The sequence below is a fragment of the Eulemur rufifrons genome, chromosome 15 (genome assembly GCF_041146395.1).
Source record: "Eulemur rufifrons isolate Redbay chromosome 15, OSU_ERuf_1, whole genome shotgun sequence".
NCBI classification, from domain to species: Eukaryota; Metazoa; Chordata; class Mammalia; order Primates; family Lemuridae; genus Eulemur; species Eulemur rufifrons.
Genome location: NC_090997.1, coordinates 20,600,567 through 20,716,450, shown reverse-complemented (window position 1 = coordinate 20,716,450; position 115,884 = coordinate 20,600,567). Strand labels below are relative to the sequence as shown.

The 115,884-nt window shown below is 41.6% G+C and overlaps 4 protein-coding genes across 6 annotated transcripts; 2 read left to right on the top strand and 2 right to left on the bottom strand.

Annotated features, from left to right (window-relative positions):
• Positions 1-30,381: 30,381 nt before the first annotated feature.
• Positions 30,382-56,974, bottom strand: FBXO9 (F-box protein 9). 2 transcript variants are annotated; one of them, XM_069487454.1, is made up of 14 exons: positions 56,899-56,974; positions 51,722-51,808; positions 48,660-48,817; position 47,095; positions 46,263-46,320; positions 44,432-44,531; positions 41,658-41,788; positions 40,746-40,860; positions 36,049-36,167; positions 35,751-35,841; positions 34,991-35,086; positions 34,602-34,695; positions 32,950-33,101; positions 30,382-30,918 (listed from the first exon to the last, which is right to left on the bottom strand). In XM_069487454.1, exons 1-14 carry the CDS (start codon positions 56,899-56,901, stop codon positions 30,810-30,812), a joined length of 1,314 nt encoding a protein of 437 aa, XP_069343555.1. In that variant the 5' UTR covers positions 56,902-56,974; the 3' UTR covers positions 30,382-30,809. The 2 variants fall into 2 exon arrangements, with proteins under 2 accessions (XP_069343555.1, XP_069343554.1); XM_069487453.1 differs by lacking the exon at position 47,095 and having other exon boundaries at positions 46,263-46,322; positions 48,661-48,817; positions 56,899-56,973.
• A 41-nt stretch (positions 56,975-57,015) lies between these two features.
• Positions 57,016-57,332, bottom strand: LOC138395072 (uncharacterized). The gene has a single exon (XM_069487455.1). The coding sequence runs from the start codon at positions 57,286-57,288 to the stop codon at positions 57,019-57,021; it is 270 nt and encodes an 89-aa protein (XP_069343556.1). The 5' UTR covers positions 57,289-57,332; the 3' UTR covers positions 57,016-57,018.
• A 22,648-nt stretch (positions 57,333-79,980) lies between these two features.
• On the top strand, positions 79,981-80,117 carry LOC138395209 (uncharacterized). The gene has a single exon (XM_069487802.1). It carries the CDS (start codon positions 79,998-80,000, stop codon positions 80,115-80,117), a length of 120 nt encoding a protein of 39 aa, XP_069343903.1. The 5' UTR covers positions 79,981-79,997.
• Positions 80,118-80,146: 29 nt separating this feature from the next.
• Positions 80,147-114,978, top strand: CILK1 (ciliogenesis associated kinase 1). 2 transcript variants are annotated; one of them, XM_069487801.1, is made up of 13 exons: positions 80,147-80,247; positions 83,840-83,894; positions 89,038-89,159; positions 90,190-90,269; positions 101,043-101,175; positions 101,849-102,020; positions 104,111-104,278; positions 106,760-107,080; positions 108,549-108,739; positions 108,858-109,006; positions 111,350-111,478; positions 113,941-114,063; positions 114,667-114,978. In XM_069487801.1, exons 1-13 carry the CDS (start codon positions 80,147-80,149, stop codon positions 114,819-114,821), a joined length of 1,899 nt encoding a protein of 632 aa, XP_069343902.1. In that variant the 3' UTR covers positions 114,822-114,978. The 2 variants fall into 2 exon arrangements, with proteins under 2 accessions (XP_069343902.1, XP_069343901.1); XM_069487800.1 differs by having other exon boundaries at positions 106,760-107,101.
• Positions 114,979-115,884: the final 906 nt, after the last annotated feature.

The window sequence follows — 115,884 nt, the reverse complement described above, 5'->3', positions numbered from 1 at the left end:
GACTTCTGGGTTCAAGCGATCCTCCTGCCTCAGCCTCCCAAAGCACACACCACCACGCTCGGCTAATTTTTCTTAATTTTTGTAGAGACCAGGGTCTCACTATGTTGGCTAGACTGGTCTCAAACTGCTGGGCTCAAGCAATCCTCCCAGATGAACCACCTCGCCCAGACAAAATAAGTTTTCTAGATAATTTCTAAGACTTGTCAAGATGAGGAACATGACCTAACCCTATCTCATAAAGACAAAGAACAGCAAAATTAAAAGACACGAAGAGGAATTCCGGTGACAGCAAATGGTCTCCTCGTCTATCCTTTCCTTCTCCCTCCTCCTCACTGACATCCCCTTCCACAAGGACTTAGATTTTGTCCCTAACTCAGTTCTAGGTTCATGATATGTAGAAATGTCTTCTTAGAAAAATCTCTGTGCAGTCAACATGGCCATCGGTGGCCAGCCATAATTGAATGCCTGTTCCTCTTCTTTGCCAAAGTGCTTTACAGTAACGGTGAGCCTAAAATAAAATCTGGAGAGAACCATGCAACAAACAAGTATTTTCTCTCCTTTTAAAATTTGAATAGTAACAAATGCACATGATGCAGAATTCAAAAGTGAAAAAGAGGTTCTGTTCCTAGTCTCCTCCCTGCAGCACTGACTAGTTTCTTGTGTATTCTTCCAGACATTCTCTGCATATATATTATTGCATTTAATATATATGAAATATGTTATATAAAATACATACACACATATACTTTATATATATACACACACATAAGCGGTATCCTACCAGATTCGTTTATTTTTATTTTTTATTTTTAGTAAAGATGGAGGTCTTGATGTTGCTCAGGCTGGTCTCAAACTCCTGAGCCCAAGTGATCCTCCCACCTCGGCCTCCCAGAGCACTAGGATTACAGGCGTGAGCCACTGTGCCTGGCCTCAGATTCATTTCTAACATGGCTTTTATCATTTTACTTTTATTTTTATTTTGTTAATTTCAAACATAGCTTTTGTCATTTTAGGGCAAAATTTGAATATTAAGGCCTTATATAGGATCACAGCTGCCTCATTTTAAATGGTGCTGTATGCATTACATGACTGTTACAGTTAAATAGTCCCCTACTGATAAACATTTAGGTTGGTTTGAATCTACTAAACTTGTTTGTCTGAGGGCATAAAACTTACATATTCAGTTTAGCAGAGTTATAAAGCAAAGGCTTATATGTGCACCATCCGGGCTAAGAAATAGAACTTACTGGCACTGCAGAAAGCCCTGATTGTGGTTTCCAATCCTGCCCACTCCTAATCACAAGCCGTTTTCTGTTACCTTTGTGTGTATTCCTAAACTATAGTTTGGCTTTGCCTTTTTGGGGGAACCTAGTGAATAGAATCATACGGTATCCTTGAAAGAAGTATAATGTACACACAGAAGAGTACCCAAGTCATAGCAGGCAGCTCAATAAATTGTCATAAAAACACACCAGTCTAGCCACTGCCTAGTTAGTGCACATTCTCTTATAATCTAGCCTTTTCTAGTCAACACTGTGTCCATAAGAACCATCATATGGTTGTGTGTAGCTGTAATTTGTTATTTTCACTGCTGCATTAAATTTCTTTATTCTCATCCAAAATGGACTGAAAGAGCTAAAGAAACAGCAACTGTCAGGAGAGAACTTTAGTTTCTATTGGTCTGAGGCTTTCCGGGTATTGCAAACATTTTACCTCCACTAGACTAGACTGTTATTCCAAAAATTTTCTTGCTTTAAAAAAACTATAGTCTTGTATTTATCAAAGCAAGAACATGTATGTAGCTTAAAGGTCAGGCTGAAGTGAGAGGATTGCTGGAGCCCAGGAGTTTGAAGCTGCAATGAGATGATTGCACCACTGCACTCCAGCCTGACAGAATGGGATCCCATCTTGATAAGTTGTTTTGTTTTTGTTTTGAAACAGGGTCTCTCTCAGTTGCCCTGCAGTGGCATCATCATAGCTAACTGCAACCTCCAACTCTTGAACTCAAGCAATCCTCCTGCCTCAGCCTCCTGAGTAGCTGGGACTACAGGCTCATACAACTGCACCCAGCTAATTTTTGTATTTTTTGCAGAAACGAGGTCTCTCTATGTTGCTCAGGCTGGTCTCTAACTCCTGGCCTCAAGTGATCCTCCCGCCTCAGCCTCCCAAAGTGCTAGGATCACAAGTATGAGTCGCTGTGTTGGCCAAGTTTCCACCACTGTAGACATGGTCATTGTGTACAATGTATATAATGAAATCTCATCAAAATCAAGATATAGGCTGAGTATGCTAGCTCATGCCTGTAATCCCAGCACTTTAGGAGGCTAAGGCAGGAGGATAGCTGGAGGCTAAGAGTTTGAGACCAGCCTGGGCAACACAGACCCTATCTCTAAAAAAAAATAAATAAAAATAAAAAAACTCCATATATATAGAGAGATATAGCTATTCCCCTGAAAAGTTCTGCCATGCCTTTGCAGTCACTCCTCTCCTGGAACTCCTAGAGCCTTTTATGTCTGCTTAAATGCAGGCAGGCTGCTCTCTAATCCTGCTTCTCCCCCACCTTTGGACCTTCTTTCTTCTCCTTAGTTGGTATCTGTGTCTTTCTCATTCTCGGCATATTCTGTTGTTTGATAGATCATTGACTCCACTAGTTACGTAAGAAAAGAGGCATGGGAGATACATTTTTGGAGCCCTTGTGTTTCTGAAAATGTCTTAGTGCTATACTTGTTTTTTACTTGGCTGAGAGTTTAGCTGAGACTAGAAGTCTAGGTTGAAAGTCATTTTCATTCAAAAATTTGAAGTTATTGCTCTATTGTCCTCTAGCCTTCAGGGTTGCTGTTGAGAAGCCTGGATGTCATTTTGATTTCTAGTCCTTTGAATGTGCCTACTGTTTCTAGAAACTTCTAGATATGTTTATTATTTCTGGTTATCTGATATTTTATGATAATTAGTCTCAGTATGGGTCTTTTCATTGTTTCTTCATTGCATAAGGCCCTTCTTGAGACTTTTAACATAATCACTCATGTAGTTTAGCTCTGGGATATATTATGTTTTTAGTAAGTAATTTCCTTTTTCTTTCTTTTTTGAGTTGTCTTTTTGGAACTTCTTTCAGTTGGGGGGTGTTTTCAATGAATTTTCATTGAGCACCTGCTAATGCACTCACCCTGGGCTCTGTGCTCATCCTGGGCTCTGCCAGGCAAAACTGCAACTATGTTTACAGACATTGCCTGACTGCAAGAACCACACTTTGGCCTAGAGAAAGTTACAAGACATACTATCTGATTGTAAGGATTCAAATCTATCAGAGTTAAGATAAACTACCCATAGAAAAATGTAAAAGGCAAATAAAACAGGAACATGGATGTTGCTCCTTACTACAGTGCTAAAATTTATTGTATTTGATATTGCCATGATTCATATGTGTAATTGGTAAATATCTTGTTTAGCACCTGGCTCCATGCCAGGCTTCTAGAAATGCTCAGTATATATAACTGCCTTAGAGTGGCCCAAATGTAAAGAAATATTGAAGGCCAATCAATCAAGAACGACTATTGGGACTATTATTCTGGCTTAAATAAAGATGTAGTATGAAGCAACAACAAAAATAAATGAGACCTGATCAAATTAAAAAGCTTCTGCACAGCCAAAGAAACTGTCACAAGAGCAAACAGACAACCTACATAATGGGAGAAAATTTTTGCATGCTACATATCTGGTAAAGGGCTGATAACTAGAATCTATTTAGAACTTAGGAAAATCAGCAAGAAAAAATAATAAAAAAACCCTATCAAAAAGTGGGCAAAGGACATGAACAGAAACTTTTCAAAAGAAGACAAAACAATGGCCGAGAAACATGAAAAAATGCTCAACATCTCTAATCATCAGGGAAATGCAAATCGAAACCACAATGAGGTATCACTTATCTCCAGTGAGAATGGCCTTTATCAAAAAGTCCCAAAACAATAAATATGTTGGTGTGGATGCGGAGAGATAGGAACACTCATACACTGCTGGTAGGACTGCAAACTAGTACAACCTCTATGGAAAGTATTATGGAGATACCTCAAAGAGATACAAGCAGACCTACCATTTGATCCAGCAATTCCATTACTGGGCATCTACCCAAAAGAACAAAAGACATTCTATAAAAAAGACATCTGCACTCCAATGTTTATAGCAGCACAATTCACAATTGCAAAGATGTGGAAACAACCCAAGTGCCCATCAATACATGAGTGTATTAATAAAATGTGGCATATGTATACCATGGAGTACTACTCAGCTATAAGAAGCAATGGTGATCTAGCACCTCTTGTATTGTCCTGGATACAGCTGGAACCCATTCTCCTAAGTGAAGTATCCCAAGAATGGAAAAATAAGCACCACATGTACTCACCATCAGTGAGTGGTTTCACTGATCAACACCTAAGTGCACATATAGGGATAACATTAATCGGGTGTCGGGCTGATGTGGGTGGGGGAGGGGATGGGTGTGTACATACATAATGAGTGTGATGCGCACCATCTGAAAGATGGACACGCTTGAAGCTCTGACTTGGGGTGGGGGGCAGGGCAAGGACAATATATGTAACCTAAACATTTGTACCCCCATAATATGCTGAAATAAAAAAAAAATCTTGCAAGTAGAATAAAAAAATGTAGTATGAATATAATGTCCAAAGTAAGGGACTAGTTCTACTGCCTGTTTTGCATAAAAAAATCATTTATTATTTAGTTTAAGGTAGTAGACCGAATGTATGCGTTTGCTGTTCCTCCTCCTGGTGATCTTAAATGTTAGCCATGAAGTATTGAAAAAAAGATGAACTCATGAGCCAAGAGAACATAAGGGAAATACTAAGGGCATCAGAAACAGCAACAATGGGCTGAGTGCGATGGCTCACGCCTATAATCCTAGCACTCTGGGAGGCTGGGGTGGGAGGATTGCTTGAGCTCAGGAGTTCAAGACCAGCCTGAGCAAGAGCGAGATCCCATCTCTACTAAAAATAGAGAAATTAGCTGGTCGTGGTGGTGCACGCCTGTAGTCCGAGCTACTCAGGAGGCTGAGGCAGTAGGATAGCTTGAGCCCCGGAGTTTGAGGTTGCTATGAGCTAGGCTGACACCACAGCACTCTAGCCCGGGCAACAGAGCGAGACTCTGTCTCAAAAAAAAAAAAAAAGTAACAAATTTCTGGGAGATGAGAAGTATATGCACCCCCTCTATATTGAGGGGGTGCAAAGAAGTGAAACAGGGGGCAGATCCTGGACAGACTGTGGGCCGATGTCACCGTGCCGAAGGGCGGGAGTGAGGAGGGATGGGGGTACATGAAGGTCCCTGCAGATCAGCTGCTATCAGTCAGGTCCTCATCCAAACATGTATCTCAGGGAATACAGACATTCAAAATGATACTAAAAATAAAAGTAGGACTTGTCTCAAAAGAAGCTGTATTAACTATATTAGAGGAACTAAGGTTTCTACTAGGGTGCTTGTTCCCTAGAATAATTGTTCTCCTTGCATTTTGGGGGCTAAGGTCTAAAGCCTGTTGTTTGACATTTGATCTTGATGCTGGACACTTTAGAACCAGAGATAGGGAAAGGTGATCCCTGCCCGCTATGTGGCTGTGCAGTGAGCTCTTCACACAGAAACAATAATTGAGTTCCACCTTGTAAAATCAACCACAGACGCAATGCAGAAGGTCCCATAAAAGTTGCAGCACAGGCCGGGCGCGGTGGCTCACGCCTGTAATCCTAGCACTCTGGGAGGCCGAGGCAGGTGGATCGTTGGAGCTCAGGAGTTTGAGAGCAGCCTGAGCAAGAGCGAGACCCCATCTTTACTAAAAATAGAAATTATCTGGACAACTAAAAATATATAGAGAATAAATTAGCCGAGCATGGTGGCACATGCCTATAGTTCCAGCTACTCGGGAGGCTGAGGCAGAAGGATTGCTTGAGCCCAGGAGTTTGAGGTTGCTGTGAGCTAGGCTGATGCCACGGCACTCACTCTAGCCTGGGCAACAGAGTGAGACTTTGTCTCAAAAAAAAACAAAAAACAAAAAACCCCCCACATGTTCTCACTATTAAAGTGGGACTAAATGATCGACACTCATGTGCATGTGTGGTAGTAAAATTCAAGAAAATTGGGCAGGTGGCAGAGTGGGCGGGGTGGGGGGGGAGGAAGAGATGGGTAGAGTCACACCTAACGGGTACAATATACACTATCTGGGTGATGGACACACTTATAACTTTGACTCAAACTGTATAAAAGCAATTCATGTAACCAAAACGTTTGTACCCCTGTAAATATCCTGAAATTAAAAAAAAAAAAATGTTTAAAGTGGCTGCCTCTTGGGGAACTTTGGGAGAAGGGCGGTAAACCCTGTGCGTGTACTATTGTGTTTTATCATGTATAAATGTTTTTGATTGAAAAAATTAAAAAAACAAAATTCCAATAAAAATCACTAAATGAAGTTCTCTCTCTCTCTTTTTTTTTTTTTGAGACAGAGTCTCACTCTGTTGCTCTGGCTAGAGTGCCGTGGTGTCAGCCTAGCTCACAGCAACCTCAAACTCCTGGGCTCAAGCAATCCTGCCTCAGCTGCCCATAAAGTTCTCTTAATGTAAATTTGTCACACGTACTTTGTAATGGCCTCTTGCTAATCACATGATCAATAACATTTGTGTTTATGATGAGTAATAGCTATGCTTCTATGTTGTATTTTTCTACTTACTGCTGACATGTTAGCTCATCCTGAAGGGTGCTAAGCGGCCCTCCATTTGGAAGAGCGCTTTCCCGTTCAGTCACGGGTAAGATTGAATCAGGAAATGGGTAGGTGGAGAGGACTGGGCTCAGAGAGGCAGGTGAGAGGATGCTCCTGGCTGGCCAGTGGAGCGGGATCGGGGTGAGGGCAGTTGGCTGAGGTTTTGCCAGCCTGTAAGTGGCTTCGGCTCCAGGTGGCACATGGACAGCCATGCTGTCCCTGCCAAGGAATCTGCCAGGAGGCATCAAAGCTAAACTGGACATCAGGGCTGGGCTGAAAGGTGGAGATGCTGCCTTGGTGGCCAGCTGGGTCCTTCCAAGCTCCACAGATGAGTGAGAGAGGAAGACCATTCAAAAGTGGGGTGGGGAGGACGGGGGGAGGTGGAGTGGGAGCTAAGCAATTGTATGTGGTGATGGAAAAAAGGAATGGACAAATTTTAAAACCAGAACCAACTCTGAAACTTTCAATCTGGTGTTCAAAACAGAAACAATAATTCCAGATTCTGACTAGTCTCCCTCCCTCCAAATGAGTGGATTGTCCCGTGAGAAGAGGAGAAGGTGTCTGGTCTTGGCTGATTTTAACGGTTTATTTGCTCATCCCACAAATATTTACATAGAAGCCACCTCCACAACAGTTTTTCCTTGACCAGGAGAGAGGACTCACACCCCACAGGGTTCTTTTCCTAGTTATCTTTCGCCCTGCTAAGAAAAAACAGGTTGGAAATCTAAGCATCTTTGGCTAAGCCTTAGAATTTTTGATCTGTCACAGAGAACTTGTGTTCCTTTTGGTATAAAATATAATAATTGGACAGTACCCTGGATGCAGCGGGGTTTTTTTGTTTTTGTTTTTTTTTTTGTTTGTTTTAGGCTAATGCAGGGTAAAACTTAAAGGCCTTGGGAGTTCTTGTTCCTTTACATTCCTTTTGCAGGACTTCATGCCAGCGGTTTTCTTCTTGTGAATACAACAGGAACAGAACTGCTGTCCACTTTCCTCTGTGCAGAGTAAATAGCTCGCATCTAGTTCCCCATCAGTTGGGTCTTTTCATACGCCCTTGGTAAACCTTCCAAAGACTGTACTTTTCCTGGCTCTTTGGACACATTTGTAGCTGCACAGGTCATAGGAAGCTGGAGAACATTCCTTTGGGGAGCTGAAGTCCACGGGCTGTTGAAACTCCATCCCAAGAGGCTGAAAGTTTTCTACAAAAGTCGTAAAAGGAGGTTAAATACTGACAGTTTTTACTGAGAGCGCAGAGTGTGCCAGACATTGTGCCAAATGCTTTATACAATTCATTCAGTCCTCAAAATGATGCTGTAGAAAGTGTTGTTTTCCTCATTTCACAAACAAGGAAACTGAGCTCTGAGATGGTAAGTAATTTAAAAGGATACGTACGAGACAGTATAGAGTAATGATTAGTTAAGAGTATAAGCCTTCAAACCACCAAACCATTACTCAGTACTGCTGTGTGTGTGCGTGCGTGTGTTTGCGTGGGTGGGTGGGGTTCCCAGTTGTCTTCCTTTTCAACTTTTCAAGGCAGTCTTGGCTTGAAGGGGAAACTGCAGGGGTGTTGCTGCTGCAAGTAATTGTGTTCAAGGCCAGCCTGGAATAGGTAATCACAAGGTTATGTGTGATTTCTTCCATATCCTCTGTCAGATCCCTTTCAAAATATTTTCAGGATATTTAACATTATATATAGTCACAGAAATGCAAGGTAAAATTATTATTTGAGACAGAGTCTTACTCTGTTGCCCTGAGCAGAATGCCATGGCATCAGCCTAGCTCATTGCAACCTCAAACTCAGCCTAACTCACAGCAACCTCAAACTCCTGGGCTCAAGCAATCCTCCTGCCTCAGCCTCCCGAGTAGCTGGGACTACAGGCATGCGCCACCATGCCTGGCTAATTTTTTCTATATGTTTTTAGTTGTCCAGCTAATTTCCTTCTATTTTTAGTAGAGACGGGGTCTCGCTCTTGCTCAGGCTGGTCTTGAACTCCTGAGCTCAAGGAATCCTCCTGCCTCGGGCTACCAGAGGGCTAGGATTACAAGTGTGAGCCACCGTGCCCAGCCAAAATACAGGGTAAAATTACACCAAGATTCCTTTTTCACCTACCAGATTAGCAACAATCCAAAACTTTGACTATATACCCTGGCAGCCGGGTACTCTGCCACATATTGATGGTGGGAGTTTTAATTGGTATAATGACAGGGAAATTTGGTAATATCTGTAAAACTTACAAATGGATTTGCCCTTTGCTCTAACACTTCCACTTGTGAGATTTGTTCTGTAGATATGCCAGCATATGTGTGAAACACTGAGTATACAAGTTTATCCACTGCAGCACTCTTTTGAGTAGCACAAGATTAAAAACAAACCAAATATCCATCAACAGGCACCAGCTAAGTAAATTGTGATACGACAATTCAGCGGAATGGTATGCAGCTGTGGAAAAGAATGAGCAATTTCTCTTCATGCCCTTATAGAAAGAACTCCAAAACATATCGTTAATTGAGAAGAAAAAAAAAAAAAGATGAAAAAATGGTGTGTGTTGTATGCTAGCTACGTTGTGCATTTAAAAAAAGAGTCTACATTACACTCTTATTTGTTACATTCCCATTTGCTTGAGTACCTATAAAGAAACTGGAAGGATGTATAAGAAACCAGGAAACCTGGCAGCATCTGTGTGTGTGTAAGAGAGGGGGGAGAGAAGCTGTGTTTCGGGGGGAATTGCACACTCGTGTTCCTCTGGTTTGTTGAACCACATGAATGCATCTCCTTTCAAATTTCTTTTCAAAGTCCCTTTTCCACGAGCACAAACCTTCATTCTCTGGTCCCTGGGATCCAGTCTGGGTGTGTCTTCTCTCTGGGTCTCAGGACCCTTCCCACCAGGCTCCACTTCTGTGAAAGCTGCCCTCTCTGTCCAGTAAGGGTCAGAATAAAGGTCCGTCGCTCAGTGTAATGACGACATCCTAGCAGGGGCCCTTATGAGACAACAACGTGGGCCCGGAGGGACTAGATTGGAAAATCTACTTTGGCAGGAGGAATGGGAAATCTGCTAGGACTGGCGTGTGCTCTCTGGGTGCTCCTATATTCCAGCAGGCTGGCCCTGCTTGCTTTCTGCCAGTTGTTCACTTTGGCTTGCCAGGTTCTGTTTTAAGGGCTGTACATTCATTGACCCATTTACGATTCGCACCAACACGATGAGGCGAGTGCTATTATCATCACTCCTCTTTTATAAGTGATAAAACTGTGGCTTAAGAGAGAGCTCATTTTCCCAGGGGCATTTAGTTTATTACTTGGCAGAGCTAGGGTTTGAACCTGGGTAGTTGTGCTCAAAGTGGGTGGTCTCTCAAAGCTCAATGATACCCAAAACCTTCAGAAGGAGGAAGAATTGCCCATGGGTAAAGAAGAGGTATCCACCTTCAATGACAGCCACTAAGAAGAGCGCTTGGAGCAGAAGGTTCCAGAAGAGCAAAAATGCACTCCCAGGCCGGGCACAGTGGCTCACACCTGTAATCCTAGCACTCTGGGAGGCCAAGGCAGGAGGATCACTTGAGGTCAGGAGTTCGAGGTAAGCCTGAGCAAGAGTGAGACCCCATCTCTACAAAAAATAGAAAAATTAGCCAGGTGTGATGGCTCACGCCTGCAGTCCTAGCTACTCGGGAGGCTGAGGCAGGAAGACTGCTTTAGCCCAGGAGTCTGAGGTTTCAGTGAGCTCTGATGATGCCACTGTGCTCTAGTCCAGGTGACAGAACTAGATACTGTCTCAAAAAAAATTAAATTCTGAAAAGAATGTGCCACATGATTCCTTTAAGTAACAAGCTAGACTTCACTATAATAAATGCAACTTAAATACAGGTTTCTCTTAAAAAGAGATGCTCTTGATAATATTCCTCTTGATTCCTAATATTCCTGATTTGGGAAAGTTCAGGCTCAGGGAACCAAGGGGGCTTGTGAAGGTCCCCACATGAGTCAATCACATAGCTCAGAACAAAACAAGGCCTTCCCAAATTGTAACCACCGTTCTTAAACAGATATGGCAGTGTTCCAGTTTACCTGTCACCCCCATGTAACCTAACAATATGTAGCCACATTGACACAAGAGTCACCTCAATTCTATGACAAAGTTCATTTTTCACTATGTTCTCATGCCACTGAAATAGGGAGGTGCATCTCTCTACTTATGTGTATATGGTGGTAGTGCTCTTTTCTTTGTTGAAATCCCCCTAAAAACTGCAATTCAATTGAAGGCTCGTTTTACAATAACCAGCACCTCGGTATTAAGAAATCTGGACCATCTCAATTCTAAGTGCTCTCAGCCCATACGGGTTCCCACCAAGGTGCAATCCTGAGTGCCAGTCCTCTCCCATGGATCTCCCGGAGTCCTAAGCACTGTGTGACAGGGAGAAGCCAGGTCTGCCGTAGGCTCACCTGCTTGGGGGTCAGGTATGGCCGGTCACTTTGGCAGTTTGTCGGGAGTTTACCCTCCTGCTGTGTGGCCGTCCAACTTCCTTCTGCTCCTTGAACCAGGAGACCTGAGGCGGGTGGGGAGGGGGGCGCTCACGGACCCTCAGAGCTGGCGTCTGCAGCTCCTGGTGCTGCCGGGGCTGACCTGCTCCGTGCCCTCTCTGCCCACCCACGCTGATGCTGCCTCTGCCAGTCTGCTCTGGTGCCACCAGAGCCCCTGTCCACACCTCTGCCCATCCTTTACCAGCCTGGGAGTCCCCACCGGCAGCACAGTGACGCTAACCCACCCCAACCTCTGACACCATGAAGGTGCAGAGCATTGGTCGGTACCTGGCTATCCTCACCTCCTGCTCCTGGTCACCAGTTGGTGCTCAATGATGGCTCCTAGAAGAGGGGCAGCCCTCCTCCTCCTCACACATGGCTTTCCTCAGGGGAGTCCCACTGCAGAGATGCTCGGACACTGGTGACATCAGCTCTGGGCTGGAAGGCTGGGTCAGTGGCAGGAGTGGCGGGTGGGGTGTGCTGCCCTGAGAGTCTCTTCGAGAACCTGGGTGTTGGTGCTGAGTCCACACTCATTAGCAGTCATGGAGACTCGTCCCCTAGGATCCCTCCTGGAGCCTCTCAGTCATACCTGCACACACCTGTGTCCCAGCCATTAGAGGGTTCAAGTCTACTTTCCTAGAGCTCCTGACCACCTTAAGGGCTCCCTGGCTCAAGAAGCAGAAGGAAGATGGACTGCCACATAGCAGGTGGAGGAGACTTCAGGACAAACTGCTGGGTGACCGACCACACCTGACATCCAAGCAGGTGAGTGTAAGGCAGACCTGGGTTACACCTGTCACATCGTGCTTGCAGACTCCGGAGCTGTGGCTGGGCACTCACAGCATCCGGTGACATTTATTGAGACTCCATCACTAGGGTCCAGCAAAGCCTTTTCTGCAATACTTGGAAATAGGAATTTTAATAAGTACATATTTTTGTACATAATTTTAACAAGTACATAATTTTAATAAGTACATATCAGTTATCTTTCTGTTTCCACCAGCCTGTTTAATTATAGTAGTTGTGGCTCTCCTGCTTTTTGTTTTGTTTTGTTTTGGTTCTATGGGAGCAAAAGGCACCAGGGCTTAGGATAAAGACAAGGTACTCTGGGCCGAGGTTAAGAATTCTGGGCCAGGGCTCAGGCCTGTTATACTAGCACTCTGGGAGGCCGAGGCGGGAGGATCCCTCGAGGTCAGGAGTTCGAGACCAGCCTGAGCAAGAGCAAGACGCCCGTCTCTACTAAAAAATAGAAAGAAATTATCTGCACAACTAAAAATGTATATGAAAAATTAGCCGGGCATGGTGGTGCATGCCTGTAGTCCCAGCTACTAGGGAGGCTGAGGCAGTAGGATTGCTTAAGCCCAGGAGTTTGAGGTTGCTGTGAGCTAGGCTGATGCCACGACACTAACTCTAGCCCAAGCAATAGAGCGGGACTGTGTCTCAAAAAAAAAAAAAAAAAAAAAAAAAAAAAGAATTCTGGGCCTGGATGTGGAAACATGCTTTGGACAGCAGAGGTCAAAAGGCTGACTTTAAATGATAGCTTCCTTGCAAATGCTTGGCATTGCTGAGAAACCATCAAAGCCTGGCATTGTTTGTGTCACTAGGTAACTGCAATGTAAGCAAAAGCTCTTTGAACCTCCTGGCTGCTGGTGTCCTCTGGCCAAGCCACATTGTCACAATGCTGATGAGATAAGGGCCCCGGCAGCTTGCTTCGGGCTATTTACCCTGAAGATGTTGCCAAGAAACCTGCCAAATGCTGGCCATGAGGACTGAGATCTCTAGCCTCCCCTCACAAAATAAAGAATGCTTAGGGAAGCAGCCAGGTGGTAACAAGGTCAGGTTTGGGTAAAAGGCCTGTAGGAGGATTGAGGATTGAGCAAGCCACCTGGGAAATGTCATTCGCTGCTGATTTGGGATTGTTGTATCCACATTACCGAGAAGCAGAAAGCACATGGGACTAAGGGCCAGCAGATTTTGTGTGGGAGAGAAAAAAATTTTCTCTCTATCCTCTTAAATTCTACAGGGGGGAGAGGGAGGGTTGGAAGTTAAACTGACAAAAGACAGATTAACAAGAGGAAAAGGTTTATTTTATAGGTACACGCGGGACCTCCTAGAAATGAAATGAAAACCCCAAAGAAGTGGTCAGACCTGGCAGCTTATGTAGCATTTTAACAAAGGGCAAGAATTTTGTGGAGAAGTAACAAGATAAAGGAAAAATGTTGTGAACTTCTAGGGACAGTGAATTGTGGAAAGGTAAATATACGGGGAAGCTAATGGAATATGATGGTTATTTTTGTAAGATTTGTTGTATAGACTCCTCTTGGTGCCATCTCTGGGCTGAAAAGAATTAAGTCATCTCCAGGGACTAAGAGCCATTCTGTTCTTCCTAGTACAGGGGAGGGAAAGGGGACACCTTCACAAGAAAAATCTATGCCCTGCTTTCAAGCAAATAGAGAGAAAGTAGGAACTTTTTTGCAGTCTACTCTTTCTCAATTGCCTTTAGCTCAAAACAATCCTTATGCCAAAGTGGCATGTTCTAATCCCTTTCAGTTTTATGTAACTATTCGACAATCTCTTTCCTGCTAGACTGGAAGCAATTTGAGGGCAGGGACTGTGTCTATCTTGCTCACCATTGTATGTCCAGAATTTACGACAGTGTCTGGCCTATTTTTTGACTGCAAATTAATGAATGAATGATTTTGAGCTGCTTGGAGCCTCAGTTTCTTTATCTGTAAAATGAAAATAATGATCTTGTCTTAGCACGTCAATAGATCCCTTCCTACATCAACTTACTCTTCAGTAGAGAGAGGTTCCTATGGTGGTGGTGGGCATGAGAACAAAACAGGATAAGCTCTTCTTCTCATTATTATTACTATTTTTTTTTTTGGAGACAGAGTCTCACTCTTTTGCCCCGGCTAGAGTACACTGGCATCATCATAGCTCACTGCAACCTCAAACTCCTGGGCTCAAGCGATCCTCCCGCCTCAGCCTCCTGAGTAGCTGGGACTACAGGTGCCCACCAGCATGCTTGGTTGATTTTTTCTATTTAGTAGAGATGGGATCTCGCTCTTGCTCAGGCTGTTCTCAAACGCCTGAGCTCAAACGATCCTCCCGCCTGGGCCTCCCAGAGTGCTAGGATTACTGGCGTGAGGCACTGCATGGCTGATCTCAGGATAAGATCTTGTTTTGAAAAAATAGTATAAGTGCAAAATGTCTTGTCTTGACTTAAACAGCAGCTCTTCCTCATCTGAATGTTCCTAGGGAATATGGCAAGTGTGGGAGACCAGCCTATGCCTCCTGGAAATGTGAAGGATTGTTGAGCTGAAGATGTGCCTCCCTTCTCTTTGCCTAAAAGCAGGACAGAGACTTAGAAAGAAAAAAGGTCTTGGGTCCCAGTGACATTCTGCCTGAAGACAGTATGTAAATTCTCCTTTACTGGAGGCAACTTTTTATCAGCTCAGAGTTGGTGCCAGAGGCATCTGTGAGCAGACTTTATTAGTGTCTTCCCAGGTATTTGCCTAACCACAGCTTCCCACCTTTGGAAACCTGGAACTACTTCATTTGTCTTGTCACGCCTCTAAAATTTATTGTACTTTGTTAAATATACTATATAAGCCAGACTCCTAAACTGCTGCCTTGAGTTACTTTTCACTGAAGTTTCTCCCAAGTGATGAGTACTGCATGCACTAATAAACTTGCTTGTTTTTATCTTGTTAATCTGTCTTTTGTTACCGAAGTCCATCCCAGCTACGAACTTATGAGGGTGGAGGAAAATTACTTTTTCTCCCCTTCAAAAGCTTTGACAGAAAGCAGATCAAGACACATTGCAGCAAAGTACCAGTAAGCATTTTTTCATCCTGTCCACGCCTGTGACAAATGTTTTCCTAGGAGTTTGCAAGGTGTGGATGTGAGCACACACATACTACCCATCTTCCTTCTGCTGAGGAAATTGCACCAAGGAGGGGAAGGGCTGGAGCAGCAAATGTCAAACTCCAAATGCTACATTCACAGAGGCAGGAAGGACAAGACAAATCAGAAGCCCATTTCTGCCCTGCTGCCAATTTGAGTTTTTGACAAATGTGGCCTTGAGATATCTCACTGTGCTTTTGTAAGAACATTTCAAATGACAGTGGCAAATCTACAGCTTAGTGGGAAAAAGTCCCCAGAGTTGGAGTTGGATGTCTTGGATCCTAATTAGAGCTCACCCTTGCCTTGTTCTTAGGCAAGTCATGCTTCTCTGGGCCTCAGTCTCCTCCTTTAGTCTAAATGGCTCTAAGGCCCCTCTTGGCTCTAACACTGTAGAATGGTAATAGCAGCACTCATCTGGATTAGCCCAATCCAGGTGCAGCAACCGCAAGGCACTGCTTCCTGCTTCCTCGTGACGCTGGCGTGCCTCCGTCAGTCAGCAGGGCGAGTACCTGGATCCACTCCCACAGGGGGGTGAGGATGTGCTTGATTCATTCAATTCTCCTGGCCTGAGACCCCAGGTGTCCCAGGATGCAGCTAAAAGATGCTGGCCATGCCTGTGGAGAGAGTAGAGCCCCGAAGGGGCTGCAGAGAGAAGGGAGGATTTTGCTCTGCCTGCAGGCCCCCAAAATCAATTTAAACCCGGTGAGTGAATCAGCCCCAGCTTTCCAGTTTAGTCTCTTAAAGCCAAAGGTTTCAAGAAGCCTTGACGTTCATCTGGTGCCTATAAGGCACTAATACCCTGCGGCTTAATGGTGCCGGGAAGAGCTGGGGAGGGATCTCTGCAGACAAGTTGCTTAAGACTAGTGGGTGAGAAGTGACAACAAGTCAGCTGCTTGCAGTTCTTCTCTGAAGCCTTCTTTATTTATTTTTTCTTTTTTTGAGACAGTCTCACTCTGTTGCCCTGAGTAGAGTGCTGTGGCGTCAGCCTAGCTCACAGCAACCTCAAACTCCTGGGCTCAAGCGATCCTCCTGCTTCAGTCTCCTGAGTAGCTGGGACTACAGGCGTGCACCACCATACCCAGTTAATTTTTTCTATTTTTAGTAGAGTTAGGATCTCTCTCTCTTGCTCAGGCTGAGCTGAGCTCAAGCAATCCTCCCGCCTTGGCCTCCCAGAGTGCTAGCATTAAAGCCACTGCCCCAGGCCTGAAGCTTTCTGATGTGTGGCATAGGCCAGGATATGGCAGAAAATAAACAGAGGTGAGATACAATGCTTTGAGAGTACCCTGGAGGCCCAGGGAGAGTAGATTGTATGTAATTTTTTTTTTTTTTTTTTTTTTTTGAGACAGTCTCACTCTGTTGCCCAGGCTAGCGTGAGTGCCGTGGCGTCAGCTTAGCTCACAGCAACCTCAAACTCCTGGGCTCAAGCAATCCTCCTGCCTCAGCCTCCCGAGTAGCTGGGACTACAGGCATGCGCCACCATGCCCGGCTAATTTTTTTCTATATATATATTTAGCTGTCTGTATAATTTCTTTCTATTTTTAGTAGAGATGGGGTCTCGCTCTTGCTCAGGCTGGTCTCGAACTCCTGAGCTCAAACGATCCGCCCACCTTGGCCTCCCAGAGTGCTAGGATTACAGGCGTGAGCCACCGCGCCGGCCTGTATGTAATTATTTAAATCAGGAAAGCTCTGAGTGGAGCTGCAGGAGCTAAAGGGAAGGGAGGGGAAGGTGGGAGAAAGGGCATTCCAGATGCCAGCAGAGCAAAGGTGCAGGAGCGGGGAGCTGGCTCAGCGTCCTGGGAACCAGAACTGCTCTTGGCTGTAGAGGACATGAAGACCGGCAGCAGGTAAGGCTGGAAAGGCAGGTCAGTGTCAAATCATTCCAGGCCTGGGATGCAAAGCTCATGATTTTGGCTTTAGCCTGCAGCCCAAAGGTCAAAAACTGGCTGACTCCATTCATCCTGCAGATGGCTTTTGTTTGGTCTGTATAGTGGTTTTTGGTTTGTTTTAAATTTGAGTGAGCTTAAAAAATATATGGACATTTCACACGCAACCCAGATTTCCAGCTTCTCTTTAAGAGTGGGAAGATTAGGCTTTATGGAGACCATCTGCAGAGCTGAGCAGCTGCTTCTCTTTCAGACGAGCACACAGGGCTTGGTACCATGCGCACACCTGGCCTACCTGACTCACCTGGGCCACCCTCCAGGCTTCGTAGATATTTGAGTTCATAACCCCTCTATAGCGAGCAGGGCCATAGAAAGTCTAGAAGGTCACACCTTGGGTATAACAGAGCAAGGCTGTGCCTCAGTCGGACGCATCTGGGGCCGGGTAGAGGCAGAGCATCTGATAGGAAACAAGAGGTAGTGGTGACGCCCTGATCTGGGCAGTGGCAATGAATTAGAACAAAGAGGTGGCCTTCCATGCAGAAGGAATGGGTGCTGCCGGGTGCTGTGATTTGAGGGGCAGCACAGTCTCTGTCCCAAATTCATTCTCAATAAGCATGAAACCCACGCTGAACAAAAATATGACGTTAACTCTAGGTAGTGCTTAACACTTTTGCCAGGTCATTTGACATTCCCGATCTCATTGGATCCTCGCCACAACCCTGTGAGCTTGGTACCATCACTCCCCATCCTGCAGCCAAAGAAACTGAGACTCAGAGATGGTCACTTATTTCAGGCAAAGGACAGAACCAGAACAAACCTTTACCTTCGGGCTCCCGGTCTGAACCCACCTCCCTTGGGCAGGGTATATTCCTGTGAGTTGCAGAAGGCATCCCTCTCTGTGCTCTTTTTTTTTTTTTAATTATTATTGTTATTATTTTTTTGAGGCAGAGTCTTGCTCTGTTGCCCAGGCTAGAGAGCAGTGGCATCAGCCTAGCTCACAGCAACCTCAAACTCCTGGGCTCAAACAATCCTCCTGCCTCAGCCTCCCGAGTAGCTGGGACTACAGGCATGTCCCACCATGCCCAGCTAATTTTTTTTCTATATATTTTTAGCTGTCCAAATCATTTGTTTCTATTTTTTAGTAGAGACGGGGGTCTCACTCTTGCTCAGGCTGGTCTCGAACACCTGACCTCGAGCGATCCGCCTGCCTCGGCCTCCCAGACTGCCAGGATTACAGGCGTGAGCCACCGCGCCCGGCCCCTCTCTGTGCTCTTTAAAAGCGCCGCTACATCTAGGTGGGAGAAAGCACTTCACTTCCCAGTGACAGTATGAATATTATCATTGGTTATGTGTTTGCCAGGGGTTTTAAGTGAGAAGGGCCCTGGACGCGCATTTCAGCGCTCGCTCACAGTTAGCAAAGGCACTGCAGCTGGTGGCAAGCGCACAGGTTCTGGAGCCAGCCAGCCTGCCTGGGTGCGAATCTCACTGTGACCACTCCCTGGGCAAGTTCCTGAATAGCCCCGTGCCTGGGTTTCCTCACCTGTCAGAAAAGGTGACCACACCTACTTCACAGGGACGTTGTGAGGATTCAATGAGTCAATGTGTGTAATGCACTTAGCACATACAAAATGCTGCATGAGTGTTTGCTTGTTGTTATCCACATTTTTCACAAGCTGGTGTACAGCCCTGGGTGTCTTGTGATGAGGAGAGAAGGGGGCGTACAGAGGGGCCAGGGAGATAGGGTGTGGACGTGGAGGGAGAATTGGAACAACCCACGTCCCGTGGTGTTTTCTAACAGGAAAAGACCCCAGTTGGTCCTGAGCCATGTGGGCTGTTATCAGTGGCAAAAAGTGAAGGGATGAGACAGGACCCTGCTATAGACCCTCCTGCCAGGGGGACAGGCCCAGGGCTGCGTATTTCTGGGCCAGCCACAGGAAAGGGACTGGGAGCTGATGGAAGTGGCGGAACTCGAATGTGTCTAGATGCCTGGAGGAAGACTCCACGTGTGAAGCCGGCTGGTATAATCGTGGGTGCCAAACTGCTGGTGTTGTGCTGAGGCTGATACCAACCTAATGACCCTGTCTCCTAAAACTGTGAGCTTGTAACCTGCACTGGGATCCCTAGAAATGGAGGCGAGGAGCTGAGCAGTGTCGATGCAGCCCAGGCAGTCATAGCTGTGGCAGGCAGAATGAGGCCCACGTCCTGATCCTTGGAAACTGTAACAGAACCTCATGTGGCAAAAGGAACTTTGCAGATGTGAGGTGGAGATGCTAGCCTGGGTTGTCCAGGTGGGCCCCGTCCCAGCACATTGGTCCTACGGTTCCTGGTACGTGGGGAAGAAACCCTGCTCGTTGAAAGGCAGCTGCCCTTCAGTTCAACCCTCTGAGTCCTGAAAGTCTTGTGGTCGATTCCTCTGCACACAGATAGGTCCAGCCTCAACTCAGGCATTTATGGAAGGCAGTGACTTGGATAACTGATAGGAAGTGGTTTTAATCCTGAATAGTCACTAAATGCAAAGGGATAGTCTTTCTGCAAAATACTTTCTCATCTCCTTGGTGAGTGTATCTACCATTTTTCCTGAAGAGCCTGCACCATTCTGACAACTATCCCCTGGATCACATCTTCCCAGAACTGAGCAGAGAATTCCAGGGACTATTGCAATGATCAGGAAATAGAGCTAATTTTGCAACAGCCTCCAATTCGCCCTTTTCCCTCTGCATTCCCCCACCACCCCTGCCCATCAAGCAAGTCAGGCAGTCGCTGCCTACCTGGAGCAACTGGGTCTAGCAGAGTGGGGAGCCCAGGGTTAAGGTTTAAAGGCACTGTTAGCAAAACCTCGTTGTGTGTGGTTTGCCTATGTGGTTTGACATAATTGCTTCCTCTGTAGATTGCAGGGAACTTTACACAATTGATCCGGTGTAAATAGTCTCCCCACTGGACAGATGAGGAAACCAGGTTTTGAAAGATAATGTTTCTCAAACTGTGAAAGACAGTCATTCTAGTCAGTCAGTGAAATACCCATCCACCTGCTGGGATGCATCAGAGAAGACGAATCTTCACCAAATTATTCCCCAGTCCAGCTGTGAGTGTTACCACATCTACAGCCATAATGCATTAAAAATGCACCATGCTCACAAATACTCACTTTCCATTACCCCACTTCTCATCATTGTGGTGACCACCATTCCCCCGCTGCACCCAGTAGGCCAGTACTGCTCCTAGTGAAAACCCGGCAAGGAGACACTAAGCACATCTTCCTAACACACCAGTGTCCCACAGCACATATGAACAAGGATGCCCAGGGTACCCACTAGTCAATGATAGCTATGAGGCTGGCAAATGCGAACAGTGGTTACCTCTGGTGGGAGGTTTACGAGTCTTTCCTAATTTCTTTTTTTTTTTTTTTTTTTTTTTTTTGGAGACAAAGTCTTGCTCTATCACCCAGGCTGGAGTGTAGTAGCATGATCACAGCTCACTGCATCCTTGAATCCCTGGGCTCAAGTGGTCCTCCTGCCTCAGCCTTCTGAGTAGCTGGCATCACAAGCACGTGCCACCAGGCCCAGCTAATTTTTAAAAATGTTTTTGCAGCGATGAAGTCTTGCTATATTGCCCAGGCTGATCCAAACTCCTGGCCTCAAGCGATCCTCCCACCTTGGCCTCCCAAAGTGCTGGGATTACAGATGCAAGCCACTGCACCCAGCCCCTAATTTCTTTTTAATGCGTCTCTGTACTTTCCAAAGTGGGTATATTAATTCTGTGAAACATATATTCCCTAAAAAATAATACAGGAAAGAAGCAAGTGTAACACCTACATCTTTTCAAACTGAGCGAGGCTGCGTAAACTTTCCTTTTTGGTGATATTGGCCAAAAAGTTAGGAAGATTCACAGGTGCTTCCCAGTCTGCTGTGCCACTGGAACATGTGGGAAGAAACGGCTTGGAAATCTTGGCTGTCCCAGGAAGATTAGGGGCGGAGCTTCATTGTCCGCTTCACTATGGCTCAGCCTCCAGGTACGAGCAACATGGTGGCCACATGGGCAACTGTCCTCACACTGAGAGAAATCTGCTTACTGATGGTCTCAGCAGCAGCAGAAGAAAAGCATGTTCCAAAATGTACTCTTTCTTAAAACAAAGCCTCTTGATCTTTCCTTTTCTCCTGACTCTTCAAGGTCTTTAGGACTTTTTGTCCTAACTTGGAAGGTCTGCTTGGAGACTATTATTCCTGCTTCAAATACTGCCATTGCCCATTGAGGGCAGGCAGGCTTAGGACCAGGGATTTACTATTTATAGTTTCCATGGCCCTTATAAAGGCTGTCTTTTGTACTCCATCAGTAAGGAAGAACCGGGCTGCACTTTTTCTTCCTGAATTCTTCTCAAGGCTAGAGTCTTTAGAATACATGTACTGAGGTGTTATACAGCGATTAGAACAAGACCATTGGATTTTGGAAGAGGCACTCCATTGAAGGACATTTAAGGCTCTCTTGCTCTTGACCATTTTGGCTGTTTACAAGCTGGTGCCTCTTAAACTAATGTTTCCAAAGACAAGGTTGGGTATTCGTTTTAATTTTATCTCATATTCCTTTGTGCTTCCCCTCTCCCGCTGCTCTTTGACTCAGGCTCTATAGACTTACTTAGTGTTTCCCAATACTGTATTCTGAATTTTCACTGGACTCTTCCAGGCAATTGTTCAGGCTCTTCTGGCTACCCCTCCTGGACTGCTCCTGGTAGAGTTAGGACATCAATGAAATTTGCCTGACATACTATTGAGGATCTCCCATGATCTTCCATACTTTTCCTTTTGTACCAGCTTTTGGACATCACTGCCTTTCATTTATTTCCCCTAAGCTACACAATGCCTGAGTGCTGCTCTACACTTCCAAAATCTTGCCTGTATTACAGGCAGTCTCACATTGGTGGGTGAGGAACAAAGAGTAATTCTGTGACATACATGCCTCTCCTGCCCAAGCCTATGCCCAGAGCAGGCATCACTAGTCAATCAGCCATGGCACGCTTCCCTATTGAGTTCAGACTCAGCATCAGAATCTCTCTCAACCAGCACTTCAGGCAACCACTATCAATTTACGAGCCTAGTCATTGATATAAGTTAAATCTTATTTGCCATAGTGTAAGATATCTGGTATAAACTACCAAGTTGAAATGGGTCAGAAGAATGGTCTTCTATTTTGCTTTGTTTTTTTAGATTTACAATTTTAGAGTCTTCCTTCTGGGGGCTCCCAGTCATTGATCCTTTTTTAGCATAGAAGTATTTTCTTCACTGATCCCGAGTGTCACTGTCCTTTTAGCTAATCCTCTGTAATAACAGATTCCATATACAGAGGGCACATTTTGTGCTGGGGCCTAACGTCTGTAGTATTTTATTGCCACAGCAACCCTGCAGGTAGTTATCACCCCTAGTTGATGAATGAGGCTCCAGGTGTTAAGTGACTTTGGCTAGGACAGTCAGTGCTGATAAGGATGGGTGTTCAGACCCAGGGCTATCTAAGCTCAAAGTCCAGGGTCTTTGTACTGTTTTATGCTACTTCCTTCTGTCAAGTTCTGAGTTAGAGGAAGGCCTTACTCCTTCATGTCTGGATGGAATATAATCCTGTCTTTCCTATTCAGGTCCCCAGGGACTCAAAGAAATCATGTTTAAGGCTTGCAGGATCCATAGCTGAGTGACCCTTGATCTATAGACGCCTCAGTTACTGTAGCTCTCACTTTCTCTGAATGGCACTGGCATCGACTACTGTACGCTTGAATTGGGGGCACCCAGACAAAGAGCTCCTCTGACACATTGTTGGCAGAGAAGGCCACAGAGGCCTCCCCTCCAGTGCCATGGTTCCCTGGGAATCAGCTGGCATTTACTGAGCATCTACTAGGTGCTATGAGCACATGTCCTCTGATTCAATTTGTGGTCCTCGCACCACACCACACAGCTCTTCATATCACAGTGCTCAAGACAAATCTGCTCCTCTAGGAGATCCTGCAGAGGGACACCACGGGGAGGCGGGATGCAGAAGGAACAAGTCAGGAGAGGAAACTTGGCTTTTAGGCATACACTTTAAGGACATACAAATATAAGGCAAAAGAAAGATATCTCCTGGCAACTGGGAGATTATAGGTCCCAATAACTTGGGAGTCTAGGTCTAGGCCTAGAAGAAATTAGCTAGTCATTTGTTTTTTTTTTTTTTTTTTGAGACAGAGTCTCACTCTGTTGCCCAGGCTAGAGTGAGTGCCGTGGCGTCAGCCTAGCTCACAGCAACCTCAAACTCCTGAGCTCAAGGGATCCTCCTGCCTCAGCCTCCCGAGTAGCTGGGACTACAGGCATGCACCACCATGCCCGGCTAATTTTTTCTATATATATTTTTAGCTGTCCATATAATTTCTTTCTATTTTTAGTAGAGATGGGGTCTCGCTCTTGCTCAGGCTGGTCTCGAACTCCTGAGCTCAAACGATCCGCCCACCTCGGCCTCCCAGAGTGCTAGGATTACAGGCATGAGCCACCACGCCCGGCCTAGCTAGTCATTTAAAATAAAATCAGGCTGAAATCAAGTACAGATAGGAGAAGAGTAGAAACTGACATGGGATCAGCACTATTTTCAAGCTGTTGGCAATTCCTGGCACCAAGCCTCTGTTAGGCAAATGCGGAAGTTGGTGCTCACTCTGAGGGCCTGCAGAGTCCACTGCAATGGGTTCCCAGTAAAACTATGGAAATTAGTGGGGTCTGATGGCAGGCGCTCTAGTCTTCATGCACAGTTCCATCTGATGCAAAGCTGAATGCAGAGCATTGGCAATGTCTTGCATACAGAGTAACCTTTCATCCCAATTTGCCCAGGAGAGTCCTGGTTTATGCTTTTTGTCCCAGTGTAATTACAAAAAACACCACTCTTTCCGCTAAAAAGTGTCCTGTTTTTGACACTAAATTGATGCTAGGATTACCTTGCTCATATAGCAGGTTTCAACTTACTGCTTCTTTGGTCCAAATACAATCAATTGGGCTGGATATATTTCCAGGATTTGAGGAAAAGTTAGTCTGCACAGAAAGGCTTTTTTGGTCCGAAAGAAGCCTGTGCTGCTGCTGAAATCCTTTCACACTCTTCCTCACTCTGCTATGTGCGTGCACACCATACGTAGTGTCAGCCAGCGTTCCTAGAACGATCTTGCATGCTTTTCTGAATCTCAGTTCCATTTCTAAATGTGTACTGGATTCGCAGGAAGAAGGTGCACAGAGGGAAGCCTTCCGTGGATTTAACAGCGATTCACCAAAACCTCTGCGCTGTGTAGACTACAGGAAGAGGGCTTGGGGCCTCCCCAGAGAGTCACACACCGGGCCATTGCTTGCCAAGTAGGGACAGGTTAGCCTTCTTGTCTCCCTGTCAACTCCCTACCCCAGCCCCAGATCACTCCTCCCAGGATCCCTTTCGTATTCATTCCAAGGCAGGATATTAAAAACAAACAAAAACCAAAAAAAAGAAAAAAAAAGAAAAAGAAAAGAAAAGAAAAACCAAAGCAGGCTACTCAATTTCCTTGCACAGCCAGGACAAACTAGCCAGATAAAAACTGGCCATGAAAACTGAGATTTCTTAACTAGTTGTTGAAAAGTCAGCATGGCAGGAGTCGGAGCACTGCCAAGAAGATGGCATTTCCTTTTGGATACGCACCTTAATTCTTAGATCCTGTCACGTTGCAGCTTTGAAGGCCAATCAGAAAGATTTGGGGCGCTCCTATTTTCTTACGAATGTGGAAACCAGCGCCTCCTCGCAGGAACCATGAAGAAAAAGAGCAAAAATTAAAACCGTGGGCCGAGAGTGCCACCTAGTGGCAAAAGCACGCTTGCATTCGTGTCTTCCAGTGAAGTTAGTATCGAGAGCCTGTGGAATGTCCGGCGCTTCATAGGGATTGTTTTATTTAATGCTCACAACACAGAGGTGCTTTACAATCAGGGATTTAAAAGAGTTGGGCCCTGTCCTCAAGGAATCCACAATCCGATGGAAAGCATTGACACTGTAAAAACAAAATTAGAATGAAGTGTGATAACTGCTGATAGAGGCGATGTGGAGTATTTGGAAACAGGGGACACCTGGTGGAGTCAGGAAAGTGTACAGAGGCGCTGAGCCGATGAATAAGTGGGAATTAGCTCCACGCTCAGCTTAGCTATGCCTAGGCCAGTTATAGCAGGAGAGAAACCATGAGGGTTGAACTTGGCACAAGCCATCCACTGACTCTTCCTTTCTTGTAATGTGCTGCTTGGTTGAAGGCTGTGCCCTCCAATACAATAGACACTGGCATGTGGTTGAAACAAAGCTAATCCAAATTAAGGTGTGCTGCTATTACAGCTTTAGAATTTAAGGAAAAGTGTAAAAAATCCCATTAATAATTTTTTACATTGATTACATGTTTCTAAAGAAACAGTTTTGTCATCTTATGTTTCATCTGGAATTTTTTAAAAAATTAGTGATCATATTTGTAATATCCCAAGGATCTGTCTTACAACCTTTTCTTTCTTTTTATAGTCTCTTGGTCTTGTTTCATGGATGCAGTTCTTCTTTCATCTCTCTTGAAGATGTATAATTTTGTTATGTTTTTAAAATTTCTTCCACTGCCTGCATTTTTCTATTTCCTTTGCATCCCGTTTCTCTGCTTATTTAACACGTTTGATTCTCTGTCTTCCACGGTAGAGACATTCTGTCAAATGCCTGGTGTTCCTTGCTTGTCTGTCGATAGCCAAGAATGAGCTGCTAAGATGTTGGCTAGAAATTGCGTGTGTGGGAGGGGATCTATTTTGTTGAGACAAAATAGATGTCAGTATTTGTAGGTCTTTCTTTGGGGGTGGGGGTGATTCCCAGACAGGAAGCCTCCACTTTCCCGCCCGATGGCATAAGCCTGGCAATTCGAGTTCTGGGGTTGGCTGGGGAACGTTCCCGCAGGCTCTTGCCATTTCTGTGTGGTTGCCTCACCTGCATTTGAAGGTCAGTTGAATCTGTCCCTTTTTATCTTCCCCTGCTTCCGGCTGAGGTCTCAAAGTCCCTCTGGCACAACAATCGTAGTAATATGCATAGTGGCTGCTATTTATCAAGCATCAGCTTGATCAGGCGTTGTCTTAAGCAATCAACATGGAGTGTACCTGTTGTCCCTCTCAACTCTGTGGGCAGGTGCTATTGTTTCCTCCAAATTATTGTTGTGACATGGAGAGTTTAAGTAACTTGCTCAAAGGCACTAAGTCGTGGATCCAGCACTTCAACCCAGAGTCCATGCTCAAAACCACTGTATCACTTGTCCGTCTGCTTTCTGCTTTCCAAACAGAACCTCCCTTGTCTGCTGTCAGTGCCTCTCCTGCCCTTGGTCTTGGAGGACTTAAGCCTTGTTTATTTCTTTACTACCATTTTAGTGAGGTTTCAGGAGAGAGTGGAGATAAATGTGCAAGTTTTGTTTGCCATACATAACCAAATATTGAAATCACTTTTTGGATGTAGGTGGCTGTTACGAGTGGTCACAGTGACTGATGGATGGTCATTGTGAGACTGGGATCCCACCACATTGCCCTGGTTTTTTTGGGGGGGTGGGTGGGTAAAATGGGGGTCTCATCATGTTGCTCAGGCTGGTCTTGAACTCCTGCCCTCAAGTGATCCTCCCACCCTGGCCTCCCAGAGTGTTAGGATTACAGGTGTGAGTTACCGTGCCAGCCTCCTGGCTTGTTTCTGCTTTGACTCCAGTTAGATTCTCTATAGCCAGAGAAGCCATAGGGAGTCTTGGCCCATATATGTCACAGTTAGTTGCCAAATTTCCTGGAGCTGTGGCTGACACTCAGCATCCCTCACTGGGGACATGATTGGTCAGGTTTTAAGATCCAGAGCATGAAAGCATCAGATAAAGGAGACAGAACTGGAAGTATTTCACTGTGAGTGAAAAACTACACATATATGTGAAAGGTCAGAAAGATTAACACCAAAAAGTGAATAGTGGATTTTTTGGGGTGAGGTGACTACAGTTGATTTATATTTTCTTTTTTCTGCTCATCTATTTTCTAGTTCTTCTATATTACATATGTTATTTACCAAAAATGTTTAAGATGTTTAAAAACATTCACCCTTTGGTTCAGCCATTCTTCTTGGAAACATCCTAAGGAAATAATTCGAGATGTATGTAAAGATTTAGCCACAGGAATGTTCATTCCAGAAATGTTTATACTAGCACTAAATTAGAAAACCAAAGTGTGTAAAGAAGAGCTTAAAGTTGGACTATAAAGCAATTAAAATACTTAATGAAAAGCTCACACAGCATTATTATGTGCAGAAAGAAAGCTTACAAAGCATTATGTACAATATAATCCCATTTTTAATAGGTGAATGGAACAGTCAGAAGATAAATACTATAAGGTTGAGAGTGATTACTACAGAGCCAGAGAGAGAGGAGTCAAGGCTAAAGCTTTGCCCTGGATATAGAATTCAAGGCTAAAGCTTTGCCCTGGATATAGAATTCAAGTCTACACCTCCATCCCCCAAGGGCCCCAAGCGCTTCTACCTTGCCCTCTACTAGGGTGTAGGAAGGGGGCTGGGAAGAAAAACCAAGAGGAAGAGGAAGTGGTTCAATATGTTGGTGCATAGGCCAGATTCCCTCTAAGCACATCTCCTGAACACAGGCTGTTCAAGCAGGATATGAAATGAAATTTCTAGAAAATGCTTTTGTTGGTTTTTAAGAGTTAATCCAGATACTGCTGTCAGCTTTGCACAGTAACGGTTTCTGTAATGTCCAAATAGAGCAAAGGACACGTCTTGAAGTTAAAAAGCTTCTAAGGCAGGATTTGCAGAGAATAAGAGAAAAAGGTTACACAGCAAAAATTTCCTTCTGGTTAGTTTTATCTTTGGGTTTTAGGATTATTTATTTTTTTATTCTCTGTATATTCTGATTTTCTCACAATAAATGTATATTGCTTTTATATTTATATATTTTTTTGATTCAGGATATTATGGGGGCACAAATATTTTGCTTACATGAAATGCGTTTGCCTCGCCCAAGCCAGGGCTACAAGCGTGTCCTTCCCCCACACAGTGCACCCCATTTCCATTAGCTGTGCGTTTACCGCCTCCACCCCCTTTTCCTCTGCACCCCCCACCATCCCTATCTGACTGGCACCCAGTGAGTATTACTACCATGTGAGCACCTTAGTGTTGATCAGTTAGTACCAGTTTGATGGCGAGTACATGTGGTGCCTGTTTTTCCATCCTTGTGATATCTCACTTCGAAGGATGGGTTCAATCTCTATCCAGGATAGTGTAAGAGGTGCTAGATCACCATTGTTTTTTTTTTGTAGTTGGGTAGTATTCCATGGTATACATATACCACATTTTATTAATCCACTCATGTATTGATGGCCATTTGGGCTGTTTCCACATCTTTCAATTGTGAATTGTGCTGCTATAAACATTCGAGTGCAGATGTCTTTATTATAGAATGCCTTTTTTTCCTTTGGATAAATGCCTAGTAGTGGGATTGCTAGATCAAATGGTATTCCTATTTTTAGCTCTTTGAGGTATCTCTAAATTACTTTCCACAGGGGTTGTACTAATTTGCAGTCCCATCAGTAGTGTAAAACTGTTCCAATCTCTCCACATTCACACCAGCATTTATTATTTTGGGACTTTTTGATATAGGCAATTCTCACTGGAGTTAGATGATATCTCATTGCAGTTTGGATTTGCATTTCCATAATGATTAGAGATGTTGAGCAATTTTTTATGTTTGCTGGCCATTAGTCTGTCTTCTTTTGAAGTTTCTGTTCATGTCCTTTGCCCATTTATTGATGGAGTTGTGTGATTTTTTTCTTGTTGATTTTCTTAAGTTCTCTATAGATTTCTTATCAGCCCTTTATTGGATATATAGAAAGCAAATATTTTCTCCTGTTCTGTAGGTTGTCTATTTGCTCTAATGATAGTTTCCTTGGCTGTGTAGAAGCTTTTTAATTTGATCAGGTCCCATTTGTTTATTGCTTTTGTATTTTTAAAAAACAATTACTTTCAATGTACAGAAAATATCTAGGAAAAATTACTATTTGCAGCTCCAAGCTAAATAAGTGAAAGTTGCTTTAGTGCTTGCAAAGAATTCCTTAAGTTTGAATTTGGTATCCACTGGCTTTCTGTAACAGATCATCAAATCCAAGGCTGAGTGGCAAAACAAGACTCCCAAAATTCTACTTTCCTTAGAAATATATTTTCTAACTATATTTGACTATGTCCTGATCAAGTCCTATCAATTTACATATCAAAAATAATAGTCATACCATGAAAAGCTGCCTTACATTAGGCAAGCTTCTTTTCTCTCTCTTTTCCAACTCGAGAAACATATCATTTCTCAGGCTGCTGCAAAAGGCCAACCTAAGAACTCTTATATATATATATTTTTAGGCTGGTCAAGTGAAGCAGTAGGAGTGGAGAAGGAACAAAGGAATCTGTAACTGACTGTGAGCTATTAGTTGTAAACACCACTGCACCTCAGACCAGCCAGAACTAAGAACTCTTCGTTCTGTACACATACTGGATGTGTGGTTTTCATCTTTAACATAACATGTATTCACTTTTTAAAGGCCTATCCCATACTGAATTGTGGGAACCTATGAAGTGTCTTTTAATGTCAATACGAACTCAAATGAAAGTGGCTGTAGATGTTGATTTCTGAAAGTACGTGACTACTTGACTCAAAACCAAAACCATATTTGAATCTGGTAGAGGGTCTACCGCACAAACCCTGAAATTAAACACTAATAAGACTGTTACTAGGACGGGGCAACACCTTTAAGTAAAAAGGTAACATGCAATTTACTAGGTGGCTGGCTCTTTGCCAACTTTCATATCAAAACAAGAGTTAGGCCTGGGCTTAAGTGATCTTCCAACTACTCTTTTATGAAGAATGATGACTGAGTCAGTTGGTTGAGTTTGTTGAAGAGTTCCAGTCCTGAGGGATTCACTCGTTCTCTCTTAATGTCACGTATGTGTAAGGTGCCTAGATGAGGTCAGAGTATAGGGATCTATAGTCTGTGGCTACATATAAAGACCAATGATGAAATGAGGCAATGGTGTTTTAAGAGACAGGGTCTCACTATGTTGCCCAGGCTGGACTCAAACTTCTGGGCTCAAGCGATCCTCCTACCTCAGTCTCCCAAGTAGCTGAGACTACAGGTACATGCCACTGTGCCCAGCTAGGGACAATGATTCCTAAGCCTCTGCTGGCTATCCTAGGACTGTTTATTAAATAGTCTCACATTTTAAAAAAGTGATCCAAATATATTTTCTTGAAAGAAATGTTTATCTTTATTGATGAAACAGTTTCAATAAAATCCAGAACAGGTTTTCACATTTTCAGCCTTTAGTGCAAAGGCAATATATCATGCGGGAAATAAAATGCTTATCCAGTGGTGCTCTCCTCTGACGCATTTAAATATTAGGATGCTCAGGCAGAAAACAACTTATGTTACAGAAATCTCATAAATCTGCTTTAAAAGGACATGATTTAAACCTCATATTAAGGTTTGCACAACATAAATATGTTTAAACAACTTATAATTCAACTTCTTAATTTTAAAACAAAACACCCCAAGAATCAACTATCCCTTTAAATAAAAAAAATAATCAATTTATACTCTCCTTAAAAGAACTCCAACAATTTAAAATAAGTTCCAATTCAATATATATATGTACATTTATAACTTAGGTGATTTTTTGCGCTATACTTTTACTCATGCAACAGTGACAGAGGACTGGACTTGAGGCTCTAAAGAGGCCTTTCTGAGAAAGCTGTGTAGCTCCTCACTCTGGCGAAGAACAAGGGGGTGTACATCTTGTCAATCTCAAAAGCACTGACTGCAGTCTCACCTGTTGATCTGGAAAGAAAGCACAAAATTACTAGTACAAGGAAGTTTCAACTCATTTAAAATCTTTTTGTGTTTCAGGGGTCATTTTATACTTTAGCCATTTTTATTTTTAACTCATCTTGGTAAATTCTAAACAATATAGGCATATTGTAGAAAACTTGAAAAATTTAGAAAAGTATAAAGTTTTGCATAATTCTACCACCCAGATAGAACCATACGAAGTAATTTCTTCTAGGGTTTCTTGAGATCATACTCTTAATTAGTAATTGTTTTTATTTTTTTAATTTTATTATTATTTTTCTGAGACTGTCTCACTCTGTTGCCTGGACTAGAGTGCCATGGTGTCAGCCTACCTCACAGCAACCTCAAACTCCTGGGCTCACGCGATCCTCCTGCCTCAATCTCCCGAGTAGCTGGGACTACAGGTACGTGCCACCACGCTCAGCTAATGTTTTTTATTTTTAGTTGCTAACTTTCTTTTTTTTCTATTATTTTTAGTAGAGACGGGGTCTCACTCTTGCTCAGGCTGGTCTCGAACCCCTGTGCTCAAGGCGATCCTCAGGCCTCGGCCTCCCAGAGTGTTAGGATTATAGGCGTGAGCCACCACATCTGGCCAGTTCTGCTTTTTTTCATTTAACATTATGGCATATGCAATTCCTCACATCAGTAAATATTTTTTAGAAACCATTTTTAGTGGTAGCATAGTATTTCACTGTCTGCTTATACCATAATTTACTTAATAATCTCCCTTTTGGAGATTTAGGTTGTTTCCAATATTTTGCAATTAAAAATAATGTGATTTTGATTATGTCCTTGAAACAAGTTCCTAAGAGTAGACTTTCTAAGTCAAAAGCTGTAGACATTTTAAGGGTCTTATTAAAATGTTATGTTTCAGAAAGAATTCTATTCCTAGAATAGAATTTAATGATGTAAAGTATGTGAGGGAAGAGGAAGGAAGTGATGAGTTATGCTACCACAGCCTTTATTGCCCCTCGTCCCCTAAAACAGAAATAAATGAAGCAGAAAACTCAAGTGACTTTATAAGGGAGACAATGTGATCACTAGCAGCTACAAATAATGATTATAATGTCCTTTTTCTCCTAAAAAAAAAAAAAAATGATGAATGGGTCAAGCATGCTTATCATTCATGTGCTTGGTTCTACTTCTTGGTTTGGTTTCTTTGAAAAGTAGAAAAAAAAATTCCACTGCATCAGATTACAGAGAGAAGCAAAAAGGAGATATAGTAGAAATGGTAAAATGTTCTTTCTCAGAAAAGTTCTCTACAAGGTGGAAATGTGACTGAGAAAATTTTCAGAGGTTAATAGAAGCTGACCTCAAAACTTATCTCTCAGAATCAGAACAGAGAACCCTCAGTCTTGCACCAATATTCTTTCAAACAGCTTACTCTAATATCCACATAAATTATATTTCACTTCCCTGATTTTTTTTTTATTTTACTTTTTTCTGTACTGCTCCTTTCTCACACCCTCTTCAGTTCATTAATTATTTCATACAGGCAAATCCTACCTCATAGAACAAAGGGCTTTAAATAGGAATCACCTAATAGGTTGGGCTTTGGAATAACTGAGATCTTATTTTTTAGTAGACTTACTTTCCTAACTATAATTTTCATAAAATCAGTGTATAATCCCTGAAGAGAAATCAAATGGAAATAAAGCAAAAAATGGTAAGACTGAATTGTGGGAGAAAAAAGATCTGGTTCTTAAAAATTGCCTTGAATAAGTAATGCATAGACAGCTAAGTATCACCTCCTCATGGAATGCTACTTTCATTTCCAAAGGGGTGCGACCAATTCACACTGCCATGGGCACTGTGTGAGAATCCGGAGGTTCTACCTCCTCAAGCATGCTTAGTCTTTTTCATTTTGGTCATTTTCTTGGTTTGTAGTAGTATTATACTGTGATTTTGCTTTATAATGTAGTGTTAACTCTGAGAAATTCACACATATCTGAGTTTCCTAAGCTGGATAGGAAGTATACATTTATGCTGTAACCTTGGTATTTTTATTCATTCACCTACTTGTAAGTAATATGACAAGAATGATGTATCCAGATGAGTTTGTTGAACCTCTGGTGACCACTGGAACACAGGTGTAGGCCCACATGAAAACTCTGATCTGCTTCTTGTACAGGGACACGACGAAAATATCTGTATTTGTAGTCAAGTGGTTTCTGCAAAAGAAAAGGTACATGAGCTATAATGAAACCTTATCTCACTTGTATATAAATGTTCATAAAAAAACATTATGTAAGAGCAACATTAAAAGTAACAATATTTGCATGAAGAGTTGTTTTGAATATCACGAGAATACATATGAATGCCTTGAAAAATGTTAAATACTCTAAAAACATCAAGTTTTCCCCCCATCATCATCTTAATCATCACAATAACCCCAATAATGACTGCATTTTTTTCTATTTTCTAGCTCAAGAAATGAAGATCCAGGGACATCAAATGAGTTAACCAAAGTTACACAGTAGTTTCAGAAATGTCTCTTTCTACTAGAAAACACTTGGAATTTTTTTGAGAGACAAAGTAATAAACTGGTGAAGGCTGCAGAAAAAGCACAGAGTATGACTAATCTTTTGCAATAACAGTAAAATAATCGGTGGAAAAATAGCTGTGACAAGGTTCATTAGAATTACATTTCTGCAAATACTGCTGTTAAAAACACAAAAATGTAAATGCTATGAATGGTTTCATAATATATTCTATTCTGAAGAAAAAACAGACACTGTACGTGGGAATTGCTAAACTCTTTATTAGACAAAACCTAAGCAACTAGGGCCTCGCAATTCCCCAATTTTGACCTCAGGAAACTCAGTTAGAGCAACTATCTCTGCCTCTCAGACTGCTGCCCCAGCCTCCCCGAGCCTACCAGAGGGAGGTGAAGAAGTCAGCAACAGGTGGCCACAGGTGATAGGACTCAGATGAAACCCTGCCCTCACCATCTTGGTACATGATGTTAAAGAGGTGAGGATTTCATATAAGACAACTTTCTTTCAAAAAACTATTAATTATAAAGGTAACAGGCAAATATTCTAACTACCTCACAACTGACTTCTTGGTTATATATATATATTATAATATTAATATTATAGTTTTCAACCAGGATTTAAAAAGTGCATATGAAGAAAGGTTGTGAAAAAAATTAGGCCCTCAATTTGTTAAGAGAATTTAAAGCACTCTAGTATGTAATGGCATCAATAATCATATTTGCCTGGCACTTTTTCCTTTTGCAAGAAGAGGAAGAAGGAAATTACCTTTCTTTCACTTATTTCCAATAGAAACTGAAGTTCTAAGAACATCCTTGTGGAAGAATTATCTATATGAGCTCATTAGGAAGGAAAAAAACTCCGTGACTCAAAATGAAAAGAGCCATAAACTACACTCAGATATAGTTATTTCACAGGAGATTGTGGCTTTACATTTTAATATGTAAAAACACTGGACTAAAAAAGGAAACCATATAAAGAAAAATAAGCTGATGCAATAAAAAAATAACCACATCTTAGAAAACGCTCCAGCTCTCTTCAGTGATATACTAGAAGTCAACACTTTGTATAATAATATAAGTAATGAAACATCATTTGTTTATTCTAATTAAGAATGCTTAAATGAACAGGATATTGAAATAGGAAGAAAAGTGTTAATTCTATTTGCATACTCACTTCTTCTTTTTTCTTAGTTATTACAGCAAATACTTTGGTCTGATTGTCTGTATCTTGTGACAAGCGATAATGACCCAGTAGAATTGCATCAGTTCTAAAGGATAAAAAAACACTTTAAGTCTAGGAAGCAATGAATTACAACAGTGTTTACTAAACTTGCCTGAAAAGAGTCAGCCAGGATGTAAGTTAACCTTGATTTCAAGGCCCCAAAGACCTGGCTAGTGAAGTACACTCTCTAGGAAGAAGCCCAGGAATTGGTATTTTTCACAAGTGTCCCCAAATGATTGCTTTTTAAATCATCCAGTATTAGTCAGGGAGGCACCGGGTTACATTAACCCACAAATAACCATATAAAATGTGGACTAGACAGAAAGCCGTAGAAAACATACCTGGTATTCCTAGTTCTTAAGCGAGGAACAATGGACTGAGGCTCCTCAGGGGTTGTCAACATCATCACACTGCCGTCAGGAAAGAATCTTATGTACCTAGGTAAAAAGACAAAAAACACCAAAACACACCACACACATACAAAGTATAAAACATGTCCTTATTTATCAGCACCTAAACCTATTCACAGCTATGAAACCCAAACTGAAATACCATGGGCCAAAGAACTGATAAAACATCGTTCAAACAAACATGACTGACAACCTGTTAGTCCAGCAACAAAGAACTGAAGACATTTTATCATCTTCCTTAGGGGGAACTGGTGAATTTAGTTTCACTCACTGAGTAAAAGTTAGAATAAATGCTGCTTCATTGAAGTTCTGTGTTTCTCCTATAGCACTAATGTCAAACAAAAGTGAGATCCTAAAAATACAGTGGTTAACATACCTACTTATTTTTCAATGACAGTAATATTTGGTAAACAATAGAAATGAATAAAAGCATAAGCTATTTGAAAAGGCAAATGAGTATTCCCAAAAGACAAGGAGAGCTCTAAAATATAGAGGTTAGAAAGAATTATATAATTTATATTAACCAATTGTTTTTTTGAGTGCAATTCCTATGTTGTAATAATGGATAGAAATACTGGGGGTCATTTTGTGATTAAATCAAAAGCAACAAAGAACAGACATCCATGTAACTAATGAACTAATTACTTGGAGAGAGAGAATTTTCCACTCACTCAGTTTACTACAGTTGTACCTGTAATATTCCACTTGGTGCCAAGCTCTATAGAAACCATCAAGAGACTGTTCCCCTTGACGAATATATGTGGTTTTACTGATATACACTCCTATTAAGAAAAAAGATTTTTTACAAGAACATAAAAAAACTTTAAAAATTATAATCATATAACACACTTCCAGCTTTATTTTTATTATGTTTTCCCTTAAATATGCCCACAGTACTTAGGTTCACTGCAGAAAATTTACACTATATATTTATCAAAATCAGCATTACAGATTACCATTTCTCCTGAGTGCTACAGAGTTCAGCTTACCATCAAACCGAACACGAGGCCGTTCTAAAAACATCTCTCTCCAGGATGTGTATGGAACAAGTTTAATACAGCTTCTGCCCCAAACTTTCAAGCAGGCCAGACGCCAAATTTCAGGGTCTCTAGGGAATAAAGCACGACATCAGTAAGTATAAAAGCCTAAGTCCCTATATGCAGACATAAATATTTTTGCTATCAGCCATCTTTTATTCAGCAAATATTTATTAAGCACCTGGGAGGCACTGCTCCAAGGGCTTGGGGGGGTTGGATGAACAAGGCAAAGGCCCTGCTCTTTTACTGGTAGTAAAGCAAACAGAGAAGCTTTAGGTAGTATGCTCAGTGCAAAAATCAACCAAAAGACTAAGGGGAGTCGGCAAACAGGAAGACAGTGCTGAGGAAACAGAGACTATTTCAGATAGGGTGGCTAGGAAAGGTCTCTTTGGGAAGGTGACGGTAGTGATGGGGAAAAGTAACCCGGGCAGCAGCCATGGCAAGTGCAAGGCCCTGAGGCGGGAGTGTGACTGGTGGACTCACCAAAGTGAGCAAGGTGAAGCGTGGACTAAATGATCTGAGAAGTAGCCAGGGATAGACCAGGTAGCATCTTGCAGGCAGGAGTGCCTATTTATATGAGGTGATGCCACCGGAGGGTTTTGACCATGATTTATGCTTTTAAAAGATCACTCTATTGGGTTTATGGAGAATATGCTCTAGGGGTATAAGAATGGAAGCAGGGAGACAGGGAGACCATGTAGGATGCCACTGCATAATCCAGACCAAACACAACAGTGGCCGAGTCAGAATGATAGTTGCAGAAGTGGTGAAATGGTCAGAACAGAGGTAAATTTCGAAGGTAGCACCAACAGAACTTTGTTATGTAATTAGTGCAAAAAGCTAAGTAAAAGATGTATTGAAAGTTGACATGATTCTGATACAGCTCAAAATATTTTTAACTCCATCTATAACTTAAAATATTGTTTTGTTTTTTAAAAGAGATAGGGTCTTGCTATGTCACCTAGGCTATAGTGTAAGTGGCTATTCACAGGCATGATCCCACTACTAATCAGCATGGAAGTTTTGACCTGCTCTGTTTCTGACCTGGGTCAGTTCACCTCTCCTTAGGCAACCTGGTGGTCCCCCACTTCCTGGAGGTCACCATATGGATGCAAAACTTAAGAGTGGATACCTGATCAGCATAGTACACTACAGCCCAGAATTCCTGGGCTCAAGCGATCCTCTCACCTCAGCCTCCCAAGTAGCTGGGATTACAGGTGTGTGCCACCACCCGTAGCTTAATATTAAGTTTTAAAAAAGTAAAAACTACTTATATTAGCATTAGACCACAAAAGATAAATCCCCCCAAATTTATGTTGAAATGTGCACTTGAAATGTCTTCTTTTTGCCATTACTTTTACTTGATGATGACACAGAGTTTTATTCCTGAAAACTTGCTTTCTTAACCAATCCCTTATTATGTTCTCTCATGTATACTTACAAGTTAATGGAATAACTGTGAAAGTTGTCAAAATCAAAATGGAATCACTAATATTAAGAAAATCCTGACACCTGTAACCCTAGCACTTTGGGAGGCCAAGAAGGGAGGATCACTTGAGGCCAGGAGTTTGAGACCAGCCTCAGTAATAGCAAGACCTCCATCTCTACAAAATAATTAAAAAAAAAATTGATGGACTAAATGAAAATTTTCAGAATTCTAATAAAGAAACTGACGGGTTCATTAAACTGCTAGTCAAGATAAAGCAAAACAAAAAATTAATTGCATGAAATTGATGGAATAATTAAAGATGTTTTTAAGACTTTTATTTAAAACACTGTTGGTTCTTTTCTTAAATATTTTGTTTTCCAGATTTAAGGAATTTTTCTCTCATAAACTATCTATCATTTACAACAATTTGGTAAAGCATACTTTTGTGCAAAAAGGTGGAAGCATTTGCTTTTTCACTCTACTTGATTCCTCCGAAATTCAGAAACAATTCATGAGTATTCTTATTTACATAAGTTCAATAAAAATCTATTCTCTCTTTATAAACAGGATACAATTGTAAACACTGGTTATATTACCAAGGCTTTGACTGAAATGTCATATTTAAGAATGTGTATAAAATACCTGGCTTCAAGAGTTCTCAGCCCTTAGAGTGGGTAAAAACTGTCATTTCCTGGCAGGCACAAGGAACCTTAAGAGTGTAAGTAAAATCTAAAGTCTGCCTTGGTTTGGCTTCCTAGCCTCAAGAGGTTTTTAAATCCAGGATTCCTATATATCATCAACATACAGAAAAAAAGTATTTCTAAAGAAAAACTATAATACACCTGTTATCAGACTGTGGTCTTGTACATTAAGTTCTTGTTATCTACCTGAAGACTGGATTAGTTCCTGAATTTGCCTAATTTCCTCTAATATTTGGCTATACTCCAACTGAAAACAAAAGCTGCTTGGTTCCAAAAGCCCTATAAGCTGAAACTATTCAAATTTTAAGGTATAAGCCTCATGCCTGATATATGGGCCACACAAAAAGTTCCCTAAATTGTCCAATGTCATGACTAGAGATATTAAAACTATGAGTAAGGAGGAGAAATTAATGTTTTCATGTAGTAGACAACTTTTCCCAAGATGTAAGAATACTTTTACCCCCTTTTAATGCTACCCTTTCCACTTGACAGGATAATGGTGTAATTCTGCAGTCCCCAACCCCCAGGCCTCAGACCAGTACCGGTCTGTGGCCTGTTAGGAATCTGGCCACACAGCAGGAGGTGAGCGGCAGGCGAGCAAAGCTTCATCTGTATTTACAGCTGCTCCCAATTGCTTGCCTTACTGTGTGAGTCTTGCCTCCCCTCATCCGTGGAAAAACAGTCTTCCATGAAACTGGTCCCTGGTGCCAAAAAGGCTGGGGACCACTGGAATTGAAATTTCACAATCAATGGCTTCTGCTGGTAACTTAACAGGACCTAACCTAAGAAATCCTTTAGTATCCACTGGTTAAATAAGAAAGTGTGCTATTGCTAATATGACATGCTATACCTGCAAAAACTCCTCTCGGAAAGTTGAGACCCATATACATAAAATAAGAAAACAAGCTACATGATTACAACAGTCTCACCTAATTTCCTATAGTCATTTGATTTATTCAATTAGTTGTCTTTAAGCCTAGGCTCATGGTTCAAAACCATTATGCAAACCAGAATGTCATATTACTATTAATTTTACTCTGTATTTTCCCTTTTTAAACTTTGCATCTGTTACTTGTTAAATTTTTGCAGAGGCACAACTTCTAACAAAATAATGCTGGCCTAGCACTGAGAGATGATAACAAAAACTACAGAACAGACAAAATTGAAATTAATAATGGACTCCAGGTAGACTTAGCCTGGTCCCACTTTCTTCAAACCTCCCCTGTTGCTCAAATGTGGTTAAAAGGGCTGTCACGCTGATCCTAGTTGCCAATCACTTCCCCCAAAGTGGGATGAGACCAGCAACCAAGACAGGTTCATCCTGGCACCGTGGGATGTTAAAACCTAACTACAGGATAATTTATTAATGATGCTTTAGAAGAAAGATCCTGATCAAAAGGGCAAAATGTGAAAGTTGTTAAAATCAAAATGGATTCACTAATGTTAAGAAAAACCTGACAAATAGAGCCAAGGAAGACCATGAAGAGAAGGTTCTTACTTCTCTTGTGCCTGATAACAAAAAGACTCTACAAAAAACATAACCTTGTACAAAGGCCATTGCAACCTTATACAAAAAATACTTCTTCAAGGATATCTGCCCAGCAATAGCCTGTCCAACTGCAAACTGTTGTCACCCTTCTTATTGATCTTTGTAGCCAAGGAAAATTATTTCAAAATAATTATGTAATCTTCCTCATTGTTTTCTTTAAAAACCTTTGTCTTCCTTTATCTCCCTGAATATGTACATAGCATTCCCACTGGGCATATGCATTCACACTGCAATGCCCTATTCCCAAGTAAATGTTTTCTTTAGAGAACCTCTCTCTGTTATTTAGGTTAACATAACAATTCTAGAGACCCAAATTTCAAAAGGTTGGTGGCAATATGCTACATGTTTAATAGTTACTTGTTTCAGAATTTGAATATTTTATGCAAAATATAAGATTCCAAATGGAATTAGGTTATTTAAAAACAATGTATCTGAATTTTAAAAACTAAAGTTATAAAAAACATTTTAGATGCTAAGGACTAAGCATATATTTCTATATGAGATATCCATGAAAGATCAGTTTCAAATGATTTTAGATTGAACTATGATTATTTTTCACATAGCAAGATTTTAAAAATATAGGATAACTTTTAAGGGGCCAAAAGAAAATTCTAGTGCAATCTTAATTTGAATCATTATCACTCAATGGGTTTAGAGTTACTGTAAAAATGACTTTAATACATTTTTCTAATATAATTGTTTTTTCCAAATTCGCTAAGCTAGCCTGCAAACCCTATGGAAGTAATATGTGTGATACATCTGTTCTACATATTACGCCATACCCTGGAAATGTAACACATTCTAGCCTTTGAATGCTAAGTTGTTTGAGAAAATCACATTAAGCACAGCTCAGCAAAACTTCTGTTTGTTCTAAGCTTTTACCCAGAACATCAATCAAGTTCTTTTATCAAAATTGGCAAGAATATAACCCTTTTCACCTGAGTTGTTTAAAGAAGAAAAAAGGATGTACCTGGCACAGATGTAGAATCCTCTGCATACCAGCGACAACTGCTCTAACGATCTGAGGTCCAAGTCACTAGACACCACCCATCGGAAGATGTACATCAGGACCTCCATTGGCAGCGCTGCAAAAGAAAATCACCCTTCAATGACTCTCCTCTATGTCCTTCTATTGTCACAACCGTGTTCTCAGTGCATTAATGCATTCCTACAAATTTATGAATCAAACTTTCAGTATTGCTCAGAGCTACTGTATGAATGTACTTAACTACCCAATAGTAATTAATGGTTCTTACTATCAAGACACAAGTATCTTTATTTTTTCAGTAAAGAAAAGATCTGAAGCTGTTTTTATAAAGCACCCTTTGCCCATGCAAGATTATTTTACCGCTGAGATATATTAACATAAATGTGTTAGAAAAATACTCTACTATATGTGTGAGCCAAATTGAATTAACACTAAAAAGTTATTTTCATCTCCTTGAAAATTTTCAATTGTCTTCTCTGAAAAATCCCATACCTAATTAAATAACATTTAACATATGAAAAGAAAACACAGTCATTTCTAAATATTCGGCCTGTCTCAGGACTATTGTCCAACTTGGCTGAAATGTCTCATAATACCAGTATTCCTCCAGTTTTCTTAGGGCTACCTCAACAGCTCAGACTCACCCACTTAGATCTTCACTGAAAAAAGTATAGCATCCTTAAACAAGTGTAGTGTTGTGCTACAAACACTGCTGTGCTTCAGATTTTGAAAAGCTTATTAGCATATATAAATTGTAATTATAACTAGATCTCCCACCATATCCTGAACTAGAGCAGCAATAATCTGGCAAATTATCTGACCTTCTAAGTTTGGAAATCTTTAATCTCAGGTTAAAGTATTTCTCACTGAGTAACGAAAACCAAGAATCCACACCTGATATGTGAGTCTGACTGCTCTCAAGCTCAGGCTGACACAGTTTGAGCACAGACTCCTGAAATGTGAGTTGCTGCTGGAAGTAGGACAAGAGATCTGCCATTTTGCTATCATCATCGTTATCTTCAATGCTGAAAAGAGAAGGAAGGTGAGTAAATTAAGTACCTCAGTCTACAAACATATAGTTTAAAAACTGATTTTTCATAGCACTTTCAACTTTGCTTTTGAAAAAGTCACCTAAAAGCTTATTCAAAACATGATACCATGCAGGGGGCAAAGGCAATATACATAACCTAAACATTTGCACCCACATAATATGCTGAAATAAAAAATAAATAAATAAAATTTAAAAAATGTGATACTTTTTGAAATGTGATAATAGTTTATCCCACCTTACAAAGGGGTACCATACCAAGTTCTTCCAAAGAAAAAAAACTTCGGTAATTACCACTCAGAACAAATTAGGATTTTCAAATACAGGTGTTAAGATTTAACTAATTAGTTTTATTGTAAAGAAGAGATTTCATGAGTTAGTAAAAAATTTCAAATGATTTGAAAGTAATCAAATGTAAGTAAATTCTTTATGTAAGTTTTGTGTAAGTAAATTTTAGGTAAGTAAATTCTTTAAGTGATCTTAATCCATTCTAACTGGATAAAAATCAAATATACGGATGCCACCTGAGGTACTTACCAAGGGTTTTCTAATGGATGTGCCTTAACTTATCATCCTACTTTCAGAGAAGAAAATACCTAATCTGAAAAAACTTTACAGTTCACAAATCATCTACCAACATACACAAAGGTGTGGTTAAGAGTTCTAAAAAATGTCTAGTTTTCCATTTTTGCTGAAGTAAACCTTAAAGATCATCAGACTTACAAAAAGGCTTAGATGAGGATGAAGTTAGAAAACCAGGAAGGGCTTTTTATAATACAACAAAAAGTATGGCTGAGGCTAGATGGACTCAATGGCTATTCTACAAACACTATGGGAAAAGCAAAGAAACATTTAGGGCTTATCAGATCTTATTTAAAAAAATGATTATATCCTTAAAGAACTTTCATAGCCTCTGGGTTTGTATAAAAGGGATGAGGAAGAAGAGAAATGCTTCTTTAATATTTTAATACAATCTTTCTTTCTTTTTTTAAAACAGAGAAAGGGTCTTGCTGTTGTTCAGGCTGGTCTCGAACTCCTGACCTCAAGTGATCCTCTCATCTTGGCCTCCCAGAATGCTATTTTTTTTTCCTTTGAGACAGAGTCTCCCTGTCACCTGGACCAGAGTGCCATGGCATCAGCCTAGCTCACAGCAACCTCCAACTCTAGGGCTCAAGTGATCCTCCTGCCTCAGCCTCCTGAGTAGCTGGGACTATAGGTGCATGCTACCACACCTGGCTAAATTTTCTTTTTTCTATTTTTAGTTGCCCAGCAAATTTTTTCTATTTTTAATAGAGACGGGGTTTTGCTCTTGCTCTTGCTCAGGCTTGTCTCAAACTCCTGAGCTCAAGGCAATCCTCCGGCCTTGGCCTCCCAGAGTGCTAGGATTACAGGCATGAGCCACTGCGCCCGGCCAATATGACCTTTTTTTAACAGCACTTGGCACCTATTTATAAAACTAAATGTTGTCTACCCAAACATTTAGGTAGGGTCTAAATCACTCTAACCAAATTTAAAGAAGGTTTAGAAAAAGCCAAATGATTCATTTTAAATATGAACTTCCTCACACTGATAACTATAATTTGGTGAGCAGTATCATTGCCTGAAAATTCAGTCAATTGATACTGCCTTCATTGGGATGTTTTCAATATAACTTATCCAAAGCTTAAGTGTTAATACCATATGCAGTTTAAAACACTGGCAATAACAAATGTTATCAATAAAGGTAACAATTATTTCATGACAGAGGCAATATAATAGCTAATGTATCTCATTATCAAAACTATTTTTCTATGTATTGCCCACCCTAAACCTGACATTCATTCTCTCATGGGTATAGACTTTCTTCCCTTCTAGTATCAGTAACCTGGCTTTGGGGAATAGAGGGATTAAGCTCAAACAATTTTATAATTGTTTTACAAATAGCTTCAAAAGTATCATCTTAAAAACATGTTCTCTTGATTTTTGTCCATATAAAACAGTCAACGCTACTTCATGACTTTGATGCAAGTGGCACCTGTACAATGAAACATTATTTCTTTTAGGAACGCTTATATTTAGTATCTGTGCTTTTAAACAAATGTTAGAGGTTTAATGTTCTACCTAGATACGTTGAGAATAAAGTCTTTTTACAGTTCAGCATTTTTCTAATATAATTAAAAGCCTTTTAGAAAATGTAAAGTTTCAAATATATACAAAAAGAGAGAGACTAGTGTAATAAAAATCCCATGTACCCATCACCCAATTGCAACCATTATTAACATTTTGCCAACTTAGGTCTAATTACATTTTAATACTTTCTACTTCAAATAGGTTTCAGAAAGTTGAAACGTATCCTTTTATTCCTTTCGGTAATTTCTGCTTTTGTTAAAAAAGAAAAAAATCAAAAAATGCTTTCATCATCTTGTTATTTTTATATCTGTTTAAAATGTGCATTTCTATATGCTAATCTTAAATTTCCCTAATTGAAAAATTTCTACAATTTTATAAACAAGGATATACCAAAGACTATATAGCTTAACAGAATTAGCACCATATTCTTATCATGTTAAGAGTCAACAGGGCAAAGACGCTTAACTTTAACAAACTCTATGCATTACTGTCTACCAAATTATATACGCACTAGCTGTTTCCAACGCCATCACCATCTGGAGACCGGGTATAAGTAATCTTGAACTCTATATCAGGTACAAGTTGCATAGCCCTACGATAAAACTTGATGGCTAAAAGAAGAAATAAAGCTAAATTAGCTATGACCATACATTTTGTCATTTCCTTTGATTACCCTTAACTGTGGTTTAATTTGGTAACTTTCTTTACAAACAGCCAAATTCTCTTTTTCTACATGCAACAGTAGTTCAGTGACACAAACTTATTTCCAAACCTGATTCCTCAGAAAGCAGCTTTTCTTCCTAAAACTAACAGGTTATAGAAGTTTAAGATGTTGTATTTTACTCTTATCTTTTAGTCCTTCCCATCTTTTTCCTCACCCTCTTTTGTACTGTGATTTTTATAGGGTTATCTTTCTTTGGGCTCTGAAAATACAACTGCTATAGCCCCCCTCCCCGCCAAAGAAAACACTTTTAAGCAAACTTTTTTCCTAGGACACAGAGTTGAGGAAAATCAAATGCTTCCTATTAGGTGGAATACAGAGAAGAATTCTTTGGAATTTATCCTACAAATCCAACTTCCTTTAGCCCAGCTGCCTCTTATTTAGTTAAATAACCTTTAAAATCTATTTTTCAAATAAATCTCCTCACCAGGTGGTTCAGAGCTGTAATATTTAATAATCTCTACCCACAGAGATATATCAACAAAACTTGGGGCTGTAGAAGCCAACTAGTTCTTTTTCCCTTGGATGAAGTCTATTCAATTCATTATATTCTGCCATGTTCTATTACTGTGTGTGAATTACCATACACTCTGTGGAGATCGGAATCGCACAAACTAAGGAAGACTGCACAGGGACTCGACCAATTGGGCTGGCTTAAAATCCGAGTAAAAATATCACTAGAAGAAACCTGCACATAAACACAGCAACTCTGAATGTTATTTTGGGGACATTTTCCAATGATTCAAGCACAAGCATTTTTTCCATGCCCCAATTATCTTTACTATCGCAAAATGAATGCATAATTACAAACCTAATATGGTAAACAGTCCTACAACTTTGTTTAGTTATACATTTCTACTGGGTTAATAAAAGAGACAAAGCTAAAGTGTATTCTTGTTGGTAAAATGTAAATTAGAACTTAGGAAAACATCTGTATGTTCCTCAATTTGTCCTTTATATTCCCATCCTCTGAAGCAATTTTCACCTATAAAAGGGGCATATCCTATTTTAAAGTGAATCACAATTTTTAAGACTTTATTGAGGAATTAATACTAAAACTGTAGAAAAAGGTTATTTTACTCATCCTACCAATATGTTGATGATTCCCAGCAACATCTTTTTGTGAAGAGACAGGTTAATGTAGAAATACAATTTTTATTATTATTTTTGATTTCTTAAAAAAACAATTTCAAATACAGTTGGCCCTCCATATCTGTGGGTTTCAGATTCTTGGATTCAACCAATTACAGGTCAAAAATATGCAGTTAAAAAAATAACAACATGAATTAAAAATATATATAGCATAACAACTATTTATATAGTATTTACATTGTATTAGTTATCATAGGTAATTTAGAGATAATTTAAAGTTATAGGAGGATGTGAGTAGGTTATATGTGAATACTATACCACTTTATATATGGAAGTTGAGCACCCCCCAATTTTGGCATCCACAGGGGTTCCTGGAGCCAATCCCCCATAAATACTGAGGGACAACTATATAGGAAGACTGATACTGATGTTCTGACCAAATATGTTAACAGTAAAAACCAAAAAATTGGTAATGGAGTTGTTATTCAGAAACGTCATGAAAATACGATGCTGGGCCCCAAGTTTTTACCTTCATAGAGAGCTCCATTTTGTTCTTCTTCTACTGCTTTTAGGAAGAGTTCTCGAGCCTATAAAAATATAAAGTGACAATTTTTGAACATCTGTATTAAAAATTAGTATGGATGGCAGAAGGGGGCTTCTCAACAAATGGTGCTTAAACAATCGGCCATCTGTAGGTAAAATAATGAACCTCGATCTAAACCTCATACCTTATGTGAAAATTAACTTGAAATGGATGATAGGCTTAAATGTAAAATGTAAAACCTACAAAACTTCTAGAGAAAAAAAAAATCTTGCAGACCTAGGGCTAGCCAAAGAGTTCTTATGGTTGATACCAAAAGCACTATCCATAAAAGGAAAAGTTGATAAAACGAACCTCATCAAAATTAAAAACTGTTGTTCTACGAAATGCCCTGTTAAGAGGATGAAAAAACAAGCTACAAACTGGGAGAAAATATTTACAAGCCACATATTCAACAAAGAACTTGTTTCTAGAATACATAAAAAACTCTCAAAACTCATCAGCAATCCAATTAGAAAAGGCATAAACAGGTATTTCACGGAGAGGATATATAGATGATAGCAAATAAGCACATGAAAAGATACTCAACATCATTAGCCATTAGGGAAACACAAATTAAAATCACAATGAAATATCACTACACATTTATCAGAATGGCTAAAATTAAAAAGTAGTGACAAGACCAAATGCTGCTGAGGATGTGTAGAAACTGGATCCCTCATACATTGCTGGTGGGAACATAATATGGTAGAGACTCTGGAAGACAATTTGGCAGTTTCTTTTAAAAATAAGCACTTGCCATAGAATCTAGCAATTGCACTCTTGGATATTTATCCCAGAGAGATGAAAATTTATGTTCATGAAAAAACTTGCACAAAGATATCTACAGCAGCTCTATTCATAATAGCCAAAAATTGGAAACAACCAAATGTCCTTTAGTCAGTAAATAAATGGTTAAATTGGGGTACATCCATACCATGCAATACTATTCTGCTGTAAGAAGGAACTACTGATAAAACAAGTTGGATGGATCTCACGGGAATTATGTTGAGGGAAAAAAGCCAATCTCAAAAGGCTACACACTACAGATTCCATTTATACAACATTCTTGGAATATCAAAATTATTCTGATTGTGGTGGTGGTTACACATAGCTATGTATGTAATAAAACTGTACAGGCTATTTATACACATACACACAGATAACTGCTTGTAAACCCAGGAAATATGAGTAATGTGGCTTGTACCAATGTTTATTTCCTAGTTTGCAACATTGTACTACAGTACAAGATGCAAGATGTTCCCATTGGGGGAGGCTGAGTGAAGAGTGCCTGGGACTTCCCATACCTATCAACCTATAATATTGTGAAATAAAAATTAAAGCAAGTACAGAAGATTTTAGTCATCATGGCAATGTCCATTACTTAGTGATCAATTGTCTGTAAACAAACAAACAAACAAAAAAACCTTGGGCCTGATGGTGTATAGATGACAGCCTCTATGAAGAAAATAACAAAAAGTGAAATGGTGTGCCGTGCCTAGTCCATATGAATAAGTACCAGGAGAGAGGTGACTAGTTAGACAGTATTCAAAATATTTTCAGTGTGAGCACTTTCGAAATTTTCCATAATAAAGAAATGATTAAGGGAGGGGCAATAAACAGGTACAATGAACACTATTCAGGTGATGGGCAGACTTACAGGCCTGACTCAAGCATTACAAAAGCTATCCATGTAACAAAAACATTTCTATTCCCTTAATATTTTTAAATTAAAAAAAAAAAAGAAAGAAAGAAAGAAAAAGAAAAGGCAAAACTGTAGTGAAAGAAACACATCGTTTCCAGGATTGACGCCAAATGGGCACTAAGAATCTTTTTAGGGTGATGGAATTATTCTGTATTATGATTATGGTGGTGGCTTCCCTAATAAAGCTGACAAAAAGGAAAAAACAGAAATGATTAATGCATTATTGTAAATTGATCAACTAAAAACATAACAAAATACTACATTAAGTTAAGACCTTTGGAAAAGCATTAACATGTAGACAATTTTTTTCCCTTTTGGGCTTCTATTAATAAATTAAGAGGCATCAATCTATTAGAGACCAAATGAATCTCAGAGGTCTATACATTAGCAACAGACAATTCCATGAAGATAGTGTACCTACAGGGAAAGAAGCTCAAGGAGGAGTGGTGGTATAACCCAAAGTCCTAGAAATATTGAGGGATGTGTAAACTAGCATACTGGTCAAAATTTTTCCTCATGTGGAAAAATTTTACAAATCATGTGCTTATGTCCCCAGAGTTGGATTATGATTACTTATGTTAGTAAAAATTTCTATGTGCCTTCAAGAAAGGTAATTTGTTACAATGTCAATAATACTTAACTTTTCTTCTTTTGCCTGTTCTTGTTTTCCTTTGGTATCTGCTGCTGCTTTCAGTAGAGATCCTCTAGCTGCTCTGCAAGGTCGATTTTCTAACTTGCTAGAGCCTACACCTGGGCCAAGTTCAAACATCCACTGAGCTCGGAACATCTGGAGTTGTGCCTACAGGGAGAAAAGCATTTTATGATGGATGCATCAAGGAAGGGTAGCTCAATTCTGGAACAATTTATTACTATGTCCAACATCTACTTCCATGTGTATACTTATTCTAAGACCAGAAAACACTGTCTTCTAAATTACTAAATACTCATTAAATACCTGTTATCTTTTAAAATAATTTTCTGCTCAAAATCTTAGAGAATCATGAAAATTAGCCCAAAATATTAATAAGTCAGTAGAACAAAAGCATAATGACATTGGGATACAAATTTTAATTAGAATTGAAAATATAAGCCAACATTTAGGGACTAAGCTGTAAGCTTCCAATAATTTGTTAATGAACATATCATCTAGTACACATTAAGAGTGCTGCTAAAAATTCTGTAGGTAAGCACAAAGTCTTTAATAAACATTCTATATTTCAAAAAGAAAACATCTTTTCTTATACATATTATTTAAAAAATTTAAAACACACAAAAAGTGAAGTTCCCCTGTGTGGTAGACTCTGACGTGCTGCTCAGATTCCCCTACAGGAAAAAATAACTTATTACCCCAGCTGCTGGTAGTAATGTCTGAAAACAGCCCTGAGTTTCAAGCCCCTTTGGATATTGCCTCAGCAAGATCACACTGCCTTCTCAATCCCCACCCAATGACTGATCAATGGCTGATAAAGGCCTGGCTCCCTCTTGCAACTCTGGTCAGCTCTGAAAGGGTACTCGATCTTCAGAACTCCCTCGGGATGGCTAAGGAAGTCCATTAAGACTGCACGGCCGCTGGACTTCTCCCCCTGCCCGCTGCTGCTTCCCTCTCTCCTTTCCATAGCTGTTGATCCCAAGAGCACTCCCTAGTAAACCTCCTGCAAGGCAATCTTCACGTAAGGTGGGCTTCCCTCTCTTGGGGAATCGCTTCTCCCAAAGAGGGCCATTGCTAATAGAATTGTATATATTATCCCTAGCTTCCTTATCTTTTTTTGAGACAGAGTCTTCCTCTGTCACCCCGGCTTGAGTGCAGTGGCATCAATCACAGCTCACTGCAACCTCAAACTCCTGGGCTCAAGCAATCCTCCCTCAGCCTCTCAAGTAGCTGGGACTACAGGCACACGTCACCACACCTGGCTAATTTTTCTATTTTTGGTAGAGACAGGGTCTCACTCAGGCTGATCTCGAACTCCTGACCTCAAGCTATCTTCCCTCCTTGGTCTCCCAAAGTGTTAGGATTACAGGCATCAGCCATGATGCCCAGCCCCTAACTTCCTTAAAAAAAAAAAAAAAAAAATCTAAAATGTTTTTTATTTTTTTTGAGACAGAGTCTCACTCTGTTGCCTGGGCTAGAGTGAGTGCCATGGCATCAGCCTAGCTCACAGCAACCTCAAACTCCTGGGCTCAAGCGATCCTCTTGCCTCAGCCTCCCAAGTAGCTGAGACTACAGGCATGTGCCACCATGCCCGGCTAATTATTTCTATATATATTTTTAGCTGTCCATATAATTTCTTTCTATTTTTAGTAGAGACGGGGTCTCACTCTTGCTCAGGCTGGTCTCGAACTCCTGAGCTCAAACAATCCGCCCGCCTCAGCCTCCCAGAGTGCTAGGATTACAGGCATGAGCCACCACGCCCAGCCTAAAATGTTTTTTAAATTAATTTTTCTATACTCTGTACACTGCTTTGTTCCCATACTCCTAACACATTACACATATATTTCTAACCTACAGAATCTTTAGCAGCATTTAATGTCTACTAGACGATGCATTCTAAATAAGCAAGTATTAAAAAACATAAGTTTGGTGAGATGCACTTAACTAATTACAGTGAATTTTTTTTTCTAGTTCAGTGCATAAAGATTTACCTCATCCTTTTAAATGGCCACAGTGTATTTCACTGAATGGATGCATCATTTCTTGAACACAAGTAATGGATATTTAGGTTGTATGAGATCTTTCCATATAAATAATGCTATAATAAACATCTTTGTACATGCATATTTACTGACTTTCTCCATTATTTCCTTTAGTTAATTTCCTGGAAGTAGAATTGATGCATCAAAGGGAATACATGTTTTTCATTTTGATCCATATTGACAGTCTGTTCTCCAGAAAAGTTGTACCAATTTATATTTTCATGTACACTGCATGAGTGTTCTCATAGCCTGGACAGCAGTGGACATTATTCACCAATCTGATTAAATTATTAATGAGAGTAATTATCTCTTCAAATATTTAGTGGCCATTTATATTATTTTGTCCATTAACTATCCAGTCATATCTTTCTATCCCGTGTTCCTCTTACTAATTTATAAGAGTGCTCTATATACCGAGAATATGAATCCTCTGCCCCTATGTGGTAAACAGGTTTTCCAGCTGACTTTTTTTTTTTTTTTTTTTGAGACAGGATCTTGCTGTGTTGCCTGGGCTAGAGTGTGTTGGAATCACCAATAGCTCACTACAACCTCAAACTCCTGGGCTCAAGCAATCCTCCTGCCTCAGCCTCCCAAGTAGCTGGGACTATAGGCACATGCCACCATGCCTGGCTAATTTTTCTATTTTTTGTAGAGACGGGGGTCTCACTCTTGCTCAGGTTGGTCTTGAACTCCTGGGCCTTTTGTTATATACAGGTTTTAAATTTTTAGGTGATTACACCTGTCAATCTTTTCCCTTAAGGTTACAGGTTTTGAGTCATGCTTAAGCCTTAAATACTTTACAACCATATACTGAACTACATAGCAGCAATTATCAATATTTCATTTTAGAGAAAAAAGAAATCCATAACATAGTTTAAGTATTCTATAACCTAGTATGAAAACACAGTTAAATTCAATGCAAACAAGAACTTCAAATCTCTATAATTATGGCCAATTTCTACATATGTATGAGAAGCAATGGAATAAGAAATACACAGTTGAAGAAACATGCCTGCAGATCAGTTTCCGCAGGACTTTCATTTTCATCATCATCATCTGCTCTGACAGCATCAGAATGACAATCTTCCTCAGCTTCTGCCTGAGGGGGGAAAAAAACCAAATAACATCAGGAAGATGCAAACACCAGTCTCCCTTTATAATTTGTATCTCCTATTCAGCTTCTTGCTACTTAGTACCTTAAAGTCAATAGTTTGTGAAACCCACTGAGTAGCAAGGCTGTAGAGTGCATTTGAGAACTTACTATTAAATATTTCTTTCTTTCTAAAGGAAAATGAGTCTGAAAAGCATATTTTCTATTCCAAACCACAGTACTCACATCACCATGAATCTTAACATTTCCCTCCAACCCCCAATTTAACATCAATTCTGTTCACCTAAAAATCAATCTAATTATGGTCATCCCTCAGCATCCATGGGGGATTAGTTCCAGGATCCCCAAGGATATAAAAATCCATGGATGCTCAAGTTCCTCATATAAAATGCCATAGTATTTGCATACAACCTATGCATACCTTCCTGTATACTTTAAATCATCTCTAAATTACTTTAATATCTAATACAATGTAAATGCTATGTAAATAGTTGTTACATTGTATTTTTTTAACTTGTATTGTTTTTGCTGCCTTTTTTTTTTTTTTTTGGCTGGTCAAGTGAAGCAGTGGAAGTAGAGAAGGAACAAAGGAATCTGTAACTGGTTGTGATCAATTAGTTGTAAGTACTGTACTCGGACCAATCTAAAAATATTTTTGATCCACAATTGAATCTGAGGATGTGGAAGCTACAGGTAGAGGGCCAACTGTATTATATAAAATAACAATTCAAGTCCATTACTATTCATAAATAATTTGAGATTTGATTAATGTTAATTAGGTAATGAAGCCAATTCCTCCATCAATATACATCATATAACTATCTACTGATAATCTATAATAAAAAATATTTTCACTTTTTCTTAGAAAAAGAGGAAATAGAATAGGAATACCTTTGGTTTTCTCTTTTAGTTCAAGTATTTTTTTTTTACTTTTTTTTTTCTGAGACAGAGTCCCACTTTGTCACCCCAGGTAGAGTGCAGTGGTGTCATCATAGGTCACAGCAACCTCAAATTCCTGGGCTCAAGTGATCCTCCTGCCTCAGCCTCCCAAATAGCTGGGACTACAGGAGCACACCACAACACCAGGCTAATTTTTCTACGTTTAGTACAGATGGGGTCTCACTCTTGCTCAGGTTGGTCTTGGACTCCTGAGCTCAAGCAATCCTCCCCCCTCGGCCTCCCACATTGCTAGGATTACAGGTGTGAGCTACTGCGCCCAGCCTTTTTTAACTTTTTATGAAAAAAATATTTAAACATAAATAGGGTAATTAATTTCTAAGCGCTCATGACCTAACTTCAGTAATTATCAATGTAATAATCCTTTAATATCAAATACCATGTCACAGTATTCATATTTCTCAAAAATGCCATATATGTAAAACACGTTTTATAGTTTGCGAGATCAAGATTCAAGCAAGGTCCACACATTGCAAGTGGTTGATATGTCTTGAACGTTTGTAATCTTGTAATTCTTTTCTCCTGAAATTTGTGACGAGACCAGGTCATATTTGTGTAGAACTTAGATTTTGCTGAGGTGTCAATATATACGTTCCTTTGCTCTCTCATTTCCTGTAAATTGTGCCTAAATCTAGAGAGGCTTGATTAGATTCTGGTAAGACTTATTTTTTTTGGCAAGGCTACCTCATAGGGCTATTTCCCATCAGCAAGGGAAGTGTTCTGAAATGCAGCTGACAAAGTGCTGTGGCACAGGTTCCAAACATAACTGAGCCCGAGGCAAAAAACCCAAATAATTTTAGCATCCATAAACATCTGCAAGTACCAAAACAGAAAATACTGTTTCATGCCAATGAAATACAGAGTTGCTTTTCTGTAGATACCTTCTTCACAGTTTCATAATACCAATCAGATAAAATTTGAAACTTTAATTTTTTTTATTACTGTACAATAAACAACTCCAGTGGCTCCAGTTAAAAATGTTTTGTTAGGAAGGAAGCAAGAAAAATAAAATCAAAATGTTTTGCGTTAGGTGGTTAAAAAAGAACAACTAAATGGTATTTAGTTGTGGTACAAAGCTTTTTTTTTGTTTTTTTTGAGATTGGGTCTTGCTGTTGCCCAGGCTGGCCTTGAACTCCTGGACTCCAGGGATCCTCCCACCTCAGCCTCTTGAGTAGTTTGGACTGGAGCTAGCATGTGCCGCCATGCTCTGCCCTGCTATAGCAAATAGTTTTTGTTTCATGGATCACTCAAAAGAACACAGTCCATAAAAAGATGTTCCTTCTTTTATACAACTAGCATGTTATTAAACTTGTTCTGTGAATATGACTTCTATTTGTTAACATTTTATATGTACTAGGAAAGCTTCTTAGTCAAAGACTTAACAGTGTGTGCTTTTGTCAAGAAGCCTCTACTTTACCTGTCTTATAAATCCGAATTTTATATATCGGATTGGGTTAAAGTGGAATAAAGCTGGACTGGGATTACTTCGTGGATTGGGGCTTAATAGAGGCCTCAGGCCAGACTCCTTTCATTTTATCCTTTTATTCTCAATAAATGTTTGCTAAACTAAACTGAATCCCACCTTCCAGTGAAAATGAAACGTTCCCTCAGTTCAGTCTATTAGCTAACAGACTTATTAGCAAATGGAACTTGCTCAACCACTTAATGTGGTCAGTCCTATAAATAAATGTGGCAATCACGGAAATGACCTTAAAAGTTAGCTAGAAATAATAAAATCTATTTAATATCACTATTTCTAAAGACGGTAAGTTTTACAATTGCAAATTTTAGTTGTAAGTTATTTCCAAGAAAAAAAAAAAAAACGTATCAACACAGATCTTTAATGTAGCAACTTGTACTTGCACTACATTACAGCACAACATAAATAAGCCTTGCTTCCTACCTTATCTCTGGCAACCAGACTCAAAGCAGAAGTGCCTTTAAGACTTGAACTAGTTACTATATAGTAAAATGGTCAGCACACCGTCAGTGAAGAAATAAATGAGGTCAAGAACTCAGATGCATTTCCAGAAAATTGGAAAATTTAAGTATTCATCTATTGTCAAATGCAATTTTGGGTTTTTTTTTTTTTTGGTCTCTAAGTTGGGAGCTTTTCCTACTAAGAACACTACAAGGAAAATACACAATGAAGAATTGTAAATGTATAGATCTGATTGAGAAGTCTTCTTTTCTCTCTCCTAAGAGTTTGCTTTATTACTGTAAACTAAGTACAGTTATTGGGAGGGGACCTGAGTCCTGTAGCGCATCCTCTTAGTAATTTAGCCTTGTAACTCTGGCCTACTAGTTGTACTAAACTGACTTCATTTCAAGAGCTTCTGCGGCTCTCTCCAGTTGGTGCTCTTGCAGAAATGCTGCTTGTTTTCTCCATCTGGAATGCCACTTTCTTCACTTAGCTACTTCTACTCATCATATGAGATTCAGCTCAGCGTTCATCTTCTTAATCAGAAGCATTTTCTGATCCTTTTCAATAGCCTCTTTTGTGTTCCCATAACACTTGGACTTATCTGTGTCAAAAAACTTGTACTGAAATTATTTTTGTTTCCTTCACTATTGTGCATCGAAGACAGGGATCACATCTGGTCATCTTTGTAACCTTAGGAACATACACATTGCTTGATTCATAGTAAAGGCCTGAGCAGGCCTCAGCTGTCTCATCTGTAGCGATCTGGTGACTTGAGGTCCATTTCCGTATGTGACATCCCATGATTAAAAGTGTCAAAAATCACCTTACAGATCTGGTTATACTGAGGACCTAGTACTGTACCAGAGTCTAACACTACGCCAGGCTGATAAAAGGTGCTAAATAAATATTGGTTGAATTAATGTCATGTGGACATAAATGCATTATCTGAAGGATAAGGCAATAGCAAACCTATAATAACGACAGCATCTTTCTTCATCCCTGAGCTGTGTTATAATTGAGTTCTAATCCATTATTACTTAACAGTATGATCACAAAAATAGGAAATTACTGAATTGGGGGTTTTACTATATTTGGTCAACTCAAATACCACTTGAAGTAAAAAGGCCCTCAGCTGCCACCCAGAGGTATTTGCTTTTTCATAACTGAGTTTGACCGACATATCACCTTTCACCTGAGTAGCTCGTATCTTCATCATGTTACTCCTGGTTTCACAGGTGGGATTAATGAAATATAAAGGTTAAGTGCTTAATCCTGGTCAAAGAACTACTTCTGAAAGTTTAGGGGGCAGAGTCAATCGGTGCTTTTTCTATCTTCCAGATTAACTTAATCAAATAAGTTTACTCAGCCATTCATTTATTTAATAAATATTTGAGTCTACTACGAACTAATTAGTTTGGAATCATTTCAGCCTTGATTCATTCAGCCCTAGCCAGAAATTAGTTTTTCAGATGGATAATTTATTCGAAGCCAAAGGCAGGCATTGAGCAGAGACTATTTATTCCAACATGCAACAGTCCCATGGAATCTACGCTGTCAGACCCTGGAGTTTAGCTCAATCTCAACATTTGGACCGCACAGACACTGCTCAGGCCCTCACTGCCGTGAAGTGAGAGAGACACGACCCCTGGAACTTCACTCGCCAGGACCGCCTGCCAGCATCCTACCCAGGACATTGACACCTAGCGGGGCAATTACGTCCCAAACCCAGGACACTTAAGGCGCCGCAACAGCCTCTCAGTGGGCCCGGCTTTTTAGAAGAGGAGCAATCAACAAGTGTCTCTTCTTGCCAGGACTCCCACTCGAATTCAGACGCTACAATGGTTTGTCTCAATCCACGCTCAATGCTTTTGATGTTATCCCCCGAGAGGGGCGAGATTGGTTCAACATCCTCAGTGAGCCGAGGACGGGCATTTTTCTCGGCTGTCCTGCAAACCCCTTCTCATATCGAGCCCGGCTTGGGGGTACAGCAGGAAGGAACCCTGGGGAGCGGTCAGGGCTGACATCCCCTCCACTCCCTCTCAAGCCAGGGCGCCTATAATGGGTGGCGGCCGTACAGCTCCCACGCCCCCAGTCTCCCCTCCCCGCTCCCCCAGACGCCCCCACCCCCCGGTCTGGCTCCTGCGCACCGCACCCCCGCCCAGCAGAGTCCTCCCCCGGCACCCCCTGTCCAGGTTACCATGCTGGCGGGGCGGCCAGCTGCGGTCGAGGGGCTCTCCGCGCCCCCTTGCACCGCCCCCGCGGAGGAGCGGTGCTGGGTGTCCGGGTGTCTACTCCTGCCTGTCTGCTGCAGCGGGGCTTAGCAGAGTTCTCGGTCGGAGAAGCGCACCAGGCAGCGGCAGTAACTGCGGGCCCGGCGTACGGCAGCCATCTTCGCGGGGCAGGGGGCCAGGTCGGGGCGCGCTGGAGCGGCGGCTGAGGCCGGCGACTCGCGAAGCAGAGGGACGCCCGCTGCCAGCCAAGGCCGAGGACAGTGAGAGCACCGGAGCGTCGGCCCTATTGGAGACCCCGGACGCCGCAGCGGAGCTGCCCCCTCGGCTACGGCAACCTGCGCCGACACTCGGAGCATGCGCAATGCCGCCGCCGCCCGTAAACGCAGCCCGGCTCACCGGCCCCGCGCGCTTCCTCGCGGTGGGCGACGGTTACTGGGCCTGCCGCGCTAGCCGGTTCGCGGACCTCACACTCAACCCACGTGTCCGGCTCAGTGAACACAAACTTGAACAAGGTTATCTCAAAAATGTTTGTAATCCCAATTTAGGGCTGAGCTCCTAAGGCAAGCCGCCCTGAGGAGCATCGAACTGGACACTCAGGACAGTCGCTACACGGTTCTCAGGGACTCTGGCTAGAGCTCCGCGACAGGAATGCGGGGAAACAGTGAAGCTCCGCAACAGTCACAGGCTGTTGGAACGACTGAACTTTTTAAGAGCACAGAATGATTCTGAAAGTTGAAGGAAAGATAAGCTTAGGTGCCCAGCAAGGGGAAAGCAAGAAAAGAGCCAACACAAGGCTTGTTTCACTACAGATCCCATAATGCAATGGGGGAAGGACGTGCGGCTTCAAGGCCCTGAAACCCGAGTCCTGCGGGACGATGGCCGCGAGGCACTCTGGGATTTGTAGTCGGCCGCTCTGCGTGCGGTACCGGAACTTAACACGCAGTCCTCGCCCTACCTCTTAAAGCCCAAACGCCTGAGTGCCCTTAAGTGAAGGCACTCTTATTTATCTGGCAAAATTTAATTTTTCCATAATTTAAATCTTTTTAACTACGGAAGTTTGCATGTTTTGTGAAAACCTATAGCTTTCATATCCTCTTACTTTCACTTAGCAAACATTGACTGAGTTTCTCAAGTTACTGCTAGGTGCCAGGGACTAGTCGTCGTCAAGATTCCAAATATTCAGCAAGCTCAGAGTTTAAATTTCTAATCCATTATTTTATTTTGGAGAGTTTAGAAATGCGGTACATCTTTGGTAGAGAAATGGAGGCAAAGAGAGAAAGAAAATGAAGAGCTACAGTAAAGAAGTACAAATGCCGATGTTTTTATATTAGAATGCACCCTTCGGATGGAGTGTGTTTTTATTTCCACCGTAAGTTAAATACGTATACAAAGTACCTTCACGTTTAGAGGCCAAAAATTCAAGTTTTTAGTTTTCAGTGGAGACTTTAGGGCTTAGGTCTCTTAAGGATAAGTTTCCTCCCAATGAACTCTTTAAAATAGGATTTTGAAATTTAAATTGGGGGCAAGGGTTAAATTTAAGGATTTATAACAAGAAAATGATAAATGTGACTCTTGAATGCTAAAGATCAGTTTTGCGGACTAAGAATAAGGTACTGAAATATTTTCAGAGTGAGTGTATTTCGTTAAAAGTGTTGAAGGCTAATTTGAAATAGTCTGGTCAATTAGCACAGATGATTTCTATTATTTTAGCAAGTAATTAAATAAAACTTAAAATATCTGTAAAGATAAATTGAGTACCTATTTTATTAAAACATTGTTATGCTCCATAGCTACTAATTTTCTATTTTAGATCAGTTCCACTATATCCTCCAGGCCGTGTTATATTATCTATTCATATTATATTTACAGGCTTATAACTTTCCTGAGGCCGTAACTACTGATCTAAGCTACTTACTAGCCCAGTGAACTCTTGCTAAAGGTAGACCAAGACAGTACCTCTATTTGCCAAGTAGACTTGCTTGGACGATTGAATTTGACTTTTAGTCAAATTGATTACTTTACTTTAAAAATTGCTTTTCATGGGAATAGTATATGTATGATTTGTTAGGCTCCCTCTTGTCTCCCTATTTTTTCACTGACAATGATTTTTAATTTTCATTTGCCATATGGTTTACATAGGTAAACACAAAGGTAGATACATGTTATACATTTGTCAGGTGACCAGATAACCCTTGCCCATTTGGAAGAGGAAGTCTAAGGAAGCTTGACCATCTGGTATCTTGCAAGTTTCTTCCACAAGAGCAAGAGGAGAGAGGGATTCAGGCCTTTGATACAGATTCTTTCAGTAAAAAACAATGTATCTTTATTCAGTCCATGGACTTCAAAAATAAAAAATAGTGAGAGAAAATTGATCGGTTGATGGGCTGGGAAATTTAAGCCAGGAGAAGAATTCCCAAAGTGTTAAAGGGTTACTGCTTTATTAAAATTGTGTTGCTTAGGGCAATGTGATTCCTCGGACCAGGAGCACAAGCACCAGAAACTCTGAGGTGGGGCCCAGGAATTTGTTTTAACAAGCCCTCCAGGTGGATATGATGCTTCCTGCCAACGTTTGAAAACCCAAGGCTTAGAAAAAATTATGTAAATTTAAATCAGGGCCCTGGAAGCAATGTCTTCTTTCAAAGCGCTTCAGCCTTATGAGGATGATTTAAGGTAGTATCTACACCATAACTTATGACACAAGTGAATGTGTTAGTGTTAGATTTCACATAACTAGTTACACAGTTATGTGTGGAGGATATCTAGCCAGTTTCCCACCTGGATAAGAATCCAGTCCTTCAAACTAAAGTTGCTCACAATGTAACAACTCTTGAGAGTTCAAATGAATGCTAACGGGTAATCAGTTGCGTTTTTATTTTAAACATTTTTCTATTGTGGTAAAATATAGGCAACAAAAGTTGCCGTTTCAGCATTTTTGAGTATACAATTCAGTGGCATCAGCTGCTTTTTATAAAATCGGGAAAATGTTGTGACCATCATTACCTTCCATTAAGTGTACTCAGAACGGGCACCGACAGCCTCCATTTCTATATCTGGATGGTTGACAGAGCCGACCTGTCCCAGGCGTGCGTTTGGAGTCGCGGTCGGTCGCGGTCGGCTGGCTGCGGGGGCCCCTGAGCTCAGGGCCGCCCTCGGCCGGGCGGAGCGGCGCGGCGCCCCGGGGCGAAGTGGACGCGGTGCAGGGACGCGCAGGGCCAGCGAGGGGAGCTGCAGGGTAACTTTTCCCAGGGAAAGCGGCCGGTCGTCCCCACTAGAAGCCACCCAGCCTTTTGTTTGTTTTCCTGCCGGAGGCTGGAAAACGGCCGGGTTCCTGCCGCACTACCATGCGCCGTGCGGCCCGTGCGAGTCGCCGCACCTCCCGGGCGTCCCGGTACCGAGCCCTCGGCCTGTCCTAGCAGGGGTCGTCCCCATTTCCAGTCCCGAGCCCGCGGCTGCGCCCGGCTCACCGAGGAGCTGCGCTCACCGCAGGGGCGGGCCCCCGCCTGTGTTCGCGGCGCCTGTAAGTGGGGCTCGGGGACTTAGGGGATCCTGCCGGGCGAGCTGTCACTCCAGGTGCTGGCCCAGGACTGCGGGGGGAGCCCTGACGGGTGGTCCCGCGAAGGATCGGAGGGGCAGGAAGAGGCTAATGGGTTATAGTTTCTCTCCGCTATCCTGTGGGTCTCTCCTCCTGGTAGGAAAACTCGTTTCTCCGGAGTTTGGAGGATTTTGATGCGTGTTTACCTATTAGTCTTGAAGAGGGGGAAGATCTTAGCCGATCTGAAGCCCGTTTGGGGGGATGTTGAGGACTTGGTCTTGGAATTTTCCTGACTAGGCCCTTGGCTGTCCCGCAAGGGGTCTCAGCAAGAATCCTCACATACTTCTTTGCAACCATTTTTCACTGGATTTCTTTCTGCTCTGATTTCTTTCTTATTAATCTGAGTAGCTGTTATGAGAAGGATGTTGAAGGGTTTTCCAGAGCAAACGTTTCTTTTGTAATGCTAACCTTTTAAAGTTTGACGCCAACATCTAGGGGGTTATATGTAATGTAGTTTAATGCATCATTCTGCAAAGAAGAGTGGTCCTTTCAACTTACAACTAAACAGAGACCTGCTTTTGCTAAAGCTGGACAACTAGGCTGAGGGAATACTACCCTGAATTTTGCAAGCAGGGCTGGATTTCTCTAAGGTATTGGTGTTTGTGTTTTTTTATTTTGGCCAGGAGCACTCTTTGTAGTAATAGAAGTTTGATAGTTGCAGTTTTCATTTCTCACATTTCCCTGTGAGTGGGGTTTCAAGGTGTGCTCCAATAGTGAATGGTATCATTGCTGAATGTGAAATTTAAATGAGCTTTAAATTTGTGTAGTCAGCCTACAAATTATTAAGAAGAATTTGTGTCTCCATCGTGTGCTTAACTGTGCAAGGAGTTTAACATATGCATAAATATGCACATTCGAAATAGATTCTAAACAAAGCGCTACAATTTAGTAAAGAATCTTTAAGGACTTCGACTTCCTATCTATTTGAGGACCAGGAATTGTAAAACACTAGGAAGTGGGTGTAGAAATGAAAGCAGTGCTGGGATTCTTTATTTAAAACGACTTCCTGTACCAATCTCCATCCCTAAAGTCCAGCCTTTCAGTGACCCTGCCCACTTTTTGTTTCTCCCTTTCCACTTTGCCTTGTCCTCTTCTCCCAAGTCAAAACTGGTGGCTGGGGGTGGGGGTGGGAGCAGCCACATTTCTTAATAGCAGTCTAGTTTCAGATGGTAGAGGGGTGTGTTGGAGGGTTGATGGAGCCTATCTGAGTAGGCAGACCCATGCTGTCCTTGCCAAGGGAACTCAGCATTTAGTCACAAAGAAATGATTTTTCTCACTCAAGTTTCTTCCCTACAGACTATGTGTAAATGAGCCACCAGGATCAAGAACAGGCCTTTTTGGAGTTTTATTTATTGACTGTTCAATATTATCAAGGTCCTTTTTATAATTTTATTGTTCATTTTATTCTCATTGCTTTTTGAGGTTCCTAGTAAAGGTGGAAATTGTGTCCATCTTGAAACTCTGGAATTATCTTTAATCATTTTTTTCTTAATTTTCTTCATCCCTATATCAATGAGTCATCAAAACCTTTGAAATGTATTTTCTATAGATCTCTCCTCCTGTATTCTAATCCAGAACCTCACCTTTCCTCTCCTACAGTTCTGGAACAGCCTTTTAGCTAGCCTCCCAAGCCTGACTCTTAGTAAGCCCCTATTAAATATTTGCCAGATAATGAATGAATGAGAAGCTTCCGTCTTGTCTTTTCAGCATTCAGTTGCCCATCTAATCTTTTTAAATGATCACTGCATGTCTCTCTTGGCCTTGCAACCTTCAGTTCCTCTCTATTATCTACCATCTCAAGTCTAAAATAACATGTCTGATTTTTCAAGGCCTTCCATAATCAGCTCACCCTTCCTATCTCAATCCTATTTTCAGTTCAGCTGTGCGTCTGGTCTTCTTGCTGTCCTGTTAAGGAGGCCAGGCTCCTTCCCACTGCATTGTCACTGCTTGTATTGCTCTCCCTAGAAACTCCCTCCCTTCTCTCCACTCTCTTGTGCAACTCATACCCCTCCTCAGAGGAGGAACCTGAGTCCTCCTTCTTGCATAATATCTTCTCTTTCTTTAAACTCTCAAGATACTTGTTTGTTAGCCCTTCATTATATTGGCTGTATTGATCTCTAATTGGTTTAGGTTATTTTAAGCCTCTTTAGGGCAGAAGTCATATTTTATACATGCTAACGTAGCGTCGTGGGCTTTGGAGTCAGGCAGAATTGGGATCAGGGCCTGACTCTACTAATATTAGTTGTGTGGCCTTGTGGAATTCTCTTAGCATTAATCTTGTCACGTGTAAAATAGGGGAAATGCTTCCCCCAGCCAATTGTGGTGTGAAGATTGTCTACGGTGCCTACTCAGTAACTGGCATACACCTGACAGAGGTCTGCTCATCCCTCAGCAGTGACGAGCCGAGTCCTGAACGGGTAGCATGCATTTGGTCGTGGCTCAGCCTAGAGGCCCAGAGGACCAGGATAACCCTGCAGTGAATCCTTAGTAAGTATTATCCTGCCCTTACTTAAAATGGCTTGAGCTTAGATTATTCCTGGCTACAGCTCTGCTTCTGGGATGTGTTGCTATTTTTCCATCTGAACCTTGCCAGGAACACTACTGCCTTAAAGAAAATTTTTTTTCACTGCTGCTTTTGCGGCAAGCTCCTCCATTTCATTTTGTAGGATCTTGCTGAACTGGAGTTGTACCTAACTCTTCTATGGATGTCTGCCCTTGTAAAATGCATTTTTCTGCTTGGGGGATGGCTGTGTGAGTATGTATATTTGCCCAGTGGTTTCTTGGCAGAATTCTGGGTACAATGTGACCTTTCTGTGTATGTTGACCTGAAAGCATGTGAATAGTGTCTCACTGGACTGTTGATTCTTTCATCAGTGGTCTTTGGCCGTCGTGGCATTCTGAGAAGGACCTATGTTTACAGTATCAGAAATTACCTATCTGTGGACCTCAGTGTTTGTGGTAGATATGGTTGACCGGGAGAATGTGCAAACAGAGGTGTGTGCCAGATGACTTATACAGATATTATTTTGAGGTCATAGTGTAATTGTATCCTAGTTTGTGGTTTTGCTTACCTTCCAGATACAGTTTTAACTTCCTTATCAAAATACATGTGTTCTAGAAAAGTATCTTACACAAAGAATTTGGTGAAGCAAATCATTTTCTCGTGCAAATTGCATTACAGTGCTAAGGAAGTGTTGTGGCAGGAAGAAAAAAATGAGAGATGCATTCGATTGTAGCCGAAGAAGTAGTAAAAGAAGCAGTTCAAGTCTACCTGAGGTTGTCACCAAGGTTGATATGGCATTCACACTCAATCTTTCTGCTCCTAGGGAGCTACTGCCCAATGTTAGGAAAATACTACTATTCAACAGATAATAGGGAAATAATCGATCCAAGCAGAAAAGCTTCCCTTCTTGATTTCCTTCCACAGAAAACTTAAGTGTCCTTACACATTAAGTGCCTGATTCACTGTGCTTTGAAAGTTGAAGTCCTCCCAGGAAGAGTGTCTTGTCGTGGGACTTACCTGTGCAGGCTGGAATCAAGTCCTATGTTTATTGACCTGTGAAGTTGTGTCTGAGTTTGAAGAAAGCACATCTTTGAAGATCTGCCACTATTTTTTTTTTTTTTTTTAACTATTTGGGCCCAGGAATAGCAAAATATTCATATATGCCTTTTACCAAAGGGGAAGTAGGGAGCATTTGATATGTCTTTAATACTCTATTAAATGTGTGTTATAGGCCGGGTGCGGTGGCTCACGCCTGTAATCCTAGCACTCTGGGAGGCCAAGGCGGGAGGATCGCTTGAGGTCAGGAGTTCAAGACCAGCCTGAGCAAGAGTGAGACCCCGTCTCTACTAAAAATAGAAAGAAATTAGCTGGACAACTAAAAATATATAGAAAAATTAGCTGGGCATGATGGCGCATGCCTGTAGTCCCAGCTACTCAGGAGGCTGAGGCAGAAGGATCGCTTAAGCCCAGGAGTTTGACGTTGCTGTGAGCTAGGCTGACGCCACAATACTCTAGCCTGGGCAACAGAGCAAGACTCTGCCTCCAAAAAAAAAGAAATATGTGTTATAGTCACACATTTAAAAAGTAAACTACTCTGAAGATAAGAAGGGTTCTATTCTTCTTAGTAGGTTCTCTGGATCTTATCTGTAAAATGAGGTTGTTGGATAATCATTAAGATCCCTTAATTTGAAGTTTCTTTAACGTTATGCTTCAAACTTAGGGCCTATTGAATTTACCATTCAAATCTATACTAATTAGCATTTGGTTATATTTAATCTTACGTTAAATTTTTCCTAGATTTTAGTAGCCCTTGTGGCAACTATAGAAGATAATGCCTCAGAACAAAAAGGTAAAGTATTATGGTGTAATGTCCAACTACCTTAGCCTGTATCATGAAAGTTACTATCTGCACGAACTTGTTGTTTCCAGAAGATAATTGTCATCGCAACTCAATTTTTTGAAATGGAAGGGCTGTAATAGTACCTCACATTTCATTTGGTACTTTTCCCACCATGCTGAAGACCCTTAGTAGCCACTTGATAAATTGTACAGGGATGGCCCAGAGCTTGTGAGCACCACACGTTTTTGAGGAAAGATCAGTGTGAGTCATGTTTTACCTTTCTCTAGGTGAAGTATGACCTGTGATAAAGTACGAGTAACATGGGACTGCCCTTGTGGCTACTGTAAAAGATAATGCCCCAGAACCAAAAAGATAAAGTGTTATGGTATGATGTCCAACTGCGTATTTGACAATATCGTGAAAGTTACTATCTGCATGAACTTGTAGTTCCCAGAAGGGAATTATGAATGGTTTTGTCCTGTTGGACATTGCCTTTGCTTTGCGAGGAAATTTAGTTGAGAACGATTTAAGACAAAGCCGAGTGAGAAAAAAGTAAGATATACCTGCCTTTATGTTATCTTAGCTGTTGAAAAGCAAATGTTTTCCTCAATTAGTGTAAAAGCTTTAGGAGTCATAATTTTTGTGCCTTAGTCTCAAGGTAGTTGTCCAGTTTGCAAAGAAGAGGGGCATGATGGGATGACAGAGGGGGTGGACTTGGCAGTACAGGAAAATCACCTATGGTCAGCATTGCCCTTTACGGTTCCGTAAATTGCTCATTCACTAATTACTTCATTCAACACATCTTTATTGTGAGCCCCTATTTGTGCCATCTCTGCCAGGTACTCTTATAGGTGTTGGGAATACAAATGTGAACATAAAATGTCTGCCCTAACAGAGCTTATATTCTAGGGATAAACACAGTTTTGTAGTATATGTGACCCTGAAACCTAGGGGTAAATGAGGATTATATGGAGAGTGCTAAAGTGTTTCTGTGTATTTTTGAGGTGTCCTCTATTTCAGAGCTGGACAAATGATGGCCTGTGAGCCAAATCCTTCCCACTGCCTGTTTTGTGGATAAAGTTGTACTGGAAATATAGCCATGACCATTTATTTACGTATTGTCTTTGCTTTCGTGCTATGGCAGCAGAGTTGAGTAGTTCTGACGGAGATGGCTAGCCCTCAAAGCCTAAACTGTTTACTGACCCTTCAGAGAAAGTTTCTTGACCCCTACCCTATTTTATTTTTACATCAAGGCTTTTTTTCCTTAATTCATTTTACTGATTGATTTGTTATATGTGATAGTGAAGCATCTTACACTGAGATCAGCTCCTCAGTTAAATGTGCTGTAATGTCAGGATAAAGCATGAATATATGGTATGTTCTTAGTCACTCCTCCATCTTCTCCACACCCTGCCTTGCCCACCCCTAAAACATGGAGTGGCAACAGGGCAAGCAGTCAGAGCTGGAACTATTATCACCCTCCAGAGTTTTCATTAAGCTGGAGGATGACCTGGAACAAGAGTCCACACGGGTCAGGGTAAAGTTATTTTTTTCAAGCTCTGTAATATTTTGCTCTTTGGTTCTTCACAGTCTACAAAAGCTACCTTTGTGTCCTAGTTTAAAAATCATCTGCAAATGATTTAAGACATTTTTTTTAGAAGGTTCAGGGCATGAGCACCTTTGGTGTTGCAGGAGAAGCGACAGGAAGTGGTGGACCGTTCTCATGGGATTAAGGACCTGATGCATGAGGAGTTTTTTTACTCAGAAGCTGGGGTTGAAGGAAGAGATGCTGGTAAAGGCACAGCACAGTTTCTGGGGCATAGAAGAGGGCACACCAAATAACTCATTGTCTTCTCTTGCCATCGTCCAGTTGATGGAATAACTGAACACACCTTTAATGCTCTCTTCTGTCAAGGTACACAAAGCCAGTTCCATAGAAAGAAGGTTTTTTTGGCCTTGTAGCTGCTGTTCCCAATGAAGAAAAAAAGCAGTAGTCTAAGAGGCAAAATGCTTAAAAAATTTGTTTGCCGAAATGTATATAAGCAGAAGAATTAGGCTCCAGGGAGAAAAATATAAACCCAGATGTACTATTTTTAGTACCCTTTTAAAATAAATTAACAGTATTAACTTTTATAAAGTTATGACGCATTTGAACCTAGAATATGAAGTGTAATTATAAGCCCGTAAAGGTATAATGGAACTCAGAAGTATGATGAAAAGGGTCACTTAATGACTTTGCACATTATCTACTTTTCCTGTGAGGATAGATGAAAGTTACAGAATCTTTTCAGGGTGAGACAATTAAGGCTAAGGGAGACAAGCTCCTCCTAAGGGTCTGAATGGTGTAAATGGGCCTGGTAAACCCCAACTCCCAGAGAATCCCGAGTTTGCATGTAATTTTCTGTCTCCTGTCTTAGAAAATAATAGTACCATTAATGCAGTGATCGCCAAGGTTTCAAAATAAAGAACAGACTTCAGTTGTCCCTGGCCCCGGCCTCTGTTTTCCAGGCTGTGAATGAGCAAGGCGCCTGATTCGAGGTGCTGGCCATGAGCAGATGTTCCTTGCCTCCACTGAGGATTGAAGCCGAGGGGAGGGAATTGGGGCAAATCACAGAAAGGTTTTCCCCAAAGTCACCTGGCCAGGAAAATCATAACGTTTATTTCAAAGATTTGCTGGAACCCTTTGAAAGAGAAATCAAGCTGTCTTTCTCTGTTGGTTGGGTACAGCCTTACCTCAAGGCCAAAGGCCCGATCTGGTAGCATGGAGGGAGCCTTTCTGTGATTCTCTGAGACCCAGTGGTCCAGCACTGTTGTGGGAGGGCCCTGTCCAGCCATTCTTGTTATTCACCATTCTCCCACCTCAGAACTTCAAAACATTTCTGGTCAAACAGTTTGGTTATCTTTCCTTTGCCCATGATGAAATAGAAGCATTGAGAATTTTGAGATACTTTCCCAATGTGGTACAGAAAATAAAATAGCAGAGACCTAATTCAAATTTGGGCCATTCACAGAACCTCAGAGGACTTGCTGTGTGCAAGCGGAGTGTGAGATAGGAGAGAGACACAAAGGTGAAGGAAGCCTGGAGAGCGTCCAGGCTGATGCAGAGGGCAGGCCTGCAGGTCATTCACCACGGGGAAGGGCTGGCAGTGAGGTGAGGACAGGGTGCTCTGGCCTCATGGGAGAGACTGTTCACTGGGTCTGTCTGCAGGTTGGGACAGGAGGCTCCAAATAGCGTGTGGGCTGGGAAGAGAAGGAGTCGATTCTTCACGTTCATGTGGCCTGGCTGAGTCACTGGGCCACTTGTACCTATGTTACTTACAGCGTCTCTCTGGGGCACTATCTTCTCTAGCCTTTGTGCATGTGACACAAAAAGCAGAAACATTTATCCATTTTTTTTAGACAAATGCTTGTTTGATTCTTGACATACAATGACAGAATCACAGAGCGTCAGAGGAGGAAACCACCTCGTATCATCAGGTCCAATGCCCTGATTCCCCTAAAAGTAAACCCAAGGACCAAGAGGTGCCCTGAGTCACAGCGCATCAATGCCAAGTGGAAGCAGGGAACAGTCTCTTTGCATTCGCTTTGCTCTACAGTGGGCATGTTAGTGCTGCTGGGGGCTCTGGTGGGTTTGCTCATGTTTGATTGCAGAATGAAGCCAACTAGAGCACAGCCATGTCACTGGTTTCCATATTTGGACTTTGAGATACAAGGTACTTCTTGTACTTCTCTCAGGCTCAGATCCTCCAAAGATTTCCTGGTCTTTTGATCTTCTGAAACCTTTCCCTTAAGTTTGGTATAGGCAGCCTGGATTCCTATCTCAATTCTACCACATTAGTTTTATAAGCTGGACACATAACTGGCATCTTTAGTTTCCTTATCTATAAAATGGGAAGGTACAATAATAGTATTGTAGACAAGTTATTTGTGCCTCAATTTCCTTATCTGTAAAATAGAGATGATAATCATAGTAACTACCTGGTAGCATTGTGAGGGCTAAATGGATTAATATATGCAAAGCACTTAAAACAGTATTGTGCACATAGTAAGTACTAAAATTATTATCACATTTTTGGCGCATTTGATATATGAGGGCGCTATGTGTGGATTAGTTATAGTTAGTAATTTATCCAAATTAATTCTTGGAGTCAGGGCGGTATTTAGAAGTACTGCTGGTTCTAACATGCTAAGTCCCAAATTAATGGTGGGCTGCTGCTTTGCACTCACTTCTCAGGCAGTGTTAACCGTCTATACCAGGAACTGAATTTAAATTCTGTCAGCTGCAGAGGAGACGTAAAAGACTCAAGGAAGCTGAGTGTGTGCTTGTCAAATAGTAAGAAATTGCTCTTCTTTTCTAAAAAAAGAGCAATTTCTTTTGTTCTCTTCCAATTTTTCTTTAAACGTGAGGGTTTTTTTTTTTTTCCCCCACTCTTTTACTTTGTCACTTTTGATAGAGGCATAGGAACAGAGAAATATTTTTTTTTCCAGTAAAACAAGTGGCTGTGAAGGCACAAAAAAAAAAAGACAACTGAAAAAAAAAATGGTAAGTGACAACAGGGAGGGTGGAGGCCATGGTGAACTGCAGAGCGCATGCCCAGCCTGAGGAAGAGGGGACATTTCTCTAGCTTCTTATTACCTTGGGGGACTAAGGACCCCATGTGGTTAGCTCTTCAGTTTTTCCAGAGAAGCCCCAAATCGGGTTTTATATATGAAATTTCCTATTTTTAAATCTGGGATTTAGTCCCCAGATTGCAGTTTTCAGTTTCTGGTCCACACAGCCTGGAATCTGTATATGCCAATGTCCTGTTCTCAGAGATTTCAGGCCAAAATTGCGAAGTATTATCTGCTGTGCAAAGTTAAAGAGAAGAACGCTCTGTATTTCAAAAAGGAATGCCTTTGTTCATTGGGTAAACAAGCTTAGATTTCTGATTTCATTCCTAAAGCCCTCAACTTTGAATGAATGAAAACCACTGCTGCTGTGATTTAGATGATTATATGAAGGTCTTTGGGACATTTTGTTGAAGAGTAGTAGGCTAAATATAATAATATCCCGCAAAGACATCAGGTCCTAATCCTTGAAATCTGTGAATGTTACCTTATATAGCAAAACAGAGCTTGCAGATGTGATTTAACTAAGGAGTTTGAGATTATCCTGGATTAGCTGCATAGACCTTAAATGCAAACACAAATCCTTACAAGAGAGAGGTAGAGGAAGATTTGAAGACAGAAGAGAAGACAATGAGACCACAGAGGCAGAGACTGGAGTGATGTGGCCACAAGCCAAGGAGTGCCAGCAGCCACCAGAAGCTGGAAGAGACAAGAAATGGATTCCTCCTAGAGCCTCTGGAGGAAGTGCCAGCCCCTTGATTTCAGCCCAGTGATACTGGTTTTGGATTTCTGGCCTCCAGAAATGTGAGAGAATAAATTTGTTATTTTAACCTGCCAACTTTGTGGAAATTTATTCAAGTGGGAAACTTTTTACATTTTTTAAAGATTATTTTTTTGTCAGTTTTACATGGATCAGAATATTGGTGATATGTCCCTAATAAGAGAAATTAGCCATTATTTAGAGATTAGTGGCCCAGAGTCTTCCTCTAGATTACTAACCAGTAATCAGCAAAGTGACTTCTTTCTTGTGTTCCACTCTCTTGTGTAGCACTCTCAGCTCCACTTCTACTGGTAACTTACCCCAACTACAGTGTCTCCTGGTCATTTGTGTATGTTCCACTTCTCCAGCTACACAGGAAGTCCCCAGAGGCCAGATCTACCACTCACAACTCTTTGGATCTTATATCTCAGTACCGAGCATAGTGCCTTATACTTAATTTTTCACTTAAGTAATACTTTGTTGATACTTTAACATCTTGAGCATATTTCAGATATCTCTGTATATCTGAAATATATATTTATATACTTTATAAAAATGAATGTTTTACATATTTCTATATTGTGTGATATAAATGTGAGTAAACCTCACAGCCATAGAAAAGACAATAGTTGGCCTTTTTACCAAATTGTAAAGAACCCAACAGTAGAGACTGTCTTGTACTAATACTTATGGACTGAGGTCTTAATGGGTCAACTTAAGAGTAAAATTTGTGTTGAGAAACAGAATGATGTGCTTGAGAGGAACCAGAATGACAGGATGGTGATTTGTCTTTATACTGACATGAGACTTGAATTAGATACAATTAAAGACATAGGATAGCTTAGTGGCTATTGTTTTACATGAACAATCCCAAACACTGAGTTAATAAGATATATCGAAGTACCCGACTTTTTAAAAAAGAATAGCTATGACATGAGCATTTTACATCTTTGACATTTGCTTCTTTCTTAGAGGAACTGACTCTGTAAATATAAGTGTCTCCCACTAAGTATCAAAGAAGGATGTACAAAAAAACAGTCATTAGTATGTTGGAACTTTTTTCCTGCTAAAACTCAGATTGAGAGTTCTATATTTCCCATGGTTGCCTTTGACTTCAGCTCTGTGGCTACATGTAGTAAATTTCATTATCAGTGACATGCAGAGTGGCCCCCACATTGGGCCCCACTTTGTCACGCAAGGTGAGATCCCTTCATAATTGTCACCTACCATGTTACAGGGCTAGGGACAAGATTCCATAAGGTCACCTAGCATGGGTTAAGGAGTAGGTTTTACTGGAGAGAAATTTCCCAATCAAGGGATAGCAAGAAACAGAGGGTTGGATGTCCCAATTTCTCACCATCTCCATGGAAAGTCATGTTGGGCCATGGTAGTTTGTTGAACATGCAGTGTGGGCATGAGAACAGTATTTATCTGTGGGGAAATAATCAGACAACTTGCTGAGTCTAGGTTTAGGTGCCAGCTGTAGATAGTATTATGGTTTTCTGGGAAATCCATCTGCTTACCATTGGGGGCCCTTTAAGGCCCCAGAGAATTTGGGTTTGGAAACACCCTGAGGAGAATAAGGAAGTCCTGGCTCCAGCTAGCTAGTTGTTGAGGCAACCCTGAGTGATACCTAGGGCCATGTATGGACATTCCTTGTTCCACCACAATAATTTGTATCTTATTTATATCATATGTTCTTTTTTTTTTAGTCTTCCCCCCCCCCATATCATATGTTCTTTCATAATGAAAGCAGGTTATGATGGCTGGAAAATGAACATTAGGTTAATAGAGAATTACTACTTCTAATTTGTCTCCAGCTATACACCTCTTTCAGTCTTCAAAACTGTGCTAACTATAAAGGTCTTTTACATCCCATAGAGATTTTTGTATTTTGTCTCCTAAGTCAGTGTAGACTTGGCCCACTGTATCAGGAATGCTTTCAGCTGTACTGGATAGACTAACAGTGGCTTGTTCAACAGAGACCTTCAATTAGGTTGTAGAGCAAGAAACCAAAGGCATATATTTTCAGGGATCATGCAGCAGCCCACTGAGGTCATCAAGGACTCAGCCTCTTTCTTTCTGGTCATCCTTCCTCTGCAGATGGGATTCTCGTAGTCAGTCACAGAGTTGATGTCTCATAGTCACCTCTTAGTCTCATGTCTCTTAGTCACCTTGGCCCCAGCCCTAAATATCACAGCTTTACACAGCCATGTTCAAGGAAGACACATGGGGCAGTCTCTTTGTCAACTGTCTTTATTAGGGAGCAGGTTCTTTCACAGAAGCCTTCCTCTTCCCTTAGGAACTTATTTCCCTTTCAATCTCACAGGGCCATAGTCCCCCTCCTAACCAATTTTTAGTAGGAAGGGGAATTACTTTGTTTGGCTAAGACTGATCGTAGTTCATGCCCTGCGGCTGGAGTAGATGACTGCCATGCCTGAGTGTGTTGAATCCTGAGTAAGATCAGGGTTCCACAAACTAAGCAAGAAGTTTAAGCTTAAGGAGAGCATTGCTATTGGGTAGACCAGCAATCGCATCCACCATAGCTCCCTTTTTTCTAGTGCATTGTCCATCACCCTGTTGTTTTCCCAGATCAACAGTGAGGTTCTGTTCTTTACTTTCAGATTATGACATGAATCATCATATTTGAACCACCACAAAAAGGATGCATAGTTGAACAATACTGATCTCAAGTGTATTTAACCACTTCCTGCTAGGGTATGCTCAGAATTGACTGTGGGTTGACTGGTGCTTCATGTCTAATGCTATAATAATTTGGCTGATACCACTTCATTTTTTTCAACGTGGGAACTATTTCACTAGTGTGGAGAATAGAAAGCTCAGACAGTAGTCATGGTTCTGTTCTCCAGATCTATACATAGTACAACTAATCTTTCTCTCTAATATCCCTTTGTATACTTGAAACAATTCTCATGGCTTCCCAAGTCTCCTTTGCTTCCAGCATCCTGTGTTTCTTCACCTCCTGTTCTTGTGCTTTCAAATAGGTCCCTTATTAGGTTCTTTAATATCTCTGTTGAAGTTCAGCATCCAGAGTTGAACAGTAATTCAGGACTATGATGGGACTATCATGTTCCTTGTTCTAACCTGGGGCCACGGGCCACCGTGTCGCACAGCTGACGTGGGCATCATTCACATCATATTCCATGTGATTGGAGTACCCTGGAGTTGTACAGGGTATCAACCTTGTCTGAATGCTCTGTTAATAAGAGCTTCAATAAGACACTATCTTTGGGGAAAAAATAGAACAACCTTAGAGCTATTTGCAGCTACCTACTGAGCATCGCCAGTGAGAGGTATTATCTGTACCTCTAATTCAACACCCCAAACACCCCAGGAAACAACTCAGATCTCTGCATGTTGTCCAAATAATACATACACATTCCCTATCTCAAACCCATATTCTCCTGCTATATCTAAGATTCACCCAGTCCAGTGCCTTTGTTCAGGCCTTCATCATATTTCACCTGGACTATTGCAGTAGCCTCCTAACTAATCTCTCTGCCTCTGGTCTCTCTATTCTAACATCTATTTAGTCTCCAGAGGGATTTTGCTCATGACATTTCTCTGCTTAAAAACTCTGGACGGTTCCCTTCTGCAGGATAAAGACCAAACTCTACTGCATGACAAACACATATCCCTTCATAATTGGCTCCACCCTAACTTTCTAGCTATTTCCTGCCATTTTCCCACTGCCCTCCATTGGTTTTATGCCCTAGCCCTGTACTTCTCAGCCCTGGTTGCATGTTAGAATCACCTGGAGAGTTTTCAAAACTACCAAAGCTCAGTCCCCATCCTGACCTGCCTCTTGGGGGTGAGGCTGGGCCTCAGTAGATGTTAAAGTTCCCCAGGTGATTCTAATGTTTAGCCAGGGTGAGAACCACTAGGCTGTGTCCTCTTGCAAACATACCAAACTCTAGTACCAACCAACCTTTTGCACGATTTCCTCTACCTATAATTCTTTTCTCTCCTTTTCTGTGTAAAAAAGACTTGCTTGTTCTTCTGTACCTCAGTACTACCTCTTCTCTGAAGGGTTGTCAGATCTCTCCACTCCTTCCAGGAGTTGGTTGCTGTCTCTACTTTGTTCTCTTAGCACTTTCTACATTTTTTGTGTATGTGTTAATTGTGAGTTATTTAAAGCACAGACCCTTACTTTATCCATTATGTGCCCCCAAAGCCTTGCATATGCTTAACATCTTGGTAAAGGTTGAATAAAATTATATACTGTCAACCTGCCATCAATGCTGGAAGAGACCCTAGTCTGATCCCCTTGTACAATTGTTAGATGATTACCTGAAATATCATAAAACATTAGAAAGCAGCTACTGTTGAGTGGTGAGAGTCAAATCTTGCCAGAGTAATTGAATTTTGTTCCTTGATAATATGACAGACTAACAAGGAGGAATTGTCAGAGTGACTGTTAAATGAATGATTGACTCTATCTTAATTTTAACAAAGCTCTTAATTCTTTCACAAATATTTTTAGCTTTCTCAATGATTATCTAGGAAAGCATTGTCCCAATTATACAATTTAAGTGGACGAAGAAGTAGTGGCACATTAAGTATCAAAGAAAGGCTTCTTTTATTAATAATTGATAGAAATGAATCAGTAGTATAACGCCATTGCAAAAAACAGTGGGGGGAGCTACTGTAATATGTACATATGTAATATGTATTAATGCTACTGTAATATGTATCATTATTAAGTTTTCGTCACCACAGTCCATCAAGGCGATGGAGAAATGTGTGAGGATTCAGAGATGAATGCCAAAGATAATTAAAGGAGTGGAAAATGGGTCCTATGAGGAAAGGTTGTGTAATTAAGGCAGGAGAAGGCCGAGAAACATATACTTGATGACTAGTTTCATGTGCATACATATTTTTATGACATGGTTTCTTTATATCCCAAAAAAACTAAGCATGAAGAAATTAGAAATTTAATTAGCTTAAATTAGAATATGGAAGTTTTGGTTGAACATGAAGAAAAATATTCTAAGTAACTGGATTACAAAATGCAAATATGATCGTGTTAATCCCCTAATGAAAAAACTTTAATTGACTTCCCATTGTCTCTAAGGTAAAGCCTACTTAAAAAAAAAAAACAGATCATAGTTTATTAGCTAGGTGATTTTGTTTTTAGGAAGATGACATATCACAATAGTTTAGGAATCTTGTTGGAAAATGAAATCATGTTTAATACAGACATCACACACGGATATTCTTCAGCTTATAATGGGGTTATGTCCCAATAAACCCATCATAAATTGAAAATATACTAAGTTAAAAATGCATTTAATACACCTAACCTACAGAATATCCTAGCTTAGCCTCACCTACTTTAAACATGCTCAGAACACTTACATTAACCTACAATTTGGCAAAATCATCTAAAACAAAGCCTATTTTATAATAAAGTGTTTGATTTATCATGTGATTTATCAAATAGTGTACTCAAAGTGAAAAACAGAACAGTTGAATGGATACTCAAAGTATGATTTGTACCAAATGCATATGGCTTTCACACCAGCGTAAAGCAGAAAAATCACAAGTCAAACCATTGAAGTTGGGAGCCGTCTGTATTCTATATCAAAGAATAAATCAAGATAAATATAAAGAAGAGGAAAAAGAGGGAAAACAAATGCAGAGGCAGAATTGTTTGTGCTGTGGCCCAAATGTACTTTGTATGCTATGTTGAGGCACAGCCTGAATCCAAACTTGTCTGCAATATAGTAATTGTAAGCTGGAGCAAACCATGTTGCATGAGTGTTCTGTCAATCTACATTTGTATGTTTTAAGCTAATATAAAATGTTTAAAATGCACATGTCTTTTAAAAAATTCCCTTACTCGACCCTTTTGTGGAGAATTTTTTAAACTTTTAATCTATAACCATTTTAAGTTTACAGAAAAGTTACAAGAATAGTACAAATACCCATATGCCCCATCCTAGTCTGCTTGGACTATCATAACGAAATATCATAGACTGAGTGTCTTGAACAACATGAATTTAATTTTTCACAGTTCTGGAGGCTGTAAAGGCCAAAACCAAATGAGGGACAGTTTCTGGTGGAGCTGTCTTCCCGGTGTGTAGATGGTTGACTTCTCCCTGTGTCCTCACATGGCTTGGGGTGGGGGTAAGGTACAAGATACTAATCCCATCATATCAGAGCTCCCTACTCTTATGCCCTCTTTTAATGTAATTACCTCTTTATAGGTCTGTCTCCAAATACAGTCACATTGGGGTTAGGACTTCAAAATATGAATTTGGGGGAAGGGATACAATTCAGTCTATAGCATACCCTTTACCCAGATTTACCTGTGAACATTTTACCCCATTTGTTCACTCCTTATCCCCACCCCCAAAATTTTTATTCTGTCTACTTGAAAGTAAATCACATGCATCATGGTCCTTTATCTGTAAATCCTTTTCGATGTATTTTCCAAGAATAAGACCATGTTCTTACTGAACCACAGGGTAGGCATCAACTTCAGTTCATTTAACACATATACAATATTTTTATCTAATCTACCCTGTGTATTCCAATTGTTTCCATTAACCAAAAATATCGTTTCTACCAGTGGTCCTCAACTTTTTTGGCACCAGGGACCGGTTTCATGGAACACAATTTTTCCACGGACAGGGGGCTTGGTTCCTAACAGGCCATGGACCAATACTGGTCCTTGGCTCGGGGCCTGGGGGCCACAATTTTAAAGCATTTTCTCCTCCAGTACAGATCTAGTCAAAACCTATGTTTTTAAAAATGGCATCTGGGGTCCTCCATAAATAAAACTCTGGGATTATCTCTTTGTGGTTCCAGGCTCCTACCTTCCCATCCCCCAAGTTTAAGCCCCTGTGTCTTCATTTCTGCTCCGTGGAGTGCTAGAACCCTATTTGCCATTAAAAAAAAAATCTACTTTGATTTTTCTTTCTTACTGCCTTCCTGAGCCCAGATGGAATTGGCCCAGCTGGAAGCCAAAGGGGCTTTCTCCTTGACCCCTCCCCACCCACGTCCTGTACCCTAGGCATACTTGAAATATCTGAATACATATCTGCCCCGCCCCCATGTTCTGTCATGTCTAAGCTCTTTGAGAGAAGGGACCATTATTTTATTGGTCTTTGTAACCTCAGAGCTTAAACATAGGATCTGTCACACAGGAGGTACTTTATAAATATTTATTAATCAGCAATGGAATATGTCACTGTAAAGACCTACAGAAGGAAGTTGTAGAGAGTGAGCCTGAAGGGTTTCAAGAAGAAGGAAGATGCTCCCGTAAGCAGGGGCCTTCACGTGGCTCTAGGGGAAAGGGGGGTTGGAGCTGGATCTCTCAAAGCTCTTTTGGTTATATTAGTGTGGTGAAGTCAGGCATAACCTTTATGTTTCTTAAGATTTCTCAAGCTCACACATGACCTTCAGAAGAACATAGTCTGAATTTGTTTTTAAATTTTGAACTCATTTAGATTTACAGAAAAGTTGCAAAAATAGTACAGAGAGTTGCTGGAAATCCTTCACCTAGCTTTCCCTGATAGTAACGATTTCTATAACCATAGAACAATGATCAAAACCGGGAATTAGCATTGGTACGATACTATTAAACTGCAGAGCTTATTCAAATTTCACTGACTTTTTCAGTGTCCTTTCCTGTCTCAAGATCCTTTCTAGGACCCCTTGTTGCATTTAATTGTCATGTATCCCTAATTACCTTTAATCTATGACAGTTCCTCAGTCGGTCCTTGTCTTTTGGGATTTGACAATTTCCAAGAGTACTGGTGAGTTGTTTTGTAGACTGTCCCTCATTTTGGGTCTGTCTGATGTTTTCTCATGGTTAGATTGAGGTTCTGCTTTTTTGACAAGAATATCACAGAAGTGATGTTGTACCCTTCTCAAATGCATCACATCCAGAGTACATAAGGTCACGTCTTATCTGTGGTGATGCTGAACTTGATTACTCAGGTAAGGAGGTTTCTGCTGTGAAGGGTTTCTTCCTGTGAAGTTACCATTTTCCCCTTGAAATTAATAAATACCTTAGAGATACTTTGAGACTATGCAAATATGCTTTTTCTCTTTGAACTTTCATCCACTAACTTTTGCATCCATCAGTGAACCTTGCCAGTAACAAACCTTACCATGGTGTTGACCTAATGGTAAATTTCTTATTTCCCCCTTTCCTTCTGCATTTATTGACTGGAATTCCCCTGGAAGGAGGATCTCCACAGACTGGATTTAGATGCAGAATGTCTCATGCTTCCAGTCATTATTTTCTGATCTTTTGATTCTTCAGATTATTAGTTTGACAGCTGTATTTAAAAAAAAAAAGAAAACATTTATTCTTATTTAAGCATTTACATTTATACTAATGGTTGCCTAAGGCCTTGCAATCATTTAAGTAATTACTACAATTTCTTCATTATAGACAGACTGAACAACTCTCCATTATACAAGTAAAAAGTCAATGACATTATTGAGAAAACATAGAACTGAATGACTTTAAAAAGGGGCATACCCTGCATATAGGCCTTGAATTACTAGTTCTTTGTTTAGCTTCAGAATATCTGGTAGTAAAAGTAATACTATTGATGCTGAGCCACAGATAGTTCATGGAGCACACATAAGTTCTCCATCAGGAGAACTTTAAATTTAGCATTTCTTGGCTTCTGTATGTTTATATTGTTAATTGTAACTGAAGTGCACAGAGAACAGTTTATTTAGCAGGAATTTTCATAGCTCGGCAATTTTCATGGACCCTAGTTATTTTGCAGAGTTTGCTCAGAATGGTTAGTCAGCAGAAAAGCATTGAATTGGAGCTGATTCATTTCTGAGTCAGTGACGAATTCGTTTTCCAAGCATGGTATCTCTAGTTCTATTTAAAAAATTGGAAAAGATCATTACTTACACCAGGGATCGACAGATGTTTTATGTAAAGGGCCAAATAGTAAACACAGTAAGTCCTTGCTTAACATCATTGATAGGTTCTTGGAAACTGCGACTTTAAACAAGATGACGTATAATGAAACCAATTTTACCATAGGCTGATTGATACAAACAAGAGTTAATATCCTATGGTATATTTCTGGTCACAAAAAACATCAGCAAACTTCTAAATAAAGACCAAAACACTTCTAATAGTAAACATTGGAATACATGTGATTAACAAAAACAAGGTAATTATTTACCCACTTACTCCAGTTCAGGTGGCCAGACCTTATCCCGGCAGCTCAGGGCACAAGATGGGAAACAGCCCTGGACAGGATGCCATCAGAGGGCAGGCACACTTACACACCCACACTTGCTCAGACTGGGACAGTGTAGACATGCCAGGGGACGGAATGTGTAATCTTTGGGAAGTGGGAGGGAACCGGAGTCCTCACAGACATGGGGAGAACATGCAAACTCCACACAGACAGTGGCCCTGGCTAGAATTGATTTTTTTGTTTGTTTTTCTCATCAACATTATAATGAAACAGCATAATGAAACAACATCATTCCAGGATGTGCTGTACTTTAGACTTTGTAGGCCATGCAGTGTCACAACTACTCAACTGTGCTGTTGGAGCCATAGACAATACGCAGGTGCGTGGGTATGACTGTGTTCCAATAAAACTTTATTTGCAAGAACAGGTGGCCAGCTGGGGGTTAGTTTGCTGACCCCTGGTTTGGACTATAAAAATATATAAACTCAAAATGTACATTAGCATTTATCCTTGTCTCTCATTTTTCTTTATAGGCAGAAGACTGATCTTTGAAAATATGTATTTGGGAGATAGCCACGTTCTGTTGAATACCTTGTGCTGGTGCTGCCATCGAAAAATCTGGTTACACTCCGGGGAGGCCTGCTACTGCTGCAGGGCTGAGCCACCTCGGCCGTGAGATGAGTGTCCATTCTAAGCGGGCACACCATGAATAGATACACGACGATCAAGCAGCTCGGCGATGGGACCTACGGTTCCGTCCTGCTGGGAAGAAGCATTGAGTCTGGGGAACTGATCGCTATTAAAAAGTAAGTTTTATCCTTCACTCTCATGAATTCATCCTCAGCTACACGTTATCAAGATAGTTTTAACTGTCCTTACCATCCCCAGTCTTTGAAACACTTCTAAAGGGGAGTGGACGGGAGGCATGGAGAAGAACTTCAGAAAATGGTTTCTGTGGGTTAGATGTCTATTGACTCTGCAACACTCATGGGAGAGGTCTTAAAAACATTTCCACTTTAGACTTAGTCCTTTGCACATAGTACTAGTACTTTGTCAAAGTGTTTTCTCATATTGTGAGGTAGAAATGAGCAGGTTAATAAGCACCATTTTATAGGACAGGAAAACTGAAACACTGAGAAAGTAAGTGACTTAATTTGGGTCCTTTACACATGCGGTGGCCTGGTGACTGCTGTCTTGTTCCCCGTGCCCCACTTGATTTTCGTGACCTGAGTCTAGACCCATTGAATTAGTTATCTGTTGCTGCATAATGATTTACACCAAGACTTAGTGGTTTAAAAAAATACACATTTATAGGCCGGACGTGGTGGCTCACGCCTGTAATCCTAGCACTCTAGGAGGCCGAGACGGGTGGATCATTTGAGCTCAGGAGTTCAAGACCAGCCTGAGCAAGAGTGAGACCCCGTCTCTATTAAAAATAGAAAGAAATTATATGGACAGCTAAAAATATACATAGAAAAACTAGCCGGGCATGGTGTTGCATGCCTGTAGTCCCAGCTACTCGGGAGGCTGAGGCAGGAGGATCGCTCGAGCCCAGGAGTTTGAGGTTGCTGTGAGCTAGGCTGACCCCACAGCACTCTAGCCCGGGCAACAGAGTGAGACTCTGTCTCAAAAAAAAACCACATTTATTATCTCACAGTTCTGTGGGTCAGGAGTCTGGGCACAGCTTAGCTGAATTCTCTGCATCGGGGCTTCTGATGAGGCTGCAGTCGAGGTGTTGCCTGGAGCTGTGGTCACATCCAAAGGCTAGACTGGGGAAGGATCCACTTCTGAGCTCACTCACATGATCGAGGGCAACATTCAACACCTGTGGGTTATTGAACTGCTGGCTGTTGGCAGGAGGCAACCCTCAGTTCCTTGCCATGTGGGCCTCTCTAGAAAGCAGCTCACAAGATGGCAGTTTGCTTCATCAAGACATGGGAGTCAAGAAGGCAATGAAAGAGTCTTTTAAGAATAGCAGGAGGTGGGGGTGTTTGGGGACCACATTAGAGTCTGCCACACCATCTCCATTTGGATGCCCTGCAAACATCTCAAACTCACCATGTCCAAAACTAAACTCAGATTCAGCATGCTCTCCTGCTCTTTCCCCAACTCGTTTCTCTTTCAGTATTCCCTATCTTGACAAATGGCACTACCATCCCCTCAAAACCTGGGAGTGCTCCTGACTTCCCTCTCCCTTATGCCATCTTGGTCATCTAGTCCTGTCGATTCTACTAAATATTTACCTGATCCACCTGCCCTCCATAGTCCCACTCCAACCTCCCATTTGATCCGTCACCACTCCCTACCATGACCAGTAGGTCCTCTCTAGGGCTCCTGGCTTCTATTCTTTCCCCTATTCATACCAGACTGAAGGGATTATTTTTTACACAAATCTCATCATCTAAAAGCCATTTATGCCAGATGTTCTTTGTGTCCTGCTGCCCCATCACACCTCCTGTGCCACCTGACTTGAGTGCGGCTATAGCGTAGAGTTCTGTGCCTGCCACCAGCATCCCACCTCCCGTACACGTGGGAGACTTTCCACCAAGGTGTGTTCTACCCAGCTCCTTAAAATGTTGCCAACAGACCTAAGCCCAGTTGCCTGCCCTGGTATCAGCTCAGTCATGTGCCCTTTGTTGGGTTCCCCACCTCTCCCTTCCCGGTTCCCTGCTCCTTGCCTGGCTTCCTGGAACCACTGCCCAAACAAACTACCTGCACCCAAGTCCTTGCCTTATGCCCTGCTTTGAGGGAAATCCAAACTAAGACAGATTTCAGTGTCTTTCTGTCAGTTTTAGGGTCAAGCCCCCAATTTTTAATGTGACTACAAATTGCTACATCATTTGGCCCCTGCCTATTTCCAGCCTGGTCTCCTATCACTACTCTCGTCCCTGCTTTGCTCTGGGCACTCTGGCCTTTCAACTTCTGGAACTCACCAAATACTTTTCTGGCTAGAACCTTCCCATGGTATTTCCTACTCCATGCCTCCCACCTCACTAAATTCTACTCATCCTTCAGGTCTCGGTTGAAATATGTCTTCATTAGAGGAGCGTTCCCTGAGACCCTAGACTAGCGTAGGTCCCTTTGAGGTTCACTCTTACAGTGCCCTCTGCCTTTCCTTCATAGTGCTTCGTACAGAAAATTCTTGTCTGCCTTCCTGCTATGATGTCGGTTCCATGAGGGATGTCTTTCTCATCATTGCATCTCCAGTGCCTGGCAAAGTGTCTGCTATACCACATAGGAGGCGCTAAATAATATTTGGGGCATGAATAAAGGATTTGATTACTCAACCAGGAGACAATGTGATGGGGACAGAGTGTCGGAATGAGCTGGAGAGATGGAAGTTTGCCTACCACCCAGCAGTGAGACCTTGGCAAAGTCATGCACCTTCTCTCTGTCTCGGTTTCCTCACCTGTCCCATGTGTTTCACAGGGCTGCTGTAAGACTCAGATAAGACAATGTGGTTGAAATGCACTGAAATATAGAACCTTGCAACTTGCATTTCTGGTTAACTAATAGGGTTTTATTTCTCTCCCCTCAGGCACTAGACCAGGGGTAGGCAAACTTTCTCTATAAAGGGCCAGGCAGTAAATATTTTAGGCTTTGCAGGCCACACAATATCTGTTACAACAACTCAGTTCAGCTGTTGCAGTTTGAAAGCAGCCGCAGGCAATATATAAATGAATGAGTGTGGTTATATTCCAATAAAACTTCATTTGTGGAACTGATATTCGAATTTCGTATAATTTTCACATATCACGAAATATTCTTGTTTTAACTTGTTGGCCACAACCATTTAAAAGTGTAAACACCATTCTTAGCTCATGATCTATACCAAAACGGATGTTGGGATAGATTTGGCCCATGGGCCACAGTTTGCCAACCCCTGCCCTGGAGGATCTAGAACTCTGTTGTCTAGATTACTAGTGAGTAACCATGTGAGGCATTTAAATTTAATTAAAATTAAAATTCAATTTCTATGTTGCACTAGCCATAGGCCAAGTGCCCAATAGCAACATATGTCTAGTGGCTACCATACTGCACAGCACAGAACATTTCCACCAATACAGAAAGTTCTGTTGGACAGCTCTGGTCTAGATGGAATAAGCCTGAGGGATTTCCCTCCAGGGCAAGGTTGGCTAGTTAGTAGAAGAGCGAGACCAGCAGCCCAGACCTCGTTGGATTGCACCACACCACTGATGCTGGACGGTTTGTGACTCAGAATTGATTGCACGGCTAGGTTTAAAACAAAGGCCGTTTGGGATAGCATAATATTTGATAGAAATTGAAACCAACTTTAAGCAGTGTTCATTAAATTCAAAATGCAAACATTTTTTTAAAAATAAAGTTTAGCCTATTACTGAGAATAAGTGTGCTATTTGTTTCTTTCTTCTCTTTTAGGATGAAAAGAAAGTTTTATTCCTGGGAGGAATGCATGAACCTTCGGGAGGTTAAGGTATTTATTAATATACCAGGGCATAATTTATGTATGGCTGATTAAAATAGCTCTGTGCGTGCTTAGATTTATAGTTGATATAATTTGAAAAATTCAAATTATTCCATTTGAATTTTTTCACTAATGCTAAAAAAGTGGGCAAATGATAACATTAAGCAGCTAATAGCTGAAAGCAGACAATTACTGTGTTAATGTAGTAGTGAATATACTGTTATTACCTTTCATCTTTTATGGATCTCTTATATCAATGTATTTCAATATAAATGAGTTGAATGTGTTGATGTAAGTGAATTAGTGTTGCCTTTGAAGGTGATTGTCCTAATTATTAATATAAAGGAAAATGTGTTTGTTGAGTGTTTTTCCTAGACATAATAGCAGTACTTATTTCCGTTTCTTGCTGTAATAATTTGCAGTCTATTATCTGAGGGAATTCACTGATCAAGGTACCGCTGTATCAAGCATTATGGAGCACATATCTTCACTTTTACCAGCCTTCTAACTGGGTTCACTGTTCCCTTCCTTTTCCCCTTGCCCACTTTTTGTTGATTCTCTTTCAATTCTTCTCGTGTCTCCACTAGAATAGATTGACCATTTTGAGCTTTATGGTGTAATTCTCTTCCTTGTGCACCAGGGTGGTGCTTCATCTGCTCTTCCTCCTCTCACACGGCCCTGTTTGAGAGACCTGATAGAATATTCAAACCCTTCCTCTTCCTCCAAGGGGTCCTGTACGTGGAAGGAGAGTTACAAGTCTACAGCAGGCAAACTTCTTCCATAAAAGGCCAGGTAGTAAATCTTCAATGCTTTTGAGGCCAAAGGTCACGTTGAGGATATTATATAGATACATATATAAAAAGAATGAAAACACATTTTCATAAAATCTTCATAAACTATAAAATAACAACAATAGTAATAATAATAGAGTATAATTTTTGTATGCTAAGTCTTCCAATGAGAAGAATGACATTCTTTTTTGGGGGGGTGAAACATAACACCTAACTTAATTGAAGTTCAAAGTTCATGTTCTCTATCTTCAAACTGATTGCCATTGTTTAATGTATAAAAACTATTCTTAGCTTGTGGACAACACAGAAACAGGTGGTGGGCTGGATCTCACCCATGGGTCATAATTTACCAACCTCTGGTCAGTAAATAAAATAAAAGTTCTGGGAGATATAAAAACATCAGAGATGAACAAAGCATGACCCAAGAGCATTTTCTCTGTGATAGGAAGTTCTGAGAGGTATTCTTCGTTCAGATGTTAAAGCTTTACTTTTCTGTGCAGCTGACTGTATTAGTTCTAAAAGAAAAGAGATTACTCAGGCATACAGTTTAGAAAAACTGTAGGCACGTTGCATCTTAGGAATTAAGTGGCTGCCTCAGAGAGACAGTTGAAGAAACTGCTCCCCTGGCTAATGGCCACCAGACATATCCCGCTCTTTTTCCTGTGCCTGCACAGATGCCACATCCGCTGCCAACCCGGATCCCCCCTCCCCTACCCCCACCCATGCTGACCCTCACACAAACCTTCCAGCACTGGGCCACAGCCAACCCCTGAATACCAGGGGAGGGAAGGAAGAAGCAGCTGGAAGGGAAGCACCTTGCCAAGGGCCCCTTTCCCTTCCTTCTTGCCGAGGTCCTTCTTTTCTACCTGCTGACTCAGAAGGGGAAGGGAAAGGAAGGTCACTGGAGGACTCTTGCCACCGTCATTCCCCACGTCCTGCCAGCTGCTTCGTCACAGCAGCCAAAGGAACTGGAGGGAGATACTGCGCTGTGGTACTCGTCAGCCACTGTCCCTTCTTCATCTCTGCTCCTCGTTGCTGTCTGCCTGTACATCCCCAGGTTACCTCGGGAGGGCCTGTGGACCTAAGAAAGACTCTGCACCCGATGGCCAGCTGCAGGGAGGGGAGTCCTTGCTCCTCTGATGTCACTGGGGGGAGTGGGACCTGGTGGCATTTTTCTCAGAAGTCTCATGTTCCGGGGCACTGTGGTGTTCTAGACCACAGTCTACTCTGGGGTTGTAGACTGCCAGTATCCTGGCTATTCTGTCCCTCTCTTTTTTTTTTAATCATCTTAACTTCTGGTGTCTTTAGATCCTTGCTCCAACAATTTCCCCCTCCTTCCCTTATCTTCAAACTCTCCTTTCTACTGGCTCCTTTTCTTCAGTCTGTAAATGTGCCCCCCATTCTCTCTAACCCCAAAAAGTCTCCACCCTCTCTCCCCATCAGCTTGCACCTCTTTCCTCTCCTTACCACACCTTCCAAACTTCTCCCTTCAGTGCCACTTGCCCCCATACCATTTGCTTTTCAACCTAATTGAATTAGGCATGTCCCTCTGCAACTCTCCTGAAGCTACCAGATTGCCAACTCAACGGGTGTACACCTGGCATCCATACAGTTTGCTCCCTGCCCACTTCTCCAGCCAGACTCTTCCAGATAAACCTCCTTCAGAATCAAACTGGGGTGAGTCTCTTCCTTCACCCCTCAGACAGAGGCCACCCCTCTATTTCCACACCTTGCCCATGATGGGCTTCCCTCCTGGTGTGCCCGTTCCCTCCCAGCGGGCTTGTCCCGGTGTTCCTGTTCCTTCAAGTCACATCTCCAGACAGTGCTGTCACTGAGCACCCAGAGTTTGCTGATTACTTCCTCTCTTTTTTTTTTTTTTTTTTTTTTTTTTGAGACAGAGTCTCACTCTGTTGCCCAGGCTAGAGTGAGTGCCGTGGTGTCAGCCTAGCTCACAGCAACCTCAAACTCCTGAGCTCAAGCGATCCTCCTGTCTCAGCCTCCCGAGTAGCTGGGACTACAGGCATGCACCACCGTGCCCGGCTAATTTTTTCTATATATATTTTTAGCTGTCCATATAATTTCTTTCTATTTTTAGTAGAGATGGGGTCTCGCTCTTGCTCAGGCTGGTCTCGAACTCCTGAGCTCAAAGGATCCGCCCACCTCGGCCTCCCAGAGTGCTAGGATTACAGGCGTGAGCCACCACGCCCGGCCATTACTTCCTCTTGAAACATCTCTTGTGGTCCATGTTTCTGTCATTCCTTTGACACTTACGATCTTCCTTATTCTGTTACAGGTATTTTGTATCCATGTCCTGTCTTCCCAGTTAGGATGTTAAGAGCAGGCCCTGTGTCTCATGCCCCAGACTGTCCTTGAGGCCCAGTACACTGTAGTTTTCATAGTTCAGGAACAGTTGATCAGTCCCCGAGGAGGGCAAAATTGATAATATCCAACTGGAAGCTTCACCCCCATGTGGACTCCTCACCAGGTTTAATTTGCTATTAATACTTCCACCTCTCCACTCTGATATGACTGACCTGCCTCTCTCTCTCCTTCGGAAACCTTTCCTGAGCCAAAATAGGATGTCTTCCATCTGGAAATATAGCTCTGTAAAGTGAGTCATGTGAAGTCCCCCACACAAAACTAATTCTTTTTATATTAAGCTAATCCAGACTTTAACTTGCTCATAAGCTTCACTTAGAAACAAGAGCTGTGAGCTCTTAGACTCGGGCCAGTCATCCGTGCTCAAACGCACTTCAGGTAAGAGGTGAGGGCACCCCACTCCCTGCCTAGAATTCTCTTTTGGAAAAGCTTTAAAACTGACTTCATTTTCCTCTAAATGAATTTGCCCCGAAGCTACACATCCATTAGCTATCTCTGGTGTTGCTGTGATGCATTTTAAGGAGATAGGCAGAAAAAAAAGGTTGTTGCAATCAGTGAGCATTTAGTAAATTCTTATAAGTTAAGCAATGTGTGCATTTGTTACAGAGAACCAGGAATCCAACCCAAGTAAAAGAAGTAATCAGCCCAGTTGGGTCATTCTAGAATGATCTGGCCAAAACAGCTGAGGATTCCCTGCCAGGGAAGTGTCTTGGCAGGAACATCCATTTTGGGGGGAAGGTTCCAGAAGAGTCTCGCTTTGTTCTCATTCACTGCCCATAGTTCCTTTCTTCCCCCAGCTGCTTGATGTAACTTGATCCTGTCGCACAGTCCCAAGCTCTGATCCCTTGGGTACCTGGTTACTGAGTGTCCTTCTAGATTTGGATATTCGTTTTAACACTTTCATCTTCAAAAATTCTGTTTGTTTTATAAAAGGGATGTTCTCTTTAAAGAAATGCAAAGATAAAGAGGGCTTTCACAATTTATTATTATTGTACTCACTTCTCTATGAGGAAAAGGCTTTTTGAATTAAAGGGCTCATCTCACTGGCCAAAGCGGCCCTTGGAGGCTTCCTTGAAGGAGACAGTCTATTGGATTCTGGTCATCCAGTAAGCAAACCAATAGCTGGGTGTCTCTGGCTATTGTCCAGGAACTGGACTGCTGCTCAATGCAAAAGTGTATTTGGTCACTAGCGGCAGAACTAATGATGCAAACAAAAAACAGTGTACACGTGGTTGGACTCACATGTTCCAGGAAGAGAAAAACTGTGCACGTGTGAAGCTGAGCAATCAGAAGGCCATGCACCATTTTCTGAGCTACCCTTTTGCTCCTCAGCCACTGCCTGACTTTTTTGCCTTTGTTGTTCTCGGAAGCAGAGGGATTTCGCTCATCTCACTTTAGGGTCTTTCCAATAAGGTATCTCCTCCTTCTCCTCACGTTGTGATTCAAACTCACCTTGGAAGAAGGAGTGCTCTACCTCTCAGGGACACACACAAGTCAGAAGAAAGTCGAGAGTATTCGGCCATCAGCTTCAGTCTTTGTGAACAAATTTCTATTCAAAGTGCCTGCAGACTGTTAGCTAGTGATCTCACCCCAACGCAGCTGCATTTTTGCTAGAAAAATCAAAGCCTTGGTTTCCTTTATTGGTTCCTCTCTGGCCACTTCCACAGCCTGAATTCCATCATCTGAAGGGAGTGAGCCTAAAATAGCCCTGGTGCATTGCCTGGTGCCGGGGGCAGCCTGCAATACCCGGTACTGGTCAGATACTTGCCTTCTAGTCAGTTTGCCGGAATAGTTTTTCTAGGTGAAGTTACTATTGATTTCAGAGAAATACTGTTTATTAAATTGTCAGTAAAATATGACATGGTATTTCTGTGGTTCTAAAATTAGGTGTTTCTTCCTAAGTATACATAGGATTACTTTCCTTTTTCAACAACAGATTTTCTCTAATTTTCTTTTGTTTGTTTTTCTTTCTTGCCTTTTAGTCTTTAAAGAAGCTCAACCATGCCAATGTAGTCAAATTAAAAGAAGTTATCAGGGAAAATGATCATCTTTATTTTATCTTCGAGTATATGAAGGAAAATCTTTACCAGCTCATTAAAGAAAGGTACAGTTTGTCATCACGACCCTAGAAATAAATCTTGCAAAGTGGATGTGTTTTCTTTCTGCTTTTGTTTATTGCAGTCTCCTGATTCCTCCTCCACCATTTAACAGTCATGCTACTGGGCTTTGACGTGGAAACCTGCCAGTTAGATGAGGGGCCCTGCCCACATTCCTACTTTGGAGGCTCTGTGATAGCTTCAGGGAAGCTATTCTCAGTGCAGCTGTTTTCGTGTTTTAAAGGGTTATTCATCCAAAGAAGCTCAAGGATTCAACAGACGCTGCAGTTTTCCATTCCCACGAGGACATATGAGCAGAACAACTACAAGTCAGGGGTGTACACAGCTTCATTTATTTTGAGACCTCCGTTGAAAAGTTCTAGGTTTATTTCAATTCCTCTCTTGCTATAGTGCTCAGGTGCTTGCACACTAGGAATAGGACACTAATAGGAAACTTACCTGCTATGGGAATGTTGGACTTTAAAAGTGAACCAACCAGGCACAGCCTCTTGGGCACATTTTCTTGGTCACAAAGTGAATGGCATTCACAGCATCCCTTTGAGTGACTTGTGGGAATCAATATCATCTTTATTGTCGATAACAGCAGTGTCACTGCGTGGTGTGCCCAACCAGAGGGAAAATGTTAGCCACTGCATCACATAAGGCCTTCATCTAGGAGACCTCAAATTTTCCCCACTAATATTTTAAAAAGTTTTAGTTTATATCATGGAGAGAGTAGATTTGTAGATTTTTATATGCCATTAATATGTTGGAGGAAATTTTTTTATTTGCCATAAAATGTTTAATCTTTTCTTCTTCATAACATAGCTGAATATATTTGGTGTTTATAAGATAGCTCCCCTTTATGGACAAATGGTTGTTTTTCTTTGGTATTTACTATCAAAACATCTGGCCAAAAATTAGCATATGAGTGAATGTTTTCTTAATTTTTTTACCATATGACTGTGTAACCAAAAGAACATGAAAACACAGGATTCATTTTCATATACAAACTTTGTTTTTCTCTGCCCCTTACAGAAATAAGTTGTTTCCCGAGTCTGCTGTAAGGAATATCATGTATCAGATATTGCAAGGACTTGCATTTATCCACAAACACGGTAGGCGATTGGAGTACCGTGCTTTTTAATAGCAGTGAAATGTTTTCTTCCAGTAGAAGATGTAGGAAGCATTAATGCCTATTGTAACTGACTTCCAGAAAAGGTTGAAGAGCTGAGAGGCTGATGATGGATTTTGGAATATGTTATCTTTTGTAACTTGATTTCTGAATTTCCCTCATTACTTATCATGTCTGTGTGTTTTTATTCTTTAGGCTTTAACATTAAGCTTGTTGGTTATAGATTGAGCTTTATAGTTATAGTTAATTATTCCTGACTGTTAACTGGTACATTAATGAGAAAGCTAAAGTCAGAATTCTGAGAAGTTTTGTGTATTATGTTTGACCCACTAATTATACTGTTGTACTATAACTTCTTATTTTTCTAATGTATTTATATTTCAACTTGTTTCAAAAGGTTTAAAAGTGGCCTAACAAGATTCATGCAACACAGAGCAATAGAATAAAAATTAGCAAACTAAAAAAAAAAGAGGAAAGGCAAAATAGGGTATGGATATAGCCAGCAGTGAGGTTAATTCTCGAAATGCAAGCCAGCAAATTTTATTTCAGTAGAAGCAGCAGACCACAGATTTGATTGTGAGCTTGTTGTCAGATCATAAAAAATGTGAAACATGTCCAGTTACAACATACATAGTTTCCCCGAGGTAAAAACAGACCGGTTGCCCAAGAAAAGCAGAACTATTCTTGACACCAAGAATAGAGAGCAGCTTTTCTCATGGACTTTTTAGAGGAGACAGTATGTCACGTAATTTCATTGAAAACACAGAGACAGGTTTCATAGGGCAGTTTCATGTCATATCCCTCAATGGAGGCCAATTATATCACCTGATCAAAGAAAACAGTTTATTGGGGCCCAGTGTGATTCATGCTGTGAATGGTCTGGTTAGTCCAGGGAGAAATTTAGAGTACCCAGATAAATGACAGCTGCATATACATCGAGGAAATTGTCCATCACTATTCTTCTTAGCTGAGCTCAAACTCACTTAAGCAGCAGTGAGTTTGAGGTTATATTCTCCAGCAACTACCCAGAGCATTGCTGGTCTTTGTTACTAACTGGAGGAAGACCCAGCTGGGGTTCAATGGATACATTCTTGTGAGCACAGAGCCACCGGATGGATGTATGCATGGATGAAGCCAGAAGTCCCTTCAGGAGGTTATTTTGAGGTCATTTTAGTATACAGACAGCTGGGTAAAGTGGCTGATTTTGCACAGGCAGAAATCCATTCACTCTCAGTCTAAAGATGTTATTGCCATTGTAAATACTGCACCAACAAATGAGTCTTATTACTCAACAAGGAGACTGGGTTGAAGTCCTTTGACAATACAGTCAATTACTGGGAGTGAATAGAAAAGACCTCATGCTGCAGAAGGTGGCATAGTACATCTGGGATGGTTACCAGCCTGTCGTAAATAGCCCCTCCCAGTTAGAGACTAAATGAAACACAGACAAACAAACATAGGCTATCCATGCAGATCCTTGTGAGCCTTAGGCACATGCTGAGTAATAAGCAAGTAATATGCAAGAGTGAGTCACATTGTGAGCCAGTTCTAGTAAAAAGTTTTTAGAACAAGTTATCTCTGACTCCACTGACATTTATAGAACTAGCGCTCTAGCCTTCATTCATAAGAATTCACAGGCGATAGTGTGAATTTGCAAAACACTAAAAACTTCTGGTAGAGTGTTTTAGGGACAAATTGGAGAAAGGTCCGCTTACTAGATTAAGAGCTCAAGAAAAAAAAATAATGAGAAGTCAAAGGGATTCTCAAAAGAGATAGGTCAACCAGCATGTTTCTAGGTAGAGATAGTGTCTCAGATAATCAGGCTATTTGCTTGGTGCTATAATAGAAACTGAGCGGTAGAGGTAAAAGAAAGTTGGTATTCTTTGGCTTTCTCTTCTTTTCCTTTTCATGAGACTCAGATATTTGTTAACAGAAAGAAATGTAGCCTTTTGTCTAGGTCTCTACCAAATCAAATATGTGTGCATGCGTGTATATGTACACACACACTATATACATGCACACACACCACATATATGCATCCCCAGGCATGTGCATACACATGTACACATACCACATGCATATATACCAACACATACTCATCCCACATGCACACACACAAGTGCACATGCATGTGTGCACATACATACACATTTGTAGCCGATAATTTAGCAACCATATATTACTGTGTCAAACAACTCTTTGCAATTCTGCACTGTCAGTTTCTTTCACATGCCTTAGACACTCAGATCGTGTAGGGAAATAGTGCAGGGGAAGGTTTGGTTTCTAGAGGTCAGACTTCTGCTTTTATAACCCCAGTCCCATTGCCATTACCAGAGATCCTGAGCAGTTAAGTGCCCAGTCCTAGTTTGAGCTTAATGACAGTTTATCTGTTACTTTATTCATTTCCTTGCCAACTCCTCAGGTAGAAAGAATAGAAGGTATCTGTTGCTTTCAAAAAAAAAAGGAGAGTTGAGCCAGGCACCATAGCTCACACCTCTATTCCCAGCTACTCTGGAGGCCGAAGCAGAAGGATTGCTTGAGGCCAGGAGTTTGAGGCTGCAGCATGGTAAGATTGTGCCATTGCACTCCAGTCTGGGTGACAGAGGGAGACTCTGTCTCTATAAAATAAAGAGAAAATTGAGGTTCAGAGAGGTTTAAAACCTGCCAAAGGTCCCATTGCAATAAAGTGGTGGAGTAGAGATTAGTTCATATTGTCTGTGCCCATTTACCATGCTTTACTAGAAAAACCTGTTTGTTCTCAATGAGAAATGGAGAAAATAATAATAATTGTAAGTGGGATGAGTACTAATTTTATAGGTCCTATCCCATTTTCAGTGATAAATGATTTTTAGAAACTTTTTTATGGTTTTTGTCTGGTTTTGACTTTGGTTAAGTGCATGTATAGCTCCATATTATTCTTTCCTCTGCCAATAGAAAAAATGATTTGTGAGTTTAAGGTTCTTCCCAGGTAGCTTGTGCTCACTGTGAGAAGGTGCTTTCTGCCCCAGGGGAGCAGACTCCTTTGAGAGGCAAGAACAGTGCTGCAGGTAGTTGCTATGGCCATACTTCATGTCACTGAGTGTTTTCCTTCCACAGGGAACGAAAATATGGCTCTACTTGGTACTGACTGAACAATGCCAAAGCATGTGTACTTTGCAGGAATTAAATAATTAATGCAAATGGTCTGTTCCATCCTTGACCTGCCCTTACAAATAACTAGGTCACACTTACCCATGCTCGTAATGGAAATGCATTAGGTGGCTTGAAGGACAATGTTTTGCCCCAAGAAGTGGTTCTCTGCTTCTGTGTTTCACCACTGTCTTGCTGTGCATGACCTTGAGGCAGTCCTTTATGTGCAGCTGTCCTTGTGGCCTTCTTGATAAAAATATTGTAGGTTTAAATTTAGTAATATCTATGAAATTATAATTTTCATAGCAGGAAGATATGCTATATAAAGTCACAGTGTTTAAATATTCACTATGTGTTCATATCAGATTCATCAATAACACAATGTGGCGAAGGTTAGAAAGACTTCTCTGTGGCTTGATGTTTTCCTTGCCCAAGGGTTATTAGCAAAAAAGCACAAAAGTTTTCTGCCAGGATAAAAGAGAAAATCCCTCTGTTATTCAACTGTCATTCAGGACCCTGAAATTAAATTGCTGGTCTGTTCCTGTCTTCTGGAAGGCAAACAGTTTTGAACAGGAAGGTTCTAATCATAGTAGCACTTTGCTGTTGCATGATCTCTGAATGACCCATTATAAGGGTCTCCATTATGAATCAGAAGCCCAGGGGAAGACGTGGGCTCATTGTTGTAGGTCAGGTGCACACATCAGCAGAACACGTACCCAGGTAGGATTCAGATCAGAGTTTTAGTGCCACCTGCTCACGGGTGGGGCACATCACTAGCCTCAGGAGCCTTAATTCTTACCAATAAAAAATGCAGTCACATCTGCCTTCCTACTTTAACAGCTTGCTGGGAGAGTAAAATGAGAGAATTTTCTAAATCATAGTATAAATAATGACTAGATATTGCAAGGTGCCGAAGTGCCAAACACTGCTCAAAAACTTTACAAATATAGCAATAGTCCTGCAAAACAACCCTACTATGTAGATGCTATTACTTCCCCCATTCCACAGATGAGGAAACTGAGGCACAGAAAGGTTAAGTGACTTTCCAGCCAGTGAACAGCAGAACTGGGATTTGAAATCAGTCAAGCTGGCTGGTCTGCACACTTAGCCACGTTGCTGCATTGCCTCTCCTATGGAAATAGTAATGTTTTGTTAAAACAGAGATGAAAAGTAGCCATATATGACATAAGGGTCTTATACTTTTAATTACCAAGGAATAGAACTCATGGGTATAAGGCTAATAGCCAGTGCTGTATTATTCAGTAATTAACAGAGGGCTAGATAGTCTACAGACATTTTCACGTATTTGTTATAAAGGTTTCGACATGAAGACAGTATAACAGATGTAGCGTATGTCAACGGACAGATATAGTTTTCATCAGTCATTTTGAGAGTCTGCAATTAATTTTTTTTTCCTAACCATTTTCTCTCTGGTTGTTTTGAGCCTGAAGTGTCATCTCTAAAAAGGGAAGCTGCTTAGAGGTATTCTCCAGGAATTGGAATCGTCATTCTCCTCATTTTCACTAGTGCGCATGTAAAGAAGAGTTAGCGGTGAGGGAGGAGATAAAGCTTGGCTGATGGGAGGTGGTGGTTGGTTTACAGGAGCACGACCGGGGCGGAAGCACAGCACAGGGACTGGAGCGCAAGAACGGTGCTTGGATCTGAGCATGCGTTGATGGGGTGGGATGAACCGAGCAGGGAGACCACTCGAGTTTGTGGGGATGGGTGGGATAGATGGTGGCAGAGGGGGCTGCGGTGGGGGTGGGGCTGGAGGACAGATGACTCAGTATCTGGAAAATACAACATAAGTTCAGGGTAATTATTACTCCAACTAAAGAGGAAAAGGGGAGTCTACAAGGAGAAACAGCATTCATATGGACTGGAGAGGAGCAAAACCACAACTCAAGACTTAGTTATGTGGATTGAGAGGGAAGGAGTAGCGCAGGACGCTATAACAGCTATGACACATTTCTTGGGGTGATTGGGAATCATTTATCTACCATCCCTTTCCCCCAACCCCCCCCCCCCCCACTACCATGACTAAGCTTTCCCATCTGTTCAGTAAGGAAACAATGACTGCCATTTTTCATTTTTAACACTCTAATTTTTAGGAAGACAAACCATGGTCTCGTAGTATATTTTCAGGGATCACAGGAATTATCCTATGTACATGACAAAAGATCACTCTCTGATCACTGTTTATGTCTTTATATATTCTTTTTTTTTTTTTTTTTTTTCTGAGACAGTCTCACTCTGTTGCCCGGGCTAGAGTGCCATGGCGTCAGCCTAGCTCACAGCAACCTCAAACTCCTGGGCTCAAGCAATCCTCCTGCCTCAGCCTCCCGAGTAGCTGGGACTACAGGCATGTACCACCATGCCCAGCTAATTTTTTTCCTATATATTTTTAGTTGTCCAGATAATTTCTTTCTATTTTTAGTAAAGACGAGGTCTCGCCCTTGCTCAGGCTGGTCTCGAACTCCTGAGCTCAAACGATCCGCCTGCCTCGGCCTCCCAGAGTGCTGGGATTACAGGCGTGAGCCACCCCGCCCGGCCTTTATACATTCTTAAGCCAATTCTAAGGTGGGAGCACACATTCAGGCCTTCTGGGAGGTAGAGGGTACTCTGAAGAACAGAGGGTCCAAACACAATGACTCAGTTATACTAAGTCTTAGAACAGATGTCGCCCACTCCAGTGGGTGTGGATAATCTTCATTTAATAAACTGTCCAAACTTGTCCATATCAGAAATTCTCTTTTTTTTTTTTTTCATTTTAAAGGCTAGGCTCAACTAATGTTGAATTACTTTTTGCATTTTTTGAGTTGACAACCTCAAGTTTGATTCTTACTATAATTTTGGTTTAATTTATTATTAATTTGACTAGGATACTTGAAGGAATTGGTATGAGGAAGGTCATTAGGTATATTACAGTAAAATGGCAGGATAAAGAATGAAGCAATGGAATATAATACATACAAACACATATATACATACACATATATACATATGCTATAAAAATGGCACATTTGCTGTGCCTGTGTCTGGTCTAACCCAGGTCTAACTCCTTTGATCTCTTTGATGCTTTGGATTATGGAAAACAGAAGCAGCCCTGTGCTGGGAAGAAAGTACCTCCTCCTCTCAACTGTGGCCCTCTTGAATGTATTTGATTACTTCTCTACCTTCATCCCCTTCTGTGTGCACTGGGTTCTAGGCTCTGAAATTATGTTCACTTTGTCCATCTACACCAGCCATTTACCTTGCACATCTATCATTGTGCCATAACACTATCCATTTGGAACTTGACCCAGTACTAAGTCCTATTGTCATCAGAGTGATGAACAGAAAGGAATGTCCTTTTATTACAACATTGTTGCTTTCCATGATACATGGCATTTAGTGCATGGTCACATATAACCACATCACAATCATCCTCCCTTCTTCTAGAACAGAGACAATCTTTGGAAAATAACCCTGGAGTTCCTGCCTTTGTTCCTTCATTCCTTCTACCAACAGATATTTACTGAAGGCCTTGCTGGAGTTCCTGCCTTCATTCATTCATTGTACCAACACAACTCCCTCTGTATAGGACATCCAGCTCTGAGTCCTTATTGTCCCCCACACTACTTCAGGGATATTGCTCTTTCTCAGTTCTCAGGGGCTTCTTCCCTCCCACTCTTCCCCCAGCTCTGGTCTCTCTGTTGACCCTGCTTACTTGGTTCCAGTAGATTTGTCACCATTAAGCTTCATGTTCCCTACAAACCTACACAAGTCTTTTGTCCAATCAACAAGAATATATTATGAGACCACCATGCTCCTGGTGCTGTACTAGGCGTTCAGAAGAATATAAATGTAGTCTCTACCCTTAAAGTGCTCCCATCTAATTAGTGAAAAATGGTAACATTCCTGAAAATGATAGAGCTCTACTTGAATTCAGAGTGGAGAACCTGTTATGTCCATGAGGGCAAGAACCATGTCCATTTGGGTTGCTTCTGAATCCACAAATCCTAACCTGTTGCCTGGCAAGGAGTGGACCCTCAGTAAATATTGTTGGTAGCACGAATGAACGAATGAAACTAGCATATTGGGATGGCTTCACGGAGGAAGGGAAACTCAAAGCAGGTCTTGAAGGATTGCAACGGTTGGGATTGATGAGACAAAAAGGAGCAAGGACACAACGTTACTAATGAGGATAAATACAGTCATGCATCACTTAACAACAGGGATACATTCTGAGAAATACTCCATTAGGTGATCTTATTGTGTGAACATCATAGAGTGTACTTACACAAACCTAGACAGTACACCCTACTACATACCTGGGCCATAGCATATAGCTATTCCTTCTAGGATACAAACCTGTACAGCATGTTACTGTCCTGAATACTATAGGTTGTTGTAACAATGCTATTTGTGTATCTAAACATAGAAAAGGTACAGTAAAAATAAGGTATAAGAGATAAAAAATGGGGGGTACACCTGTTTAGGGCACTTACCATGAATGGAGCTTGCAGGACTGGAAGTTGCTCTGGGTGAGTCAGTGAGTGAGTGGTGAGTGAATGTGAAGGCCTAGGACGTTACTGTACCCTACTGTAGACTTTATAAACACTGTACACTGAGGCTATACTACATAAAAAAATTTCTTTCTTCAGTAATAAATTAACCTTAGCTATCTATAACTTTTTTACTTTATAAGTTTTTAAATTTTTTACTCTTTTGTACTAACACTTAGCTTAAAACACAGACACATTGTATGGCTGTACAAAAATATTTTTTTCTTCATATTCTTATCCTATAAGCTTTTTCTATTTTTTGCTCTTTTTTTTTTTCTTTTTAAACTTTTTTTTTTTTTTTTTTTTTTTTTTTTGTCAAAAGCTAAGAAATACACACATCAGCCTAGGCCTACGCAAGGTCAGGATGATCAATATCATTGTCTTCCACCTCCACATCTTGTCCCACTGGAAGGTCCTCAGGGGCAATAGCAGACATGGAGCTATCATCTCCTATGAGGACAATCCCTTCTTCTGGAATCCATTCTGAAGGACCTGCCTGAGGCTGTTCTACAGTTAACTATTTTTTTTTTAATAAGTAGAAGGAATACACTCTAAAGTCACAATAAAAACTATAGCGTAGTAAATATCAGACAATAGGAATTTTTGAGCTCCATTATGATCTTATGGGACCACCGTCATATATGTGGTCCCATATATATGGGACTGAAACCTCAGTCACATGTGCAAGGTACATGACTATACAATGAACTTAAAAAGGAATGGGGAATTTTACTTGATTAGAACACACTTTACACATGTTAATGATAAGGGTTAGAAAATGAGTTTCTCTCTTTAGGTAGAATGAAAGGAGTTCAGCCTTGTTAAATAATTTAAAAAGGAGCCACGGAAGGTTTTCTGTGTGGCTGGGAGTGTGACAAGGGAAAGACAGTGTTTGAATTGTCAGGAGGGGCGGGAGTCCAGAGAAGCGAGGGAGGCCTGCAGGAAAGTGGCATCGCAGGCACAGGCAGTGGGAGCAAGGATGTGGGAGGGGCAGTGAGAAAGGGCAGAAAGAGGCAGGTATTTCCACGGAAAATGTGACACAGGCCGGGCGCGGTGGCTCACGCCTGTAATCCTAGCACTCTGGGAGGCCGAGGTGGGCGGATCGTTCGAGCTCAGGAGTTCGAGACCAGCCTGAGCAAGAGCGAGACCCCATCTCTACTAAAAATAGAAAGAAATTATATGGACAGCTAAAAATATATATAGAAAACATTAGCCGGGCATGGTGGTGCATGCCTGTAGTCCCAGCTACTCGGGAGGCTGAGGCAGGAGGATCGCTTGAGCTCAGGAGTTTGAGGTTGCTGTGAGCTAGGCTGACGCCACGGCACTCACTCTAGCCTGGGCAACAGAGTGAGACTCTGTCTCAAAAAAAAAAAAAAAAAAAGAAAATGTGACACAATCCCATGACTCTCTGGGGAAGAGTGGCTCCAATGTAACTCCAAATGGCCTGGCAATTTTATCAAAAGAAGGAGAGATGATCTGGGAGAGGAGAAGAGTGGTTTTGGATAAGTTCACACAGGGATGATAGTGGCATCCAGTTGCTATCCAGTCAGAGACCGAAGTCTTGAGAAGGGTAGAAAAGGCAGGTTAGAGATGTAGACTCGAGCATGTCAGCACAGAGGTCGTCAAGGACTGGTGTAGATCTTCAGTGATGGCTGTTAATTTCTCCCATAATGTGCTAGTTAGAATCTAGCTTCCACAGCACTGGTAACCGGTTGAGTATCTCTTATCTGAAATGTTTGGGTCCAGAAGTGTTTCAGATTTTGGATTTATTCAGATTTCAGAATATTTGCTTTATACTGTACCAGTTGAGCTGCACTAATCTGAAAATCCAAAATCCAAAATGCTCCACTAAGCGTTTCCTTTGAGTGTCATGTCATTGCTAAACAAAGTTTCAGGTTTTAGAGCATTTCAAATTGCCAGATGAGGGGCGCTCAACCTGTAATGACAGCACATAAATGACAGCACCAGCAGCATCAGAATTGTATTTCCAGTTTGGTGTCCTTTTGAGATTTAGAGTCATGTTGAATGATGTCTGTATTGGTGGACACCCTCAGTAAATGGCGGTTTGGGGTTTTCAGAGGCATATATTGCCGATCACTGGGTGTTTGAGTGCACTTGGAAGATTGCCGTGTTGGTCGTTTCCTGCCTGCCCCTCCAGAGCTCTGCTGTAGCTGAGACAGGCTTCCCATGTGATGAGTTATCTTTGCCTCTCACCATGTGAGCTGCAGATGTTCCTCTGTGCTTCTTCATTAGACAAAGTAATAAGCACTTAACATTTAAACATATGTTGCAACACACCAGAATCTCAGACAGGAGGTCAGATTCATAAATACCTTGTATCTTTAAATAAAATTATAATTGTGTTTCTGCTGTGGTATGAACTCTCAATTCCTATAAGACTATTGTCTTTTAAAATGGTTTTAATCTCAAATTCTTTCTGGCTGACCCGGGCAGAGTAGGAATGATCTTTTTCCTTTGAGTGACAGCTTCTTTTTGCAAGTTATCACAGGCCATAACCAAGTTTTGATATTTTCAAAGAAGTTTTCTCTCTTATGAATGAAGTCCTGAGAGAAGTTCAAAGGACTCTACATTATCCATGGGATGAATGTGTAGAGTCTTTGGTGCCATGCCAGAATCCTTTTATTTATTTATTTATTTATTTATTTTTTGAGACAGAGTCTCGCTCTGTTGCCCGGGCTAGAGTGCCATGGCGTCAGCCTAGCTCACAGCAACCTCCAACTCCTGGGCTCAAGCGATCCTCCTGCCTCAGCCTCCCCAGTAGCTGGGACTACAGGCACGAGCCACCATGCCCGGCTAATTTTTTCTATATGATTTTAGTTGTCCAGCTAGTTTCTTTCTATTTTTAGTAGAGATGGGGATCTCACTCTTGCTCAGGCTGGTCTCGAACTCCTGAGCTCAAAGGATCCTCCCACCTTAGCCTCCCAGAGTGCTAGGATTACAAGCATGAGCCACAGAATACTTTTTAAGTTATAGCTATCATGAAAAGAGCAATGCAGCTGCAAACAGTAATGCAGAAACAAACTTGCATTTGGATTCCTTCCTCTCTACTGTTTCTGCAGGCTTCTTCCATCGGGACTTAAAGCCTGAGAACCTCCTCTGTATGGGACCAGAACTTGTAAAAATTGCAGACTTTGGATTGGCCCGAGAAATCCGATCAAGACCTCCATACACAGACTACGTATCTACCAGATGGTGAATACTGTTTTTCTCAAAAGTACTTAATTACACTTCTTCAAAAAGATACCATTAGACCGAGGATAATATTAAAGTCACAAATATTTACTTTTCACTAAGAGAAACAGTGCAGTCTGCAACACATATTTGTAGGTGTGTTGGCATTGTATGAGGTTGAAAGCTTGTGTTGTAAATCATGTTGAAAAGAATCCCATTGTGCTTTTCCATAATATAAATAAGATTTTATATGTAGGCCTTTCTGAGGATGGTTTCCCCAAAGAGTTATATAAAAGATTCTCCAAAAGACCTGTCTGAAAATCATCTAATTGCTATTGTAAAAACTTTCAGACCCTAGGAATTTGATTGGAGCAGTTTGCCATGACCAAGAAGTAGACCACACACAAGTTTCTCTCTCTCTCTTTCTCTGTCCCTCTCCCTAATTCTCACTCTCTTTGCATTTCTTGGAGATGCTGTAGAGAAGACTCCTGCAGGGAAATGCTCAGTAGAAAATACAGTGCAGTAGAGAATCACTACTTTTTCACAGTAGCCATGCCAAGTCCTCACAAGCCCATGTACCACAGTGATCTAGAGAGAAAACAGAGAGATACAAACTTTCTCATCGAGAATTGTTATGCCATTTGATTTCTGACCAGTGGAAGCAATAGCTAGTGGTTAACCTTTGTCTCCCCAGGTACAGGGCTCCAGAAGTGCTCCTGAGGTCTACCAACTACAGCTCCCCCATTGACGTCTGGGCTGTGGGCTGCATCATGGCAGAAGTCTACACCCTCAGGCCGCTCTTCCCTGGGGCCAGTGAAATTGACACGATATTCAAAATTTGCCAAGTGTTGGGGACACCGAAAAAGGTAATGATAGGGAACAAAGGCCTGTGGGCCAAAGCCAGCAGCTTCCCCTGTCCCCTCCCCTCCAGCCATCCGCGACACGGGCACCGTGGAGCACCTGTCCCTTCTAGAACCTTTCTCTTGACTTCAGTCATTCTCCACTGCCCACGTGCTCAGACATGGCCAGCTTCTCTTCCTCCTGCTCTTAAGTGTGAAACCTGTCACAGCTCCCTCTGCTTTGCACTGCATCGTCTCACCTCCCGTGTAGAGCTTCCCTATTTCCATGGCTACAACACTTCTGTCTGTTCAGAAGTCTCCTCAGTGTAATCTGTAGCCTTAGCCTCCCTCCCTTGGAACTCCGTTCACAGATTGGCATCATCACCTCGAGCTCAACACGTCTGAAACAGATGGCTCTTTGTCTGCCACCCACCAGTTCCCTTCTCTCCTTTCCCTTTCTGTGTGTGGTCCTGTCCTCACCCCAGAGCCCCAGCCTGGAGGCTGAGTTTTCGGCTTTACCTTCTCCCTTTCTCTTGCTCCCCTTCCCTTTATCCAAGCAGTTGGTCAGTAAATCCTGCTGAATATCACTGTATTACGTCTCACGTGCCTCTAGTCCCTTCAAGTTCACTGCTGCCATCACAGACGGCCGTGATTGCCTTGCCTGTGTCTGAGGGTACCTTCTCAGTCTTTCCGCCTTTCAGTCTTTTCCTTCCAGCTGGTCAGTCAGTGGCCAGATCCAGCCTTCTAAAGAACAGCTCTGGTACTGTCCTCCTCTCCCAAAATATCCGTCGACTCCCCATTGCCCAGCCCCCTTGACTCCTGAGTCTGTTCCCCACTGTGTCCCCACACGCTTCCCGGCTGTGTGCCCTGGAGTGCCCCCACCTCTGCGCTCTGCACACACCCCCTCACCTGAGTGAGTGTCTCTCACATGGCCAAATCCTGCTCTTCTTCCGAGGTCCCAAACTATCTCCCTCCTACTGTTTCTCCAACGTCCTCTCCATCTTCAGCTGTGTCCTGTGTTACTAATATAATTGCTTGTAGACATATCAGTTTCCTGCACCACAAGCTCAGTCAGGGCAAGGATTTGTCTTGTGTTTGCTTTGCCAGATTCCAGCTCCATTGCTGATACAAACTAGACCCTCAACATTTTTTAAAAATTATTTGAACAAATCATCAATGCCACCTCTTCAAGGTTTCTCGAGTCACCCGCTGAAATCTCTCCCTCCTCTGCATGTCTGTATCTATACCTCTCTTGTGGGCTTTGTCACTTTTTACTCTGTATTATTGTGTTTTTTTTTTTTTTTTTTTTTTTTTTTTATAAATGTCCTATTTTCTCTTTTAAGGACAGTGATATCCCTAAGGGCAGGATTTACATTGGATTATTTTTGGATGTCCAACAGCACTAAGCATATAGTAGGCAGTTCAGAACTATCTAAGTGAATGAATGATACAAGCTATACACAATGCCACGTGGCTTTTAAAAAGGTGAGGGGAAGCAGTTACATTAGGGTGTATCTTATAAAATAGTAGAGTGTCAGAACTGGAAGGCACCTTGGCCATTTGTTCAGGACTTTCCATCATTCCAACATTCAGGGTCGCATATATGAACCATGAAAAAGTGGCGGGCTTGACACTGGGTGAAAAGCTTTCTTTACTGCTGGTCTTCTCAGCACATATGCTTTGAATCAAGCTGGAAGTATAGTAATATGTAGGGTTTCATGAATTTATTTGACCGGGAACAAGGTGTTTTGTTTTGTCTCCCCCCAACCCCAAAATATTTCATTAGCAGTTTTCAAAACCTCTGTCTCATGGACCACAGTTGTAGAAATATTAATTTGGTTCAATCCCAAAATCTCAGGAGATAAACTAGCTTATGTAAAGGTTATAAAATAAGTTGGGGACAAATGCAGTGTCCTTTGTACTGTTCTGCAGATTTCCTGTCCTTCTTAGTCTCTTCATGGACACAACCGTGGGTCTCAGCACACTCAGTGCCACGGCGGTGCTTGCAGGCGGGGCAACCACGTGGTCACCCTTCCATTTGGGGTACACATGTCAGAATCCAAACTCGTGTCACAGCGGTTGGCTGAGCAAGATTCTCTGTCATTTCCTTCTTGCAGACCGACTGGCCTGAAGGCTACCAACTATCAAGTGCTATGAACTTCCGCTGGCCCCAGTGTGTACCCAATAACTTAAAGACCTTGATTCCCAACGCTAGCAGTGAAGCCATTCAGCTCCTGAGGGACATGCTGCAGTGGGATCCCAAGAAACGACCAACAGCTAGTCAGGTTTTCTTCCATTTTCTTCTGTTTGATGCATTTCTTATGAAGTTCACATCTAACTCTGAATAATTTCTATCAATTGCATGGGAAATATTTTATTTCAGTACTGCGGGTGAGAAATAGTATTCAGTACCACTGATGGTGTACTTTATATAAGGTATAAGAACTTGAAATAGTTTGAAACATACTGCGTATAGTTAAAGTAGTTAAGGTTTAATGTAGTTGCTTTGAAAATCAGCATATAATTCGCATGATACATCACCATATACATGAAAATGAAAATGAACAGATATTTCTATCTGTCTTTGGAGAATGTTTTCAAATATATTGTCTATGAATTAAAAGTATGTAGTATTTTGTTTTTAAGCCAGTACTTGTTAAAAGGCAACTTCCTACCTTGTAAAGTTCTACTCACTCATTTTACCTCTGACACAGAGAGGTTGACAGATGAGATCCAGCTAGGATAATAACTGCAATTACATTTTATGGCACTTTACAGTTTGCAAATGCCTTAGTACATTTTATGTGATTTTTAACCCAATGAAGACTCCATGAGATAGGCATTATTGTTTTCACTTCTGCGAGAAAATTGAATCTCAGAAAGTTTAAGCGATTTGCCCTAATCTATCCTCCGGTAACTAGTAGATACAGTGTAACCAACTACAATTCAACCAACTCACCTGCAATGTAAAGTCAGGTCTGCTAACATCATACCTCCTACTTTCTCATTCCACCCTCCCCCAGGCCACTTTGACTTAGATTATGAAATGCACCTGAAAGAGAAGGAACCTTGACCATTTGTTCAGGAAAGTCACAAAGTGGTAATGCTATGAGCTCTTACGCTCACATGCCTCCTGCAAACCTCCTCTTGCTTTAGTTGTGTCTGGCCTCTTCTCAACTTGTCTCATTGACAATTACATTGCTCAGAGGAGCAAATAAATGGCCAATTCTAATCAGAGAAGATTTGGCTGAGCAAAAGTGATGGGGATAGCTTAAGGAAGTGTCAATGTGATAAAGAATTTGTGATAGCTGGAGAGATGATAGTTGGAGGAATAATTAAGGAGTTCAGAAACATAGTTTTCCAAAGGCTCAAAGAAGAAAGAGCCATGATTTAGTGCCATAAAACTCTGGAAGGCTCAAGTGGTTTGGAAAGCTCTCAAAGTGCACTTCTGGCAGTGAGATTCACAGATGGTTTCAGGGCAGAGAGGAGGCATTTTGATAAACCCAGTTTTTTAAATGATACATGCAAGAGATGAAAAGGAAAAGATTCTGTAACATGGAACTAAGACAGGAATATGTGCTTTTAAGAATAGTATCAGAAAAGTTAAAAATACACCCAAAATCCGTTGAGAATTACAATGCCTACGGAGAAGGCTTTCAAGTAGATGCCTGAGTCTGGAATATCCACATTATTTGCCCCGTGTCTATACTTACCTATAATCATTACAGAAGTTTATAACCATCTTCCAGCCTCATTAAGAAAAATTATGTTCAAGGCCTTTCATTCAAGAAGACAAGGGAAAACAAGGAATCTTTCAGAAAGAATTGGAAACTCCCGAACTTTAAGATTTAAAAAACTCGGCCGGGCGCGGTGGCTCACGCCTGTAATCCTAGCACTCTGGGAGGCCGAGGCGGGCGGATTGTTTGAGCTCAGGAGTTCAAGACCAGCCTGAGCAAGAGCGAGACCCCATCTCTACTAAAAATAGAAAGAAATTATATGAACAGTTAAAAATATATATATATATAAAAAAAAAATTAGCCAGGCATGGTGGCGCATGCCTGTAGTCCCACCTACTCGGGAGGCTGAGGCAGTAGGATTGCTTGAGCCCAGGAGTTTGAGGTTGCTGTGAGCTAAGCTGACGCCACAGCACTGTAGTCCAGGCAACAGAGCGAGACTCTGTCTCAAAAAAAAAAAAAAAAAAGATTTAAAAAACTCGATTATCCAGAACAACCGACAAGGTTTAGTTGTTAGTTGTTCTTGATAGGGAAGCTTTAACTATACCGTGTATTACACCCTTGGCACTTCTGGGGTAAAAATGTATATGCCTGCTCATTTTGTAAAGTTGATTCTTCAGAGTCCTTCAGGATCATGTTTGGCTCTTTCAATTTTATATTAGTTTTTTCTCTCTCTACGGAATGAGGAAGTAGGTTTAGAAGGGTCAGATATGTTTAAGACACATAGCACATGAGCTACAAAACCAGGATCTGTGTTGAGCCATGATGTTTTCCAGAAGTAGTGTAGGTAGCAGCATTGTAACTAGATACTTTATCCAAGTAAGTTAAAGTGTTGCAACCAGAGCATGTATTTTATGGTATCTTAGTTGAGGAAAATTACAAGGGGTGTTGCAAATTCAGGATGCTGTTTTAACAGGTGGGTTGGGCTAAGAAACTGTAGTAACCTGGTCACGTGAAATATAGCCCAGTGATCACAATGGTATTAACTTTCCTGATTGGACTTTTCTCCTAAAGCCGTCTTTGTCATTTCAGGCACTTCGATATCCTTACTTCCAGGTTGGCCACCCACTGGGTAGCACCACACAGAGCCTTCAGGATTCAGGAAAAACACACAAAGACGTCCTGGAAAAGGCAGGCCCACCTCCTCATATTAAGCCAGCCCCTCCTGCCCAGCCCCCGCCCAAGCCACACATGCGGCTTTCTGCACGACAGCATCAAGCCAGCCAGCCCCCTCAGCATCTCGTGTGCCCCTACAAAGCAGAGGCCTCCAGGACAGATCACCCGAGCCAGCTCCAGGAGGACAAGCCCAGCCCGCTGCTTTTCCCGTCCGTCCACAACAAGAACCCTCAGCCGGTGAGCAGCCAGGGTTCACGAGTCAGCTTTGTGTCTGGCGTGTTCCTCTTCCAACCCCACTTCCTGGGTGAAACATTTTCCTTCTCAATATACGAGGTCTAATTATGTTAGCTTTATCTTTGCAACTGCATGGAATTGTGAAAAGACCCTTGGCTCTGGAACTAAAGATCCAAATTCAGGTTCTGGCTCTGCCTCTTTACTGATGGTGCAGCCCCTGGGGAGCTGCAATGGGGAGGTGGTCGCGAGCTGGACTCTGCAGCAAGATCGCCAAGGTCTCAAACCTCAGCTCTGCTGTGGGACAGCTCGATGCCCTGTGCACACCCCTGCTCTCTCTGCTCCTCATTTTCTCATCTATAAAATAAGGATTATAATAGCACCTACCTGAAACGATTGTTTTGAGGACTAAATGAGTTAATACCTGAAAAGAATTTAGAATAGTACCTAGCACACCTAGTTAGAACTCAGTAAATGTTAGTCATTGTTATTATGAATCCCTGCGGACTCAGTTTCCTCATCTGTAAAATGAAGATCATAATGCATATCTTGCCTGCCAGACAGGGTTGTTCATGAGGATCAAAGGCCATGATGCCTGTGAAGATGCGTTGAAAATAACAAAGTACCACACTAATATTTGTAGAGCGCTATTCATATGAATGCCGTTAACGCTGGGTTATTATCTGAGCTCAGACCTTTCTTCTCCTCTTGCCCTGGTTTTCAAAAGGAAACCATGAGTGTTGGACTCAATAAAATGATCATCTGACAAGGGAGTCTAGCCTTCGTTAGCTTTGTAATGCTGTCTGAAGAGTCTGACTTTCTAACAACTCTATGCAAAAGTAGCACTTTTCCTGTCAACTCGTATTTGCTGAGTACTGGCTCCCAACTAGCACGACGTGAGATGGCCATAGGTTGCAAGGATGGTCTCACCAGCCTGTTCACTTTATTCTAGCCCATGATTCGGAAGTGGTGTGTGCTTGCAAGTTTTCTGCTGTAGCTAATTCTCTAGTTGAGAGATAGTATCCAGGTCTACTGAGAAGGCAAAGAAGGCATTATTTGCATTGTTTTCTGTAAAAGAGCAGGCTGGCTGACATCTGAGCCAGGATTTCTTACATCTCTGTTTATAACAGTGGAAATCGTGTTAACTCGTCAAGGGAGGAGGCCTGAATGAGAATCCAGCCACCTTCTAGTACGTGAGAAGGATCTTAAATTTCTTTTTTTAAATCCTTATTTTATACAACTTAGTGTCCTGAATGGATGACGATCCATGTAGTGTGTGCAGGGTAGGTGAGGCCGAAGGTCTGGGAATGTGTCTTCCACGATTGCCTTTCCAGATAGGCAGTGCATTTTGGGGAACGTTGTGCTCTAGAATCCTCCTTCTCAAAACAGGGGAAATTCAGAATGAGGGTTACTCATGGATTAGCTTTGTTAATGACAAGCCCTGCTTTTTCCTCCCCTCTGCTTATATACACAGAAGATCCTTGCTGGCCTAGAGCACAAAAATGGTGAGATCAAACCAAAGAGCAGGAGAAGGTGGGGTCTAATTTCCAGGTCATCAAAGGATTCTGAAGACTGGGCTGACCTGGAGGACTTCGATTTCAGTCCATCCCTCAGCAGGATTGACCTGAAAAACAAGAAGAGACAGAGCGATGACGCTCTCTGCAGGCAAGTGCGCTGCTTGTATCTGTGAACAGGCTGGATGTGGGATGCGTGAGACCGTCTGCACCATCTGATGGTGCCCTGTCCCCCTCGTGCTGACCTGAGCCACGTTCTCTTGATTCAGATTTGAGAGCGTTTTGGACCTGAAGCCCTCTGAGCCCGTGGGCACAGGAAGTAGCGCCCCGACCCAGACTTCACATCAGCGGCGGGACACGCCAACCCTGAGGTCCGCAGCCAAGCAGCACTACTTGAAGCACTCCCGATACTTGCCTGGTAATATACATGTCTTGCCTTTACGTTGATTGTTGGTAAGAAATCTTGTCCTTGGAATCACATATTCACAAAGATTCTGTTTTAGAAGGCAAGTCCTTGGGGGCTTTTCTTCAGAACTGGTGGGAGCATCATAGAAATATTTGCTGAAGCCCAGGCCTTACATTTTTATCTTTTATAGTCCCCTAAGATAAGAAATTTGGTCTAAGAAACTGGATCAGCCCCCGGGGAGGGAGGAAGTGGTAAGAGTGAGGCAGCAGGTCGGACGCCCTCCGCCAGCCCAGAGTCGGAGCCGTTGCCAGCCAGGAAGGCGGGGTGGGAGCTTAGTCATACCAGCCAGGCAGTACTAAGTGTCAGCACTGTAGTTTGGTGGGTACCCAAGCCTTTCTCTGTATTCTCCATATTCCAAGCTTATGGCATTCGCCAATCATTCATTCACAAATTCATTTGTCAATAAATACGTGTTTAAGTATCTACTGTGTGCAACAAAACAACCAAGCAGGGCCACTGGGTTGCACAATGCCAGGGAGCCCCTGCATGTTGCAGGCTACACGGTGGCTTTCTACAGCAGCCCTGCAGACACATCCTCGCCCCACACAGCTGGTAGCCAGTGGTGGCAGAGAGACTCCAACCTAGAGACCAGCAGTAATCACAGATGGTGATAGGGTCATCAGGAAAGGCCTTTCTGAGGAAGCGACTCAGCTGAGCCCCAAAGAATGAGGAGGAACCAAATATGCAGGGAACTGAGGAAAAAGCACACCAGGTAGAGGAAACAGCAAGTGCAAAGGCCCAGAGGCAGGAAAGGGCTCAGACTCTGAGAGGAGCAGCAGAGGCCAGTGTGGCCAGAGCATAGTAATGTAGTAAGAGAAGAGGTGATGTAGTATGTAGTACGAGGCAGCTTTGGGGAGCTTGTGAGAAGTTTAGATTTTATTTCATGAGCAGTGGGAAGTTCACGAAGGGTTTTTCTTTTTTTCTTTTTTTTGGAGACAGAGTCTTGCTCTGTTGCCCAGGCTAGAGTGCCATGGCATCAGCCTAGCTCATAGCAACCTCAAATTCCTGGGCTCAAGCAATCCTTCTGCCTCAGCCTCCCAAGTAGCTGGGACTACAAGCATGCGCCACCATGCCTGGCTAATTTTTTTTTTTTTTGTATATATACTTTTAGCTGTCCAAATCATTTCTTTCTATTTTTAGTAGAGATGGGGTCTTGCTCTTGCTCAGGCTGGTCTCAAACTCCTGACCTTGAGCGATCCTCCTGCCTCGGCCTCCCAGAGTGCTAGGATTACAAGCATGAGCCACTGTACCTGGCCCACGAAGGGTTTTAATTGGAGGAGTGATGTGGTTTTATCTACATCTGTGTGCACAGTAGGTGAGGGGCCAGCAGGCTGTAGCTGTCTTCCAGGTGAGGAGAGTGGTGGCAGGGCTGGGGCTATGGTCAGAAGGGAGGGACAGGGCTGGGAATGTCAGGCCCTCCTGATGCATGAAATTCCTCGCCCTCTAGTTGGGAATAGGGCTTCTAAACACCGTCAGTCTCCATCAGGATTGACACTGTGGTCTTAGAAGAGTGGCTTGACAGTTCCCAGGATGACCTGGAGGAAGAGTGAGCAGATGACAGGTATAGAGTGATCCAGGTGCGAGGGGAGCGAGGACGCAAACTACAGCAACCCCGGGCAGTAAGGAGCAGCGAGTGTATCGAAGAGTTATATCTCTTTGTCTCTAGGGGAAGAAGGAGAAGGATAAAAGAGGAATTCAGACTTTCAGTTCGGAAAAATAGTTGCAGTGCCTCTGGGAACACGAGCAGTCTAGAGGGACAGTGGTCTGTCTTGAGGTCAAGGTGGTGGAGGTCGAGGCCATGGTCTGGGAGGCCTTGGATGTGAAGGCGCAGTGTCAGTGAGAGTTGTTGGTACCGACCAGAGTCATCAGCATGTGGTGACAGCAATGGTCCAGATCAGGTGAGAAGATGGAACCTCAGGGGACAGAAGACGCAGAAAAGGAGCAGAAGGCTGCAGGGCTGGGGGAGGGGTGGGGAAGAAGCTGTTAGGGTGACTGAAGGAAAGTGGTTTGTGAAAGGGGAAGATTAGAATGTCCAGGAGCACTGAAGCCCAGGACAGCACCAGAGGGTCAAGACGTGGGACGGATCTGTTGGTACAAGCGTTAGAGGCCTCTTTCGGGCACCCACAAGTGAGACAACATCTTTCCTCTGCCATCTGTCAGTTGACATCATCACCGTCAGTTTTTGCTTTGGTTATTGCACCATAGTTTTTGACAAAGTGAATGCTGCATTCATTTCTAGTCTGGTGCAAGACTAAATATGTATTTTGGATTTTAAAATCATTTCTTCTCTATTAGGAATAAATATAAGAAATGGAATACTCTCGAATTCAGGCAAGGACTTTACTCCACCTAATCCATGGTCTAGTTCTGGTTTGTCTGGAAAATCTTCAGGGACAGTATCAGTAATCAGCAAAATAAATTCAGGTGAGTAATGGTTTTTAGCTCCTGACACACAAAAAGCAAATCCCCCGGACGGGGCAAGGTGGGTACAGAGAGCCGGGGATGAGCTGTAGCAGCACCAGGGCCTTTGTGGTGTGAAAGCCCAGGCGTCTGTTCCAGCCCTGCCCTCCTCTCTCTCGGCAGCAGGACCCGGGGACCCAGCCAGTTCCCAGGGGGATCTGCTCTCAAGAGTGGCCGGAGAGTTTAGTCGTCCCTGGCTCAAGGGAAAAACAAAAAGAACTTTGCAGACTCCTACCAAGCCTGATGTCTGAGGCCCTGGCTGTGGCGGGCAGTCTCCTTCTGCAGTGGTGTCAACCTTGGCTGCATCTGCCTTGTTCCACGTCGTTTTCACCCACACAGACAGCACCTGCTGTGTGCTGTCTCCCCTCCCACATTGCTGGGTGCACGTCTGGGCTCTACTTCTTTCTGCCTTCATCCATTAGGTGTTTGTTTATTTTAAGGAAAACAAAAAAGAAAGCAATAATATATTAACACTCATGTATCCACCACCCAGCATAAGACATCAAACTTCACAAATACTCATGAAGCCCAGTGTCTAGACCTTTCCCTCCCTCTCTTCCCTCCCCCAGCCTTCCACCTCAGTATGATTTGAGTGTTGATCATTCCCAGGCACTTTTTTGTTTTTTGATTTCAAAATATTAAGGGGATGCAAATGTTTTCGTTACATGGATGCCTTTTGTAATGCTTAAGTCAGGATTTTAGTGTGCCCAACACCTGAATGGTGTTTAGTGTTCATTGTGCCCGATAGATAAGTTTTTGCCTCTCCCCCCTCCCCTTCTTGATTTCCAATGACCTTTACATCTCTTTGTGCCCATGTGCGCCCATCAATTAGCTGCCAATTATTAGTGAGAACATGTGGTGGTGGTTTTTCCATTCCTGAGATGCTTCACTTAGGATAATGGTCTCCAGTTCCAGCGTGCACTTTTTAAAGATGTGTATGAAATTCATAGTGTGGTTTTGCATGTTTTGAAATTTATATGAACATAATGCTAGATTGCCAGTTCACTCATTATAATAAATATTTGTGTAGCAAGTATACAAATATATATGTTATATAACATACAATATATAACTATACAATACTATAATTTATTATTTATACTAGACCATAATTTATTCCTTCTCTTCTTGACAAGCACATAAGTTGTTTGCAACTTTTGCTATTAGGTTGCTGAAATGTGCTTTATTGTACGTACTCTCTTGTGCACATGTGCAAGGGTTTCTCTGAGTGTATTAACTAGGAGTAAACATTTTGGGTTAAAGGGTGTGCCATCTTCAACTTTACAGATATTGCCAAATTGCTCTCCGGCAGGGTGTGGGAGTTGTACTACATCCTTGATGCCACTTGGTACTGTCAAGACTAAAATGTGTGTTAATCTGATGTGTGTGAAATGGTATCTTACTGTGATTTAAACTTGCATGTCCTATTTACTAATGAGGTTCATCATCTTTTCTTGTGTTTATTGGCTATACGTTTTTCCCTTTTGTGGCTTACTCGTTTAAATTCTTTTCCCATATTTCTTCATCCACTAAAGTACAAAATGCACCCCAGCTGACCAACACAGCTCCTCACACATGCATTCCAGACCACGTTTCCCACTCTGCCTGCAGCAGCTGCCCAGAATGCTCTGTGGTGTGTAGACAAGTAACTCGATCACTTACCACCTTTTCCTAATGGTAGAACTTCTATTTGTATAATGGACAATAATGGCATTCTTCACTATCCATGTGTATCTGTAAGCATCGTAGGTGTTCATTCACACATCCAGTATTAACTGATTACCCGCTATATGCAAGGCATTCCATTAATGTCCCTGAACGCAAAGATGAGTAGCATACAGTCCCTGCCCTTAAAGCACTCTCAAACGGAAATGACATAAAAAGTGAATATATTTAATATTTTAAAATAATGGTTAGATTTTCCTGATTATGGATGAGAATATTTACTATATAATTATTTGGAATAGCTAAATACTTTAAGATAACTTGTGCATTGATCAATAAGAAATGGTTAAATGAATTGTGGTTTAGCTATACTCTAGGATTTGCATATACTGACTGACATGGTAGGATAACTGTTCTATATTGTGGAGTGAAAAAAGCAAATGTCAGAACAGGCTAAAGCTGCTTTTACAAAAAATAAAGAAAAGTTTCAAATTTCCCTCTTTTTTAGATTAACAAATACACAACCTTCTATTTTGGTTGCTGTCTATAGGAGCAGCACTGTGTTTGCCCTTCCTGATCTTTCTGACGGTGTGGCATGGTGGAATGTTCTGCTCAGAATTCACTGTTTTTATCATAATTCTTTTTTTCCCCCCTAAAAGTAAAAACTTAATTCCGTATTGCTCAGCACTGCTATCCTTTAACACTGTTGGTGTCCTGTGTACATGTCTTTGTAGTAATGAGCTTTTGCTTTTGCAAATCAGTTGGTTCCAGCTCTACAAGTTCTAGTGGACTGACTGGAAACTATATCCCTTCCTTTCTGAAAAAAGAAATCGGTTCTGCTATGCAGAGGGTACACCTGGCACCTATTCCAAATCCTTCCCCTGGTAAGTTCTATTTCAGATTATTCATGAATTGATTCAACAAATAGTTATTGAACAACACAGCTGCTTTGTGCCAGGCGTGTTGTAGGCCTGGGGTCCACCAGCGAATGAGACAGAACTCCCTACCCTCAGGGAACTTGCACTCTGCAGAAAATAAATGAACCAAATAAGTACTATATAGCATATAGTAAGTCAGTTGCTTACTGATAGCGCTAAGGAGAAAAATAAAGCAGGCAGGAAGTAGGGTTGGGGCAGTTGGAGCATGGGGTGCAGATCACAATTTCAGATAGGGTAGCCAGAGAAGAAGAGCTCACCGCAAAAGAATTGTTGAGTAAAGCCCTGAAGGATGTCATTGAGCAAGCACGCAATATGAGTGACACTATTCCAGACATGGAATTCATATGTGCACGGGCTTTGAGGCAGAACAGGCATGGCAAATTCAAGGAATAGCACAGAGGCCAGAGGACAGTAGTGGCACGAGAGGGCATAGCAAGATGAGGTCAGGGGTGACAAGAGGCCTGATGGCATGAGGACCTGCAGCAGGTCACTGTAAGCATGCTGTCATTGACTCTGAGCAATGTGGCCAGCCTTCTTCTGTCATTGCAGGTTATTCTTCCCTGAAGGCCATGAGACCTCATCCTGGGCGACCTTTTTTCCACACCCAGCCTAGAAGCACTCCTGGGTTGATACCACGGCCTTCAGCCGCCCAGCCAGTGCACGGCCGGACAGACTGGGCTTCCAAGTACGTGTCTCGGCGATGACTGACATCTTGGCAATGAAGCCCTTCGCAGGGAGCAGCAGGACACTTTCCGCAGCCCACCGGTGTTTTACCTGCAAGAAACGTGCAGAGGGTATAAAAGCAAACCAACGCTTTATAGTTACTCTTCTGAACTAAGACATTTCAATATTTTTTTTTAAAGTTTTTTTTTAAATATTGTTTTGAATGCAATACCCTTTTTTTGTATAAAATTATTTTATTCTAAAACTGGGTCCCATTATTTTCTTAAACAACAGCATTTTGTATATATGGATTATGTTTTAACATTTTATACAGTCAACTTTGTAATGGACTTTTTAAAGATTAATTGATTTTCCTTTGGGGTTCCAGATAATATTTTATACAGATTTTGAAAAATGTAATAATATTAATGCAGTATTGCAACAAGGGTGCAATTGAAGGCTGTGCGATACAGAGAATTATTTACTCCGTGTGTGGATATTTGTAAAGTGGTTAAATTTTAAATGTGGCTCATTAGGTCCGTCCTTCAGGCTTTCTTGGACTGACGTTAGAACAGTGATTCTCTACTTTTCTTAAAATCATGTCAAAGGTTTGATTTTTTTTATACCATTGTGCTGTTCTAAAAGTACCATTATGTAACTTTGTTTTATTTTTGCTCCCCAGACGAAAGAACTCTAAGCAAATATTTTTTGAAATTTTTACAGCACCCTTAAATGTGGTTGTAGATATCAAATGAAACCAAACTTAATCGTGCTATGCCACCACATTCTATTTTCTTCCATTTTTGAAATCAAATTGTGTAAGTACCTGTAAAAGGAGAGACTTTCACATCAAAAGGTTCTCAACAGTTCTCAACATAAAAGTTAACACAGTCAATGAAACTTCTATCCCCGCCAAGACACATGACCAAAAAACTAAGCAACAGAAGGTTTTCGATTATAATAACTGAAATGGAATTTTATATTCAGTTCAGTTTCTCAGGCCTGGTTAGAACAGCCAGTGACTAACCTTCTGTCCTAGCCAAATTCTCAGGACAATTTGGGGAGCAGAGAAGAGTTATGGCAGAGATTCCACTTACCTAGGAA

Bases quoted from the DNA above. Each gene is read 5' to 3' on its own strand.
- FBXO9 (XM_069487454.1), bottom strand. The intron at 33,102-34,601 runs GTGAGTATGCAA...TTTCTTTTGCAG, and splicing joins TAACTAAGAAAAAAGAAGAA to AAACCACTTGACTACAAATA. The intron at 30,919-32,949 runs GTAGGTGAATGA...CTTTCTTTCCAG, and splicing joins TCTTGTCATATTACTTACAA to ATCAACAGGTGAGACTGCAG.
- LOC138395072 (XM_069487455.1), bottom strand. From the start codon at position 57,288: ATGCTCCGAGTGTCGGCGCAGGTTGCCGTAGCCGAGGGGGCAGCTCCG.
- LOC138395209 (XM_069487802.1), top strand. From the start codon at position 79,998: ATGTATTTGGGAGATAGCCACGTTCTGTTGAATACCTTGTGCTGGTGC.
- CILK1 (XM_069487800.1), top strand. From the start codon at position 80,147: ATGAATAGATACACGACGATCAAGCAGCTCGGCGATGGGACCTACGGT. The intron at 101,176-101,848 runs GTGAATACTGTT...TTGTCTCCCCAG, and splicing joins GACTACGTATCTACCAGATG to GTACAGGGCTCCAGAAGTGC. The intron at 108,740-108,857 runs GCAAGTGCGCTG...CTCTTGATTCAG, and splicing joins AGCGATGACGCTCTCTGCAG to ATTTGAGAGCGTTTTGGACC.